Raw genomic sequence first — 144,179 nt, 5'->3', positions numbered from 1 at the left:
TGATCAGCCCCATACAGATTTAACCAGAGAGATACAGTAAAAGCACTGATCTATAATCAAAACGTGATTACAAGCCATGCAGGGTGATTACAACTCACAACACACAATTAAACACATATTTTTGCAAACTACACAAAACGAGGCAACAATTTTAATAATACTTATATGTTATGATCCGGAGGAAAAAGAAACTGGTCTATTTGAAGTAAAAGTTACTGACAAAGTCCCCCATTTTCTACTGCTCCTTTAATAGCAACGGCTGGCGAATCCCGCATTGCAGCGTAGGTTATTGTATCAATCATCAGAAAAACAACAGGAACAAACACAGCGCTAGGTTGGCTATACTGTGGTGTTGTGAAAATGAACTTTAACCCCCTTTTTCCCCTCAGCTGAATCTACATCTGTCATTGATTGTCATCTTCATGATCAGTCCTGTGATCCCCCGCGCCTCCGCTAGTGTGTGAAGGGAAAGCGCGTTCACATATTACCGGAACTGGAACTACATATTTGGTCATGTACCATGTCAACATCGATGCGATTAAGCAAAAGATCCGAACCGAATTCGATTCGTTTATTAGACTCTGAGTCAACTATTGAGTCGCTAAAGAATCAATAGTTTTAAACACAGTGCACTTTCAGATTTAATCCTCAGCTGGATTTTTTTTTTCACTTAGTGTTGTGTAACACACTGCATAGAAGCTCATTTTCAAAAACCCCTAACAGGGGCTCTTTAATACAGCTCAAATCAAGGGGCGGAGCAGTGATGTGTATGCAGGAGGCGGGGTTTACCCAATCTATGATGTAATAAAGTGGCACATTCCACAACTTGTAATTTTGGCTTCAACATAAGCCATTTTTTGACTAATGATGCCGTTTTAAATGATGAAACTTTTGTTTTATAGTATAATGATCATTTATAGTTTGCTTTCTCTGCTTGTGATCGCTTTTATAGAATTAAAACGTTTGATGGACATAAAAAATTCTTCATGGAATCGTCAGTCTCGACAAGGAACCTTTATTTTTCTGAAAAAGAAACAGCAAAGCACTGGTTTCTAATTGCAAATGAAAGCACCTCTCTCTCACTCTGAGTGTGTGTGTGTGTGTCACTATCCTGCTTGATCTCTTATCTGAACACCTCTTAACTCGAACAAGAGTTGCAGTGTGTGACCAAGCATAAAGACTTGCCCTTTCTGTCCATATTAAATGGCAACATGCTCTTTTGCCACTATCACTGGGTTCCTCATTCAGTCTTTCTGAACTCACTGTAGTTTTATTGTCTGTCTTGTAGGTTGAAACACACGGCACGCGTCTCCGAGGTGAAGACCTGGGTGAAGTGGACACTTCAAGGAGCTTATCCTGTAAGTAACACTGCAATTTCAGAGCGAAGTTCAAATGTGCTTGATGTCACGTAACTCACACTCAATTATTATTATTCATTTTCGGACAATCTTATCATATTGTCACTATTTATCTCTTTTAGATGTTCAGTGTTTGCTATAGTTGTGTCTGTGCACTGTAATATCAAGGATAAGCCTGTTTTGACAATTGGAAAGCTGCATTGGTATCACTTGCTTGCATTCTGTTTTCTGCACAAAGAGCATTTCTAGTTGAGCACGTAGAGGATCAAAGAAGATCAAAGGATTGTTTACTTTGTGTTACAGTCGTGCCGTGGGTAAACACATTCTGATGATATCTGGAATTTATAAAATGGCTTTTGGTCAAGGATCTGGTTTTATCAACAGAAGACCTATAGATACATACTAAATAATTGACTGATCTTTTTAAAACTAAAAGCAACGACTGTTTGTCTAACTTGTTGTATAAAACTGTTGTGTAACAGTTTTGTCGACAGATAAAACAGTTGACAATCAAGGCTGAATATAATCCCGTAAATCAAAAGAGACCAGGAATATGCATTAAATCTGTGTGAATATACAGAAAATGTATTTTGTTTGGAATTATTTTGAACTGAGTGACTCATGTACAAGTAGAAACAAGTAAAAGACTGCAGTTTAAGCTCTAGACTGCTAATGTAAAAACTTTTGATGCAGAGATGCTTGTTTATGGGCATTTTATAATTCTTTTGTCAGTGTTAATGATTTTAGTTGCTATTCACAACTTCTTTTAAAATTGTGTACTTATTTGAATAGAAGGCTTAAAAGACATAATTAGTATAAGCGGCTATCACTGAATAATCAGCTACTGCTATTGGCTGAGATTAGTATTAGTGAGTTAGTATACAGTAGTGTGAAATAACAAATTACAAATACTCAAATGACTGTAATTAAATAGTTTTTCTCAGGAATTGTACTTTACAAAGTAGTTTTAAAAATGTTTACTTTTACTTTCCCTTAAGAACATTTTTAGTGCTGTTTCGGTACTTTTCCTCCATTACTTTCCTTCTACTTGCAGTCACTATTTTTTCCTTGTCTAAAGGAATGGCTGAAGTAGAACGTCCTGTGATTCCTGTCCAATCAAATCGCACATAGAAACTAAATCGCATCATACTGAACTTTCTTAAAGCATGGCCGTTATATAAATGCAGCAAATCATTTGGATGCTTAAAAAGTGTCCAAGAAGACGACCAAAATCATAACACGCATTAACCCAGAGAATGTTTAAACTGGATGACGGATGTATGATGTATACATACATAATAATAAATACAGTATACAATAATAAATACAGTATAATAATATTAATATATAATATAATACAAAAAATCTATCATATCTTGTATTATATAAATATAATATTATATAAAAAATCTATAATGTCATATAATAAAACAGTGTAATAATATAATATTTAATATATTTAATTAATTTATAATATAATATAATGTAAAATAATATAATATAATATATTATAATATAATAAAAGTACAACATAATAATACAGTGTAATAATTGATAATTTAATACAAAAATCAATATAATATAAACAGTATAATAATATAATATATAATATATTGAATTAATATAATATAATATAATATATTATGTTATAAACAGTATAAAATATAATATTTAATATATTTAATTAGTTTATTCATTTATTAATATTATTTATTAAATATTTAATTAATAACATTTTTCTTGAATATGCATTTCAAAATCGTTGCAGAATAGCACCATACTTTTTATTTTCATTTTTAAATTCCATTTGTATACACCAGGATAGGAATCACCTAACTAAAGGCATTCGCAATGGACGTTGGCCCACTGAAACACTTTGAGAAAACCATTTTCTTTTGTGTTAAATAAAAACCGCATCCACCCAAAGCTTGTGTTAAGAAGACGCCTCACTGTAGTCGCATACATTGTTGTACCAGGATGTAAAAGTGATATCGCAGTCTCTGATCACTACAACAATCACCTGATGACTGCAACACAAAACATATTCTTCACATAAGCAAGTGTAATCTTGCGTCTACACACAATACAGGATTGCACATCTTATTGTCTTGTACAATACACAAACCTATCACCTATCTGTACGCTAATAATGAATCGTCAGGAGACAGGGGTGGCACAAGGGTCAGGACGGCAAATAAATAGTTAATAACATCCCTCACAGTTTAGACGTAAAGAATATTAAGGCCTGCTATAATGCGTCTGTCAACTTCTGAGCAGTTTTAGGAAGAAGTAAGATGAGGCAACAAGTCTAAACAGCAAAACAGGGTGAGATCCAGATTAAACGTCTACACCAGGGATCACCAAACTTGTTCCTGGAGGTCCGGTGTCCTGCAGATTTTAGCTCCAACCCTCCAACCCCACTTGAACAAGCTAATCAAGGTCTTAGGTATACTTGAAAGACCTAGGCAGGTGTGTTGAGGCAAGTTGGAGCTAAACCCTGCAGGGCACCGGACCTCAAGGAACGAGATTGATGACCCCTGGTCTACACCATAGGTCTCAAACTCAATACCTGCAGGGCCACTGCTCTGCACAGTTATGTTCCAGCCCTAATCGGACATATCTGATCCACCTAATCAAGATGTTCAAGACTGATTGGAGCAAAACTGTGCAGAGCTGCGGCCCTCCAGGAATTGAGTTTGAGATCCATGGACATCACTGAAAAAAAAACTGGGTTCCATGCGATTTGCGTTGGAACAACATGAAGGAATTAGGTTAACTTATTCGTTTTTACAAATTTAAGTGAATTTACATTAAAAAAATTACTTTTTCCAAAAAAAGGGTCATGAATTGTGTTGTTTCAACTAATTTTAAATAAGTAGTATGAACACCAAAAGTCATTTTTTGAGTGCACACTGTGAAGAATGCAGGGTTCCACACAATTCATTCATGTTGTCCCAACACAAATTGTTTAGTTACATTATTCGTTTTTACAAAATTAAGTAGTTTAAACATGAAACAATTAGTTATTCCCAAAAAACTCAAGAATTATGTTAATTTAGCTCATAAAAATTGATTTGAACAAGTAGCAAAAATATTTGGAGTGTTTTTGAGTGAAGCTAAAATTAGTCTTAATTCAACCGGTTTGTCAGTCTCACTCAAGTTTCCAACTCTGAGACACTTTAGAGCAGATTAAAACAGCTATAACTGTAGCACTAGCATCGAGTTATTCAGTTCAGTACAAAGTCAGTGTTTTAACCACTGCATGCACTGAAAAAAAAGGATTCAATAGATTTACTACATTTTCTTATGGTAAGTTGTTGCAAACAATTTATATGGGCTGAATTAAAAAAAAAAAAAAATTAGGTTAAATATTACTAAATTGAATATGTTTGTTAAATTCAGCCCACATAAATTGTTTGCAACCACTTACCTTAAAAAAAATAGTGGTCCCACTTTATATTAAGTGGCCTTAACTAATATGTACTTACACAGGATTTAATAGTTTGTTACAATGTACTTATTGTGTAAATACATGTATTTATTGTGTACTTATGCTTGATTAAATACCTGTATGTAATTACATCTGTAATTAACTTCTGTAATTACATTTTAAATATACTGTTGACCATCCCTTACACCTTAACCCACCCTTAAACCTACCCATACCACCAAACCTATTCATAACCCAAACCCTATCCCAACTCAAGAGCACCACAAGTGTTCTCAAATACATTAGGAACACAGTAAGTACATTGTATTTATTTTTTGATGCAAGTACATAGTAGTTAAGGACACTTAATATAAAGTGGGACCAAAATAGTAAATCCAATTAATCATTTTTCAGGGTTTGCAGAACGTGAAAAGTGATTTCTTTAGACACTATTGACCTTATTCTGCAATGCAGAAGTGTGCTTATTCTTCCGATTCAGTTGCCTATGGGAGAAATTACTAGAAATAATAAATGGTCAAACTACTCGCTCTACAAACAAGTGTGTTCATGACTGTACATAAGAAGTAGATTAATATAATAGAAAATATCAACATCAAGCAGCATAACAAGCTGTTTTTAACATCCAAAAAAATCAATGGAAGGCATTTAGACCAGAAGACTCGAGCCAAAAAGATTAGAAGAATAAGGTCAACATAGCACACCTACCATCAAATTCTGTCATAATTTGTGTTTCAGTTGCAGATAGATGTCAATAAAACAGATAATGTCACATGGCACTGCACAGTATTTACATCAGGCAAGTCATTCAGTGTCCACTGCTCATATAGTTCACTAGAGAAATGACATCTATAGAAGATCATTTCTGTAAATGTTTGCAGTATTTTAGCCAGTATATGTATTATATTTTGCTTAACCTGTTGATTGTTAAATTTACATATTCGAATAAATTAGTAAAATTTATGAAATCCACTGTTAATTGATTACACTTACAATTGGAACATATTTAATAATCCGCCTAAGATGCACGATTAAACTGATTTCAGATTGAACATCAATTATTTAATCTGTGTTGTTACACTCTCAAAACTGCTGTGTAATTGTAGCCTAACATTGGGTAAAATATTGACAACACCCAAACATTGGGTTCATTTTAATTGGGTAAATTTAAATGACATTTATATTCCAATAGTTGGGTTAGTCCAATTTGAGTTGGGCTAGTCCAAATTGAACAACATTGGCTAGATTGAACATTAATTGTTTAATCTGTGTTACACTTTCAAAAATACTGTTGTTGTAACCTAACATTGGATAAATTAACACCCAACACTAGGTTCATTTTAATTGGCTAAATTTAACTGACACTTAAAACCCCAATGGCTGGGTTAGTCCATTTTTGACACATCGTTGAGTCTAATTGAACAAGATTGAGTAGATTGAATATGAATTGTTTAATCTGTGTTGTCACACTCTCAAAAAATACTGTTGTTGTTGTTGTAACCTAACATTGAACAAAATATTGACAACACCCAACATGGAGTTCATTTAAATTGGGTAAATTGATTGTCACTTTATATCCCAACGATTGGGTTAGTCCATTTTAACTCATCATTGGGTCAAATAAAAAATGTTGTAACCTAAAATTGGGGAAAATATTGACAACATCCAACATTGGGTTCATTTTAATTGCGTAAATTTGACACTTTATATATCCCAATAGTTGTGTTGGACAATTTTGACCCATCGTTGGGCTACACCAACTTGTTTTAGTGTGTAAATAGAATTAAAATGTATTATGGCTCCTAGTATAATTTAAAGCATTAGCTGAGATACGTTTTTATCGTTTTAATAAAATTGTATTGACTGCATTTACAAACAGAGCTGTAATTTGTTATTAAGATATATGAAAAAGGGGTAAAGCTATTTTATTTGCAGAAAACCATTATTTTTGTAAACAATTACACCCCAAATAACCATATATCTACCATATGATCAACTGTTTGACTTTCCTACTCCATAGAAACCATAAAGAAAAATACTGTACATGCAAGTCAATGGCGTCCAGTGTTGTTGCACAACCATATGTCCTGGGAGGCATCTTATTCCAAGTTTCAAAAGAGAAAGATTAGACAAACAGCACTGAAACAACATGAGAGTGAGTGACTGACCGAATTGTACGTTTTGGGCAAACTATATGATGATTTATTTATTTTTTATGCATTTCAAACTTCTGATGGGACTTTCTTCCGCCGACTCATCCCGTCGCACTTTCAAAGAAACCCCGACCATTCCACACACCAACAGAAGAGCAGCCCAGAGTAATTACTGGGCCCCATATTTTGATGAATGGAGCAATTATGGCCAGCTAACAGCCCTGTGGGTTTTGTATGGGATCGAAGCACCCCACCCCTCTGCCCAGCTTCCCCGGAGCATCATTAACACCCCTACAAGTCCTATAAAGACTCCGAGGGGCCTTTTTTTAATCTTAGGTTCATTCAAAAGGTCTATTTATAGCATCAAGGCATTATGCACATTTATGTAAGCAAACAAGCACAAACGACAGTGCCGCCAAACGTTTGCTGGCACCTTCGTGCACTCAATGATGATAGCTGCAATTAACGAGCTTCCATTAAGCCTGTGTGGGACTGTTGGTGGTCAATCTGTGTATAAGAATCAGACATGACTGCCAATCCACATCATGGCCAGTGCTGGTCTAAACATAGGTCAGCCTTGTTATCTTTAGAAACACTGCTATATTGTTTTTGTGGGGGGGGGGACTGCCCTCATGCCATGAGATTGGGCCGCTTCAACCATCCGCTTCCGTACCCCATTCAGACAAAATGTTTTTTTCCTCTCTTTTTTTACAGCAGTGTCATGCTGATTTGTGGATCAGTGACATTGTTATAAATAAGTCATGAGGAACCAATTAAAAATGGAATGCACTTGTGGATCTTCCCATCCCAGACTTGAACCGACTGGGATGTAGAGTTTGTTAGGGGTGGCTCCAAAAGTGTATTCAATAAAAAAAAAGACCATTGTTTGGGCCATTTTTGTTTTTTAATCGTAAAAAAAACTGATCATTAGACTGATGGCACCATGCTAAATGCATATCATCCGGTCAGCAGATGCATATTTTTAGAGTCAGAGAGCTCAGCATTAGCGTTAATATGACCTGTATGACATTTCGAATGAATGATACTTAATGGAAAAAAAACATCACGTGAATGTTAACGCTACAGTTCACCCAAATCTAAAACTCTGTTCTCGTGTAGCTCCAAATCTGAAACACAAAGGGAGCTGTGGATCGCATTTCAGGTCCAAACAAAATCAAAACCAGTTGATTTTATTCATATTATCTTCTCATTCATCATGAGAGTGAGAAAATAAGGTAAACCATTTCTTTAAATGGATCATTTACCCCCCAACAATCGAATTCACAGACAATTTACTCATCAAAGTGGTTGTAAATGATTCTTTTTTTTTTACTGCTGAACAAAAACTAAGATCATTTGAACAATGTTGGAAACTATCTTTTATAGCAGTTTAAAAAAATGGCAGTTAATGGCTTTATGATTCCAACATTCTTCAGGATAACTTCTTTTGTGTTTAACAGACAAAAATCGCTGAGTAAATGATGACAGGTTTTACATTACTGGATAAACCTTTCCTTTAAGTAGATTTTGAAGTGAATATTTAACGTATGTCGGATGCTTATCGTGATAAAGTGTCTGTATTGATACTGAATCGCTGTCTCTACAGTTTCCCGTAGCTTGCCAGGATTAAAGATGTTTGAGTGGCTGTATTCAATAGCTGTTAATAGGGGCATCATTTCCTCATTTCATATCAGTAGCGCGGCGCCGAGAGCCTCCTGCTGCAGCGCGCAGTCAGAGTGTTAATACTCCACAGCTGCAGCGCATGTGTTCCCCTTAAGATGACTCTCCCTCCCTCCCTCAGACCTCCGCTAACACCTACCTGAGTGCTTTTTAAAAGCACTCCTTCCAAACAGTAGTCTGAGTGGAGCCATCTGAGGTGACATCCACTGTACATCATATACTGTATACTGTTGCTGTACGCAGCTTTAAAATGCAAACCCACAAATATCAAGCCTATAGGGCTAATTTTATTACTATTCGATCTAATAATAACTAGAAAAAGGTATCGTTCACACACAAAATAAATTACAATTCTGTCATCATTTACTCATCATCCGTTTCTTACAAACCTGTTTGAGTTTTTTCTATTAAACACAAAAAGAGATATTCTGAAGAATGTTGGAACCCTGCAGACATTGACTTCCATTGTTTGCTCCCCCCTACTTATTCTTCAGAATATTTTTTTTTAATTCAACAGATTAAAGAAACTGGAGATTTAAAAAAGATTTTAAAAAAAAAATTGATGCTGAGTTAATGGTGAGTAAATGTTAATTTTTAAATTAAAACTACTTGCTTATCCTCCAACCTATGGATTGTAACTGTATAATTACATTAAATAATAATTAAATAACTTTTCATTGTTTGTCTGTTTGCTCATAGTACATTTTTTATTTTGATCTAGATAATCTAAAACATTTAGGTATGGATGTGACTGTGACGAAATTATCATTAACCAAGATCATTGTTGGTTCATTATGAGACCGAAGCGATGTTCACAGTTTGTTACTAATAAATTTATGAAAAAATTATGATTATATACCTTTTAGTAATTCTATACATTCTACTTGTAACAAATGTATAAATACACTCTGTAATAGTGCATCCAAGCTTTAAAAGCAGTGCTTCATCAGCACACTTCAGCATTACTCCAGCGTCTCGCTCAACAGGTGAGCGTTCGTCACTTGGCACCACAAACAGCCTATTAATGTCAACACATTTCCTCATAAAAGTGCCACTAAAGATTGCCTCACCTGACTCCGCGAAGGTGATGATCTCGAAGGGCTGCTCTTCAGGCTGCTCTCTGTGCTCCCCTAGCCCCCCTCCGTCTTCCTCCATCTCCACTGTGCCGTCCTCGCCCACCCGTCCCACGTGCAGCTTGCGGATGGCGTTGAGCAGGGCGGCGCGGGGCACCGGGTGCGTGACGTTGGGCCGGGTGTTCAGATGCAGCATGTTGAGGATGTGCTGCTTGACCGCCTCCACCATGTCACTCTGCTCCTCAGAGTCCTTGGGCCTCTGGGCAAGAGCGCAGGACGGGCAGGGGGTCACGGGATCATCGGGCCGTCCCGCACCTGGAGAGCCACTATCAGATGGAGTAGGCGAGCAGCCCCCTGACAAACAGCCGGAGAGCAGCAGCAGCACCCCTGTCACGAGCGTGAGCGAGGACATCCTGAGTGACGGCAGACTCACACCTCAGTCCTGTTCTGCTCCTCTGCCAAGATCACAGTCGGCGCACTGGCTTGTTTGTCAGATCGATACGGAAAAAGCGGGAGCCAGTCCAAAATAATCCTTATCTGAACGGAGCGTTCATGGTGCTAAAAGTTGAAGGAAGCGCAGCTGGTCCTCTCTCTCCTCCTGCAGGTCGATGAGCTCCGGGTCGCGTCCGTGCAGCAGAGCTGTGGAGAAACCTGACGGTGCACGGCTGCCCGTGCCGGAGTTGAATGGTTGAGTGTAAAGTGGGCAGGGTTAGACAGTTCTCTGACTCTTTCTTTAGCACTCTCTCCCTCTCTGGCTTCTCACTGTTTGTCCCCTCTCTCTTTCTCTCTCTGTAATTATACCTTCCTCCTCTTCATCCCTCCCTCTCACTTTATTACAATCTTTCTCACTACTGACTCACTGACTTTTTCATCTCTCCCTCCCTCCCTCTCGCTCGCTCTCTCTTCAGTGACTCCTCCAGTAACGTGTACCATTTTTTTTTTCCTCCGGAGAATCTAAGTTGCTCTTACGCACCCTCTCTCTCTCTCTCTCCTTTTTTTCCACCGATCATTCATCTCTCCAGCCATCAATCCTTCGGCACCTGTTGTGCAGGCTGGAGAACCGTGTGGTGGAATAATCTCCTGGGGAGGAAAAAGTCGAGGGGTCAACGTGATTATCATGGCTATCTGTGTGCATAACACACATGTAAACACACTCATTCATGCTCGGTTAGGCGTGCACACAGCAGACGGATGCACTTTTATAAAGGAGAAGGAGAAGAGAGTGAAGTGAGGGGCTTCCTCCAGTTTAAATGAGCATTAAAAAGCATCAACTGCTATATTTCATAATCAATCATTCATTCATTCAGGACAGGCATTTCTAAGAGAGATTCGTCGATTTAAAATACACATTTTTAAAAACAGTATATTATTTATGCTGAAATAAAAGCTATATCTAGCTTTTCACATCATAGTGATGCATGGCAGTGACTTCACTTGACTCCCTCTTGTGGTTATAATGCGCACATTCCCCAACATTTCCAATGAGTTCAGAACGATTATCTCACAAGTTTAAAATCTGGACAGAACACTTCAAGTAAATAAAAGCCCCGTAGGTGATGCAGCTAAACACAGGAATGTTCCCGAGTGCAGAACAGACATACCTCAGCGCTCCTCCAGATGTTTGTGCAGTTCAGACCATGCACCTCCAGAGACCAACGTGGGCTGATATTCGGCCACGACGCGTGTATGTCAGACAGATGCATGCTGGTCCATACATGCTGGAGCGCATCTCACCTTTCATTCCTTGGCTCCTGGGAACATGGAATACTCACAGAGTCACTCTAGCCTTCCTGAACTCTGTCCTTCCTGAACTCCAGCTTTAGAATCTTTCATCATGCCTGTACGTAACAATTTAAGAATTTAAGGCTATAATGGTTATATATAAATGCTTTTTAACTACATACATTTTAAATATGCAAAAGTGTGAGGTCTGTAAAAGTTCTATACTGTTTTAAAAAAGCCAAACCTGCATTTATTTGATCAAAACGCATACAAACTGTAAAGTTGTGTAATATAACAATTGAAAACAAACTGTTTTAAATTATGATTTATTCCCCTGATGGGAAATCTTAATATTAAGCAGGTATTTCTTCAATCTTCAGTGTCATATGATCCTTCAGAAATCATTCTAACCTTTTAATTTCCACTCTAAGAAAAACACATTTTTGACTCTTTTCTTTGGTTGAAAGAGCAAAGAACATCACTTTTAACCTATTATGAACAAATGGTCAACCAATGTGGTTTCAATGCTAGGTAAAGAGCTAATATGCAGATTTGGAGCTCAAGAAATACTCCAATGATATTTAGCTGCACCATGTTGGTGTTTCGTAATATAATTTTTTTATTAGGTGGGTCGTTAACCCAATGCTCAACCCCCAGCATAGAGGACCAGGACATAAATAAATACACTACGGGCAATTTAGCTTACCCAATTCACCTATAGCGCATGTCTTCAGACTTGTGGGGAAAACTGGAGCACCCGGAGAAAACCCACGCCAACACGGGGAGAACATTTAAACTTTACACAGAATGCGTGGTCCAGCCAGGGATTGAACCAGCGACGTTCTTGCTGTGAGGAGACAGCGCTATTTTTATGGGATCATGATACTTTTTTCTGAATTTTATGGATGAACAGAATATGTTGAATGAATACTTACTACATTAAATAGTAATTATTATGAATTTCCTTACTGTCACATTTGGTCAAAAAAGTTTTGATGTTTAAAATAAGATGTACATGTCATGACTAATCCTCTCAAGATGTTGTCTTATTTTTAAAAGGATATTGTGGACAAATATTTATTTTTGAATTCATCATAAAATGACTCAATCAAATGATGATTAACAGCTTAAAGTGACAGTTCTCCCAAAAATTAAATAAATATAAATATAAAAGTCATCATTGACTCACCTTCATGTAGTTCCTGCATGACTGAATGACATTTTGTTTTCTGTGGAACATAAAAAAGACATTTTGACTTTTGTGTTAATACAATTATAATGTAATAGTTCATCCAAAACTGAAAAAAAAAAACTGCAGTTTTTTTTTTACTTACCTTTTAGGATGCAGTTGAACAGTGCTTCTCAATCATGTTCCTGGAGGTCCACCAACACTACATGCTTTGGATGCCTCTTTTGACTGTCACACTTATTACAGGTCTTTCAGTCGGTGCTAATGAGCTGATTATCTGAATCAGGAGTGTTTGAATAAGGAGACAGTAGATGCGTCCCAAATTGCATACTTATGTACTATTCTACGCCATTTTATAGTATAAATAGTGTAAGTAGTGGGTTCTTAAAGTGCACTTTAGATACTGGGATGATGCACTTATTCAGCCGTTAAAAATAAAAGTGAAATGTTGGACACTTCACGCACTCTACGGCCACTGCTTTGCTCAAGTAGTGGAAGGGGCGGAGCTATCGGGCGCACATGTTAGATAACTATATTTATTTTGGATTGTGAAATCAAAACTCCCGATGGTGAATGCGGTTATACTCATGGCAGGTACGATTAGGTAGTTTGGTCATTTATTTCACTAATATGGCAACCATCAAACGTCATCTGGGAAATGGTTTGAATGTTCCAAAAAAACATTAGTGTTCCATTTGGGGCTACAATACATACATATACAATGCTGTTAAGTGTGTAAGTGCATAGAGTATAGTGTGCCATTTGGGACGCAGATATGGAAAATGTGCAGAGCTGGTTGTCCTCCAGGAACGTGGTTGAGAAACACTGCAGCTGAACCTGAACAAATACTATTGAAACCATGGTGATTCATATAATATATGCCAGCCGGTGTTTGGAAAGAAAAAATAATAATAAATATGCCTGTGACATTTTAACAATACTTTCTTCTGAAACCACATGATTAGGCTAGAAACCAAACATTATTTAATAGTGAAGTCAGTAAATATTATGGCAAATATGGAAGTCATTTTTTAAAGTTCATTCTGCTTTAAATAACTGAATCACCTGCATGTTTTTACACCATATAACTATATTATGTTATTAAAGCACATACTCATAAAAAAGTCTGAAAGACTGTTATAAAGTCAATAAACTACAAGCTTGGTTTATACATAGACTATTAGAAACCATACAAATATTAATTAATCAATTCATCCCCTTGAATCAAGTGCTTCATTCATATCAGTTCTACAGTCTGAGTCCTTTAATCTCTGTTGGATTAACTGTAGCGATGATCGAGGCAAAAATAGGAATCATAGAATAACATATGCCAGTGTATTGGTTTATTTAGAGCAGTGTTTCTCAACCACGTTCCTAAAGGACCACCAGCTCTGCACAATTTCTACGTCTTCTTAACCAAACACACCTGATTCAGATCATCCACTCATTAGCAGAGAGCGAAAGACCTGTACTGAGTATGACAGCCAAAGGAGAAATCCAAAACATGCAGTGTTGGTGGTCCTACAGGAACGTGGTTGAGAAACACTGCTTTAGAGACTAGTCATTGTAAGTTGAAGATCTGTGTTGGTTCATCGGTTCATTCAATTATGTGAACTTGTTCATCCAAAAATGAAAAGGCTTAAAATCCTGATTAGTTTGAACAAACGTTACTCCTAATTATTGAAGTTATGGATTAGAGCTAATGATATTGTTCATAAGGTTGAGTTTCTTGCATAAACCTTCATTCCCCTTCATAAGACCTAAATGTATCGTCTAGAGCCAAGGTAAACAGTTTGGTTTGGCCTGCATGTATAATATTTTGACCAACTCACTCTCAAAGTGGCAGTAGCCATTGACTTGCATTTCATTAATTACCAAGTACCATGTTTTTTGTTTTGTTTTTTGAGAGAGAGAGAGAGAGAGAGAGAGAGAGAGAGAGGCACACAATTGTGAGACCTATCCCTTTGGCTGAGTTCTTTGTATTTACTGGTGACAATATCTTTATAATTAAACAGATTTGCTTCTAGAATCAAATGTAAAAGCATAAAAAACTCACAAAGTTTCTTGCTGATGTGCTCGTGGGCTCACCATACGGGCAATCCTGCATCCTCCCACTGGCATCGCTGCATTTATTCCTGGACTTGTTATCACTTAGAAAAGAACACAACACTCCAGTAGATGATTCTCAACTCTTAAAAATGCGTATTCTTAGCATTGCCACATGTTCGCCTGGGCAGCATGTGTAAGCCTGTGTGGTGAGTTTGCTATTTCTGAAAGGTGCCCATAAGGTGGTGTCATCACACATCCTACTGCCTGCCTCTCTCTATAGATGACACACAGAGGGACTCTGGGAATGAGTAAGACAGGCTTCATCATCTGCGCATTCTCACGTGTTTTCAATTCCTGACGAAGAGAAAACCTATTTTACAAATGCACATCTCATTTTTTCAATAACTTTAAACAGAGTAAGTGTTGTGGTTAGTGCATTACAGGTAGCTTAAGTTACATACTCGGATTACTTTATTCAAGTAACTAAGAAAAGTAATGAATTGCTTTTTCATTTCTAAGACCAATTCTCAGTTCCTTTGTTTTGCCATTTATTGACTGTTAGATATACTGACAGTCAGAATTGATATTGAAATCTCTATTGAAATAGAACGTTCAGATGTGTTATGCATGTTGTGTAAATGCAATACCCACTGTAGAGTTCTAGCTTAAAAGGTCACAAAACACCAAAACTCATTTTTTGAGCTGTTGACATTCATATCTGTGTTCCACACTGCTATAAACACTATTAGGACACATATATTTCACAAAAAAAGTGAAAATTGGTTGTTTTTGCGTCATTTCCAGCAAATTCGTTCTTCCGGTTTGAAACTAACTTTTAAAGCTACTTCAAATTAAATCCCTGCGTGTATTCCAGTGTGGAGAGTGGCTTTCTGTACCGATGAGTACATTGTGACGTCTCTTAGTGTACTGCATTAATTCATGAGAAAGACTTTGTTCAAACTAATCAGCGCGCTCTATTGTGAATTACACGCAACTTCATTATTGTGCATGATAGCTTCGAAGACTGTTTTAACCTGTTTGACTGTTGTTCAGACGGCAGAGAGATGCCACGTTGTGTTGCCAAAAGAAGTGGAAGAACAAATATTGTTTGGAGACATGGGTCGTCAGTGTTGCTTTTATAAATGTGCTGCAACGAAGGTTTTGTTTTCCTTTCTCCGCTATGAGAGCGCAGCAGGACTCACATGTGGATTACAGTGCATGCGACAGAAATACGTTCGTAAGGAACATTTTTACTTGAGGGATTTTCGCATCTGGAAATGGTGAAATTCCGATTTGCTGCTCGTCTCCTTTTAAAAAAGACACAGCTCCAGTTGGTGTTGATTGTCCTGTCTCTACAGATTTGGTAAGCGATCAGTGGTCTTTGTTTGTTTATTCAGTGGCAAAGTTAGTTTGTATCATCAGCAGTACTCTTTCAGTGCTTAAAGACATACCTTAGTCAAAACTATTTTGTTACTAAAACTTAAGTTTCCAGTACGTTAATATTATTACAATATTATGGACTGAAAAATGCACTGTAAATGCAGCTCTCTGAGTGTAAACCTGTAAACACCGCAATCAAACTATTACCATCATGCAGGATTTTCGCCGCATTTTGTGACAGGATAGTCTATACACGCACGGCTTTCTGACGCTACCTACCGAGTGCATCTAAGTTACAGAGAAATGCGAAGGTTTTTTTCCCCCATTCGCCATGCAGTATCAAACATTCCAATAAAACTACACTCTTCCAGCAGTTGCTCGAATACAATATCTCGTTTGTCACGGGGGGCTTGCATGAAACGTTTCTGAATGAAAGTGCCAAACAGTTAAAGTCCACAAATTAATAATTTGGCAAATAATTTGATTACTGATGTCCATGTAAATGCAGTCACTGTCTTTCTCCCCTGCGTCTGTGTTTGTTTTGACTCAGCGCGTGCCCAAACGGAAACTCCCAATTTTTGATGCAAAACCTTCCCCCTTTCCCTCCTCTTACACTCCCACCTAAACAGAGCTGGACACGCCCACTTTCCTGACTTTTTCCAAACTAGAGGTGTGAAAATACCCTGCTGAAACAAGGGGATTTCGTAGCCCTTTAAATGTGAAGATTACTTAACTAACTTGCATAAAAACAGGTTTTCAGCCCCACACAAGAATCCTTTTCACATCCTGAAGCAGGTTGTTTAAATAGCAAATGCATTTGAGGCTATTTGTGGCAAATGGGCATGCTGGTTTAAAAAGGAGGTATACTATTTTACGGTCACTGAAAAAGGGTGCGAAATTGGCCAGGTTTAACTTGGTCAATGGCGCAGTCTATTTCAGTATATTTCAGCAATGTGTAAAGATATATTCTGGTTATTTGAAGGTCCAATAAAGTTAAAATAAAGTTTTTTAGGTGTAACAGTATTATTTGTTTTTAAGATATCAATAAGCTAGTGTGCCCCCAAATAGTGACAAAGTTTGACTGATATATAAACATGTAAAGCTTGTAGTTTGTCACTTCCACCTAAATGGACCAATGGTTTTACTCACGTCACCTCATAGTAGTTTCTCATCACATCATAACCAATTAAGTGCACTCTAGTACTGGACATGCCCCGCCCCCTTAAAGACACTTCTTATTTGCTTTTCACTTGATGCACTTGAGCTCAACCTCTCTCACTGGTAAAGCTATGATAAAACAAAACACTACTGGCTGTTTTTTTTTTTTTTTAAAGGGGATGAGCTATTCAATTTCCCAACCTCTTAACGTCTTTTGAGATTGCATCAAGCATCAACAAAAAAAATATGCATATTTTAAAGCACTTCACGGGACCTTCGAAGAGTGCATTAGTGATCCAAAACCTGTGAACACATTGTTTTACACACACAGGGATGCACAGCAACATGCAGATTCAAACTGAAAAGGTTATTATTGTCTATATAAATATAAAAACTGCTACCTCCTCCAATGCCCTCTTCACCTTAGGAGGCTTTGGAGGAATTAGTCTTTTTCTGAAGATCTCTAGAAGTCTGCTCTCATGCTGTAACTTCACACACAATCAGATGATTTATCCTGCTAGTAAAGAATAAAATTTTCCAACTTACATAGTATGCAATGTAAATAACAAATTTGCCATGCCGCAACCACAACTTGCTCTTAAAGGGAATGGGAGATGAGAGTGGTTGGTTTAATGCATGGTATGCCCTAAACACATTAAAAGAATAAGAACTATTTTAGACCATGCACCGGGTTCGCTGATCATTTACCTCATCCTTAAAATAGCTAAAGTGGATTCAAACACACCTGAAGTGCATCTGTGCCATGCAGACCATCACACCATGTGCTCAGATCTTTAAAATATAGCCAAGAATTTTCATTACAGAAAACAATCTTTCCACGCATCATATTTTTCATCTAATGCAGACAGGCAGGTTTGTTTGAGCTGCACCTCAACTGTACAGACAGAACATTACATTTTTTTTTTCATCCTGAGGTTTATTCACTTAACTTGTTGCTTTTGTTGTGAAAAGGCTTTTCATTTGATCAAAATATACTGTATACACTCACCAGCCACTTTATTAGGTACACCTGTCCAACTGCCTGTTAACGCAAATTTCTAATCAGCCAATCACATGGCAGCAACTGAATGCATTTAGGCATGTAAATATGGTCAAGACAAACTGCTGCAGTTCAAACCGAGCATCAGAATCGGGAAAAAGGGTGATTTAAGTGACTTTGAATGTGGCATGGTTGTTGGTGCCAGACAGGCTGGTCTGAGTATTTCAGAAACTGCTGATCTACTGGGATTTTCACACACAGCCATCTCTAGGGTTTACAGGCAATGGTCTGAAAAAGAGAAAATATCCAGTGAGCGGCAGTTCTGTGGGTGCAAATGCCTTGTTGATGCCAGAGGTCCATTCATTACAACCAAAGTATGCAGAGGAGCATCTCTGAGTGCACAACACATCCAACCATGAGGCAGATGGACTACAGCAGCAGAAGACCACACTGGATGCCACTCCTGACAGCTAAGAACAGGGAATTGAAGCTATAATTTGCACAGGCTCACCAAAATTGGACAATAGAAGATTAAAAAAACATAGCCTGGTCTGATGAGTCTCGATTTCTGCCATGACATTCAGATGGTAGGGTCAGAATTTGGCATCGACATGAAAGCATGGATCCTTCCTGCTTTGTATCAACGATTCAGGCTGGTAGTGGTGGTGTAATGTTGTGGGGGATATTTTCTTGGCACACTTTGGGTCCATTACTACCAATTGAGCATCATGTCAATGCCACAGCCTACCTGAGTATTGTTGCTGAACATGTCCATCCTTTCATGGCCACAGTGTACCAATCTTCTGATGGCTACTTTCAGCAGGATAATGTAATAAAGTGTGAATCATCTCAGACTGGTTTCTTGAACATGACAATGAGTTCACTGTACTCAAATGACCTCCGCAGTCATCATATCTCAATCCAATAGAGCACCTTTGTGATGTAGTGGAACGGGCGATTGACATCATGGATGTGCAGCCATCAAATCTGCAGCAACTGCTTCATGCTATCATGTAAATATGGACCAAAATCACTGAGAAATATTTCCAGTACCTTGTTGAATCTATGCCATAAAGGATTAAAGCAGTTCTGACAGCAAAGGGGGGTCAAACCCGGGACTAGTAAGGTGTACCTAATAAAGTGGCCGGTGAGTGTATATTATATATATTTTTATTGTAAACATACAATCACAGCCCAGATGAAAATTAATCCAAAAGAAATGTAATTTACTTAAAAAGATAAGTTAGTTACTTTAAGTCATTCATTACTTTTAAAAGTAACGTTCTTAAAAATAACTGCAGTTTTCCTTCTCAGCAGTAAAGAAAAACAGATCTGTAATGAAGAATAAAAATCTCAAAAGTTGATTTAAAAAGCCTCGCTCCTGTAGTATTTAGTGCTGGTGTTGTCTATGGTGTCATAACTGCGAGTCTGATGATGCAAGAGGCTGTAAGGAGTTAGTGCGTGCATGCGTGTGAGAGAGTGAGTTTTGGCAGGAGAGTCCTCACTCTACTACGCTTGTGTGTATGAGTCAGGCAGGCCGCAGTGAGTGACGCTGTACTCCTGATGGTAGGCGGGATCCCTTGCTCTTTCTCCAAATTGCTCTACCTGCTCCACCAGACACTGATCATCGCCAGTGAATCACCTGAAGTTATGCTTGCTGCTCTCATAGCCAACTGCCTCTGCAGCTCCTCGAGCATCACGTTTTGTCATGATATTCTCTGTCAAAATGAGTAACAGTTAGTTTCCTTCAAACTTTGGAAGTGCTTGTAAACTTATGATTTTCACACCTTTAGCTCTTCTATAAATGATACCAGGTTGTTGCATCTACATAACAAATGTTCATGTAAAGATTTTTAATTTAGTGAGGATGCATCAAACTGATAAAATATGAAATATTTTATAAATATTAAATAATTCTCTTTATTATGAGACATGCTGTTCTTCTGAACTGTAATCAATGGATATTGTAACAATGATTACCACAAAGATTTTAAGCATAACCGCAAATTTACAGTAAAATTGATAATTATAAAAAAATATCAAGCAAATCAGACTGATTTCTGAAGAGACAATGAAGAAGTGGCTGCTAAAAAAATTTGTTGTGCCATTACATGAATAAAACACATAACAATGTATTTAAATGGAAGTGTTTTTTTTTTTTATTCAAAAACATAAAATTAGCTTTAAAAAAACATATTTCGGTGGTGTTACTTTAGATACCTGGGATTATAATAATATGACAAAATTTGCCACGCTTATGTATTGTAGAACACATTTTGATTAATTAAAAACAACCTTTTTAATCTCAAGCAATATTGGACCCCACTGACTGTTCTTCTATGGATGAAAAAAAACATTTTTCAAAATGTCTTATTTTACTTCTAACAGAGAAGAGAGTTCTAGAGGCTTGTTTCCACCATGGAATTAAAAATAAGAAGTCATTTATATATATACAAACTACTGGTCAAAAGTTTGCAGTTAGTTTCTTTTTTTTTTTTTATTCATGTTTTTTTTTTTAAAGAGTATGATTATGTTCGTTAAAGAAGCATTTAACAAATGTATTGGTAAATATTTATAAAAACGTTAAATAACTGCTTTCTTATTGTATGTGAATTCAAATGAAATTATTACTCCAATTATTATTGCTTTTATTACTATTACATTAATATTACCAATAGTAATAGTTATAATTATTATTATTATTAATATTACATTGATTTCTGAAGGATCATGTGACTCTAAAGACTGGAGTAATGAAGCTGAAAATTCATCATTAAATTCACTGGAATAAATTATTTAATTAAAAAATAATTCATTAATTTTACATATTGTACAGCATTTTTGATTAAATAAATGCAGCCTCGGTGAGCAGGAGACGCATATTTTAAAACATTTAAAAATCCTACTTACCCCAAACTTTTGAAATACATACATATATATATATATATATATATATATATATATATATATATATATATATATATATATATATATATATATATATATATATATATATATATATATTTATACATATATATATATATATATATATATATATATATATATATATATATATATATATATATTTATATATATATATATATATATATATATATATATATATATATATATATATATTTATACATATATATATATATATATATATATATATATATATATATATATATATTTATATTTATATATATATATATATATATATTTATATATATATATATATATATATTTATATTTATATATATATATATATTTATATTTATATATATATATATATATATATATATATATATATTTATATTTATATATATATATATATATATATATATATATATATATATATATATATATATTTATATTTATATATATATATATATATATATATATATATATATATATATTTATATATATATATATATATTTATATATATATATATATATATATATATATATATATATATATATATATATATATATATATATGCACAAAACTGTGGAAAGGAAAGAAAAAATCTTTGCACTGCTGTTCCCAGTGAAGCAATAGTCAGTCAATCACTTGAAACAAACACACAGACACAGGAAGAAAAGGAGACAAACACGTTATGGCCAAAGAGAGATCTCACTCTTATGAATTGAAAAACCCAAACGAAAACTTTAAGGGAACCAGTGGCGAATTAGTCTTCTGGGTTTTAACATACTGGTGCATGCACTCTACAAAAAAACAGGCATACAAGAAAGTAAAGAGAAACAATGCAGATTCTACACAATGAGTAAACATACACTCACCGAAAAAAGTCTTGTTGCCTATCCAAGTTTTAGAAACAGCAAATAATAACTTGACTTCTAGTTGATCAATTGGTATCATAAGTGGCTTATATAAAAGGCAAAGGCCTCTAGATTGTGTTTTTTTTACCAAAATAAAATGTGATCATGCCTTGATTTTTAATTATTTAATTAGGACAGTAGGCTCTGACCACAAAAATAATGTACAGTATAATATAAAGTCACAGGTCAACTTCCTGTCCAGGTCGGACCTGTTCAAAGAGTGTGGCACTGTCCAGCTCACATACAGACACAAAAAAGTGACTCAAAATCTCCTCTGACATGTTCAAGCACTTTCAGCATGACTTTGAGTCCAGCAGGACCCACTTTCCCGAGGCGAGCTGCTAATGTATGCAGGTGATGTCACGGTGTGGGGAAGACTTTCATTTAGTGCTGAATCAGAGACGGCGGCGAGCGAGGGAAGCCTCTTCATGTTTGCTGGTCTAAATGTGGACATCCTCCCCGGCAGCACAGCGGCTGATTCATACTGCTGTTTGAAAATGTTACGCCACTGAAAGTGGGCTGTGGTGTATTTTTGAACACTCATCACGAACACTCATCACGAATGCTCGCGTGAACACGTATCTGAAGTCCATGTTTCTTTTTTTTTTTTCTTTTGAGCATGTCACCAGATTCCCATGGGCAAAATAATATGATCCATATTTGCTTCCAGCAACACTTCACAACAAAGAGTGGAATGTCTCCTCGTTAAAATCTCTGGGCTTCAGACAAACAAAATCACAACAGTGCACATGGCCAGGTTTTTTGTTGACGAATTACAAACGTGCTCGATTCAATTTTGAGTAAATATGAACAAACTACCGATGCTAAAGTGCTTGTTTAATGTTTTTGTTTTTACTCAGTCACTTTCTTATGGCTTTTCTCTGCTTTATCAGGGGTCACCACAGCAGAATGAATCGCCAATTACTCTGGCAATGTTTTTTTTTTTTTTTACATAGCAGATACTCTTTCTATTGCAACCCAGTACGGAGTACAACACTGAAAAACACCCACACACTCCCCCATTCATACACTATGGCCAATTAGTTGATCAAATACTAATGTGTGACTGTGTATGTAAATGTGTATGTTTTTTGTATTATGCATTTAACATTTAGCTGCAGATTTTGCCTTTTTTAAGTTACATTTTTTACTGAAATGCACTAGGTTTTATAGCCCTTATCTGATCAAAGTCATCTGCCGATATAGAGTTTGCAATTTAAAAAGAGAAAATTATTAACTTATATTTAACTGATTATGAATACATATATTTAATAAAGTATATGTTCTCTTTTTGTACTACTCCTAAAAAAAAGACATTTGCTGTTTGTTCAAACTACCTAATTGAAATGAGCTGAAACAACAATTCTTAAGGGTTTTTTTGGTGGCAACTTTATTGTTTTATGTTTAATCCACTTAAATTTGTAAAATCTAAAAAGTGAACTTCATTTCTTAATTGATTGTGTGGAACCCAGCATTTTTTTACGGTGCAAAAGTTTAGAGTGCAGGATTATAGTACAAATAAACTAAACACGAACACAGCATCTCTGTCATGTTGCCATTTAGGGATTAAACTGTAACTCATAATTACAAAAAACAAACTTAAATGAAAATTGGTGGGGTATGGTGAATTTAACGCAATGGCAGGCATACAACCCCCTTAAAAGGACGGCTCACCCCAAAATAAAATTGATGCCACCGTTTTCTCACCCTGAAGTGGTTTGAAACTTTTATGAAATTATTTATTTTGCTGAACACAAAACAAGATTTTTTTGAAGAAAATCAGAAACCAGCAGCCTTTGACATAGCAGGAACAAAAATATGAAACTCAATGGCTGCCGTATCCAACACTCACTGTATATTCCCGTATGTTCAACAGAAAAAGAACAATGTAACTATAACAAATAATGTTCTAATTTTTGGGTGAGCTTTCCCTGTAATTAATAGCATCTGACTAAAGTGTGCACGATTTTCATATAGTAATAAAAAAAGCACTGTGTTCTGTTGAGTGTAGTTTTTAGGGGGGGTTTCCAACTGGTAGCATTGAATCAATCTTTGTTACATCCACTTTAAATGTTGTTGTTGGAGTGCTGTAGTATTTCAACACAGCAAACTGTTTATTTGAGCATTCCTGTCACAAACTATACTCTCTGCTCACAACACCTGTGTTAAGCAAGATTTTTCAAAAATGCAGTATAACTACAATGCAAATATCTGCAAAAATGAGCAAAAATTCATTCCATCTAATTACATGCTTAAGTAATCCATTCACACTGAACAAATGTTTTGTTACTAAATATCTAAAAATTCATAAATCAAGGAGCATTTTCTAGACAGACAAAAAAGTTTTCAGAAAAACAAGTCAAAATTAAGTGAGATTCTCCTTTAAAACCAAACCTAAAAACAAGATTATTTTTGCTTACACCAGTGGCAGATTATTTGCCTTGTTTTAAGGAGAAACCCATTTAATTCTGAATTGTTTCATGTATTTATTTTATGTAAGATATTTGAACTAGAAACAAACCAAAAAACTCAGTTCAAGTGCAGGTTCGTTAGAGCTAAAGTTCATCTAAAAATGAAAATTGTCATCATTTACTCATCGTCCACTGCCAAAGCTGTTCGAGTTTCTTCTGCTGAACACAAAGGAAGATATACAGAAGAATGTTAAAAAAAACAGCAACTAACTATTTTATGTTCCTATAATGAATGCCAACGGCTGCATTTTTTCATAATTTTTCTGAATATCTTTTTTTGTATTCACCAGAAGAGAGGAATTCGGAAAAGTTTAAAACCACTTGAGGTATGGGTATTGTTAAGGTTTTAATAGTACTTTAATCAATGCCACTTATCAGTTCAGTACTTTAACGGTTCTCTTTTCAGTACTTTTTATAGTGTTTTTTTATGGGGAAAAAAACAAATTCAACAGAATTAACAACACTGTATTTTATTATTGCATTTTTTTATAATTGTAAAATAAATCAATAAAAAAATGATGCGTGCGCATGAACCAAGGTGTGATGGAGTAAAAGGAAAGAACAGAGGCTCTAAGGTAAAATCAGAAGCTCAAGACATAAACTTTAATAATCACATATTAAACATATTATTACTGTTGACAGGTTTGAATGTGATGTAATAATTACAGCGGAGCATTAATTACATGCATATTTTTAATGGAGCGATTGATTTGAGGTAGCCTGCTATTTTTATTTGACGGAAAAAAAACATGACTAAAAAAAACAACCTATTCTTATTCTATTCTAAACAGCCAGTCAAAAAGGATCAGCCATTGTTTTAGTTTTGTAATCTAAATTTTTAATTCGAGTGAAAATATCCAGGGCAGGCCTGTTTATTTTATTATTTTTATTTAGTTTATACTTCTATGCTGTTGTAAACACTGCAGGTGCGTGAAGATGTTCTGTTGTTTAAATGTATGCTGTTATTCGCATGATAAAATAAATCAGTATTTTAAAACGCAATATGGGATGTGTCAGACACAAAATAGACACGTCAGTACATTTTTTATTAAATCATTTATTATTAATCTGACCTGCTGATATTCGGTTAATGAGTGCCGGTTGGGAAAATTAACCGAAAGCATCCCTGCTAATGTTTATGATTTATCATTGACACATTCACATAAATGAGTTAATGGTGTTTGGGAGTTAACAGTGCTTTAAATACAGTTTTTGAGCATCTTGCAATGTCAAAACAAGCAGTTCTTTTAAAAAAAAAATGATTTCTTATTAAGCATAGTTTATTATTAGGCTATTCATTGTCTTTATTTGTAAATACAGTAAGTAAAAGCATTTTAATGTGTAAGATGTATTTAGGCTACTGCAGAAAAAAATACAGTTTGAATCTAACAGAATGCGTGTGTTTATTAAACTATTAATATTATAGTAATTTAGATAGACCTTATGTGATTGACTGCTAGCATAAGGATGTGGGTAATTTACCGTTAGCTAGGCAGTAGAAACTTTTCATTTGTCTGTCTGCAGTTAATGCACTTTTGAAAGATGCTTAGCCAGATTGCTTGCGTTCGCCTATACAAGAAAACAAGTTGTTGCATTTGTTGCAACGAGCATTGTGGATGTCTACTCGGGAAATACAACCTCTTGACCATCTCTCTCTGCCAATCTATTTATTTATTAAGTGCCATAGATATATAGTATACACTAGATATCACATAGGGACCCTGAGTATGCGTCAATAGCGCCACCATATTTGTACAGTACTCCCAGGAAAATTGTCATTCAACCACACTAGTCAAGACAGTGTTATTACGTGAAGATGCTGGACTTTAGCGCTGTCTACAGGTGTAGTAACTAGCATAGAAAGAAAACAAAGCACAAAGGCAGAACATTTCATAGGTAAGATTTCGTTTTTTATGTTTTTGTATGTTATGAACTTTTGCGCTAAACAGGTAACGTTATTGATGATAATACAGTCACTTACTGCATTCACCATAAGGCAAGGTAGCTCCAACTCGCACCAAACACTCAGCTTATGCTAGTTTTGTTGAATAAAGTCAGCAAAAATGCAAAAGAAATTTGTTGACAACAACATGCTGCTGTGCCAGAAACTTGTATTATTGTCGGCTAGTGAGGGAGTCATTCATAACGGAGATCCATTTACAAATGAATCGCTCACTCTGTTAGATTGAGAAGTGAAAGCAGGAGAGAGGTTGTGTTTCAGGACATGATTAGATCAATTTAACAGGGAGGGAGAATAGTACATTTCCATACACACAAACACAAGCTTTTTATCAGGAATGCCAGTGCGATCACTTATCCATCAATGTAGAAAAGTGATGTAAAATTATAAGTTTCGCAATTTAAAAAAATATGCATACTGACCTCCGGGAAAACTCCTGATCTTAGATATACGTGTAATTCTCTGGCTCTGGATGGCCACAGTCCTCCACTGCAGCTTGGTCCCACTTTCAATTTAAAGGAGCCCTACCCTGTACTAAAATGGCGGCTCGATTGGCGCATTCCTGGGTAGGCAACATTTTATGTATATATCTATGATTAAGTGCAAGCTCACGAGCTGTGTCTGCACGAGTCAGTGTGGAGCTATGTGTGTGCGCTAACGCGAGTCTCCTCCGAGTGCATGTGCACAGCCGAGAACTGTGAAGGCCTATGAACTTGAGCTCGCTGTTGTACTATTGGGCGGAAACACAAGCATTTCTTATGTGAGATTGCCAACTGTGCAGATAATTATTAAATATTGCATATTAAAAATAGATTGGTGAGTTAAATTATGCTAATGTAAGTAATGTTTATTCAGCAATACTTCTCTAGTAACGAAAGCAGAACCGTTAATGTCAGAGCTTATCGATACTTCGGTGTTTTATATTTTAGCACCGATAAAGTAGACAGTTTTGGTACCCATCCCTACACTTGAGTAAAGGTTGAGTAAATTTTTGTTTTGGGTGAACTGTCCCATTCAATTTTGGACTTTTTTTTTTTTAAGTAAAAAAACGCCTTGTTATAGTCTTTTTAAAAGCTTTTATAACTACATTTGAAATAAGATTTGATATTGTCCATGTTAAACAGAAACAAAACGGAGTTATCAAGAAGAACTAAAGAGAAATGACTTGAAGTTTATGTGGATTTATTCAGATTCTGGACATTTTTTTTCACAGAACAAAATACACATTTAGGTGTAGTATACCTGCTGATGTCTTGCTGAAAACTAAGATTATGTTGTTATCATCCTCAAAGCTTGGATTTGTACTGTTGAATAAATACAGAATATACTGTCAGAATCACACACCTTCATAAGCTCATCACCAACATAATGAACTGCGTCTACATCTTCTTTCACACAAATGCAGCCTGTGTAGAGTACAATTAATCCAATTTGAACAGTTGAATCGATCTGCACCACAGAGAGCAGCTGCCTTGCTTGTAAATCAACTAAACAAGCTTCAACGGAAAAAAAAGGCTTCAAAAAATGATGTTCAATTAAAGGACGTGTTCATAAACACATAAAGTAACATGGATAACCAAAGGCCGATGCCCATGCCAGTGCAAGAATCGGTGAGAGAAGAGTATGTCAGTCAACCCGAGTGAATGTGTGCACAGTTCATAACATTCATGATTGTAGATTTCAGTCTTTTAGCAAGCAGCACTGCAAACGGACCTGCATGTAAGGTCACAAAACGGCGGCAGTTTTGAACTGGAATCTACAGTAAATGTACAGAAATAGAGACAACATCGCTGTGCATATCAGAGGCAAAGCTCACAGATGATTTCTGTTGAATGTAGATAGATATTAGCACATCTTCTTGGTCATTGAATAACAAAATTGAAATGACTAGAGAGAATTTTCCAGTCAATCTACAGCGCTTTAGCCTTATTGTTACTTCTTTTTTTTTTTTTGGCAAAGCGCTGATGTGTCAAATAAAACACTCCACATCTTCAAAAGAAGATGCTTTCTGATGATTTTGCTGAACTTCAGCCCAAGTTTATATTTCACAAACACCCTACTGTACACAACGCAAGTCCAACCCTCACTACAGAGTAAACCCGGCTCCCTTCAGGAACAGTTTACTTGCCTCAGTGTCTGTCAGATTAGCGCTTCTCGTCTGATAAATAAGTGCTCTGACCGTCAGTGGTCCGGGTGGATGGGTGTGCTCAGAAGGGCATCCCGCCAGTGATCTGCCGGGCCACCTGCTCTTCAGTGCTCTCCTCCTTCTCACTGCCGCGCTCCTTATTCCAGTCCTTCAGGCCCTCCGGCAGCGATGTGTCCTCATCCACACTACCCGTTCCCTCCACAAACTCCTCATAAGTTGACTTCTCAGCAAACGGCCTTTTGCCCAGCAGCTCAACCATGTCGTTTTTGTCCAGAACCTCCTTCTCTAGAAGACGCAGTGCCACCTGGTGGTAAACAAAGAGAATTACTGAAAGCACAAAATTGACTGTACACAAATGTACACCCCAGGTCACAAGTTTGGGACCAGTAGGACTTTTAAAATGTTTTAAAATAGGGATAGAATACTTTTACATATAATTAAATCATATAGTGACATGTTATTTCAATTTAAAAGAACTGCTTTATATTCTTATTCTTCTTATTATTTTAACTTTATTTTAATTTTTATATTGATTCATTCATTCGTTTTTTTTTTCAGCTTAGTCCCTTTATTAATCAGGAGTCACCACAGCGGAATGAACCACTAACTTATCCAGCATATGTTTTATGCAGCGAATGCCTTTCCAGCTGCATCCCATCACTGGGAAACATCCACACACACTCAATTCACACACAAACACTACAGCCAATTTAGCCAACCCAATTAATCTATAGCGCAAGTGTTTTGACCTGTGGGGGAAACCAGAGCACTGAAGGAAACCCACGCGAACACGGGGAGAAAATACAAACTCTGCACAGAAACACCAAGTGATCTGGCCGGTTCTCGAACCAGCGACTTTCCACTGCACCACCATGACACCACTATTATATTGATGTATTTTATAATGTCATTTATTCCTGGTATTCAAAGATGAATTTTCAGCATCATTTCACCAGTCTTTAGTGTCACATGATCCATGTACATTTCTGATTATCATTGATGCTGAAAACAGTTGTGGTGTTTAGTATTTTTGGGATATATGCAGAGTTCAGATGCAAAAACCTTTAAATCCATCAGACCTCTTTTTTCTTGCAAATGTGCATTTTCTATCTGGCTCCTCTGATAAGGTTCAGAAGTTTCATTTTATAAGTAATGAAAAGGTTATTAAATGGTTAATAAAATATATTTTTTTCAAAAATGTCACTTTAGACAATTCTTCGTTTTTTAACAAGGTAAATTTTCTTTTGCGTTAAAACCAGCTAAATCCACGTCTGCTTTTTATGCAAAACCCTCTAAATCCACCAATTGGAACCAGACAGTGTAATTAGTTGAAAATGAAGATGTCATTGGAAATTATTTTACCAAACATAAAACACATTACACAAACCACCTGAAATTTAAAATATATCTGTGAAGTAAGTGGTGGTTCATTCTGCTGTGATAAACCAGGGAGGAGAAGGAAAATGAATGAATGAAATCTGTAAAGTAAGAGCATTAATCAATAACATTAAAACTGACATTAATTTAATCTTAACTATCTGTTGACATTACTGATATTTGGGATTTAGATTTTTTGTAAGTAGAACTATGTAAACATTGTAAACTAAGCTTGGTAGATTCAAATAATGTAGTGTAAGAACATTGTGAAACATTAATATCAAAATATTGTCCATTGATATAAAAAGCTTATCAGATCTACAAGTATTTTGAAGTAATATATATATATATATATATATATATATATATATATATATATATATATATATATATATATATTTATATATATATATATATATATATATATATATATATATATATATATATTTATATATTTATATATTTATATATTTATCTTAAAAAAAGCAACAAAATTAGCAAATAAAACACAAGGTAGACCTACTGGGCAAAAAGGGGATGCCTCTCAGACACTTTTAGAAGCTGTCATCACTTTTCACAAAAAATAGATTCTCAAAACTGATATTAAGGACGTCAATCATAAACGAATGAGCACCAATTGTGAGTAGCTAATCAGTATGTTAGAATTATTTTTGAATTTCAAAGACTTGAGTATTGATGCTTCAAAAATTTACTTAATATTTTAAAACAGAAAACAGCTATTATTATATAATATTACTGTATTTATTTGATGTTTGATTAAATAAATGTAGCCTTGGTGAGTAGAAGAGACTTCTTTCAAAACGTTGTAAAGTGACTGGAGTGTATGTGCCATTCTGATGTAATCTGGCAAAAGTTTGCTGTACCTTCTCCACCTCAGGCTTCTTGTCAGAGAGCAGTTGTTGCGTTCGCTCGTATGCTGTGCTGATGAGATTTCTGACCTCAGTGTCAATAAGACGTGCCGTGGCCTCACTGTAGGGTTTCTCTAGAACAAGCTCTCCTTGCCGAGGCAGGTCAAACGACACCTGTCCCACCTTCTCATTCATGCCAAACTGCACAATCTGTAGAGGGAAAAACAACATTTTCATTAAATACATTAAACAGTTCCTTTCATTTCATTGATTTATATCCTCACACACATTTACACACATAATTCCTGAGAGGACAAATGTGATTATTTAGCCTCATTATTACACAATCTAAAATACGGATTTGGTGTCAAGAAACATTTTGTACTATTACTTATTATTAATGATGTTGAAAGCAGCCATTCTGCCAAATATTTTGAAGTAAACTTTTTTTTCCAGGGATTCTGATCAACAGAAAGCTAAAGATCATTTCTAAAACAGAAATCTCTTGTAATATTTTCATTGTGAATGTCACCTGTGATTAAATTCATACATCCTTAAGAGACATATCTGACAGGCAGTTAATACACCATTTGTATTAAATGTGTTATCAGACAAAAAAAATTATCTGTACTAAATTACATTGTTCAATCATATAGAGCGTTTTCATAGAATCCAAAATTATTACCCATTATGCTTTGCGTGTATGTGTAAGGAGGATGCTTGGAACTTCTGGTGGCAGCTTTATGCATATAAAAGATTCACATTTGGACAGCTTTGAAACGATACTTTTAATGTGTATAACCTGTATTTAAAGTCTTTGAACTAATACTTATGTTGATCAGCGCCACCTCCTGGACTGAGTATTTAAAAATGTGATCTTATGGGAATGAAATGCACCCGCTGAGAGACATTTTACCCTTGTCATCAGACAGCATATCATGTGTCATTTAAATGGAGCATCATCACTGAAGTGAACTTTTTCTCTTTTTTTCAAATATATAATCTATAGAGTCAATCTAGAGCCATACATACTTGCAAAATAAGTTTTGCAAACAAAAAATTAAGTATTTAGAAAAAAAAATAATAAATGCAAATGTCTAAAAATCTAAAAAAAAATTTATTTGAGAAATAAAATATTCATTTGCTAACAAAAATAAACTGCAAGGGGTAAATTAAGTTTTAAGAAAAAATACATTTGCAAAAAAAAAAAAAACTGCAAATAAAAATTAAGCAGTGCAAAAAAAAAAAATATTTGTAATAAAAAAAATATATATTTATTTGCAAAACAATTTTTATAGCATTGCCTTTACAAAACCCGTCCAGTCAATTGCAATGCTCACTTTGATTTGATTTTTAGTCAACCAAGAGTTTGCGATGCGGTTCTTACTTTGCACTTGTGGCCAAGATTTGACAAGGGGGCTACTAACAACTAACTATCAATTAGACAAAACTGAACTTCTCTCGTGTGCCTCTGCTCAGCCATGCTTCTGCTTCTTCTTTCAAAGTTTTATGGTGGTTGGCAAGCAAATGATGATGTGGCTTAAATAGAGGCAGTCCTGGCCTGTCATAAATACCCAAGTTCCGCCCCCTTGTCAAATCAGGGCCACAAAGTGAAACGCACAGAAATGTGAAGTGCAAAGTGAAAACAGCATCGCACACTCACAGTTGACTAATAAACAAATGAGCAATGCAATTGTTTTGTGAAGGCAATGCTATAAAAATGTTTTGCAAATATATATATTCTTTTTATTGAAAATATATATTGTTTTTTGGGGTTCTTTTTTTGTTTGCAAATGTTACTTTTATTTCTCAAAGCTTAATTTTCTCTTTGCAGTTCTTTATTTTTGTTAGCAAAAATAAATTTTATTTCTCAAAAATACATTTTTGCTTTTTTTTAAAAATATATTTGGACTTATTTATTTATTTTTCACTCTACTTTATTGTTTGTTTGCAAAACATTCTTTTTTTTTATTTTGCTAGTATATGTGGCCATAGATTGACTCCATAATAACCAACCCAAACAAATATTCCCCATAATGTTTGATACACATACATGAAACTTAAACTGCTCCCCGTTAGAATCAACATGCAAATCAGCCAGAATAGAATATCAGTAACATACTTTTATTTGTATATTAGGTCATTTTTGGAAAGTGCATACCTGTTAAGTTATGGTTTGCTCTATACAACGCAGTGATGTATTGCATGTGATGTGTGTGCGCTGCACACTCGAAGAGCCCGTAGCTGAGCACAGTAAAAGAGCTGACAGGTTGGGAACACACATGCTTTATTTCAACAACTTATCTGATGGCAGACACTAAATTAGGAGAACGTTTTTCTTTCACGCTTGAACCGCATCTGACCGAAGCATAACAGTTTTAACACAGATCTTTCAAAATCAAAGTTGTGCGATGTGCATCACAAAAACACTCGAAAAGTATTTTCCAGTTGAGAAACGCTGCTCTCACTAATGACAATTCTAAATGAAAATTCTAAGCATCTGACAGGAAGGTGCTGGCCGCTATGGTGCAACAAAGAAAAAGGTCTATAAACCTGGGCCACTAAAATAGCACAGATGCCAATCAAAGTGTCAAATCCTCCATTTATTTAAACCACCGATGATACTTTCTAACAGGCCATGATGAAAACATGTGTGACGTACCTGTGCATAGGCACTCTGTGTCACCTTCTTCAGGTCATCCTGCGCCCCTGTGGTAATTCGGCCGAAAAAGATCTCCTCAGACACACGTCCTCCCAGAGTCATGCACATCCTGTCCAGCAGCTGCTCCTTGGTGTACAGATACTGCTCTTTGGGCAAATACTGGGCGTAGCCTAAACCCTTTCCACGTGGGATAATGGACACCTGAAATGATTGATCATATGACTGAGTACATTTAAAACAGCACCAGAGTATTAAAATGCAGGTCATTCAGGGTGAGGTTTACTTTAAGCAAGGGGTCAGCGTGCTCAAGAAACCAGCCGGCTACAGCATGACCAGCCTCATGATAGGCTACTGTCTTCTTCTCCTCTGGCTGGAGGACCTGAGTCTTCTTTTCAAGACCTAAACATGCAGAGCTCATCATTAATGCTGGTATGAAAAAAAAAATGTACTTTTAACAGAGGGGCGAAAAATCCTGACTTCAATTGCAGGTATACTTTTGTTTTGTAAATACTTGACCCAGTTTGCAGAAATAGAGCTAATTTTACCCCACTTTTTTGGTTAATGCAAACAGAAATGAGAAATAACATCTATCTAGCAACGTAATATCTTGCTGAGTATTTATGTAAACAATCAATCATGTCTCCATGTATAAAATCTAAAAGCAACAGCAGCTTGATAGTTCACTGTGTATGCAGTTTTATTAAAGAAGAAACAGCAAAAAAAAAAACAATGCTCCTGGCGAAATTTGTTTGGTTGCTTATTATATTAATCAATGTTTGTAGAATTTATTTGAAATATTGATAAGCAATGTTTATTATCTATACATGAGTTCGTTTGTCTAAATATTTGTACATATATACAGTGCATTTATCTATGTAAATACCATGGACAAGTTCTTTATTTATTTATTTTTGCGATTTTAAAGGTACAGTTCACCTAAAAATTTTAATTCTGTCATCATTTACTCAACCTTTCTCAACTCAAACTCACAAACCTGTCTGAGTATCTTTTTTTTCTGTTGAACACAAAAGAGGATATTTTGGAAAATGTTGGTAATGTGTACCCATTATATAGCTTCCATGGTATTTATTTTGCCTAGTATGAAAGTCAATTGTTACAGATTTAGAAAGTTTTTTAGAGATATTCCTCAGTGTTCAACAGGAGAAAAAAACCCTTTAAGGGTGAGTAAAGGTTTCTTTTTTGACAGAACTATCACTTTAATTTAAAAAAAATCTTATGTTCTTGTCTAATGCACTCAAAGGGAATTATTTCATCGATAGTTTTGTTTTAATTCTGATGGTTACGACCTTTAGCTTTGGAAAATTAAAAATTTCAAAACATTTTAAATTTTTTTTTTTTCAAAGACTAATTAAAAATATGCTCTCAAAACTGAAAAATGTTTAAGATTTCCAAAGCATGTTCAGTTATGCTATAATACTTAGTTGAGCTTGTGAATTGGAATAGCAGCAGGGCATCTGAATTGACACCCAATCTTACTTCCCATCCAAACTATGCAATTAATATCATTTTGCTATGAATGCACTCTAATGTGAGTGAAATTGTAAAATATCCCATTTGTCTCTTACCCCCAATTACTCTTTCAATGGCTTGCTCGAAATGTTTTTGGTTGATGGCATCAGAAAGGTGGCGAGCTGCAATTAGTGCAGCCTCATTGCACACATTAGCGATGTCCGCACCTGTCAGAAGAAGAAAAACAAATCCGTTAAACCGTTAAGCTCAATATACACCTCAAAAAGTAACCCAAATGTACAGTATAAAGCCTTTACATGCCTGAAAAACCAGGTGTTAGAGCAGCCATTTTTCGTGCTAGAGCTTCCTTGTCCAGCTCTGCTTCCAGCTTTAATGGTCTCAGGTGGACTTTGAATATGGAAGCTCTACCTTTGATATCCGGTGGTCCTGCAAGCATTTGCATAGAATTGTTTTAGTGTGCTGTAATTACAGCATTGGTGAGCATTTTCAAAACCCTTCACAAAACAACTATGAAATCTACTTCTTTAAAATAAAAAGCGACAAACTCCGTACCGATATATATCTGTCTATCGAAGCGTCCAGGCCTCATTAGAGCTGGATCTAGAATATCTGGTCTGTTTGTGCCAGCCAGCACTACAACATTAGTAGCAGTGTTAAAACCTACAAAGGAAAGAAAGAGATGGACATTATCATTAATAGTTACATCAGATCATTCATTGATTCATTTTCCTTCAGCTTAGTTCCTTATTTATCAGAGGTCGCCAGAGAGAACCGCCAACTATTCAGGCATATGGTTTATGCAGCAGATGCCCTTCCAGCCGCAACCCAGTTCTAGGAAACACCCATACAATCTCACATTCGCACACACACTCATACATTACAGTCAATTTAGTTCATGCAATTCACCTATAGCGCATGTCTTTGGACTGTGGGGGAAACTGGACCATCTAGAGGAAAGCTCCGAAAATATGTCTATGATCTTACACAAAGTATTTAGAGTTTATGACCAGTAAATGTTTTTATATTAATTTACTACTTTATGAAGAAATTAAAGTGTTGTTTAGGGTTTTTCACGCCCTAGCATGATTTTCTTGGCCCAGACAAAAAAAAAATGCCACCAACTGCTATTTTTGGTTAATTTGAATGCCTTTGGTTTCTGACTGTCGTGTAAACATTTCAGTTAAACCATTCCAGAGTTCATTGGAAAAAAGCAGACAGACCTATCTTTTTCAGATTTTCCTAGTTTGTTTGCAAACCAAGGTTCAGATGGCAGTGTTCACACTTAAAAAAATACTAATAAAACAAGCACAATCGTTTTTCTAATCCCTTCACATTGATATTTGAAATAATCTAGCTGACTCCCCAGCCCACCTCACCCCCATCATCATGTATCACATGACACCACAGCCACAATGATTTATATAATTATATACATTTTTTTTATATTTTCCCCTTTTTGTAAAAATCCTATTTATATGGTCAAATATTTGATATCCCAATGCTCAAATATGTGTCAAAACGTTCATTTTGTTGTTTAAAGAACAGCTTAATAATGATCATGTATTTGATTTATGATGCAGATGGGCACCACCATGTTAGTCTATGCTTCAGTGGAGACACCTAAAATAAGCATTATTTGTTTAAAAGCAATAATAAATTGTGATTTATGACAATCACAGCACATGTCTTTCCTCTGGCTCAGTGCCAGTCATCGAAGAAAAGCAGATTTGACTATAGCAGCTGATGATGTGATGCAATGTTCTAATCACACTAGTGTGATCGTATGCTCCAGTGACCAGCCTAGACTGATCACACCACTGCGATGGTATGTGCCAAGGGATTAACCGAATCAAAGCTAAAAAAGTGTGAATACTTAGTCCACGTGAACCAGAAGTAGCAGAGACTTTAATTGCAGAATGCTTATGTACCTCCAAATGGAATATGGAAAAACTGTATCTGATTGGGCAGTTAAAAGATTTCATTTGGGCCATCACCATACTGGTAGATCTGTCTCTGTGGGATAGCAGCGTAATTACAATAAGTGAGATCCGAGACGTGACTTGCCACAGATAATCTATTGCGGGGGTAAAGTCCCTGGCATCTGGCTGAGATTAATACCTTTTATTAAGTTTGGCTAGCTCAAGTGATCTACTCACAGGAGGGGGTAGAAATCAGGGGCCGTGCGATTTTCTTCCAGAAGGAAGTTGAAATTTGGGAAATTAGAGCTGTAAAGCTTCGCTTTTCGATTTTTAGGTGAAAAAATCTAATCTGTTGGAGACGTCCAATAGAATGGGAAAGTCCCAGAGTAAAATGAGAAACTATGATACACTGGTGTTTTGGAATATGGAAAAACTGTATTTATGCTGTTTTCATCTTTTTATATATTATTTGTTTTTGTTTTTTTATACTAGTCTCTTTTATTCCTGTTTGTGTAAAGCACTTTGAATTGCAACTGTGTATGAAATGTGCTAAATAAATAAACTTGTCTTGCAAATGATAGTAAGTGCGAGGCTTTTTGTTTGCACATTAAAAGCAAACTTAGCAAACAAACGGCGTGGTTAAGAATATTGGGGTTGAAGCCCCAAAACTGACGTCAACAGAGATGGATCGCTATTCCCATCACAGAAGTAAATGGTCAGGCTTTGATTAAAGATCCCTAAAACAAACTTTTTTCAGTTGATTAACAATTAAGCACAGATCGACTATTCACCTAATGGACAATAAATGTAATAATTACTGTTATCAAGATACAAACCATCCATCTCCACTAGTAACTGGTTGAGTGTGTTCTCTTGTTCACTCTGTCCACCGAAGTTCCCTCGGCCTCTCTTTCTTCCCACAGCATCAATCTCATCTATGAAGAGAATACATGGGGCATTCTTCCGTGCTAATACAAAAAGATCCCGTACCTAGCCAAAAACAGAGTGTTTAGTCACAACAACAACAAAGCGGATGAAAAACAATAACAAGAAACAGAAATGTCTTTACCCTGGCCGGTCCAACTCCTACAAACATCTCCAAGAACTCTGACCCATTCACAGTGATGAAGGGGACATTGGCCTCTCCTGCAGTGGCCTTGGCTAGTAAAGTCTTTCCTGTGCCTGGGGGTCCAGTCAAAATGGCCCCCTAAACAATAGGATTAAACACTGTTGAAATCTCACCCAATCTCTTTGGCAGCTTCACAATGTTATTTAAAGGTCTTGTGCTACCTTTGGAATTTTGGCACCCAAATCCTGGTACTGCTTTGGGTTCTTAAGGAAGTTGACAAACTCCATGATCTCCAGCTTGGCCTCCTCACAGCCGGCCACATCCTTGAACTTGACGTCGATCTCGTCTCGTAGTACTTTGGCAGTGGTTTCGCTGACACTGAAGAGTCCACCCATTCCCCTGCCAGGCCTCCCTGCCCCTGCTGGCCCTCTCCTCAACATGAACAGCAGGAACCCAATGATCAGGACGGTGGGCAACATGCTGAGGAGGAACGAACTGAAAAATAAAATCACACATCATTAAATTCTCCAATTTGAGAGAAGATGCTTAAATCTAAATGCAATTTTGAGGTCTCATTATAAATTGTAAGTTGCAAATATAAAAGACACTATCTCACCCATCACTTTCAGCAGAATAGACCACTGGCAGTCTGTTTTCTCCTTCAATGCCCAGCTCCAGCTGAGCCGTCTCCAAGTTCCGCTCAAATGTGTCCACACTGCCGATGTTGAACCATACATATTGCTGTTTGAAGAAATGACCACAGTATTTGTTTGTCATTACAATGTTACAGGGATGAGAAAAATGTCCCCTAGTTATGTAAATGTTTAAAAGTATAAGGTTATTCAAAGAAAGTCTCTTATAGTCACCAAGGCTGAAATGATTTGATCAAAAATAAACACAAACAAACCAATATAATACAAAGTATGTTTTTTGTAAAGTGCCCCATTTAACTTCTCAAATATTACATTTCATCGTGTTCGATATAGAGAAACTGAGAGGTCTCCAAATATGTAGTCTTGCTCAAGTCTTGGAGGTTTTGATTGATCAACTTCTAATGTTTCATCACCGGTCTCAAGTTTAAATGGAAAAGATCAAATTGGCACCATCATTACTGTCCCATAATATCTACAATGTCTAAGGATTGTACCCATTTATGAAATGAGAAATGTTTCATTTGCAGAAAACCCACTTCACTTCATACAAACGTCTAAGCCAGTGGTAACCAAACTTGTTCCTGGAGGGCCGGTGCCCTGCAGATTTTAGCTCCAACCCTAATCAAACACACCTGAACAAGCTAATCAAGGTCTTACTAGGTATACTTGAAACATCCAAGCAGGTGTGTTGAGGCAAGATGGAGCTAAACCCTGCAGGGACACCGGCCCTCCAGGACCGGGATTGGTGACCCCTGGTCTAAGCATTTCAGGCTCAGAGTTAAACTCAGACTTGGCATTATAAGCAGTAAAACAATCATAACAGACTTGAGCCATCTGATCAATCAGACAATCTTAGTTTGGAAAGAATAAATCTCCAATTTAATCTGAGACTCTTTAAGAAATGTGAGCATTATTGACCCCAAAATTGTGAGCAGTAGTTTATGTTACCCTGTCAGTCTTTGTGGGCTACTAGGGTAATTTATTTGATTATATGCTAAATATTGTTGGTTTTGGCTGAAATAATAAACAACATGTATTCTAGGGCTGTTCGATTAATCGAAATAGAATCGCAATAGCGATTTGAAACGCTGCGAATATCTAATCGCAAGAGGATGCCAGTCTCCTAAAAGTTCCAGGAGTCTCCCGCTTATGCATAGAGACTCCCGGATGCCCGTAAACAAATGATAATCTCCTGAAAATCGTGCGTCTCCTCCCACTCGTTTTTATAATTATTATTATTTTGTTTGTATAATATGCTACACCATCTCCCTAATTTGAGTTCAACTTGTTGATAGAAAGGTGAAGTCCATTTATTTGTATTCACTGTTTGCTCTAGAAAAAAATGAGTGTTTAATTGCTGAATATTTTAAAAACTATCTGAATAAATGTTGGAGTAACTTAATATTTTTTCAGTTCCTTTTTTTAACTTCAGTAAGAAGTTACGATACAGAATATTGAGCTGAAGCTTGAATACAAAATGAAATCGTTAATCAAATCGAAAATGACAATATCTGTTGCAATTAGATATATTAGACGCAATTAGACATTTCCCCAAATCGCACAGCACTAATGTATGCAGTATTGAAAAAAGAACTGTATGCAATCCTCCTAAATAAACTCACCCCGTCAACTGGAGTTTTACCAGGAGTAAAGATGACTTTTACATATCGCTTGTTTACAACCTCCAACCTGTCAACCTAGAAAAGATTCAATACATAACCCCAAGGGTCAATGTTCATGCGTTCCTGGAAAGAAACAGCAAACGATATTGATTGATAAAAAAGATCTTGTAAGTAATCACATACCACTCCTTTTGCAAGATAACTATTGACAAAGTCTTTCCATGTGACCTCCCTTCCTCCATCTCGAATGAAGAAATAATAGCCCATAGCTAGCCAGAAGGCTGTTCCACCCAGGAAATACATACGAAACTCTTTATCATCCCAAGGAAATTCACCCTGAATGAGAGGGACAAAAAAAATAAGTTGATATTAAATGGAGAAAAATGTAAGAGATCAAATCATTTTCTTGACTATTTAACATACACCATATTGCCAAATTGTTATGAGACTTAAAACTTTAATTACACCCCAATCTTAATCTGCAAGATTTTTAGAAATTAATTTTAAATTAAAAATGTCATGACTTACTCTTACAATGAAACAACAGACTTTTCTGGTCACGTATGCTAAATTTGTACAATCATTACAGGTGCAGTAAGAGATTTGAGAAAAATGCTTACTTTAGCCAAAGACTGTAGAATACACAATACATGTCACTGGCAAAGTTTTGAATAGGCATGGGCTGTTATATGATTCTGGCGGTATGATAACCTTGGATAAAAATATCCAAATTTCACAGTATTGTGACTATTGCTCTAAAATATATTCTTTTCAAATGTCTGGGTAAAAACAACAACTTTTTTCCCACTTTTTTTCACAATATATATTTTATTTTGAGAAACATTTCTCAACATGTTTCTTAATTAGTTTCAAAAACTATTTCTTTACAAATCAAAACAGGATCTTTGGATATCTTTTCTGCTGGAGATACAGTTTCTGTGGATTTTGTGTAATTCAAACATTTAGAAGTGAAACTAAAGAGAGAGTTGTTTAATTTTACTGGTGATTCCTAATATGAAATTGAATCGTGACCTTGGCAAGCATCCATTCAATCAGAATGCATAGTGTCCGAGAGGCAGTTTTAAAGATGGCCAAAGAAGGAAATAACTTGGCTTAAAGTATTGAAAATGTGTGCCCCTCAGGTGGCTGTGCTGCACGTGGACACACAAATGATGTATCTATCTGTGTGAACAGGGTGCGCAGAAAAGGTCCTGTGAATTTAAAAGAAAGTTATTTGTTTTTTTTAAATAGAAGATATGAACATGCAAATCTTACAGTTTGTCATTCTGCCTAAAATGGTCAACGTTTTTTGACGTCACTTCATTCTTCAGTTTCTCATCTAACTTTCTGACCAATCAAATGCTCTCTAATATCTGACATGCTCCGCCCCCTTCAAGATGCTTTTCGTTTGCTTTTAATTTGATGTGCTTGAGCTCAACCACTCTCACTGCAGAGCGATGATAACAAAATGTTATTGGTTTTTTTTAAAGAGGAGGTGGTAACTCTACGTCTTATCCTGTCTTCATGTTCCACTTGAGATTACAACAAACATTGAATTAAAAAAAATAATCTTACAGCACAACTAATAATAACATGATGTTTAACCTTTTGAATACGGCTTTGCCAGGTGGATTCATCTTTCCGTCCCCCTCGTTTTCCTCCTCCACTACTTCCACCTCCACCTCCACCTGTGGTTTTCTGAGAATTGGTTGGTTTGGCCTCTGGTTTAAAATAGACAGACAAAACAAAAAAGATTATAAAGATCATAATCATATGAAAGCCATTACCTTGAACTTTAAGCTGGTCAGAAATATTACCCTTGACTTCAGCGTTGGATGGCGTGGGCTCACTGTTTTTTGGACCCCCATTTTTATTATTAGGGAAGTATTTTTCAAAACCTTCAATGCAAAAAGACAAAATGCCATTAACAAATAAGTTAAAACACAACTTAGCTTAGAATACTGCATTTCCAGTGACTTTCACACCTTTAGGAGGTTTGGAGCTTAATCTTCTATAAGTGCCCAAGACCTGAGAGAGCAAGGATCTTCTGTCTAGGACAATTTGTCCAACACCTTGGACCTTAAAATGCAAAAACATTGACATAATAAATATACAGACTCAACTTATCAAAATCAAATTTAAGATACCAAAAAATACTCATGGCACAATTTTGGTTCCCTTTGGAGAACATCTAAATTCCTCAAGACACCTCAGATATTATAAATATATCCTGGAGAACCTGAAGGAAGTTGTTACTGTAAGAACAACTGACAATCTAAAGCTTTTAAGCTCCTGGAAAAATACAGGTTCCCTTGCTTTTTGTAAGGGTATCTATGGATTTATTTAGGTCTAAAAAAGGTCTAAATGTACCTTTCCACAATTGAAGTCCCTTTTTGAGCATAAACTTCATATGGGATACAATTTTGCATGAGCTGCAACAGTGTCCGCAAGATCTTAAAAAGTCTTACATTTCAAAAACTAAATTTTAGGCCTTAAAAACTCTTAAATTCATGTAAATGTTTTGTTGTAGGTCTTAAATCCTGTTAAACAGGTCTTAATTTCCCTATGTCCAAGTAAAGTTACCCAATCACCAATAATCCATCTCTAAACTAGACATGTTTACAGCTAATTGCCCTGATTAAATCCCCCAAGCAGGGAAAGAAAACTAAAGCAACACATCCCTTTACATGATTTTCCATTAATACAAATTAAAAACTATTTACTGAAGTAACTGGACCATCAGAAAAAATCATTAGTGTTTAGCCCTGTATAAGTCTAAAATTTCATTCATAATGGTCATAAAAAAGTCTTTAAAATTCTTAAATTTGATCTAAAGAAACCTGCAGAAACCCTGTGCAAAAAAGTGCCTTCCAAGTAGGGCTGCACAATATATCAGCATTGATATCTCAATATGCACATCCAAAATAGTCACATTGTATGATCTGCAATGTTGAGCATTCAGGCACACAAAATGATAATGTTTGCAACTTTAAGAAACTGTAAATGTATATAAATAAATATAAGGAAGATTATACTGTGTCATTTAACGTTTTGCACTGTATACTGCTAGACTTCCATAAATTCATAAAATACTGTTTATTTAGTTTATGTCTTTGTTGTACTGCATTTATCAGCACTCGTGACTGGTTTAGTAAATTTAATGCAAATGCACTTCTCTACAAAATCATCCCAATCTATCTAAAATGATCAATTCTTACCATATTGAGCCATTTATTTAATCTGGTAAAATTATACTCAATATCGCAGTATATTGCAATGTCATTTTTTTCCAATATTGTGCAGCCCTACTTCCAAGTATAATAACGTACTAATACAAATATTTATACATCCATAAAACAAGATATACAATGACAAAATCAATAAATGAAGTCTTCTTTAATAGAAATCAAACTAAGTTGATTCTGTTTAAAACAAGAACAAACAATTGTTAGCGGGGTATGAAAATTGCTTTTCCATTTGAATTAATAAGATTTCTTTTCAAAACATTATGGCAGATTTTTTTTTTTAATCATAAACATGCAAAATTTTCATACATATTTGTAATTTTTCTTCCCGGTTGATTGTGTTAAATTCGTAGAAATCTAGACATCAGTGGAAAAAAGTCCCCATATTTTGAGAAATAGAATCAGAGTTATCAGAAGTTTGAATAAGCACTGTTTCTATATTTTCATGTTTGGGGTGAGTTGTTCAATCCTTAACATGTCTTTTAAAAAGTAATGGTACAAATCGTATCTTCACATTTTGAAGTTATGAATAGAAAATATGGTCTACTCCCTATAAATGTTTATTTAAAGAAAACATTGACATTTCCTGTTCCTTTACATCATTTTCTTTTATTTGGTCTTTCTAAAAGTCCTTAAATTACTTATAATAATTTTACATAAACAGCAGAAACCCTGTTCACGTATCTTCTTACTATTTGACATTCACACTTTTAGCCCATCTCTAACTGATAACTTACTACAAAAACAGTATTTAAAATGAACGTAAGATTTCAAATGATTATATGAGAACATATAAGAATCAAAAGCTCAGACTGATGTTTTCATTTGGTGTTAAAGGTACAACAGATTTAACGTGAAGAGGCTGTGACATAATAAGAGCTCAACGTGTTACTCAACGCAATGTCAAACAGGCCGTCGCTTGTTTACTATCAATCTCCCCGGTCTGTAACAGTGCTGTCTGCAGCACACAATACAAAACCACCATACAGACGACAGAATGCGTGTTTGTGATCAAATCTCAGCTTATAATGTTTGGTTCATGCATGATGAAATATCCACACAAATACAGTCAAGCTCCACATTTACCGACTGAAAGCGGTTTGTTGATCTGACATTCGGCAGCAGAGTGTGAAGAAGGTTCCTGCAGCCTCTTGACAGATGCAGATATCGGTGTGCCATTATGGCACTGTGCGCTTGGGTCTCTTATCGATATTAAAAACAAGACATCGGACGAAAAGTTTTGACAACATGAACTTAAAACGTACTGCGTTCCGTTGCGGTATACTTCCGGTGCATGCTCGTGACGTATTCACTGTGAAGAGCTCAGGTTAACCCTCAGTGATCCGCAAGGAAAACACAAAATACATTAAATAAAATTGTGTGCTGGCAAAAATTAATCGCATGCAAAACAAAACCTAAAATTTGTTTTACCATAATGTATGTGTGTATATTTATGATGTAAATATAAATACATACATGCATATTTGAGGAAATATATGAAGAGTTTAGATGCAAAAACCTATAAAAGCCATCTGAAATTTCCATTGGAAATGAGCATTGTTATTTCATTTTGAAGTATGAACTTGAAATTACTGAACCTACACGCAGGTCTGATGAAAATGCAAATTTTTAAAGGAAATTTCAAATGGCTTGTAGAGGTTTTTGCATCTGAACTCTTCATATTTAGATATAAGATATATGTGTATATGATACAAATTTTATATACATTTAAGAATCTTTGTAACAAAATTGTTTGTATAGTTTTGTTTCTATGTATGTTTTTGTATATATATAATAAATATATAATACACACACATATATACTGCATATTATATACAAAATATATAATAAATATTGTATTTGGACTTTTAACTTTTAATTTGGATGCAATGACGCACGATTAATCTTTGCCCAGCACTAATAAAAATTCATTTATTTATTGAATTTGTTGCCGGCTTAGTCGCTTTATTAATTAGGGGTCGCCACAGTGAAGTGAACCAACAACTTATCCAGCATATGTTTTTTACACAGCGGATACACTTCCAGCTGCAACCTATCACTGGGAAACATTCACACACACACTCATACACTACGGTCAATTTTTTAGTATACCCAATTCACTTATACCGCATGTTTTTGGGCTTCTGGGGGAAACCGGAGCACCCGGAGGAAACCCACACGAACACGGGGAGAACATGCAAACTCCACACAGAAATGCCAACTGACCCAGCCGAGGCTCGAACCAGTGACCATCTTGCTGTGAGGCGGACATGCTACCCTCTACACCACCACGTCGCCTCAAATAAAAATGATAGAATTATTAAAACTTTGTTTTAGCATTACATCAAGACTTTTTGGGGAAAGATTTGAAGCATGTTAAAAACTTTATTATGTTACTAAAGAACTATAAAATGCTATTGAAAATTGTAGCCTATATTTGTCGAGCATTTTTTGTTTTTGGAGTGATATTATAAAAACTTAAAAACAACAAAAATTCTGTGAATATATTTTATTCAATATAAAATAATAAAAGAATATCATAAGCAGGCCGATAAAGAAAAGTGGGCTCTTTGCAAATCTAACATAATCATTTTCCAAATGAGTATGAATTGAATCTGAACCTTCTAGAATAACCCAACAGGATCTGGATGCAGCCTTTATGATGCAAGCTGAGATTTCATCACGCAGTGATGCAATGTCAGACACAATGCACTCAAATGGAGAAAGTGGTTAGGGGTGGGCTTAGGTGAGCCCATTAAAAAGCATTGGATGCAGCTCAGATTGCAGTGCAGCAGGTCTGCATCCAGACCCCTCTCCAATAACCAGAAATAAAGCACTGAAAACTAAAGCCTTAAAACAACTGAAAATATATATAGTTAAAAAAATAACTGTAAATTGAAAATGTTCTGTATTTTGTGATTCATGTTTTTTTGTTTTGTTTTTTTGTCATTTACATATGCTTATATTTACATATACATTTACATAACCTATACGGGACCTAGATCTTTTCTTCGATAACTTTTGATGTTAAAAAAATTATAAAGTGACTTTTATTGAAATTAATAAAACCAAAATAAACGGTAGAGATTTATAATTTAAGTGGTAATGGACAAATGGTATTTTATTTTATTATTTTATTATCCAAAAGAACCTGACAGGCATAATAAGAAAAATAATAATTTAATGACATATTAAAAGACTATATCTAATCATCATTTTAAAACATTATGCATTACCACTATACTTTAAACCACTACTATTTTGTCAGCAAGACATTTTTAAACATTTCAAATGTAATAAAGTCTTGATCACTTATTATTTAATGCAGTGGTTCTCAAACTGTGGTACGTGTACCACTAGTAATACTCGGGCTTTCTTCTAGTGGTACGTGGAGGAATCCAATTTCAATGTCAAACATGCAACATATATTTCAAAATTTATCAAAAAATGGTTCATATATGATGACATATAGCCTATATTTATGAGGTCCAAGCAACATTTCTAGGTTTTAATAAATAGGTTAATATAGGTTAACACTTTACATTTAAATACAGGAGTTTTTTTTTTACTTTTTAAGAACAGTAGCCTACCATTTTTAAAGAACTTTTAAATGCAAGTTTTAATTTGAACGTTGACATTTTCTTTTGTTTGTTTTTTAGGTTTTTTTATAAGCACAGTACAGTGTTAATGTTCAACCTTATAATGTTTAAAGTGCCAGATAATAATAATAATAATAATAATAATAATAATAATATATATATATATATATATATATATATATATATATATATATATATATATATATATATATATATATATATATATATATTCTTAATAGTTAATCTGTCATGATTTTAAACTGCAGCATTGTAGCTGCTTTAGGGCTACCACACTACTGTATTTCATGTATTGTTCACAATTTTTTTTCTGAGGTGGTACTTGGTGAAAAATGTTTGAGAACCACTGATTTAATGTATTTTAATAAGTACACACCACTCTAAAAAACGTTGGGTTATTTATTTAACCCAATGGTTGAGTTAAAAAAATATTTGGTGCTTTGTTGGGTTATTTTAAACCTTTATTGTGTTATTTATTTAATAACTCAACCAGTTGGGTTACAATTTTTGAATTTCAAAACTGATTTCACTGACACAGAACCATTGTATTAATTTGCATACGTAATGTTGCTCTTGCGTTATTAAGTTTATGTAAGCTCTAATGCAGTAATGTTGTTATTTTTTTAATCAAATTGCCTCTCCCTATCGTGTTTTTTTATATCCGTTTCACCTGGACCCTTGATTATTGATGATACAAGCGTTCATGCTCCATAGCCGATCTATATGCCGATAAAAACGCTTTCTCTACCTCCTTGTTCATCTCTACAGTTGTTTTGAAGGAAATGATACACGTATTTGATTCAACCGTCATTCTTGCCTTTAGGACCCGGCAGAGACATCAAACCGAGTCTGTACACTACACTTTCTGTATAAAAATGAGATTGGCTGATCAGATATTTGCATGAATGAGCATTTGAACAAGTGTAAAAAGTGTTCTGTTTGTGTACTTTTTATAGCTAAAGAAATGCACGTTTACTCTGTCACTGATACTGATAGAGGAGGGGATTGTTTGCAGCATACTTTTATTTAGGACAATTACACAAATACTTATTTGTTTCTTTAAGAGAATAACTTGTTTTTTTCTCTGCAATCTATTTATGATCAGCCTGTTTGTAAAAAAGTCTAAACATGGTGTCAGTGTTTTTCCAGCTGGGTCAGAACAGGGTCACAGTAAAGGACAGAGCAAAAACACTGTCTGTAAAGTGCATCGCAGCATGAAGCAACATGTTTTCTGAAGTCTTTGCCTTGGCACTGCCTCTTGCCCAACTGGAATGATCACATTCTTCTTGCAAAGTTAGGTTGCCCCTTTTAAGGGGCCAAATCCTTTAGATAAGTTATGACTATTAAAAACATGCTTTCATAACTTTCTTATATGTTGTATGAAAATAGCTGTCAGTGTGCAGAAGACTACAAAAATCTCTTCCATAAACAACAGTCCGTTGCATTGTCTGAATGCAGCACACCACTTAAGTTAGAATGTGAACATTAACATTAATAGTAAACAGAGTAATATTGGTAATACAGTAGAAGGTTTGCAGGTGGTTAATGACGTGAAAGCGCCTGTGCAGAATGATTATATTTTCAGCATTCCTCGCATGCCCACATCCCACAAGCCCTTATATGTCTGTCTGCTGCAGAGTCAGGAACACGCATTTAGAGTTTCAGTTCACTGCAAATTCACTTATAGATGCTGGAGTGAAAGATAAACCACACTCAACAATCAGCCTTGCACAAACATTTGAGTTACTCAAGTGCTTATGTGTTTATTTATTTTAATTTTATAATGCAATGACTTACTTAAATATAGAGAATACAAAATAGAATATTTAGAATAGAATACACTGTACAAACATCTGTTAAGCAACATTTGCAGATTGTGATTCACAGCAGTTTATTTATCTCATTGATCTCTGCTCTGACTGATTTTGTTGTTGGAAGGAGTAACAGAGTGACTTGATTGATATTTTAAGGAAGCTGAAACAAAATCTGGTCGATTCTATGTTGTTAAAAGCGATTAGTTGAGTTTAGTTTAAAAAGTGAGCTAAACCCATTGACCAAATTTACTAAGTAAATAAACTGTGTGCATAATTATTAAAATGAAGGTCACTTTAAGTAAATTAATTGCTTTAAAGAGTGTATACAGTTGAAGTCAGAATTATTAGCCCTTCTTTGAATTTGTTTTTATTTTTTAAATATTTCCCAAATGATGTTTAACAGAGCAAGGAAATTTTCACAGTATATCTGATAATATGTTTTTCTTCTGGAGAAAGTTTTATTTGTTTTATTTCAGCTTGAATAAAAGCAGTTTTAATTTTTTAAAAGAGATTTTAGGGTCAAAATTATTAGCTCCTTTAAGCTATATTTGTTTTCTATAGTCAACAGAACAAACCATCTTCATACAATATCTTGCGTAATTACCTTAACCTGCCTAGTACCTATTTAAGCCTTTAAATGTAACTTTAGGCGAAGCAGTGGCGCAGTAGGTAGTGCTGTCGCCTCACAGCAAGAAGGTCGCTGGTTCGGGCCTCGGATCAGTTGACGTTTCTGTGTGGAGTTTGCATGTTCTCCCTGCGTTCACGTGGGTTTCCACCGGGTGCTCTAGTTTCCCCCACAGTCCAAAGACATGATAGATAAAAAGATAAAATAATTCAGTTACTAGAAATGAGTTATTAAAACTATTATGTTTATAAATGTGCTGAAATAATCTTCTCTCCGTTAAACCGAAATTGGGAAAAAAAATTAACTATATAAATAATTCAGGGGGCTAATAATTCTGACTTCACCTGTACATTATTTCTCATACAATATATCATTTCAAACTATAATGACAAAAGGTCCAGATAACAAATATGTTTATGTTGCTTTAACTTGTTTAAGTTAATCTGGTTTCAACTCACATTTTTTGTTAAACAATATTTAACTTAATATTATTAGTCAGTTCAATTGCATGTTGAAATGACTAGAAAAGTTAATTTGATTAAACAAAGTTAAATGTTACAATGTCAAAAATAGTTACTGTTGTAACAAAAAAATAAAATAGTTGCTGTCTTAAAGAATTAAATAAAATTACCCTTACAAGTCATTTTAGCTTGTACATTACAATAAATTTAGTTGAATCTCGTATAACTTAAAAAATATTTATTATATAATATAATATAATATTATACATTTTTTACATTATTTCTGAGAAAAGAAAGCATCACTACAATTTCAGAAATTCGATTCAATAATTGCTTTGTATTGCAAATACAAATGTATTGCCAAAGCATTTATAAAGTTTACATAAAAAAACATACATATGTAATATAAAAAGCATAGTAAACATAGTAAATAATAGTATATATATATATATATATATATATATATATATATATATATATATATATATATATATATAYACACAYATATATATATATATATATATATATATATATATATATATATATATATATATACACACATATATATATATATATATATATATATATATATATATATATATATATATATATATATATATATATATATATATATATATATATATATATATATATATATATATATATATAAACATTTTAGGATAACCAGTAATAATAACAATAATAATCAGTATATTTACAATGATTCATTTATAATCAACTAGATTGGTCTGCTCTCTCTTTTTGTGATAGGCATTAATGTATTGTGCCGCTAGAAGGAAACAGTCAGTTTTTTTCCCCTAGTAAATACTGCAGTTGTGTTGCATTGTCTTACTCAGTAAATTGAGGGTAAATGCTCTTTTATCGGATGTACTGATTGTTTGTGCAGCGGGTGAGGAAGTGTACCTCCGTCTAAACTTCTGCCTGGGCACAGTGTGGGCAGTTGCGGCTTTCTCTGGGTTGCCAGTTCTGTCTGTATCGGACCGTCTCTACAATCAGTAGAGACAGTCAGTCACTCAGTCTGTATCGTAAAACAAATCATTTTAATTGACAAACGAAAATCTAAATAAATCCCCACCAGTTTGCTCTACTACTGTCTTTTTGTAGTGCGAAATGCACTTTTTGCGATTCATCTTTAATTACGTTTTATTTCAAACAAGTTTTGGGTCAAACTATTCAGATTAGTATAACCATCACAAAGCTTCTGTCTGCATGCTCATGGTGGGCCCCTTCAACACAGAGCAGGATTTGAGGAATATAGTCTCTTCCTGAGGCGGCAGATCGGGCTAATGTTAAAATGAGCTGACGCTGCTGTGACAGTAAGCCAGCCATGAATGGGACTGCTGATTAGCACAACAGTTACACACACTTCTCCATGACTATTGTTGTCTCAGCTGATCAAATCATACACAGAAAGTGAAAAATGACAAGACGCTCATAGTCACCTCCTAAAATGACTGAAGAGTTACACATGAATTAAAGGGACAGGTCACCCAAAAGATACAACTTTACTCACGATTGACCCACCCACAAGCTTTTCCAGAACTTTGTGAGTTTTTTTTTAATCTGCTGAACACAAAAGCAGATAGTTTGACTAATGTTGTAATCTTGTAGCCATTGCTTTCTGTAGTAGTGAACACAAATACTATGAAAGTCAATGGTTTCAGGTTTTCAGCATTCTTCAAAATATCTTCTTTTGTGTTTAACAGAAGAAAGAAACTCAAATATGATTTGAGCAAGTAAAGCGTGAGTAAATGATGACATCATTTTCATTTCTGTGAACTCTGATACTTCTTATCACATTCTTGAGAATATTTGTCCGGAAAGGTATTTTATATTTGATATCTTAGCTCAGCAGGAAAGCATTTACTCTATGTGGCATGTTTTCTATATTTTCTTACACTTGTCTCTTTTATTCCTGTTTATGTAAAGCACTTTGAATTGCCACTGTGCATGAAATGTGCTATATAAATAAACTTGCCTTCCCTTGCCTTGCCTATGTGGCATGTCCTCCATTTTAACAAGAAGTCAGGCTACTTTTGATTAGCTGCGTAATTTAAAGAAACACTTTTTTTGAAAATATGCTCATTTTGCTACCATAACATGGCTGCAGCAGATGCAATGAAATTTTTCAGAACCTGAAAATAGAAAATGCTAGGGATTATTTTCTAGGGCTGCAAAATAACATTGTATTTGCTGCAGCCATGGTATGGCAGCAAAAGGCCTTGATTATTACACCAGAACGAGAGTAGTTGCTAGCCCATATTGATATAGAACAAAGATGCCCAAATTAGGTCCACAGGCCAAAGTTGGCCCGTTGTAACCTTTGATTTGGCCCACCATCTCATCTGAGAGCAGAGTGAGACTGATGGAGAGGGTTTGGTTTTTAACACAGAGATCATCATTTCCAGTTTGAAGTAAACTTTTTTGTGTTTTATTGCTGAGCTAAAAAAACAAACAAACAAAAAAAAAATGAAATGAAATGTTTCAATTAAATGTTGTAAATAAATCAGATTTTTAAAAATCTAAATAATGTCACTCGAGCACATGCAGAGGACATCAGCGAGCAAATCAAGACAACAACTAGTGTAATTCTGTTATAAATTAGATTTTGTTTTTTACTGTAATAACTTTATTATAAAATTTGAAAAACGTGCTGTATTAGTAAATATAGTGCAATGTTTTCTAGTCATTTTTAAACATTATGAAATAATTTAGGAAATTACCTATGGCAAATATATTTACCTTCTGCCTACTAGCCTCAATCAAGTTTGGTTTTTAGCCCTTCATAAGAAAAAGTTTGGGCACCCCTGATCTAGAAAGTAACAACTTTTCAATTTCTGTCTGTCTTATTGCAACATATAACTAAGAAGAACTCAATCTTTAAATAGTAAAATTATCAAAACTTATCTTTAGTCATTTTTGGGGGAGATGCTAATGATCTAATCTGATTAAATGATCTATGCTAAGCTATAAGTGCTCCTGTTGCACCAGTCCTGAAAATCAGCTGAATGGATTCATACTTTCCTTTCTATTTCAGGGGTTGCCACAGCAGAATGAACTGCCAACTGTTCAAGCACATGTTTTACACAGTGGAAGCCCTTCCAGCTGCAACCCAGTACTGGGAAACACACATATACTCTCATTTACTCACTACGGCCAATTTAGTTTATTCAGTTTACCTGTACCGCATGTCTTTGGACTGTGGGGAAAACTGGAGAACCCGGAGGAAACCCAAACAAACACGGGGAGAACATGTAAACTCCACACAGAAATGCCAACTGGACCAGCCGGGACGCAACCCAGTGACCTTGCTATGGGGCGACAGTGCTAACCACTGAGCCATTGTGCCACCTTAATAGATTTAAAGATGGTAAAACTCAACTGTTTAACGCTACGGGAGTTATAAAATGACCCTATTTTCAAATAAAACTGGAGTGTTCCTTTAAAAATAAGCTGGAAGAACAAAACGTAATGTATTCTCAGAGATCAAACCGGTGCCTGCAACTGTCACTGTGAATTGTGTTTCTGATTTTCAAGACAATACATTTACTTTAATAAACCACAAATACTGTTGTAAGTTTTATGATTGTCGTACTTTCTCCAAAGTCAATTCCATCTACATAACGGGTGTAAAACTCAATTCCTGGAGGCCTGCTGCTCTGCACAGTTTAGTTCCAACCCTGTTTCAGCACACTCACCTGTAGATTTCAAACAAACCTGAAGGACTCATTTAGTTTGATCAGGTGTGTTTAATTAGAGTTGAAGCTAAACTATGCAGAGCTGTGGCCCTCCAGGAACTGGATTTGACACCTGTGGTCTACATAGTCAAATTAAGATTATAAAGAAGCAGCTAAAGATTTTGTCAACACTTAATATCCGCTCTATTCTATTCTATTCTATTCTATTCTATTCTATTCTATTCTATTCTATTCTATTCTATTCTATTCTATTCTATTCTATACTTGTTTGTTCTTCTTTGTTTAAAAAAAACTTGATATGTACAAAATGTTATTGTAAAGTCTATTGTGTTTTTGTTTTGTTTTTTTGTTAATTTGATTGCACGTTGCTTTGAGTAAAAGCATCTGTTAAATGTTCATATTTATTATATTTGCTAAGCTAAAGCATCGCCAATGGTTTGGTCTTCAAAATCAGAGTTGCTGAAACAATGGTACAGTAACAATAACATTATTTATTATTATTATTATTATTATTATTATTAAACATTATAATAACAAACACACCTAATCTAATTAATTAGGACCTGAACACCACGTGATAATTACAGGCAGGTGTGTTGGGTGTCAGGTGATATGGGTTGCAACTGAAATCTGCAGTAAGGTGGCTCTCCAGGAACAGGGTTGGCCACCCCTGCACTAATCTAATTTATATGTAAAATATAGCATTGTGAAGCTATAATAATCTAGAAAATATTAATCTAAATGAAATATGTATAAGGGGTATACTCATATATGCTGAGCACTCTGTTGGGTAATTGTCATATCTGGTGGCACTTATATGGTTTCTAAAAATATTGACCAAAATCAATAATTTAAATCTAAAAGAGGGTTTATGTTTATTAATGTTTGTTATTTTTTGTTGGGCCAAACACCTATGACTCAAAATAATTGACTTTACCTCTTATCACATGATACTCAGTTACACAAACAAAGCATTTCATCTTGTCAAGTGTTAAATTTGTATTTAAATGATTAATTTTGATTTATATTGCTGCGATTAAATTAATAATTTTGTCAACTCATTAAGTCTCCGTATGAGAAAACTGTAATGGGAGGTTTATCAAAACCTCTCACAATGGGAGGTTTAGCCACAGAAATGTGGGTGTCGCGAGTCACTGGCATTGTTATTTTAATGGTCAAGAGCTGAATAGTTTAGGAACTCCTGGTTCAAAACAAAGAATTGAAGATTTCAATTTCGATTTCATCAGAGAAGTTTAATACTTATGTTTTATAAACTGAAGTTGTTAGAAAGAAAGAAAGAAAGAAAGAAAGAAAGAAAGAAAGAAAGAAAGAAAGAAAGAAAGAAAGAAAGAAAGAAGCACAAAATAATCAATAAATCAAAATGCTTGATATGTAAAATGCATAAAGGGCTTTTTACACCAAGAATAACAATAGATTTTCCTACTTTAAAACAACAATTATTGATTACTGGGATGAAACTAGTCAATGTGACTTGTCCTGGAGCCCCTTGTTAAAGTCAACAACACTAAACAATTTCCTACTTTTTCATTAAGGTGAGAATTGTTTGCTCATATTCCATATCACTTTCATTTTTACAAACGGAAAAAGCTTCCACCTCTCATTTTATTTTCTTGAACCTGAAAGGTCTCAAAAACAATTTAGATATTTATTTTATTTTTTTAATTAGTCGACGGTCCTTTCATAATCTCAGGACTAGACATACCTGTTACTTAGGAATGACTTTACTTGACATAGGAATCAAACGACATTCTTAATCTGAGGAAACAGTACAACTTACTAAGGTTTAAAGTGAGTTGATTTTACTCTCAAAATATTAAGTATGAAGAAAGAGTGGCAACTTCCACGTGAGCATGTCACCATAATCATAGTACAGAGTAGGTTTGATTATTTGTTTCTTTGAAAAGCACAGAAAAGTGCATGGTTAATTGGTTAATATATTATCAATCCTTTTTGTCTTTTTTTTCTGTGGGGACGGTTTTCCCCAGTCCAGCCTGGTTTATCCGGGAGCCTAAGTTATAATTTTTTGCATTGTCAATTGTGGTCAAAATCAAAACGTTGAATTGGCGGCTTGTTCTGAAAGTATTTCACATATCTTACACAACAAAACTTGACCTGGAATGTTCTCTACACATTGCGAGCATTTCATTTAACCAGAAAAATGTATTCCTTGATCGCTATCAGCTTGCAACAAAGGCAATATTTAAACCTCTCCAGCCACATAGAAACACCTCAAACCACATGATAGGATTGGCAACAAAACTGTGACATAAATTATTCCCACATTTTCCTTTGGCTTAGCCTTTTTATTTATCAGGTGTCACCACAGCAGAATAAACTTATCCAGCATATGTTTTACTCAACGGATGCCCTTCCAGCTGCAAGCCAGTAAAGGGAAACACCCATACACTCTTGTATTCACACACGCGCTCATACACAACGGCTCTTGTGAATGTGTGCCCCCTATACTGACCTGACACTAAGTAGAAGAAACAGTTAAATAAAGTATTTTTTTCTGTGCACACAAATGTATTATGGCAGCTTAATAATTCTTCAAAGTAACCACTTGCATGTTTTTTGAGGATGCTTTTGGTACATGTCTGGAATTTGAATGAGTAGGGAGCCTTTCAGCCCAGCCCAGCCCGCGAGATGATTCTGTAAAGTATAAAAATGCAATTTTTCAAAAAAAGAAGCTGCAGTTCCAATTGTGTACATTGGATGGCGCAATTGCAAATGGTTAATTTCATCCGATCGCGAGGCTGAGTCAGCGTCAGTTTAACAAAACCACATCTATGCCCTGCCATACCACATTGAAGTGTTCTCACAAGGAAACGTTACTATTTCACGTTTTGTCAGTTTAGTGCCTAATTCGTTTAGTCATACGTAGGGCCAGACGGAATCTGCGGATGTTTTTTGCTATTTCTGCTGAGAATTTTGGTAAAAATCTGCGGATTTCTGCAGAATTATTTTGGGAGTATACAGGGGAGTATCAAAACTAAAACCTTAATATATGAAATAAAAAGTAATAAATTACTGAATAAAAACTGAATAAATTTAGATTTACACATTTACTCAAGTAAATAAACAGAATTAATAATGGGCTAAAAATCTGCAGAAATCTGCAGAAATCTGCGAAATTCTGCGGAAAATCAGCGAAAAATCTGCGGAATTCTGCGTGCGCAGATTCCGTTTGGCCCTAGTCATACGAGTTTAGTCATACGAAAATGTACGATATAAAAAGAAGGCGTGGCACAAACCACACTCCTAAACCCAACCATCATTGATGACTGAGCAATAAAATACACAAATGAGATTGCATGAAATCATATGAATTAGCCACTAAATCAAAATAGTTGAGACTGTGTTGCCCTCACGCTCCAGCTTTATGCTTTATGTTGATTGAATTAAAACAAAGAAAACAATCTGAAATTACTTTATATATATATATATATATATATATATATATATATATATATATATATATATATATATATATATATATATATATATATATATATATATATATATATATAGCCTACCATGATTTTACTGGTCCGGTGAGATATATCCAGCTGCAGAACCGCAGAACCACACATGTTTCAGGCACACACAATCTAGCACACACGATTTTGGCAGACCATATATGGTAACTAACTAACTCCTTAGGAGCATTATTGCCACCTATTAAATTTCACAGATATGGTTTCCCATTTCAGTCATTATTATTATTATATCGTAACAATCATTTTAACATCTCTGCAGTTTCTGAACTCAAATTATGTAAATAAAAATAATTGGTGAAAGACACTTATGACTTTATTAACGTGTCCACATACACAAAGAAAACATTATAGACCGTCTAATTGTAGGATTAAGTGTAATTAACTAATTCAGGATCTTAATATTATCATACTTGGTTAAAATCACTTTATTGCCAAATATAAAAAGCAAACAATTATGTGTCACATTAAAAGGAATTACTATAATTAATCATTTAAACAATATATAATATAGTTTTAAGTTGATGACCTTAACTGATTATCTGATTATAAATTACTATCTTTTACCAAACTGTCACAGCTGTTATATATATAATAAGTATTATTATTTCTTTTTAATTAATTGTTAATAGTTCATTTGTTTCTATTGCTAAATTTTGGTTTAAAAACAATATATTGCTTATTAAATTACTACAGCATTAAATGTGGGAAATCATTAACTAAAAAGTTATTAGAAAATAAAGCAAATACACACTATTTAATCGCTTGAGTAAAATATTGATATAGTGTTGTGCATTTATAACATGTAAAAAGATTTTTATTACAAATAAAATGAATTATTGCCTATAATAACTTGCTATTATTTCCTTCATTATAAATGAATCCATTATATAAATTAAACCTGTCCAATATAGATCGTTCAGCAAGGCCAGCAAACGAGTACCAGCTAAAATGACTCTGTCAGATGACTGATCATCTATGAAAACTGTTTAGTCTAGTAGTACATGGAAATCAGAAACAACGCTCCCCATTCACACGTCTCGATCACAATATTTGTCAAAATAAAGTAAAGTGAACACTATTGTTTATTGTGTACAATGTTTATTAACCATATTTATCAAAATATATCGATGACAATGTCCAAGAAGATATTAATAACATTAACATCCGTCGTAACCATATATGGTTTGTCTAGATTGTGTGTGCCAGATTGTGTGTGCCTAAAACATGTGTGGTTCTGCGGGCCTGCAGCTGGATATTATTGGGGTCCGGCCCACTTGGGAATAGATTTTCCTCTATGTGGCCCCTGAGCTAAAATGAGTTTGACACCCATACAATGGAGGAGAGGTGAACTGGATTTTACCTAAAAGAGCTTAAATTTGTGTTCTGAAGATAAACGAAGGTCTCTGGTTTGTAAGTAATTATTGACAGGATTTATTTCTTTTGGGTGAACTAACCCTTTAAGTATTTAATACATAACTGACCATTGTTAAAATTCTTAAAGCAAAGATTATGACAACTTTTTTTGTAATTTGCAAAAATAAAAATCTGAAATAAAGTATTCATTTCAATGTTATTGGTTAATAATATTGGTTCTCTTTGATTGTCAACCTTTAAAGACTTGCACATACAGATATCACATATTAACTGCAGGTTAGGTTAACTGGTTAGGTTAACTATGTTTATATATAATGACTGTTAAAAGCTATTAGCTACTAGTTAATTAGTTAAAGTAACCATATGCACACACATTTTAGTTAGCCGATATTAGGAGAAAAAAAGTCATACAAATGTTATATATACCTGTTGCAACACGTAGACCGGTTCTCCAGAAAAAAGCAACTGTAAATAGACAATCTCAGTCTGGATTTGTTTAACTGTATTATGCCATGACCTATAAAGGCCGCAGGAGGCACCGCAAGCAGGTATAAGATGCTGAAGTGATCAGTGGGAGTGGCTCATCATGGGACACCGAAACCCCACAGGCAGGTAAATCTGTACCTGCGCCGAGAAAGCTTGCGGAACAGCTCAGCTCAGCTCAGCTCTCGGTCTCCTCTGTTGATTTTCGCCAGTCAGACTTTCCGAAAGTTTTATGCCATTGCTTTTTGAGCGTGAACTGCTGGAGTCAAAAACGCTGGATATAATTGAGCACGAGGAGGACGCAACAGTCTGCAGAATTGACGAGACATGGACTCCAACGGCGTTACTGATAAAAAAGGTAAGAGCTAAATGAAAGCTGAAAGGGATTTGTCATGCAGCCGGATTGAAATGATTGAGGAATGCCTGTGTGCATCAGGAAAATCAGCTGAGAAGCATCTGGAAGTTCAGTTTGCGAGCGGTGAATGTTCAGACCTGTTCACTAAACCTGCACGCGCTCTTGAGTTTCAGCCACGCGCAACTGAATGTTAACCATTGCTAAAAACGAACCCTCATTTTATTTTATTTAACGGGTGAAATTTGAGAAGGACACAAACTGAAAATGCAGTTTATTTTGTATTTGGGCACTTTGAATTTATTTCAAACTGCGTATTGTTTTGTTTTCAGCTGACGTTAACGGTTTCGGACGGTGTGAGGGTGGTGTAACGTTAGTGTAAATTGAGTTCGAGGACATAATATGGCAGCCACACCCTTGGCAACTTTGTATTGTCATTTGTTGGATGCATTTGGCCGACAGTTGCTCCAATTTTGCGGCAATATAATATGCTGCTGGAGTTTGTATTGAGGACAGGGCGCTGGAGAGGTGTCGGTGTATAGCCTCGAGCAACATTCCGGCGACTGTCTCGCATAACATCCCTTTCATTACTGCAGTTCCTCTGCCTGAAACTGTCTGTCAAATTATGGGGTTAAGCGCGCCTTCAACCCAACTCGACTCGTGATGTTTATCAGCAGAAAGAATTTGATGAATATGTTCAGAAAAGTGAGAGAAACCGTTTGTCCAAAAAAAAAACAAAAAAAAAACACATTTCGTCCAAGGTGAAGGTGTTAAAGTAATTGTGACCATTGTTTGTGATGTTTGAAATGACTTGATGTGTACACACCCCCTGAATCTCCAGTATCTCCGTCATACAGACGAATATGAAGAGTAGCCTACAGTGTCCCGTCTGCATATCTCACTTAAATAGGAAGCAGCCTGGGGGATTTTCGAGGGCAGATAGTCTACTATTGCTATATAAAGCATTTAAGATACTGACTGTAAATAAAATGCTGTCAACAACCACAATTACTGCAGAAATATGTGTAAATGTACGTGCATGACTGCTTGTTCTTTAATAGAACATATTTAATATCATAATAAACAATTAATTATAAATTAATATATTAAATTCGTTTTAGTTTTAATAATTGTATAAACTTTTTTATTTGTTTTAAACTCTTATCTTTTATTTTTCTGTTTTAGTCATTTTAGTATTTTTCACCAAGTTTTATTTCCTACACTGTAAAACCCAACAGTCAAATTTATTAAACGAAATGAGTGTAACCTAGTTAACACAATTTATTGTAAGTTAATTTTACTTATTTAAAAAGTTTTGAACTCCTTGTTAAAGTTAATGAGTAAAAGAAGTGATTACGTGTTGATTGAGCATTAATAAGGTGCACCTGCTACTAACTAATTAACTCATTATTTTAGCTTAAATGGAGTAAGTTCGCAGTACTCGTAAAGATTAGTTTTTAACTCAAAAGGTTTGTAGCAATCGGTTTCCTCCAACAGTTTGAGTTGTCTTAACTTATTGGGTTTTACAGTACTCCGTTGGTTTGAGTTCTCTTCATTTATTGGGTTTTACTTTGCTCAAATTGCTCTGTTTACTCATATAGATTAAGTTCACAGTACTCATTACACTCTAAAAACTGCTGGGTTGAAAACAACCCAATTTGGGTTGTTTTGGTAACCCAGCGCTGGGTAAAAAAGGGACAAACCCAACGCTGGGTTACTTTAACCCAGCAAGTTGGGTTACAAGTTTAACCCAGCATGCTGGGTTGTGATTTTAACCCAACTATTAGTTAAAAATTACTACACTGCTGGGTTGAATGTAACCCAAAATGGGTCAGAAATTTAATCTAGAAACTGATGATTAAAATCACTAAAATAAAAACAATTCTACAGCAATACATAGTTGTTCAGTAATGGAATTTTATTTATGACAAAAGATAAAATGTGTCCAAATGAATTTGAGATTTTTCCCATCTGCACCTCAGCATTAACCCTTTGACTGCATGCTCTACCAAATGGTTGACCTCGTTTTTACTGTTTTAAATAATGACTGTTAAAGTCATAAGAAAAAAGATGATTTAGTGTTCAAAATATTTCTTTTAAATATATATATATATATATATATATATATATATATATATATATATATATATATATATATATATATATATATATTATTTTTTTTTTTTTTTTTTTTTTTTTTTTAAATTGGTCTTACACATTTCAGATTTTTCATAATTCTGGTACTTTTACCATAAACATACATATCAATCATTTGGTAGAGGTTGATATTTTAGAAATTATAACATGTGTTAAAATGTACTGATTGTGTTCAATAGCGACATTAGCAGTTGAGAAATGCAATCCAATTTTTTTTCTTGAAAGGGTTGTTAAAGGGTTAAGACGATTTCTGTGAAAATTTATCAAACTGTATCACAGAAACACTGACTAAAGTTCAGTAACAATGCATCAGACTGAAATCAGACAAATTACTTTAAGAAAATGCATATTTGAAATACATTCAAAAACATTTGCATCATTTATAAATCAGGAATCATCAGTAAGGCAATTGCAATGTTATTGCAGAGTAGAGAAAAACAATAGTATAAGGAAGTAATAATAAAAATGCATCTAAATGACTGAAGTCAGAAAGTAATTTGAGCACAAACATCAACATATTCTCATATAAATCATCAACTGCAATGCAGAAAAAATATGTGAAAGTAATAATGAAAAGGCATCAAACAGCTTGAAAAAACAAAACAAACAATAAAAACTAAGAAAATACAAATTTTATATTAAGAAAAAATAAGAAAACATTTTATAACTTTCCCTTTAACAATTATGTGCAAACATCAATATATGAGCTATAAAGCAATCATCAGTAAGGATGATCAAGTTCAATGTAAATGCAGTTTTGAAGAAAAAACAGATATAAAAGTTAAAATTAAACCTGAGGATGGAAGCATTTTAAAACAAATTTGAAATAGGAAAACTTTTTTTAACTTTTACTCGAACAATCATGTGCAAACTTCAATCCTGAGATATAAAAGAGTCTGTAAGAAACATTAGTTGCAATGTAACTGCAGTGTAGAGTGTCTTAAAAAATATCTAGTCCATTATTATGTGCCGTCATCATAGCAAAGAGAAAAGAAATCAGTTATTAGAAATGAGTTATTAAAACTATTCTTTAGAAATGGGTGTCATGGTGGCACAGTGGGTAGTACGATTGCCTCACAGCAACAAGGTCGGTGGTTTAAGCCTCAGCTGGGTCAGTTGGTGTTTCTGTGTGGAGTTTGCATGTTTTCCCCGTGTTCGTGTGGGTTTTCTCTGGGTGCTCCTTTTCCCCCACAATCCAAAGTACAAGTTAAAGAACACAGAATCCAAGGAAGCAGTGAGGTCACAGTATTAATGATTACTGTTTGTCAGCAAAAATTAATGCTAGCAGAACCCTTACTGCTAGTGTCTCCTCCCCAGGATGTCCATAAACCACAGTCTGCCACACCAGGGAACACTGCTTGGGGTAGTTCACACCAAAGATGTAGAATGCTTTATAGCAAACGTCCACTTTGGCAAGTAATGTACTTTGCAATAATAAATAGCACAGCACGTGAGCAAAGGCTTGAAAGAAGTGGCGGTCTCCAAGGATGAGAACATGAGGAAACTCAATAGATTCTTGAATTCAATGGATGAAGATACTCAGCAATATTGGTCCCAATCTGAAAAAATAAATAGAAGTAAGATTTATTAAAAACTCAAAAGTGTAAAAGTTAAATATCTTTAGAGTTAACTTTAGAACACCTAAAATACCTTTAGAAGCAATTAAGGCCATAACACACCAAGCTATCAGCCAGTGTTGGCATTAGTTAACCACTGACCATGGCACCATGCTGCAATTTTTTGGCCCGAGTGAAGATGACAATGCAACAACAGGTTTGCCTAAGGAACTTTTTTTAATAAGTAATAGTAAGGCAAGATGAGCATTTGAAATTATTAAGTATTTAATTGTGTTTTCTTAATGAGAATAGATAAGACCCTTCTTCCTGAGCTGGGACTGTTTGCAACCGGATTTGTATAATTTGAAGCCGCATTTAAATTTTCTTTAAAAACTTAAAAAATGAGGCACAATCTCAGTTCAAGATGGATAAAATTGCTGAAATATTTTCCTAAAAAAAAAATCTTTCTGACTGAAGAAAGAATGACATGAACATCTTGGGTGACATCTTTTTATGTTTTACGCAGCAGATGCCCTTTCAACTGCAACCCATCACACTCTCATTTAGACACACACTATGGACAATTCAGCTTACCCAATTCAGCTACACCGCATGTCATTGGACTGTGGAGGGGAAACCCATCCAAGGCTCAAACCAGCGACCATCTTGCTGTGAGGCGACAGCACTACCCACTGCGCCCCCATGCCACCCTAATAACAAACATAAAAATAACATTTTCATTGTTAATAAAATAACTAAGACAATCATTATGCATTAAATGCATCATTATGCATCGAGAAACCTTTAATTGAATCCTTACCCTCTGAATTGTATTCAAATTGACCTAAAAACGAGGAAAAGTTCGCTCCTGTGCTAAAAATAAAACAAGAGAATGTCACTGGTTGCATGAACAGCAGATTTTAAAAAATAACCAGACAAAAACAAATTGGCATTAGAGTTCAATCTCTCAGTTTAAAGTGTTGAAGTGGCTAATGATTACTAGGGCTGCCCCCTAATAATTGAATAACCATTAGTCAACTAAAAATGTATTATTCATTCATTCATTTTCTTTTTAGCTGTCGCTTTATTAATCTGGGGTAACCACAATGGAATGAACCACCAACATATCCAGCATAAGTTTTATGCAGCGAATGCCCTTTCAGCTGCAACCCATCACTGGGAAACGAATACTCATTCACACACATACATCATTGACAATTTAGTCTACTTAATTCACCTTTACCACGTCTTTGGAAACCGGGGCACCTGGAGGAAACCCACGCGAACACGGGGAGAACATGCAAACTCCACACAGAAAGGCCTATTGACCCAGCCAAGGATCGATCAAGTGACCTTGTTGCTATGAGGCGAATGTGCTACCCACTAGTTGCAGAAAAAAAGTCCACACTGGCAAAGTCAATGTATGCTGCATGAATCCGCTGTGTAAAAAATATGCTGGATAAGTTGGCGGTTCATTCCGCTGTGGCGACCCCAGATTAATAAAGGGACTGAGTCAAAAAGAAAATGAATTAATGAATAAATGGTTTATTAATAAATCTGTAATTATTCAACTAATGCTTCAAATGAACATCACAAGTCAACCAGACAAATGTTTAGACAAGGGCAGCCCTAATGATTACAATGAACCAAGTAAAATATTATTACATACCTTCAAATGTGGGGATTAACTCCTCAAGATTGCATTCTTTTAGTTTGATTTTCACGCAATTATCCATCTGAAAAAGAATAACAGATAAAAGCGTTTAAGCAAAATTAAGTAAAAAAAGATCATGTTAGCCAAAAGTCACTATATCACAAAAATACTCCTAAATGATAATAATTATCCAGGGTGTCACATAAAACGGTGGTCAAACTTTTTCTTTTTGCAGTCGAAGATGATTAGGTTGGAATTAGCCTTAGCTCAGACATTTCCGTTAGCATGAAACGACCCTTACATACAGGATTAATTAAAGATAGCTCAAATCACGTCTAGAATGTAAAATGCTCATAGTAAATTAATAACATTTGCTATTCAATGTACAGCTAAACAAAATGTACATGCAGAGCAGGACAATTATTGTATATATTTTGATAAAAAAAAAACATTGTTAGAAGCTGAATTCAACACTTATGCATCAAAGTATTGTCACAAAAATCCATGAACAAACTTAAGAAATACAAGAGTAAAAATACTACTTACTGCTTTACAGTTAACACCCCAGAAAGATCACAAATCACAGTAACGTTACTTACTGTCATCACCTAGCCAACATAAAAATCTGTGTCATTCAAAAGGCATTTTATTACAATAAAAAGCTCCTAAATTATCCTAGGTGTTGTGTTTATAAAGTGGTCATCAAACATGCTTCACGTTAGTTTCATTAGTTACCTTATACTTTTCGAGCTCCTTCCGATGCCATGCGCGCTTAACCGTCCACCGATCAACAGGCTGGGCGTGAGGCGAGCACAGGTCAGGTGTTAGGCGGAGCAACAGCTCGGGCGTTAGGCGGAGAAACAGGTCCGGAGAAACAGGTCCGGAGAAACAGGTCCGGAGAAACAGGTCCGGAGAAACAGGTCGCCGTTAGGCGGAGAAACAGATCCGGAGAAACAGGTGGCTCGTCAGGCGGACTCGGAGCAACAGTTCAGCCATAAGGCGAGCACAGGTCAGCGTGAGGCGGAGCAACAAGTCGGCCATCAGGCGGAGAAACAGAAAAAAAAGCGCGTGTATATTATACTAAGTAAACTAAGTGTGTTATTTCTTATGAAAATTGTTAAATACACACTAAATAACTTACGTCTCACACAGAATTTCACTCGCTTCCCCTCAAAGACAGCGCAAAGAAAATGGCGGTTTCTCACGTTGATGTCCCTGCATGTTGACGTGACGTGCGTGCTCTCTTTCACGTCCGCGTTCCCAACCCAGCACTGCTGGGTTATAGATAAAGATCGATTTTCAACCCAAATTGGGTTGAATCAACCCAATTTTGTTACCCAGCAGTCTCAACCCAGCATTTGGGTTAAAAAACCAACCCAGCGTTTTTTAGAGTGTAAGATCAGTTTTTGAACTTAAATGGTTTGTTTCAATCGGTTTCCTCAAATGGTTTGAGTTACCTTAACTTACTGGGTTTTACAGTGTAGTTGCCAAGAGTTTAAGTCGTTCTCCTTTTATAAGTTAATATTGATCTTTAATCTAATTTATTTGCTTTTCTGACATATCAGAGGCCTAGCCCAGTGATTAAAATGATATTATCAATATTTATTTTAACAGAAGCACCACTGAATATTCCGGTCTTAATTAGAATTAATGCAGAAATGCAGTTTTAGTTTTAATACACCAAATAACATGAGCAATGTTTTATTTATTTATTTATTTATTTTTGCAATTAAGAACTCTATTCTGAGACTATTATTGCTCCCATTCTAAGTCTTTCTAATTTAATTGTTAACCTTTATTTGTAATGTTTGTATTGATTACGGTTCATTCTGCTGTGGTAGCAACATAATTGAGTTACTAATTTTCTGAACAATAATATCACTGGGCTAGACCGCTAGAAATTTAAATAACACATTTACACATATGTAAACAATAATAATATTAACAGAAGCACCACTGAATACTCTGCTCTTCACATAGGTCTACCGTTAATTCAAATATATGTAATGTGAGACCCTGGACCATCAGTCATAAGTGTCATTTTATACTCTTTGAGTATCTGGAGTCTGAGAGTTAAAAAAAAATCTAAATATTAAGAAAAATTATATATAAAATCTAAAGTGCTTAGCAATGCATATAACTAATAAAAATTGTTTTTATATGTTTACAGTTGTATATTTACATTTACATTGTCATTTAGCAGATGCTTTTATCCAAAGCGACTTACAAATGAGGACAAGGAAGCAATTTACACAACTATAAGAGCGACAGTGAATAAGTTCTATAGGCAAGTTTCAGTTCTGTAAAGTCTAAGAAGGAATGTATTAGTAAATTTTTATTTTTTATTTATTTATTTTTCTGAGTACAGTTAGTGGTATATCCAGAGAGGCAATTGCAGATTAAGAAGTGAAGTGGAGACTAAATAGTTTTTAGTCGTTTCTTGAAAACCGCGACTGACTCTGCCGTTCTGATGCAGTTAGGGAGTTCATTCCACCAACTGGGCAGATTGAACGTGAGCGTTCGGGAAAGTGATTTCTTCCCTCTTTGGGATGGAACCATGAGGTGACGTTCATTCACAGAACGCAAGTTTCTGGAGGGCACATAGATCTGCAGAAGTAAGAGCAGATAAGAAGGAGCAAAGCCAGAAGTCGCTTTGTAGGCAAACATCAGAGCTTTGAATTTGATTTATTTACAAAATAAGTCTCGGAAACTTAAACTTATTTAATTTGTTAAAGTTAGTAACTAATAAAATTATGGTAACTAATAACCTTAACTTTTCTGACTTAATTGTGATGCAATAGCGTGCACCTTTTGTCTTTTAAACAATAATTATTGTGAAAAGTGCTATACAAATAAACTTAAATTGAAGTATTTGATTAGCGCTCTCTTTTTTTGTGTGTCCTTCAATAATCTTGTTTATTCATCTTCACAAATGACATTTTATGTCTAAAGCATCTAAGTGCTTAGCAATGCATTGCATACTATTAATAAAAGAAAGTTTGCAGTTGGATATTTACAAAATATCAGAATGAAACATCATGTTTATTTATTGTTTTAAGGATTTTTGGCATGAAATAAAAATCTATAATTTTTGACCCATGTCAATATACCCATGCAAGTTGCACAATAACACTTGTTTTGTGGTCTTTGGTCACCATGACATCTTATTGCAAGTTTTGTTATGGTTTATTTTACTAAATGACATGAGTAACTTTTCTCTAAAAATTCAAAGACTGTTAGTACTACTCCCATCTTAACCCTTTAACTGTCTGCTCTACCAAATGGTTGACCATATTTTGACTGTTTTAAATAATGACTGTTAATGTCCAACTATTGTTGGTTTACAAAAAAAATCAGTCAGATCCTTGTTGCGCTTCGACACTTGTTTTCTTCTTATTAATATTATTATTTATTTAAAATAAAACCAAAATCATGTTAAATGAGAATCTGATATATTTGATGGCATACTTCAAAAAATAATTTTAGTAGTTTATTATTTACCATTCAAAAATGTTTTATTTAGATTTGTTTTAAATAAATTGGTCCTCATATTTTTCATTTTCATAGTACATGTATTCATTGCAGTACTTTTACCATACACCAAAATCTCAACCATTTGGTAGAGGTTGATATTTTCGCAATTATGGGATGTGTTGAAAAAAGGCATTGAGTGTGTTAACTAGCAATATTAAGAGTCCAATCAATTTTTTTTTTGTTAGTGAGACAGTTAAAGGGTTAATAAAAGAATAATGAAGAACTTGGGGAGAGATATTTTTTTGGACATGTCTGTATTTATTTAATTGCATTTACTCTTCCAGCATGTCTAGGGTAACATACACCCACCTGTGTTTATTGGATTAGGTTTTAGTGTGGCAGTGCAAACGTTAATTTGCCTGTGGGTTGACATTCAGCCACTAGATAGCGCGATTGCCTCTGTTTAGGAAAAAAAACTACGGGGAAAACTCGCAAAAGCCCAACAGGTATTTCAGCAGCAGCTGTTGGTGTATTCGCGCTTTTCATTGTTGTCTCACGGATAATGAGTAAACCTTTTAATGACAGCGTCCTTTGAATACATAACCCCAAAGTGTTGAATAAATAAATTCGCCAAGCAAATACAATCTACTGACTGGCATTAGACGGAAGGTCACTAGTACACCGTCTTATTATTCTAGGGATGAACTTTGTGTTAGAACACGCCCCAAACACAGTCCTCTGAGAGAAAAAGTGAACCAGCAACACAACACGCACAGTCGTCAGGATATGTTTGTGGCTCTTTTTACCTAAAAGAAGTTTAGTTTTTTATTTGTAAATTTGACAACATGCAGTGTATACGAAGACAACCGACGCGGACCAAGTCTCAGGAGTCCTTATACCGAGCGCACATCAAAACAATAGCGCGCGACAACATGAAACTACTAGGTAGGACGATGGACGTAACAATAAGGTGTAATATGAAACCTTCAACTTTCGTTCTTGTTTTTACAGAGATATTTTGTTGGTCATTTTGGGATAGGAGCAGTTCATTAATGTATAGGGAAACTATTGCATAATGATATGCCTTCCTAGAATGTAGTGAACGTAGTAGCTATCAGATGTGATAAATAGAGCAGGAGCACGTCACGCCTACACAAATGCACACTACACCTTTATCCATGGGGATGCATTGGCTTTTGGCTTTATCTGGTCCAGGTTGCTGATGATTTTTATGTGTTTATTTTATTAATAATTTAACTTGAAATTATATATTGTCAGTTTTCCTTTTAGTAAGTTTATTACTAACTTCTCTCTGTTTGAAAAAAATAGAAAAAAAATAGTTTTTATTGTTTTATTACCTATTTTATTAAATCTTTTTTCTCTAATTTTTTATTGTGTGTGTGTGTGTGTGTGTGTGTGTGTGTGTGTGTGTGTGTGTATCGGTAAAGCTATATTTTTTTCTACTATATATATATATATATATATATATATATATATATATATATATATATATATATATATATATATATATATATGAGCAATATCACACGAGTAGCAGTGCGATATGGCTGTATATCGGCACTGGTGTGAGGCGTGCGTTGGCACAAGGCAGCAGGCCTATGCTTTATATATTTATATATTTACCGATTAGCTTTAAATTGATACTAGCATTTCATGTATACAAAAAACTCTTATTTACCTTAATTTTGTTTGGTTTTTAAAAACACCTTTGAAGGTACAACATGATTAGAAATAATGTAGTATATTTTCTTATCAAGCAATATTTACCTTGATTTTTTTTCTTCATGTGCTGTTAATAAAAATCTAAATTTCCTCCATCTTGAACATGTGCTCTGTTACTATCTATTTTTATAGAAACCACATAAACAATCTTTCACACAAACTTTTTAAAGCAACATTACAGTGTTGTGGTGGAAATTACACTTATACTGTGCGACAGCTATGATTTGTATAAAAATTTATATTGATAATAGTCTCACATTAATAATAAAACGTTTAACCTATTTCACTAGTGCTTAATTAAGATACATTAATAGTTACCAGATAAATAATATTTTAAAATGTTAATTTCATTGTTCAAGTTTAAAACTCTGGGTGTGCGACAAGGCAAAAACAGTGATTTTGACACCTAAAAAGGAGGTTGAATGAGATTTAAAAAATATAATAGAAAGGTAGTACATTTTTAAAGTAAGTTTTATTATTAGTTTAACAAAGAAAGAGGAATTTGAACAAAATTATAAAAATATTGGATGTATGATTAAAGGACCTAAAGGTGCTCATAGTTGAATAATTGCCTATATATATATATATATATATATATATATATATATATATATATATATATATATATATATATATATATATATATAAGTTTGGGTTCAGTACCCCATGATTTAAAATAAGCTTGTTATCCTGTTCACCAAGGCTGCATTTATTTAATCAAAAATACAGTAGAAATTGTAAAATTGTGAAATATTTTATTTGCACTATAAAATAACTGTTCAAAAGTAGTTTATAATTTAATTTTAATGTAACTTTTCCAGTGATTTTAATTATGAATTTTTAGCTTTATTACTGCAGTCTTTAGAGTCACATGATCCTTCAGAAATCTTTAATTCCAGTTATTAACACTATTATTATTAATGGTAATCGTATTATCAATTATTACTTATTACTTATTAATATTACTTAAGTAAATCAATAATGACTTGAGTAATAATTTCATTTGAATCTACATACAATAAGAAAACAGTTTTTTAACATTTTTATTAATTATCATTTATTAAAAATAATTTAGCATTTAATAAATGTTGATGAACAGAATAATTTTCCTAAAAAAAGTGCGTGTGTGTGTGTGTGTGTGTATGTATGTATGTGTGTATATATATATATATATATATATATATATATATATATATATATATATGTGTCGCAGATATGATCATAAACAGTGCAAGAGCACATCTCACCTATTGATTCATGGCTGTGTTAATCACTCACAAATGCACATTACACCATTATAAATGAATAATGAACTTCCTTTGGTGTTAGACTTAATAACTAGTTTTGGTTGATGCTTTTTTTTTATATTGTTATTACTATTATTATCTAAAAAATTTTTTCAACATTCATTTATATTTTCAGGTTTCATTTTAGTTTATTTGAGTTCATTTGTTATTGCGTCGTCTCTTTTGTTTAAAAATACAAGTTAAAAAACATGCGTTTTTACCTTTTAATTAATTTTAGTCATTTTATTACTTAATTTTATTTCACACAGTTTGTGAGGTCTTATGAAAGCCTTTCTTCTTCAATGTTTAACATAATATCTGTTTTATTTTAAGTCATTTTAATAATAAAAAAAGATCAAATAAAAAAAGATAATATCACTGACCAAAAGCACAACTTTTCTGAAGAATTCAACTTAAATTTGGATGGATAATATGTATATTTGGTTGTCAATGAAAGTATGTCCCAGATTCACATTTGAGTGTAATTACTCTCAAACAGACACCACACCTTTTATAAACGCTGCATTTGTGCTTTAGCAGATTGACCTAATATCTGGTCTTTGTTGGTGTCAAGTGTCGGCAGTGTGCGTTCCAGTCTTTTGTGTCTTACATAAAAGTTTAAGCCACGTTTTCTTCCTCCGCAGCTGGACCCACGAGAGGGTGGGTTCCTTCTTCAATTGGACCACATACAATCCTTTTGTTTATTCTGCCTTTATGCAAAAATAAAGGATGTTGTGATGTGGGAAATGACCCACAAAATCTCAGTGAAGGAAATGATTGAATACTCATAATCAGTTACATATCTTTATCCTCCCTGCAGTTTTGGAGGGCGACCGTGACCTGCAGTTCCTGATGAACGGCGGAGACCTTCTGAAAGTGCGTTCTGAGTCGTGGAAAAAGACGCGCTACTTCAAGCTGCAGGAGGACTGCAAGACCATGTGGCACGAATCCAAAAAGACACTAAAGACCAAACAGACATGTAAGTCCCAAAAAAGGATGTGTTCAGGGGTGTGTCAGAGCCAACCCCTTTTTTGCATGTGCTCTTGTCCTGCGCTGACCTACATTGTAGTTGGTTTGTTTGTCAGGATGACTGTTGATGTTCCTCGCAGAAGTTATGCTAGCACTTCCCTACTCAAATCCACTGTTTTAGATGACAAAGAATATTTCGTGTAAACATTATGAGGGAAATGTGTTGGTGCAATTATTTTGTATTGTTTAGTTTTAAAGTTTGTTTGACCAAAATGAAAGCTGGTTGATTTTGTAGTAATCAAATAGATTGAGGCCAGTGTTATTGGGTGTGGTTGAATCAACAGTTTTGACGTATTTGCAGTAGTTTAGATTGCCAGTGATTTGTTGAACAACTAGTTGTGAAGCTTTCAGGGGGGGGGGGGGGATTGTTCCTTATATTAATTGCATTTTGTTCCGATTTACATTATCGTTGATAGTTGAAGTCAGAAATATTAAACCCACTGACTTATTAGCCCCCTTATTTATTTTTTCCCTCAATTTCTGTTTGACAGATTTTTTTCAACACATTTCTCAACACGATATTATTATTATTAACTAATTTCTTAAAACTGATTTATTTTATCTTTGCCATAACAGCACATAATATTTGACTAGATATTTTTCAAGACACTTCTATACAGCTTAAAGTGGCATTTAAAGGCTTAATTAGGTTAACTAGGCAGGTTAGGGTAATTAGGCAAGTTGTTGTATAATGATGGTTTATGTAGACTGTCGAAAAAATGTATAGCTTAAGAGGCTAATAATATTGACCTTAATGTTTTTTTTTATTTTTATTTTTTAAACTGCTTTTATTCTAGCCAAAATAAAACAAATAAGACTTTCTCCAGAAGAAAAAAATATTATCAGACATATTGTGAAAAATCCTTGCTCTGTTAAACAACATTTAGGAAATATTAAAAAAAGAAAAAAAAATCAACGGGGGTTTAATAATTCTAATTTCAACTGTATATGATTTCAATATGTATATCGGGACCTGACAAAGACCATGGAGGTTGAAACCCTGTAATAATTAATCAGTTTTTGAGCACTAAAGTGGCAGTGTGCTGACTTTCTTACTTTTTCCATTGTGTCTGGCTTGATCAAGCACCTGGCTTTAAAAATCTTTTGGATGTGTATAACACTATTATTAATCTTTAGGGACTTCCCAAACAATGCTTAACTTATATTTTTCTATTTTTTCCTGCTGTCCATTTACATTTTTACAACTTTACATTTTAATCAGAGTTAGTTTTTACTTTTGTTTAATAATTGAAATCTCTGTTTGAAAGTACTGAAATCTTAAATTGATTTATTTTTATTAAATAATTGTTTAGGTTGAACATGGAAAAAAAGAAGCCAATTACAAAGAGCAATCACGAAAAACATATTCCTTAAATTTAAATTCATTATTTAATTTTCATACTTGCCAACACTCCTGTATTTCACACTCATACCCCCCACAGAAGAACAAAATAAACCAAAAATGAAAGTACATACAATAATGTTATTACATACAACAAAAAGAACTCATTCATTTTCTTTTCGGCTTAGTCCCGTTATTAATCTGGGGTCGCCACAGCGGAATAAATAAAATTTTAAATTTAAATAAAAATAAAAAATAAAAATAAATTTTTCTTACTGCAATGCTTCATTTTTGCTTGATGCAAGCCATAAAAATATTTTTTTTTATAAAGTAACAGACCTTTCATAGCAGATAACTCGCATTCAAGCACATTCAAGGCAGCATGATAATGAGAAATGTAATTCATCGTTACTATTATTGTCATTTTCATCATCATTAATATACTATGATTATTAGACATTCATTTTGGAATTATTGCACACAAATATCAAAGTCAGCTCAGCATTAGTTAGATACTTGTTTCTGCTTGTTGTTAGTCCTAATTGATGATGTCGTTCTCAAATACAATAAATCCCTTAAAATACAATTTGCAGTGGTGCTCATTCATTTTTGGTGGGTGCTCCTAATTTTTTTCTGGTGCCCCTAAATTCTTTTTGGTACTCTTAAATATTTGAAGTTGGGAGCACTGGTGCTAGCAAGTAAAAAAGTTAATTTCCCTGTTCCCTGTTACTATGTATCTTGTTGTAAATAAAAAAGTAAAACATATTCGTACCAGCTTTGCTGATGGTAGGTAAAAGGGGATCTGCTTTTAAACGACTAGTGAAACATCATGGAGAAATGTCGGGCCTGTAGCCTACTATCTGAAAAGAGATGAGTGGAGTGTCAGAACCAGATGGAGAGACCGAGGCTGCTGTAGAGGAAACTGCAGCAGGGCATTGACATGGAGCTAGATGGCTACCTGCTGATGGTAACGGCTGACAGGGACTCTGATCCACTGGAGTGGTGGCCTCTCCAATGTTATCACTTCCCGCGCATTAGCCGTCTGGCAAAAAAATACCTATGCATCCAAGCCACAAGCTTAATCTCCGAGCGAGCATTCAGCACAGGGGGCAATATTGTAACAAGTTCCAGGGCATCACTGAAGCCAGAAAATGTTGACAGGCTGGTGTTCCTGGCCAATAACTTGAATGTCTAGTTTCATCAGAGTTCAGATGAAGAGAGAGTTTTTGTGAAAAGTACACATTATTACAGTGTTATCGTGTTATTACACTGCTAATTTTTGTTTTGTTGTACACTGTTAAGTAAGATCTTTAGGTTTTTTTTGCTAAATAAATATGTTCAGAATGCATAATACCCTCCCATGTCTCTTTTTGATAAGGATACCTAAACCATTTACTTATTTAAAAAATATTAACTTTATTCGCATAATAAAGGGACAGGACAGGCCACCTCTTCCCAAAATGTACCAAAAAAAAAAAGCTTATTATACCGTCACCATTCAAAAGATGAAAAATACAGTGATATTAATTTTAGGTCATATCGCCTACCCCTACTGTATGGGTGTTTCCCAGTCCTGGGTTGCAGCTGGAAGGGCATCCGCTGTGTAAAACGCATACTGGAAGTTTATTCTGCTGTGGCAACCTCTGAAATAGAGACTAAGCTGAAAAAAATAAATGATCAAATGAAATGTGTATTTTATTACAGCACTTCATAGTTATATAGTCACATTGTGACCAGCGCTGTAAAGCATTAACCTGAGGCTGTTTAAACATTTGTGCTTTTGCTCAAATTATGCAAAAATACAAAATTGAGCTTACAACGCTTTTTCATCATGCATAATTGGCGCTCATCCACATGATGATTTTTTATCTAACATCAGGCTCTTTTGCAAATGTGCACTGTAAGTGTTTTTTTTTTTAGTTTTTTTTTTTTTTTTTTGCAGAAAATTAAGCATTTGGATATATTCTTCATTGGGTCCATTTGATGAGTTTATCAGTATGTACTGTAAGAATTTGGAGTTGTTTCTTTAAACTAGGAAATTAAAACAAGAAAACACTAGCATATTTAAAAATATTATCTAGGAAATACAGATCAAAATAAATCAAATATGTCAAAATATATTTTTAAATATTTGATCCAGAACTGCATTATGACAACCCAGCAATTTTCAACATTACATACTCAATTTTTAATTTCCAGTCTGAACACTGCTGAGCTATATTTGATCATTGGCATAGATGATCAGACTCCAATGTTGTTGCATAATTACTTCATATGACCCTGGACTACAAAAATAGTCATAAGGTTTATATTTTGTAATAATAATTTTAAATACATAGTCTGGAAGCTGAATAAATGCGCTCCATTGATGTATGGTTTCGAGTGATAGGATAACATTTAGCTGAAATACAACGATCTAAAAATCTGGGGTCTGAGGCTTTGAAACAAATCTAAATATTGAAAATAACTGACTTTTAAATATGATCAAATTAGGTTCTTAGCAATAAACATATAATAATATAAGTTTTGATTTATTTATGGAAGGAAACTTCCAAGATGCCGTCATGGAAGATGATCTTTCATAATATTCTAATCATTTTTAACATAAAATAAAAAGGATCATTTTGACCCAAACTGTGTATTTTAGGCTTTTCCCACAAATATACCACTGCAACACAAGACATTTTTCAGGTCTCATTTCATGTGGTATGCTAATGCATCTCTTTCTCCCTCAGTCTCTATTGAGGACATTGAGGAAGTCCGAACAGGTCGACAAACAGACAGTCTGAGGAAATACACAGAGGAGACATTGGAGGGTCGAGCGTTCTCCATCTTGTTTAAGGGTCGTCAGAAAAGCCTGGACCTAATCGCCAGCACTGAGGAAGAAGCCAAGAAATGGGTCAGCGGTTTGGAGAAAGTCATCTCAAGCTTGAACAACCTCAGTTCACAGAAGAAGACGGAGCAGTATCCTTTTCATTAAGTGAAATTCTAGCATTGTTCCTCAAGTGTCTCTGTTAGTTGTTCTTACATCAGGGTTTTAGCTGGATCTACAGCTCCTTGCGGAAAGCAGACAAAAACCTGGACAACAAGATGAGTCTGAAAGAGGTCAAGAGCTTTCTGAAAGACATCAACGTTGAAGTGCACGAAGACTACGCTGAAATGCTCTTTAAGGTGATATGGGAATTTGATCATCTGTAATGTTTTCACACCGTGTCCTAACTAAATAAGTTTTTTTCCTAACCATCTACAACAGCAATGTGCAGATTTTCTATTTTAGAAAGAGTTTCTATTAATGCAACGTCATGACAAAACAACACCATAAACATCTATGATAATTTTCTCCTCAGGTACCGATTATGTGCTTTTTTATGTGAATTGCTGATATTTGTGAGTTTGAACATCGTTTACCTGGCATGTATTGCCATTCTAATGAAAGTAACAGCAAATAGTTCACCTCAGATCTTGAAAATTAAATAACTAGCAAGCGGTTAAAAAATGAAAATCAACTGTCACTGAGCCTATTAGGGCTGCAACTAACGATTATTTTAATAATCGATTAATTTGTCGATTATTTTTCTGATTAATCTGATTGAAAACAAACAAGAAAAGCATTCATCTCCAACTGTAAGATTTGAGATACCTAAGATACTTTGATGTCTTTGACAATACAAGCATGGGTTGGCTCCACACCCCACCAGTTGGGAATGCGGGAAAGTTCACTCTACTCCTTTGCTTCATTTACATAAAGCATCTCCTGCACTCCCTTGGGTTCACTCACCCTCCTCTTCATCCAACTCACACAGATTGATCTTCTCAAAATATGAATGTTCTATATCAATCCAAGTGACTTTAAATATCTTGTTTCATATCATTTGAAATGTCTCAGTGCGACTTGTACAATGGTCTCATTTCCTCACAAATAGACATAATCAAAACAATAGATATATGATTTCAGGTGTGTTTTGAACCACTGCCTTTACCAAGGGGGCTTCTATTCAAATTACAATTTGTTCCCTATAGTCAGTAACTCTTCAGATCTTGCATGCCACTAAATGCAAATGCTTTTTGTTGTTCCACACATACCCGTCTTTGAAGGAGATTCTTGGTTTGACTATTTAAGGGAAAGTGTCAAGAGGTCCGGGGTGATTCTGTAACCAGATCATCCCGTAGTGTGGAGCTCTCATGCTCTATACAATGTATATTTTGAAGTCAGGTATGCATCTTTTGATCTTAGATTTATCTATGAGAATTTGATATCTTGTGTTGATTGTTTATGAATCACTGAATAATTGGCATAATACACATTTACATGACTATTAAATTACGTTTGAACTCAGTACTCAGTAATTATGCATTTTAGTAGATTAGACTGTATCCTTGTTTCTGCATGTCATGCGTCAGGTCAGTAGACAGACTAAAGTCCAGTTGAGATAAAACATCGGGCACACTATCTGTATTTTAGAGATCTGACTGACTCTTGATATTGATTCAGGTGTACTTGGGTGGAAAAGGAGTTATTTCTGTCTATTGCAACAAGGTGTTTTATGACTAACCTATATAGGGTGCCTGACCCTTGTTTGAAAGTATTGTTCTAAATTAAATGTACATGGGGAAACCGTGAGCTTGACTAAACCAAAATTATCATAGAGAACAGTAGTCGGTTATATTTATAATAAAGGCTGTGCCCTCTTATTAGAAATAAGATTACCTTTAACACAAGGGTGTACGTCTAAGGGGGAGACTACTCAAAATACTTTAGACAGGGTTCTTACGGGTGCTGGAAATCCTGGAAAATGCTTGATTTTTAATATAGTGTTTTCAAGGTTAGAAAAGTGCTTGGATTTTGGACAAAGTGCTTGAACCTGCTTGAATTTGAATTTGCTGGGCTCGAAATTGACTGTTTTGGTTGCATATGCGCACAATTTCATCTGTGACCTCTAAATGTGTTTGGTAGCATATGTGCGAGGGCTTAAATTGTTGTTGTGCGACCAGTTTTCATTGCTAAATGTTCACCGCATGCATGTATTTATGGAGCTAATAATATGCCAAAACAATTTGAATTTAAATTGTGTTAAATTTAATTACTAATAATTGTAAGCTAATAAAACTGATCATATGCTATTAAAAATGTTAAACCGAATTTGAATTTCTTAACTCGATTATTGAACGTCTAAAATTTAAGACAATTAAGTCAGATTTTTATAGACATTTTCAAACTTTAGATTTTTTGGTTCTGAATTCAAAGACTGCAGATTTTGGGTATGTAAAATAATACAGTTATGTTTTTTTTAAGAATTCAAACTATTCAAATTCAGATTGTTTTGGCATTATTAGCTTCATACTTATTTAGGAAACATTCACCCAGAAAGTAACTTTGCATCTGAAACGCCAATTCAATGACTGTAAAAAAAAAAAAAAAAAAAAAAAAAAAAGCAATGCACTTGAAATATCATGAATGATTGGTCATGAAAGTTTGGTTCTACACCCAAACATAATCTGACTGTGAGCTCATTTCTTGAGATATCAACTTTAGGTAGAAAGAGACCAAACTTAAAAACATACTTCATCCAATAACTGAACTTTTTAAATTTATTTTTCATTATTTTTGGGTGAAGTGTCCCAATAAATCTAAGCTCCAAAATATTCAACAATTTAAGTGTAAATGTCATATTGTGTTTTTTTTTAAATAGCACAATGGATTTAAATGTGAATAAGTACATACAACATATATAAACATGATTAACCGTGGTAGTTAGGTGCTGGAAAAGCATACAAATGCACCTTGAAAGTGCTGGAACACTGCAAAAAATGCTTTTCTTACTTAGATTTTTTGTCTTGTTTCTAGTACAAATATCTAAAAATCCTAAATCAAGAAGAATTTTCTAAACAAGCAAAACATATTGCCTTGTTTTGAGAAATATTATGCCAATATTAAGTCAGTTTTTCCTTAAAACAAGCAAAATAATCTGCCAATGGGGTAAGCAAAATAATCTTACGTCAAAAGAAAAAACAAGATTATTTGCTTACCCCATTGGCAGGTTATTTTGCTTGTTTTAAGGAAAAACTGACTTTATACTGGCATATTATTTCTCAAAACAAGGCAATATGTTTTGCTTGTCTAAAAAATGCTTCTTGATATAAGAAATTTTAGATATTTAGACTAGAAACAAGACAAAATCTGAGCAAGAAAAGCTTTTTTTGCAATGAATTTGAAGTTGGAAAAAGTGTAAGAACCCTGTTTAGAATGAATAGCATTCATAGCAGCAGCCATCTAAAAGTATTAGTCAATTACCTGTTTAATAATCAAGACTGATGAGAGTGTGACCGTGAGGGACGTCACTGGCCGAGGCAATTCCTCTGAGCATCTGAACAAATGTAATAGTTACGAGTAAAGACAAAATGTTCAAACATTTGGCTAAATTATATATTGATATAATCCTCTAAATGATTGGAGTCCGATAAAATGGAAGATAATATTTTGAACCACCTCATATGAAAATTGGAGTAAGATACGAGTTAAAGTTAAACTGAAACAACATTGTGTACTGGAAAGGCCGAACACGCAGTGAACCTTCATCCACCAGTGAACACCTTCACTGGACCAACTGGGTGGACCTTACACCAACACTTTATTCAAAAATAGAACTACAATCTTTAGAAAGTGCCCCTTGAACATCCCTGAGCTGTTATAATAATAATAATAATAATAAAATAAATAAACTAACTTGGTGATTTTGTCCTGTTTTCAATCCAAATATCTAAAAAAAAAATTAAATCAAGCTATATACAGGACACATGAAATAGGATAAGAAATTATGTCTCGTTTTTTTCGGAAAAAAACACCTCAAAATGAAATGATTGTTTGCTTAAATCAAGCAAAAATATTTGCCAATGGGGTAAGAAAAATAGTCTTAATGAATGAGATATAATCTCAAACAGAAGTTTTAGGCATCTCTTTATTTTCTCATTTCATTTTCTTGTCCAGTAATCTTGATTAAAATATTTTTTTGATATTTGTACTGGAAAGAAGACAAAATTACTAATTAAGAAAAGCTTTTTTGCAGTGTAGATACTGTATACTGTGTACTGTCATCAATACCGGATATTTCAATTCACAAAAACGTGTGAGTCTATTTTGTTGTTTAAAAGACGGTAAAAATGATCTTGATCGTGATCTATAACGTGAGATGGGTGTCGCCGTGTTTACTTGTGACAACGCGTATTCCTCATTCATAAAAGTGGAACGTGCAGGATTTAGCATGTAAATTCATCAGTTACTCCCAAAAAACATGCAAGTGTGTTCACTTCGCTTCATGCTCAGCTAAAGTTTTTTAATAATCAAACATCCCTACGTCGCACAACACAATCGATTATGAAATTCGTTGTCAACTCTTTAGTAATCAATTTTTATCAATTGAATCGATTTGTTGTGGCAGCCCTAGAGCCGATATACTTTTAATAATGTTATATAGACTAAATGTGTTATAATTAGATTATAAGACTTTTCGTCGGAGGTGCAGTGGCTGGTATTTAAATGTTTCTGTTGCATCATGTTTGGTGCAGACAGCCAATTTGCTTGTCACTGGACTCTTGTCATGTTGCTTGTAGTTAGGACACGAGGTTAGAGTACTTGCAAACTAACACTTTTAATAGAAATCACTTGACCAGATATGTCACTGTTTCTCTCTTTGTCAGGAATGCGACAAATCGAACGGTGGATTCCTGGAGGGAAACGAGATTGAGCATTTCTACAAAATCCTGACGAAAAGAGAGGAGATTGATGTCATTTATGGGGAGTATGCAAAGACAGATGGTCTCATGAGCGCAAATGACCTGCTGAACTTTCTGCTGACTGAGCAGAGAGAAGAGGTGTCCCAAAATGATGCCCTTCAACTCATTGAGAAATATGAACTCGATGAAAACGGTAATTTTTTAGTTCCCATGGGTCATGAAATTTCTGTAATACTATGGAATTTTAATAGGTTGATTCCAGAGTCAGGGAATTGTATATATTTTTGTCCTAGTATTGGCATATCAGGGATTTGAATTGTTTCACTTGTTTTGCCTATTATTATGGTTAGCCTATGTTTTCACTGCTGTTTTATTCCTTTCCCTTTTGTCACCTCAGGGTATCCACGTGGTCTTAAAGTCTTAAATTGTTTTAAATCTCAAAACTAAAATTTAGGCTTTGAAAAGTCTTAAATCTACAGAAATACTGTGTTGTAGGTCTTAAATTCTTTTTAACAGGTCTTGATTTTGCTTTGTTCATGTATAGCTACCCAATCTGGCCAACACCCATACAATCACCAACAATCCATCTCAGTACCACTTAAAAATTACATTTTTAACTTTGTTTACTGTAATGGTTTAACTATTTTCCTTACAGTAACATCTGTTAAAAAGTTCTCGCATTTACTGCTGAGGTAACTGACCTGGCCTATATTTATTATATTATTAAAATGTATTCAATTATAAAAAAGAATTGATAGGGCAAGTGAAAATCTTTTCCAACTGAAATATTTAAAAAATCCTGTACAAAAAAAATCCCTGTGCAAGTCTAACATTTCATTTATTTATTTATGGTCTTAAAAGTGTCCTAAGTCTTAAATTATTCTTTGTGAAACCCAAAGAAACCCTGTACCTGTCAAAATACATTTTGTGTGTGCTCAATGCTCAACATAACAGCTGCCTTGTTTATAATTCACCTTATTTTGCAATTAAATCAAATTTGCTATTTCTCCAATTAATTTGCTGTTATGTAAATTATAAGGAATAACACGTGTCCATTAACTACTCGTGCTTCAAACTAGCTTGATAATATATTGGAATTAAAATAGTATGATAAGAAAATACCAGCAGCATCAAGCAAAATAGCAATACTTTGTATAGATAAAAGTGAATAGAATTGAGTCGAATAGGAAGTTGCAACACTGTGGAAAAGGAACCCTGATTTTTATTTTAAAGTTGTTGTTTTTTTTTATTTTTATTTTTTTTTATCTCTGCTAAGTAGGATATTTTTTTTAAAAGCTTGGGTCACTAAGATTTTATTTATTTAAATTAATCAACAAGGTTGTAGTAAATCAAAAGTTATTGACTTGTTAAGCTTGACATCACATGAAGTGGCTTTCGGGTCCAAACGATATATCAAACTGTACGTGTAGACTCAACAAATACTAATAATAAATTTTTACAAAGTTTTACAAATACTTTTTAAAATCACGATCGTTATATATATAACCATGTCTAATATCAGATGGACAGCACATGGTTATTTTTTAATAAATTGTTAAAATATTGGTGTCTGTGATGCAGCAAGGCCAGAGATTTTCTTGTACATTATGATTTTATATAAAATTTACTTTAATGCGTGATAAGCTTGAACAGTATTCCATACGTTACGAATTAACAAGCGGATGTTTAAAAAATGTATGGTGTTGCAAATTTTTCTATTTGGATAAATTCTCTGTTGAACTTTCTATGAATAAAAGAACTCTGAAAATTAGTTGTGTTTTCCCCAATGATGGTTTGAGCATTGCTAATAATAACATGTTTGAGCAACAAACCCCAAAGTTAGACTTATTTCTAAAGTAGGGCTGAAAAATATATCGTTTAAAGATCAATATCGCAGTGTGTGTGTCTGCAATAGTCACATCACATGATTAGTTTGTTTATTAAAGATTAAAAGATAAAGATATTTTTAATCATTATGATGACCATGCTATTTTACGTTTGATATTGTATGTATGATATTCATATTGCAATGTATATTGCAGCAAAAGAAAATATCGCAATCCAATATTGTGCAGCCCTATTCTGAAGAATCATGTGAGACTGAAGACTGATTAAACTAATTATAAAATAATATTAAAATAATTGTATCCATGGTTAATATAGAGAATTCTTTTAGAATCTTACTAAATCTAACTTTTAAGTTAAGTAAATGTACTTGGTTTTAGTCAGTTGACTTGCAAGTCCAATGCATAATGGCTTATCTGTGTTTTCAATTCTTCTAGCCAAAGCCAAACAGCAAATGACCCAGGATGGCTTCCTGATGTACTTGCACCAGCCGGAGGGGCTGATCTTTAACCAGGCTCATAAAAGTGTTTACCATGACATGAACCAGCCTCTCAGCCATTACTTCATCTCCTCCTCTCACAACACATACCTGATGGAGGACCAGCTCAAAGGACCCAGCAGCACTGAGGCCTACATAAGGTAATCCTGTTGATCATTCTGTATTTGTTTACATTATGTAGTTTGAACATGAATTACAATTCCAGTCTCGCATCTAAATAAATACTTTCTGTAAGGTCTTGTGCAATGAGATATTTGTGCAAATCTGGTTTATTGGTTTTACATTAGATTAGGTAGTGAGCACCAAAGGCAAAACTGGAACTGCTTTAACAAAACAATTCATGAATATGGTGCTTAAATGAATACACCCAATGAATGTGCTGGGAGAATAATGAAGAGTTCAGATGCAAAAACCTCTAAGTGCCATCTGGAATTTTCTTCTACAGTGAGCATTTTCTTTAGCCTCTTAAGTTTATGTTCTGTTTTTTTCCTGTGAAAAAAAATCAATGGAAATAACCTATGCTTTGCCATAAAAGTGAAATTACTAAATCAAACTACAAATCACATAGGAACCTAAGAAAATGGTAACATTAGAAGAACATTTCCGATGGCACTTTTTGCATCTGAACTCTTCAAATATATAATAAAATAGTAGAAATATTGCAGCAGAGTTCCTGCAGGTTTCCTGATGTTATCAGAATTTGCTACTGATCACAGAGTCATGCGTCCCTGACAATATACACATGACAATCACAGCTTTTGCTAAATCAAGTGTATTGAATAAATCGCTAAATTTCTAGTTGGTGCAAGTGCATCCGTCACATAGTTGGTGTACCACAGCAAACTCACTATGAACCCAAATATGCTCACTCCTCTTTATCTTTCTCTCCTGCACACACAGACACACACACAGACACACAGACACACACTTGTGATCATGCTACGATTGACATCCTTTCCATTTAACTGGTCAATTAAAACTGCTTAAACAGTTTAATCAGAGTTTTTAGATTATTATTATTTTTTTAAGATGATAAACCAGGGTTCTAATGGTCCAAATGAGGTACTGATTTCCACAGGAGATGAACATTTCTCTGCTCTCCTTCAAGAGCTCTTATTGTAGGGTGTTGTAAAGTTTTTACAAGTCCCTTTTTAATTGAAGGGCCCTTCATGAAGAGATTTAGATGTTTGGAATTTTTCTGCAAATGATGTCCTCCAAAGTTACAACAGCTGTTTTGTGCACTTGTAATTCAGGCCACAAATGTAAAACACTTACAATTTCACAGAAGCATAGCAGACTACTTTTAAAATATAAATTTTTTTATTCTAAATCTATGAATAATCTGTCTTTAGTCAGGTATTTAAGTGTGTTGATCTATGATTAAAGTCTGGAATGCTAATTATGCTGGGCAAATGATTTTGCTAATGTGAAAGAGATTTATTGTGATCATTTCAAGTCATTATTTATCAACGATCATGTAGCATGCTGGTGGCACAGTGGCTCAGTGGTTAGCACTGTTGCTTCACAGCTGGAAGGTCACTGGTTGAGTCCCAACTGGCCCAGTTGGCATTTCTGTGTGGAGTTTGGATGTTCGAACCCGTTTCCTACAATAAACCAATATTGATATTAATATATTGCTATAAATAAACTAATAAAATAATAAACCATTAGTTATGACTTTTACCTTAATAAACTCCTAATTTGCTGCTTGTTAATAATGTCAAGTTAGATTCAGAAATTTAGGATGTAGGAAAAGAACATGCAAAATTTGTACTTTTAAAAGTACTAATAATAAGCCAATATCTTAGTAATATGCAGGTAATAAAAGTCACTACTTAATAGTGAGAATTGTTACTTAAACTGAAGTGTTGCCTCAATTTTTACAAGAATGTTTTCTGTGTATGTTTTCACAGTAAAACTCAGTTCATTCAACTCAAATCACTCGCTTCTCAGCATTTTACAGTTTCTTCAGGTGTACCCCAGGGCTCAGTCCTGGGGCCCCTTCTTTTAATCATCTATCTCCTTCCTTTTGGTAATATTCTCTGTAAATATAACATACAGTTCCACTGTTTCGTGGATGACAATCTCTCTCTGGCAAACCCTCTCCACCTTCATTCCTTACAGTCTGCTTAACAGAACAAATCTTGGTTCTCTCTTAACTTTCTCAAAAATGAATAGTGCAAAAACTGATGTTGATACCAAATCAACACTCTCCAAAACTGACAGCTTTTCTCTTTCTATTGATGACCGTTCCATTTATCCCTTTAAACAGGTCAAGAGTCTGGGTGTCATCCTTGATGGCACCCTATCTTTTGACTCTTCACATTAATAACATCACCCGGTCTGCTTACTTCCACCTGCGTAACATTAACCAACTCGGCCCTTCTCTTACCCCCAGGCCACTGCAGTTCTTGTTCATAGTCTGCACATCTCTTATAGATTACTGCAACTCCCTTCTCTTTGGCCTCACTCATAAATCCCTCCGTAGGCTTCAGTTGGTCTAAAACTCAGCTGCCTGTATCATCACCAGAACCCCTTCTTCTCATCACATCACCCCTGTCCTGCAGCAGCTTCACTGGTTACCAGTCCCCTTCCACATTGATTTTAAAATTTTGCTGTTAACAATCAAAACCATCCACAATCTCCCCCCTCCATTCATATTGCTGCTCCCTGAGATCTTCTTCTTCCCTCCACTTGTCTGTTCCCTCTGCTCGTCTGTCGTCTATGGACAGCAGAGCATTCAGCATCTTTGCTACCCAGCTTTGGAACTCACTTCCACTTGCCATCAGAAACATTGACGCTTACATTATCCAAAACAAGACTCAAAACTCACTTAAGGTGGCTTTTAATATTTAATTGTATTTGAACTATTGGTGTGTATACTTGTATATTATTCCTCTTGTTTTGTTGCTCTTGTTTAATTGTCCAGTGTCCTTGAGTTGCCAGAAAGGCGCCTTTTTAAATGAAATGTATTATTATAAAACAACGTAGCTACAAATATGGCTTATGTGAAGTCATTTAAAGTGTAAAAAGCACAACATGACACTTTATGTATGCATGTAGTAATGTATAAGTTGTGTTTCGTATCTTAGAGCTCTTCTGAAGGGCTGCCGCTGCGTGGAGCTGGACTGCTGGGATGGATCAGACGGAGAGCCGGTCATTTACCATGGATATACTCTCACTTCAAAAATCCTCTTCAAAGATGTGATTAAAGCCATTAAAGAATATGCCTTCAAGGTAAAAAGCTTAATAGCAAAATGGATGCAATAGCATATCATTTCACTGAGATAATAGAGTGATGTCTACTGTTTGTTTTAGGACCTGTAGAGCTTGTCCTTCTAGTATGCGCTCCACGTGTACCATGTCAACGATACAATGCACGCTGTTTAATTCAGTCTGAATGAAAGCATTGAGATTGATTGTTCTGAACACAGGGTTTACATGAACTCTGAATGAAGTAATTGGGTTGATGTGTGCTTTAGCCACAAGCTTTGTGCACACTGCATAAATATAGAGTTTGAGTTTCAGGATATCCTCTGAAATTATAATTCTTTTTCAAATATATTCCAAGTAGGCATGCAACGATTATAGATTTTTGGTTGTATGATTATAGTTTGAGGAATAATCACAGTTATCACGATTATTGTGCATTTATTAATTTCAAATCACTACTAGGTTTTTAAAATATAAAAAGTTATCATGTGATTTTCAAGTGTTATTTATTGATGCTCAGTAACCAAATACAGCGCAAAATGATAATAAAAATCAAACAATAGTCCATTTCTCTTTGGATTTGTGCATCATCAACAAATTGTGAAAAAAAAAAAAAAAATTTTTTTTGACTATTTGAAAAGTTTTGACCATTAAAACATAAGTAATAATTTTACACTGAAAATCAATGAGAGAACAATGAATAAAAAAATAAATAAAAATAAGAATAAATTAAAATAAATATTTCTCGGATATAAATCTAAGCTACAAATTAACTTATAAGTATTTCCCTTTTAAAGAAAACAAATGTAGTCAAAGGCTGCTTAACGTCTGTCTAAAAGGCACTTTGGACCGACTAGATTACAATATTGTTTGGTATTTTTCATTTTGTATTTTTTTTCTCTTTGAAGTTATAAATGTTTATATTCTATAACAAGTATGAAGCTAATCGGTCAGTTCTTGTCATGTGACTTACAGTATGCTTGTGCCATTTTTTTAGCTAGGTGCACTTGGAAAGTATGGCTGCGTCCGAAACCTCCTACTACTCAGTCGGTACTGCATTTGAATTTAAACGTACTACTCGGCCGTTAGAAAAGTACGTTCTATACAGTATGAATTTGAAAAGTATGAATGGAATTCGGACGTACTACATCCTCCATTTTGTCATGGTCACGTGACCTACCTGCGTCCGCTGCGTTGTCTCACTTCCATTCATGAGTTCTCTCACGGGGCATTATGGGATAGCGCAGCGTGCATGGGATGCGCACTTCAGAATCTCGCCGGAAGTAGTAAGTCATCCGGGTACTTCTCGCCTACTGATTTTCGAATTCTATGAATTCGGACATACTACTCGGCTCGCATACTGATTTTAGCGTACTATATAGTATGGAAGAATGCGGTTTCGGACGCAGCCTATGACTCGCGCCAAAGTCCCTTTAAGACAAGTCATTTCACTCGATGGCCATCTTATCTTATACACGTCTCGGGCAGTATGCTCGGGCATTCTGTTTGAATGGGAAAATATCAAATTCTCCAAAACTGCTTGCCAAGCTTACGATTGAATTTCATATTAGGAATCACCAATAAAATTAAATAACAACTGTCTATTTAGTTTCATTTCTAAATGTCAAAATCTGCAGAAACTCACGTCTGGTCCGATCATCTCCCCCAGAGTATTGTCAGTGTATAGCGATCAATAATTGGCTGCTGTACTAGAAGCATACCTGTCAACATTGGCATGTGAAAATAAGGCGTATGCCCACCATAATAAAGGATTCCCCCGACCCCCTGTTGGGGCTTTTTCATTGTAAATAAACTGTTAAATGGTCAGTAATATGTTTTATTATTGACAAAAGAGAAAATAAATAGTATACATTAGCAGCAAATAAATTAACAAACAGTTCAGCTTATTAAAATTAATAGCTATTATAATGTAATAGAATCAAGTTATCAAATCGCATTAGCTGTTCTGTCACTGCATGACTTACACATTCTGATTAAAGATCAACAAATGATTTGTTATAATGAAAGCATTTAATTACTTTTCTAACTTTTTATGTTCATTTAGGACGAAATTAGTTGTGTTTGGGGAAAAAAAAAACACCAAGATCGACATATTTAGATATTATTATTATTATTATTATTAGTTATGTATAAATCTGTTTAAACACACACCCAAAACCCAAACTTTTGCTCCTCTTCAAATCAGGTGTACAGAATCAGTTTAGTTATGAAGCACGTCAGCTGACAGCCATGCACCGTTATATGAAGTGATATGTTTTGAGGATTTGAGGTTTTGAGGATTGCATATGCAGGGGAGACGGTACTTGTACTGAAAAGGAAAGGAATCCCGACATTTTTTTTTTTTGCCTAAAAGTGTTTTTATGCCTAAAAATGAAAGCACAGAACAGACTCCCATTTAAGAGCAAGGGGCGGCCCCTGGTGGTTCGGCGGTATGGGTTGAGTATAGTGAGGCTCGGCTCTTTAATGTTTATTTGTCACCCTTCAGAGAAAGACTAAAAATACGTGAGAAATACAGGAAAAAAGCTTCACAGAATGATAGCAGGATACAACTGTAAAATACGAGAGAATCCCGGGAAAAATGGGAGGGTTAACAGGTATACCATATTGATCGTTATACTTTTTCCTCATTCAAAAAGATATGAGTGACATGTCTTGTGTATTCTATATTCTTTGCTTGAGTTCTACGTGTATGTCGATCCCAATATAGAAATAGCGAACTTGCGCATACAAAAGACCTAATATGTGATCGCCCCTTAGTTAATAGCCTCAGCCATAGTTAATCCAGTGTGCATGGGTATTAGCCTTGGCATACAAGCTCGTAACTTTAAACTAGCACACAGTTGCCATAACTTTGTTTAGTTGCAGCAATTTTGTTCCATGCAGAAACGCGGTGTTGAGAAGACTTTACAATTAATTAACTGTGACGAATTGAAGCACGGTTAATAGTAAAGTTGGTTAATTGTTGCATCCCTACTTTAAAGTGCAGTTTAAGGGAGAAATGTTTTTTTTTTTCTTCAACACATTTTAAACATTGTTTTAATAACTGTTACTTAATATTTTACTGGTTATTTTGCAAGAAACTTGGTTAACTAGGTAAGTTGGTTTAATTAGGAAAGCCATTGGACAACAGTAGTTTGTTCTGTAGCTAATGAAAATAATTTCTTAACCTTAAAATATTTGTTTTATTTATTTTTACATGTTAAAACTGCTTTTATTCCAATCAAACGAAAGTTAAAAATAAATTAGACTTTCTCTAAAAGACATAACACAATTGGAAATGCTGTGAAAATGTTCTTAGTCTGTTAAAAATCACTAATTAATTTTTTAAAAGATACCAATTTTTCAGGAAGGCTAATTATATTGCCTTTAACTGTGTGTATATATACTAGCCTCCTGCTTAAAAAAAACTAGTATTTTTTAAAAAAAAATATTTAACAGACTTAATAATTAGCCTTTTGTGCAGCTGCTTTGATAATTTATCAAACTGTAAAAATGATGTCATTCCAACAAAAATAAATCTGTAAATGAATGTCTGAGGTGACATTTTGAAACAACATAAGGCTGCTTGTCCTCTAAAGCACATTAACACAGCTGAAACTGCCAGTGCTCTTCATGTGGTGTGGTGTTTTATGCGAGACCTTGGGAATCTCAACTATGAGACCAAATATCTGCAGTCATGTCAACTGATTTCTTTGAATTTTTGTCTCTACTGTATAAATAAAATGTTGCTACAATGTAGAAAAATATTAAATTATTCTCGCCAATATTTTCCTTTTTTCTGTTCCAGTAGGTCTGTGTGATATAGACCATTTTGAGGGATGTAAACAAAAGAATGGTCACAAGTTTTTTTTCCTGTTTTACATTTTAAATTTCTATAGCTTCCAAGAATCCCAAAAGAGCCACATATTGATAAATATTGCTATGATAGCTGATATAACATTAAGTTATGATTGAATTGCCTCTTGTTACAGTTATGAAATAGTTTGATAGCAAGCAGGAAATGTTCATGGGCCAATGACATGACCACATTGAAATGGTCTATAAGTCATTACTAGGCATGCACTAAAGTTCCCAGTTGCAGTTTTCAATCTGATTGAGTGTTTACATGTCCTCAAGATTGTATAGGAAAAGGTTTAAAAGGTTTAACCTCCCCCTTATAATATGAATAATATTAATCAGATTTGACCAATTAATTCAGATTGACGTGATATTTTAACTTTAAAAAAAAAAAAAAATTGTATAGACACTTTTTTTTGTGCTGCCACTCCACTTAAATGCATTGTTTGAGTGTCTGTAAGTGCAGCTAGTGTGCTTGTGTCCTCCTCCAGACGTCCGAGTACCCGGTGATTCTGTCTCTGGAGAACCACTGCGGTGTGGAGCAGCAGAAGATCATGGCTCAGCATCTGACCTCCATTCTGGGCAGCGCACTGGTCACCAAACCCCTTGGAGATCAGATGCCCACATGCCTGCCTGCACCAGAGGTCAGTGGCTGCAGTAATCTACTAATCCATGTTATACAGGCAGTTTCAGTTGCAACTTGCAAGACTATATTACAGACGATGTACATTAAGCTGGTCATAAAATACAAAGATCCCACATGAAATAAAGTGGCCTAAGTTACTGTGTACTTGCATTTAATTTGATACAATGCTTTTTTGTACATGGATGTTTTTTTATAGTGCTGTCAGAATTAGCATGTTAATAAATGCGATTAATTTGAAATATCGAATGCGTTAAAAAAATTAATGAAGTTGCAGTTTTTATTTCCTTTTGTGGCCGACGTGTATTCAACATGCAAAGAAATATGGATAAGACCAAGGAAGCACTTTTAGAAGGAAAATTTCAGTATAAAACAATTAACGTTGCATCACCAGGCTCTTGTTTTATTGGAATTTGATACCGCATGCCAAATGGAAAGAAAACTCTTCCGCATTTCGTGACTTGTGTGGTTAGGTATTGTAAATTCGCTGTTTACATGGTAGACTCTTAATCAGAGTATTATCTTAATCATATTAAAATCGGAGTATTGGTGTCCATGTAAACATACTCAGTGAAAATGCCAGATGATATCGCAAGCTGTCAGAGACATTGGATTCCTCTGCCTTTATGTTGATTCCATGAGCCCTCAAATGTTTTAAGCTTGATGCGTTTCCCCTCACACACACAACTTTTGTAAAGTGCTTCATGTTGATGTGTCAGAATCTTTGTGACATATTGTCATACTTTAGAACACTTAAGCAAATTTAATGAACGCAATCGTACAGTTTGTGTTGATGAATCTGAAGAGTCCTGGGTGCACTGTACTGGCAGCGTTGTGTGTGTGTGTGTGTGTGTGTGTGTGTGTGTGTGTGTGTGTGTGTGTGTGTGTGTGTGTGTGTGTGTGTGTGTGTGTGTGTGTGTGTGTGCGTGTGCGTGTGCGTGTGCGTGCGTGTGTGTGCGCGCGCGCGCATGCATTTCCTGGCAACAAGAACAAACACCAAACATCGCAGACAGTGTCCTTATCCCTCAAAATTGTTAAGAAATAATTGTTTAGAGATGGGGTGACCAAAATCCCTGTAAGAAGTCTATAGTCTTTGGTGTGACACAACTTGACTGCAGCTGCATAATGGGATGTTTCTTTACAAAACTGTAAAAGTGCGCTTTAGCATGTCAAAATGAAAGCAAACATTCAAAAGGGTTCAAAAGGGCGTTTTGTCCATTTTAATAATATTAATAATAATGAATATAATTATTAATTATTAATTAATTATTAATAATTAACACAATTAATTATTAAATTAATTATTAAATTGAAAGAATTAAAACAAATTTTTTCTGAATTTGTTCTTTCTGAAATTCCTTTATTTCTTTAATTTATTTATTTTTTGCAGTTTCACATATAATCCAACATGGAAATTAGTTATTGGCATGCATTGATTGTTTTGAAATTCAAATAACACTAACTCTGCCGTGTTTTTATTTCTGTAATAAACATGGCTTTCAAGCCAACAGTTTGAGGATCTTGATGGTTTATTGCAGGTATGTTGTTTACCTGACAAAATCGTTTACAAGTTGAACAAAAATTCTGATCATATTTTGAATTTAAATAGTTTCTTTGTTTTGAGTTTACATGAATTTTACATTTGAATAGCCAAAATTACAAGTTTCAGTCTTTTAATTGCGATTAATCACGATAATAGCAAAAAAGTGTGATTTAAATAGTTAATTTTTTATTAATCAATTGACAGCACTAGTTTTTTATTTTGTGCTTACTTTAAAAATGGTCTGTATGTACTTGCATATGTAGTTAATTATTGTTATTACATTTAATAATAACTGCATGTAAATGCATCTATAATTTCTTTAATTCTATTTATAATCACATTGTTGACTCATTCCTTAAACCTTAACCCACTCTTAAACTTACCCATAACACATACTGGTACAGTGTGCTTTGCTTGTTGGGTATTTAAACTGCAAAAATATCTGACCATAAAATGAATCGACCAATCAAAATTAAGTATTCTAGCTATCCTTTTGTTAAGTGGTGACGTGTTTGTGACGTATGTAATCCTGTTTCTGGGTCCAAGCCGCCATTCATTTGAGTGTAGAAATCATTCGTTTATGATCACGTTTTATTCCTATCACACATTAAAGTTAATTTTACATAAAGTCATAGTGTACACAACAATCTTTGGGCTTACTGCATAACAAATACCCAAAATTTTACAATTTATAAAAAAATAATAACTTTCTGGCCATCGGATATTAGGCATGGACATATATACTGCGATAGTGATTTTTGAAAGCATTAAATCACTTTGTAAACGTTTATTATTACCATTTCCTAAGTCGCCCCATTCAGTTGAATAGAGCGCTTGGACCTGGAAGCCGCTTCGCGTGACGTCACACTTAACAAGCGGATAGACATAAACTAAAATAAGTGGCATCGAAAACAACTAATTGTTTTGCTATTTTATTAAGTCATACAAATTGAATATTTAATTAGAATATTCGACAGAAAAAGATCAAACCATTCATTTTAATCCATTAGACGTGGATCTAGACACGAGAGCCAGTTTGAGTTTTCCAGCCTGTCTGAACAGGAGATGCTTTCAGGATGGAATTCAGTGTGGAATGTGTGGAATTCCTGCAGCTGCTTTAAATTCATCACAGCATCTCAAACTCTGTTTATCTGAGTTATTTACAAATGTCAGCCCCTCAGGAGCGCAGACACCTGCAGCACGTCACTTAAGCTCACACACAGCACGAATACAAAAATAAGAAAACAGAAAAAGCAGGATTTTGTGGTAACGTTGGTTTGGTGGTGAACTGCTTTTAAAGATGGCTTTTTGGATTGGATTGCTGTGGTGGCTGGTGCTTGTCCTTCAGGTAAATGACTGATTATCATAGCTTACATACCATTGTTTTCAATGACCTCCAGTCAAGGTGTGGCTCATCCAGGTCACTGTCACAGGCAACAATAGAAGTACTGCTGTTCACTTGGGTATCATTTACTGCAAATGTAAAAAAAATAAAATAAAATACAGAGACTTGTTTAATAAATGCTAAAATCACATCATATGTTTTTTTTCTATATATAAATATTTAAAGTTTATATTTTTAGGGCTGTTGGGCATAAACAAATGATAAATTATTACAAGCATTTCAAGTTTTATGGTTATGAGTAGGGCCAGATGGAATCTGCAGGCGTTTTTTGCTATTTTTTGTTAAAAATCTGCTGATTTCTGGTTAATTATTTTGAGAGTATTATAACTAAAACCTTAATATGTGAAATAAAAATAATACCTTTTTATCTTTTATTTAATGTTTAAAATGCAAATCCAATTAGATCCACATTAATCCACAGTAAACAAAGCAAGTCTGTCATATAATTATTCTACTAAAAGACAGAAAATATTACTTTACAAACTGCATTGTACATAAATCAGATGAACATTTTTATATTAGGCAATATTATTACTGTAATTAATTTTAAAAAATGAATAAATATAGATTTACACACATTTACTCAAGCAAATAAACAGAATTAATGATGGGCTAAAAATCTGCAGAAATCTGTGCGTGCAGATTCCGTTTGGGCCTAGTTATGTGTAGGATTCAAGAGTAATTCATACAAAAATAAAAATTTTGTCATTTACTCATCCTCTGTGTTTCAAACCTTTGAGTTTCTTTCTTCTGCTGAACAGAAAAGAAGATATTTTTAAAAATGTTGGAAACCTGTATCTATTGACCTCCATGGTATTTATTTTTCCTACTATAGAAGTGAATGGTTAAAGGTTTCTAACATTTTTCAAAATACCTTCTTTTCTGGTCAACAGAAGAAAGAAACTCATAAAGGTTTGAAACACAGTAAATGTTTTTGGTTGAACTATCCCTTTAAAGTAGAAATTAATATTAATAAGTAAATGAGAATAAATGTAAACATGAACTAAAAGCAGAATCTGTAGTCTCTTTAATTGAGTTTTCAGTAAATAAAAGTTGTGGTCGTCTTTCCTATCCGAGGTATACCCGAGTAAAACAACTTCTCTAAACAAAACAAAATGTTTTTTGATCTGATTTGATTGAATCACTTATTGTGGTTTGATATTGGTGGATCTCATGTAAATCCCATCTTAGTCTAGTGAACGCATTATAAGAGATGTCATTGCAAAAAAGAGGGTGAGTTATATTGATATAAGTAAAAACAAGTACATGGATGCATTATTTGTGATGAACTGCAATTTTGATTTTTGAATTTTGAAAGTTTTGATTTTAAGTTGAATGTGTTGCATTTAGGAACTCAAAGGCCGGTTCATTGTCAAAGGGAAGAGACTAGACAAACTGGAAAACGCATTTTCTGATGAGTCCAAGATGGCAGATGAAGAAAGTGTGTCAGAGGAAGAAGACGATGAAGGTGACGAAGAAAACAACGAAAAGAAGTCTGGCGTAAGCGGATTTATCTGCTCCTTTTATTACACACACCTGAGCATGGACCGCAATCATTTCATCTTTAACAATAAATGTCATTCGTTACTTTTACTAAATTAATGATGTATCATTTTACATTTAAAACATAACTATAAAAACGTTATATTAATATTATTAAAATATATAGTAATAATATCATTAATTCAATTGTATATATTTTTGAAAAAAAATTTTATACACTAAATATGTAGTAAGTACATATATTTAAGTAGTAGTTAAATGAATAGGGCTGCACGGTGGCCCAGTGGGTAGCATATTCGCCTCACAGCAAGAAGGTCACTGGTTCGAGCCTCGGCTGGGTCAGTTGGCGTTTCTGTGTGGAGTTTGTATGTTCTCCCCATGTACACATGGGTTTCCTACGTTTTCCCCCAAGTCCAAAAACATTCCGTATAGGTGAATTGAGTAAGCTAAATTGTCTGTTTATACGTGTGCAGGGCCGGCGCGAGAGGGTAGAATAGAGAGGGTGGCATCCCTGACACTACCCTCACCTCTCGCGCCCTCAGTTATATCCGCGTCTAGGGCGGCGTCGGCAACACTACCCTCACCACCCGCACCCTTAGTTATATCCGCATCTAGGGCGGCAGAATAGGGTCGGCGCGTCCATAGAGGCGACCTAGACGGCTGCCTAGGGTGGCAGAATAGAGAGGGCGGCGTCCCCGACACTACCCTCACCTCTCGCGCCCTCGGTTATATCCGCGTCAAGGACGCCGTCCACGACACTACCCTCACCACCCACGCCCTTAGTTATATCCGCGTCTAGGGCGGCAGAATAGAGAGGGCGGTGTCCGCGACAGCTCCCTCGCACCCATCACCCCCCCCCCCCCCCCCTTTTTTTTTTTTTTTTTCACTTTAGGGTTGTGGGCAGCATTACCGTCCTTTGCCTAGAGCGGCAGTTCAGCTTGATCCGGCCCTGTACGTGTGTAAATGTGTGTAAATGTGTGTTTCCCAGTGATGGGTTGCAGCTGGAAGGGCATCCGCTGCATAATACATATGCTGGGTAAGTTGGCGGTTCATTCCGCTGTGCCGACCCCAGAATAATAAAAGCCGAAAAGAAAATGAATGAATGAATGTAACAAGGACACTGTAACACTTATTATTACAGTATTGAGTGCTAATTGTTTTACTAATATTGTTTATATTTTGTAATCTGTCTTTGTTTATATTTGTAATTACATATTCTCAAGTCGCTGAAGCTGGCGAAGGAGCTTTCTGACATTGTGATCTACTGCAAGAGTGTGCCCTTCCATGGGCTTGAGGATTCCCGGGAAAAGCATTCTTTTTATGAGATGGCCTCCTTCAAAGAGGGGAAAGCTTTGAAACTAGCGGAGGAGTCAGGTGTGATGCTAAACACAACACTAGCTGTAAATGTCATGAGGACTGTTCGTGCAGATTTATTAACAAAACACACATCCACATATGATGATGATGATATGCTCTACTTGAGGGAAACACCTTAGACCACTTTGAATATGTAAATAAGCTGGTGACTCACCATTTAAAGAGCCATTCAGGGGTTTTCTCATGTGAAATTGTGTGGCAGCTTAAAGAGAAACGCATCATTTATTAATCGAATAGTTTTTAATCAAAATGTTTTGTAAGACTTTATTTTGATGGTCCCTGTTGCACATTTTGAGTATTAGTAGATTGCTTGTATATCTGCTGATACTGCTCCTCCAACAGACATTTAACTGACTGTAAGAAACTTTGCAATTAGATGTCAACTTGCTATAACTATAACCCTAACCTATAATCTAATGAGAATTAGTTGGCATGTAGATGCAATGTAACTTTAATTAAGCAAAATGCCTTTAAGGGAACATCAAAATAAGTATTTCCAAATGTCTTTTTATTAGATTTTCTGAATGGAATTCATTTTATAATTATCCTTCATATTGTTGCCAAAGAGCTTAGAATGACCAAGAGGTGACACTCAATGTTCCATTGCAACAGCAGCGCCCAGCAACAGCCCCGGATTCCGCCATTTTGGAGTGAAAGCGATCAGCCGTCCATTGGATCTTAATGCTGTTGCGATGGCAAGCAGCTGCTTTGTTTTTTATTTATTTATTTAAAAAGTGTATTAAAGCTGAGATACAACCCGAAAGACGACAATACAACACTTCCTATCACAATCATCAGCACTTTTAATAGTTTATTTTAGAGACTTATAATATGCTGTTGTTCTATTGGAGTTTTAATTCCAAAATGGCCGCCGCCATCTAGTGGCTGTTTCCCATATTGCACTAGAGTGTCGTCTCTTGGTGATTCTATGCTCTTTGTTGTTGCTATCACTACCCCAAATAAACACTCGCCTCCCTCTACAGGTTGTAACTTCCCATTGAAAAACTAAATAAACATAATTAATAAGTAAAAAAAAAAAAAAAAAAAAAAATGTGTTCATATATTATTGCTCAGCTTAAAGGGCCATGAAACCCATCTCTTTCGGTTTAAGTTTACCTCAGAATTTTTCAAAAAATGCATTATGATGGGGGTGGAGCTCTGCGAGCAGTGGAAGGAGTGGGCGTGGCTAGCAGGAGAGAAGGAGGGGAGCGAACAACTGTTGTCAGTCGGCTCACAAAATGAGACACAAACCGTGAGGAGACGCATGATTTTATAGTTTACAAAGTAAAATGCAAAGAAATAAACAGTAATTTAATGCCCTGCTACATTTGTTATTCATAATACCATATACAGATAACCACAATTTATATCATTATAAAGATAATCGTGTTCATATAAACACTATAAATGAGGACTTCTCCCTCAATCCCCGGGTCTAAATGCAGACTCAGTGCAGCAGGTCTCTTGCCCTGCCTATTTCAACCATTAGCCCTGCTGGTAATCTAGAGGATTTAGGCAAACACAGCAGCACGGTGGTTGTGTCTTAATGTGAACGAACTCAACTGATAAGTTCGCCATTCTCATACTGCTCTCCTGACAAAAATGCTCCCTGCACACAAACAGCTTTGACAGGATCGCAGGAAAAAACATGCAACAAACCCAGTGAATCAGAGAAACCAGCACATACAAACCTTCATGAACAGCTAAATACCGTGTGCTGTATGCAGTCCGTGGACACGGTCTCAACTAGTCATCAATATAGATTCTTATTGCTTGGCAGGTCCGCCTTGCCTTCGGAAAGCACGCACAGTCATGAATAATTAAGAAGCTGGCTCTTTTCATAGGATAAGAAAACTCCACTATGAATAATAATGAGAAACCGATGTGTCATCACTCCACTTGCAGTTTTACGCTACGTTGCCGATTTTGATCCCGACCCAAAAATCATTTTAAACCCGGAAGCTGAAATTAGCTGACAAAAGCTCAAAATGATCCAGTTTTTTTCCACAATTAAAATTTCAGGTGCTCACATTGTCTTAACTGATGCCCAGCACACACAAATCTGGTAAAACCTCAAAAAAGTACTCAAGGACTTCTTGAACCTTTAAAAAAATCATAAGAGTTAAGCCTGATTTATACTTCTGTGTCAAGTGACCGGCGTAACCAACGGCGCAGGCAACGCGCGTGGCTGTGCATTTATACTTCTGCGCGCTGTCTCTGTCGGTCTGCATTAACACTTCCGAAACGCTAGTTGGCAGTGAGGTGTAAATGTTCCTCTGTGTCGAGTTTCTTCGCTGCAATTTTGCTTTTCCTGAACACTTCCGGGATGTACAAGTGGCTCAAACTCGCTCATTTTGAGGCAGGAACCGGCGGACGTGCAGCAACTTTAACTATGAGGTAAACACAAAACAAAACTTTCCATCCGGAGCTCCTTCACGGGACTCCACACTTGTAAACAATCGCTACATTGGGTTCACGCCATTCGCGCGGCTCTCGGTCCCGCCCCGACTCGTCAGCGCTACCAAGCCGACCAATCATAGAGCTTGCGCTACGCGTCGTTGCGACGTGTAGTTACATTTTTTGAGAGGTGCACGTCAGTGACGGCCACGGCGAAGGGCTATGCGTCAGCGCCGTAGCATACGCCGGTGTTTGACGCAGAAGTATAAATCAGCCTTTAGCCAGCAGTTAATCTAAAAAAGCGTGATGCACTAGGGCTGTACGATATTGGAAAATTACAAACATATATGGATTTTTTTTTTTGCAATTTTTATATATTGCAATAGGAATACAATTGTATCAGATGACCTAAGATCGATTGGGATGATTCTGCAGTGGGAGTGCATCTCCATAAAATCTAGTAAACAATCTATACATTTTTGGGGGCCCCTGAAACATTTTCATTGTGGTCTCAGCTATTTGCAGTGCATTTCTGTATTTGTGTGTGTTGTGAGTGGTTTCATGCATAACAATCTATAAATACAATCAAGAAAAAGACACCATTGAAATAAAGTGTTTTTTTGTTTCCAGAGTCTAACAGTATTCAAGTAGAATAACTGAATAATAAAAATCTAAATAATTCAATCAAATTAATCATAGTTTAGTTCACAATCGGTACAATTTCTTGTAGCTGAATGTTTTTAAAATCACTATACAGTCACAGGCATCAAAAACACATGCAAATGATGAACAATAATATAAACTGAACACTGTACATCCTACGATGTGACTATGATCACATTGCAATATTATCAAATATTAGTATTTGAGTTTAGGATTTACGTGGACAGGACCAGCTGATGAACCACCACCTTTATGTGTGGTTTGTCAAGATATTTTGGCTAATGACAGCATGAGACCCGCTAAACTTCGACTGTTTTGACTGGGATGGACAGTTCTTGGATCTGTTCTATTCATATTGAACCATCATCCTAGTTTTAAAAACGTTATATTAAAATACTTGTTATTACTCTGTAAATAATTGCACCTTCATGCAAATGATGATAAAAGTGAGTTAACAGTCTGACATCTGTCTGTGTCTTTATATATAATGTATGTATGTATATATATATATATATATATATATATATATATATATATATATATATATATATATATATATATATATATATATATATATGTATATATATATATATATATATGTGTATATATATATATATATATATATATATATATATATATATATATATATATATATATATGTATATATATAATGTGCGTGCGTGCGTGCGTGCGTGTTTGGAAGGAGGGGGGCGCCAATGGATAAGTTGTGTCAAAAGGGAGGCCCACTGTCTTAGACTTTGAAAAACCCTGATTTAGGGCATTCCCACTACATGTGGATGAGAAAAGTTATGTATACATTTTTAAATGATTGATTCAAGTAAAAGTTTGTAACTCGCATAGAAGGTAAATGTAGTTGAAAAACTGACGATTAAAGCAAGGACACGTTACACTGATCAACAGAACAAGTCGGTTCTTTTAAATTGTTTCTTCCTGTATCCTATAAACACCTACAGTAGTTAATGCACTGTAAATTAACAAGAACTAGCAATAAACCAGTGACTGTATTTTTATTAAATATTTAGAAAGATGAATAAATACAGTAATGTGTTGATTATTGTGTTAGTAAATACATTACTATTGCTGTTTGTAAAGTGTTTAATGGCATCAAACTGCATCATTTTGTTATGGACCCTTTCAAAAGACAGTTATGATGCTTTTAGTGGTCATTAGCATCCCAATTGCTTGAAATTTTGATGTATGTGCATATTTATAAAGCAGTATGTTGTAATATATCACCTTTGCATCAGCTTCCAAAAAATAAATAAAAATACAGAATTACGGCTTATTTATTTAGGGTGTTTGAAATGCTGTGTCTGTGTGAAACAGTAAATTTGACATTGTTTTCACTTCTGGCTGCCATGGACATTATTTTGAAATCCCTAAAAAACACTATTGTGGACTTTTTTTATTATCTGAGCAAACCAGAATACAATGAAAATGATTAGTGGTACTCTCCCTTTCACTGCTCTCTTAGGTTTAGTCTCTTGCTGAGATACCCAAAAAAGTAAAACAAATAAAAATAAATAAAAAAAAAAGGTTTATAATTTTGCAGAAAGCATCTCTATTGGTGAACAACACTGCTGTGGATGTAATGTCATCTACACAAATGTGTTCCACAGCTAGTTAAACCTCTAAGAAGTGTGTTCCCACTAAAATCATCTCTGTGTTTTTTATAGCAACTGAATATATCCGTCACAACACCGACAAGCTCAGTAGGATTTACCCAGGAGGAATGAGGACGGACTCCTCCAACTATAACCCTGTGCCCATGTGGAATGCAGGCTGTCAGATAGGTGAAGTAAACACGAATCTCTGATGCACTCCATACTTCACTGAGAAACAAGAACGCATGTAAGCAGATGATGCAGATATTTTATCAGTGCCCGATTGCAATGATGCTGTTTTTTTTTTCTCTCCAGTGGCTCTGAACTTCCAGACTCCGTGTTTAGAGATGGACCTGAACCAGGGGCTCTTTTATCAAAATGGACGAAGCGGTTACATCCTAAAACCTTCTTACCTGCGAGAGCGCGACACTGAGTTTGACCCCATCACCCTCACCAAGGGCCCGTGGCTGAAGAGAAAGACTCTTCATGTGATGGTAAAGTGCAAAAATCGCATTAAAAGATATAAAACTGATATGAACATGTAAAGCTTGTAGTTCGTCACTTCTGCCCGAACAGACCAAAGGTTTTGTTCCTGTCATCCTAGTTTCTCATCACATTATAACCAATCAAATGCGCTCTAGTATCTGACATGCCCCACCCCTTTTAAGACGCTTCTCATTTGATGCACTTGAGCTCAACCACTCTCATAGGCAAAGCAGTGATGAAACAAAACGCTATTGGCTGTTCTTTTAAAAAAGGGGAGGGGTTAATCTGTCCCACCCTCTCTTCGTGTTTCAGTTGAGATTACATCAAATATTTTTAAAAAAATGCTCATTTCAAAGCACTTTATTGGACGTTTAAGGCAGCGAGATTTTTTTTTAAGTATAATATGTTAAACATACCATTTGAGAACATATTTTAATCTGTTTCCTCCTTAAAGGGAGTTCGCCCAAAAATGAAAATGTACTCACCGTTCACTTGTTCCACACCAGTTTTAATGCCCCCTTTCAAGTAGAAGTAGAAGTAAAATGGTAGCCATTGACATTTATAGTGGAAATCAAAACACTACTGGTGTTCATTGCTACTGGTTTCCAACAGTTCTCTAAAGTTCTTCATTTTGCGTTTAACAGGAGAAAGAAACTCATACAGGTTTGAAACAAGTGGAGGATGAGTAAATGACAGTTTTTAAATTCATGAGCAGGGCTTGACATGAACTTTTTTTGATCAGCAGCCACTGTGGCTAGTAGATTTGCAACATTACTAGCCACTCGTCAATTTCACTAGCCACACTTTTGTTGTTAGGAAAATATATTTTATATGCATAAATTTGACTTTGACATGTTAAAATTACTTGATTTAGACCGTGTGTTATGTCCACATGCCTCCTCATTCATTTCACTTTTTGTGTGCGTCTTGTGTGTGAGCTTGCTCAGTATGCATGGACTAGTAGGTTGTCGCATTGCAATTAGTTCTTATTTCACATGACTTTTCAGAGCTCAAAATTAAGGATTTACTAAATATAGCTATCTCTGACCACACCAAAAATAAATAATTATTTAGCCACAAACTTTAAATGTGTCAAAACAAGCAAAATATAGCTGTATACATGCACTTTTTAATTCAACAAAACTTTTCTTGAAAAAAATCACTTAAAAAAGAATTATTGTGATGCATCTAAAATATGCATAATCTGTCCTGGCTTAAAGTCCCACATCACCAGTTAATTACACATAAACGGGGAGCTAATCTCATATTAAAGCAATGTTATTGTAAAAAAAAATGACCATTCACCATATTGACAAAAATAACTATGAGCATAAAGAAAGCAGGTAAAAAACATAGCGTGTGTGATAATAGCCCCTTTCACACAGTGATACCGGTAAATATCTGGTAAATATCTTTTCCGGAAAAGAGCATTCACACATCCATTCCAAAATACCGGTAAATTCTGACATAATTCACCAGAAATGAGCTTTAAACGGCTGCGCTTGTATTTGTAAACATTTGACTAAATTACAAACTCTGTGGATGATCAATATTGTGAACAACTTTCGCAGGATCACTTTCGCATGTCGAGATGTTCATAATATGTGCGTGTGCAGGCGCTCACAGGCTGTTTCACAGGCACACGCAAAGCTTGAAGGTAAACAAACAACAGCTTATCATAAGCATCTCATCGATGATTATTTACACAGTTGGCATTAAGAAGAACATATAAACGTGATCTGACTAACTTCTAGCAGCTAAATGTGTCTGTGAGAATAAAAGCCTTTGAATATTTTTCCAAACCGCGCGGACATAAATGCGTCTGACTGTTGTGATTGGCTAAAGCAGACGTCTCACGTCAGCACGTTCTAGACGTGCACGCGCTTATTACGGGAATCTTCCTTCTGCATTCACACAGCGCAGCATTCCGGCAAATTGCCGGTAATGTTACAACTTCTCTTTCCGGAAAATAGCCAGAACGAATTTACCGGTATTTTCAAAAAGGACCTGTTCACACATACAACAATTTTCCGGAAAGGTCTGTATGTGTGAAAGGGGCTAATGAAAGGATGATCACACGCACACAGTTGATGTTAGGCTGTTAATAATCTGTTCAAAGAATAATTAAAATGAAAGCATAGATGACTGCTGCTTACAAAAGGATATATACATGTATATATTTTTAAATCTTGACCTCTTAAAAGCAGCAGGACTGCGGCTGCACAATCATCGCTTTATGTCCAATCTACTTCAAAAGGAACCCATCGCACCAGTTGTGTTTTCTCTAGGCATGGTTGCTTCGCAAGTAAATAGGAGCGTGCACGCTTTTTCGTAGTCGTGCACATCACATCACATCACTCTGTACGTTAGTCTACTTTTATGTTAATTGAGTTGTGTTTTGTGTTAAGGTGATCTCAGCCCAGCAGTTGCCCAAAGTGGGTAAGAGAGAGTCCGCCATTGTGGACCCTATTGTGAAAGTGCAGGTGTACGGTGTGCCCGCTGACACAGCAGCTGTGGAAACATCCTACATTAAGAACAATGGTAAAATAAAGAAACACTGTAAACTCTGATTTTCAGAAGAGTCCTGAGTGAATGTTCATAATCGCTCGTCCTTACTGTGTAGGTTTTAACCCCATGTGGAATGAAAACTTCCAGTTGGAGGTGTGTGTGCCAGATCTGGCCTTGGTGCGTTTCTTGATTGAGGACTACGACTCCACATCAGACAACGAGTTTATCGGCCAGTACACACTGCCCTTCAACAGCTTGAGGAACGGTCAGTGCACTTCTGTACTGTACGAGAATTTCACACCCTCCACTTGCTCAAACTCGTTCCTGTTGAACACAATTGTGGATATTTTGAAGGATTCTGGAAACAGTAGCCTTTGACTTCCATTAGGGCTGGGTGATATATAAAATCACATTATCATGTTTCATATCATTCGGTATCCATAATTATGGAATATTTTTAACAATACATTTAGGAATATTGGGACTTTTTTAACCACTTCATTTTGATTTACCAACATTACTAAAGCAAATACATTTAATTATCAAAAACAAAAATATTTAAAGTTTCTGATCTTTTTTTAATAAAATAAACAGAAGTATTAAAGAGACTCTTAAACTTGATAAATAAACAAACAAAAAAAGCGTGTTCAATGGTAAAGGTAGATCAGCATCTGTAAGGTGTAAATAATAACAATGTAGTAAACCTCAAACTCTGTAAACATTTCAAGTAAAGGAACCAGCCATCATTATTCAAACACATACTGCATTTCAAGTTGTGAAGCTGAATGACTACATTACCCACTATGCTAAAAGTAATTTTCGATGGGGAGCTAGTGGCTGGGATGCACAAGAAAAGAAACCAAAAAGCCACTCTGGTGACATTCTTACATCCTTTTTTATTCACAATGTCCTCACTGCTGCTATATGGCACTCATTTTCACATGTGTTATTATTCTGACCTGAAGTGACATGCGCAAGCACGTGCTTTGCTTCACCATTTTCTGTGGCGTCACTCGTAACTAGCCGACTATCAACCGTTTTCTCAGAGAATGGCAAACTGACAAACCATTGCTGCAGCTCTGATACAAGTTTGTGGAGAGAAGTAAAAAGCACTGCAGTGTTTGGGTGTGCTGTCTCTTTGTCTCAGGTGATTAATCTCCCGTTATAACTGAAGTGAATAGTTTATTTATAAACTAATTTCGAGAGGAGCACGAGCTTATGATTGATAGCAGCTGATCCTTGTTAGCTAATGCACAATCCACCAATCAGATGATTCCTAAATCATTATAAATAACCAGAGTATCTTACCTTAGCCATCTTCGTCTCGAAGAATCCCCCCCTTCCATCCCTACTCCTCCCCTTTCCATATCAGGGCAGCACGGACCAATAAGATTAGACCAATAGGACCAATGATTAGCATCATTGCCTTACAGCAAGAACGTTACTGGCTCAGACTTTACCTGGCCAGGTCGGTGTTTCTGTGCGAAGTTTGCATGTTCTCCCTGTGTTTGGTGGGTTTTCCCCGGGCACTCCTGTTTCCTCCCACAAACCAAAACATGCAACATAAATAAATTGACAAATTAAATTGTCATTATAGGCTAGCAATAATTTTAGCAAAGCCAATTCATAATCAAGCAGGGGAGTTATCTGTATCTGAGAGGGAGCCCCAGGCTCGAGGATCTCATAAGCTCAGGGCTCTCTCCCAGGACAGCATCCCAAACAAACTTTATAATCAATCATCGGCAAGGGCGAACTCTTGAAATGTATTGAAAAACTGAAAGTGTAAGCTAATTGGCATTCTTTCCAAAGCGCGCACTCAGCAGCCACATTTTAATAAAACTATAGCACTTCATACCAAACTTCATACCAAACGTTTTTTTATCGTTATTGACTATGGTGTTCAGTCAATAAATACTGATATCAATTTTAGCCCTAACTTCCATTTTACTAAAAAAAAAAAAAAACTAAAGTGAACAGCTACTGGTTTGCAACATTTTTTCCAAATATCTTGTATGTTCAACAGAAGAAAATTAATGTGTTCCAAATGGGATTTATCACCCTACAAGGGGCACTTTAAAGTGAAAAAAATTATGGCTTCCATAATGAATTGTGGTTAACATATACAGATGAAGTCAGAATTATTAGAATAATTTATTTTTCCCAAATGATGTTTAACAGCAAGGAATTTTTTCGCAGTGTTTCCTATAATATTTATTCTTCAAGATGAAGTTTTATTTGGGCTAGAATAAAAGCAGGTTTTTTTTTTTTTTCAAAGAAAAAATGAGGAAGATGTAGAACAGGGATGTCCAGACTCTGTCCTGGAGGGCCGGTGTCCTACAAAGTTTAGTTCCAACCCCAATCAGACATAGTTGGCCTAGCTAATCAAGCTTTTACTAGGCAGTCTAGAAACATCCTTGCAGGTGTGTTGAAGCAAGTTGGAGCTAAAATCTGCAGGACACCGGCCCTCCAGGACCAAGTTTGAACACCCCTGATGTAGAAGATCTCAATGAAGATGTTTATCCAGCATAGCAGTCTAAAGTACAGGATGAACCCTGACCTTCTTAAAAGTATACCTTTTATACAGTTTTCGTTAACTGCATCTAAATGTTAACGAAGTTGTTACTTGGCTGTTGACACTGTTGTTCTCTCTGTCTCTCTTTATGTTAATGTAGTTTTAGCACCCCTTGTATGAGATGGTTCTCTGTGCCCCATCCCCTTTCTACAGTTGTTACCGTTTGCTCAAGATGTAGTCACCTCGAATAATGAGGAGAAGACAAAATGTTGACTTCTCTTTTCTATCAGAATTCAGTCCTTTTGAGAAATTAGCCATTTAGAGTGGAATTTGGCTCAAGGCAGACTATATTTCTTACACATCTTAAGGTTGAGTGCCTTGATGTCCCACCAGTGCCGATATACAGCCATATCGCACTGCTATAAGTGTGATATTGCATTTATGCAACATTTTAATGACATAATTGTGTATATAAAAAATCAAACATGGAGAGTTTCAAAATCCTTTTGTAAGAGAAACTACTTTCCTCCGCCATTAATCACATCTGAAGCTGACGACAGAACAGCAGAAACCGTTGCTCACTCACAAACGTCACTTTAGAGCTAGTATTTGACTGATTCTCTAGCGGAAAACGGGTGATTTTGCTGACATTTTAAGATCATAGTGCTGAACAGCATGAAATGCCATCAGTCTACAAAGATTTCCCAGTATTTCTCTGTTGCAATCGGGAGATCACAATAATTAACTCATGTAAAAGCCAAAGCAAAGCAAACACTGCCAGATATGCAATAAGGAAAAACACTAAACACATGCAGGCATTTCTTCTTTCTTTCTGTTTACGGAATTGATCTGCAATAACGAAAACAGGAGACTCTTTAGAAACAAACAGATGACCAACCAAAAAGTAACTCAGGGTTATACAAAGAGTGGCCAACACAAAATACACACATTCCTGATATGCGAGTCCCATCTCACACTTAATACATTACAATTACTATGGTATAAATACAGCACTGCAACATAATAAAGGGAGAGATTGACTCAAAATGTCACGTACCAGTTTAATAATGATTTGATCAGCTGTGCTTAGAAATTACACTGGTTTTCTCCTCTAAGGGCTTATTTTGCGCTCTGCCACCATCTTGTGGATGGCGCTGTAACTCCGAAATTATAAATATTTAAAATAGGCACTATCCTAATAAATAAACTGCATAGTTACAATAAAAACAACTACATTTCTGCCTTAAAAGTGCATTATGTTGTCCAATAGCTGCAATATTTGTCAAGCTGTAAAGAGTTTATTGATCTGCTGTCACTCTGTGTGGGAGGAGTAATACACAAGAGTGAAAAGGCTGTACGAGTGCCGTTATTGCAGAATATCACACATCAGCCGATTATATTCGAGAACCAGACAGAACTGTTGTATAAACACATATACACACGTCTGTGTTAATAATAGACTTTTTTTTAACTCAAACTTTAAATTGTAAAATCAGAAAAAAAATGTGTCAAGCCGTCTCGCTTAAACTACAGAGGACTTTTTTTACAAATTAAAACAAAAAAAAACTTTTAGGAATAAAATAATTTATTATTATAATTTTTTATATTCATGTTTAAATGACACAATTCCAATATTTGAACTTCTGTTTTGTCTGTTAAAAAAGCCCAAACAAAGATATTTAAACATGAACGCTTGTAATGACCGATTTACAGTAGGAGTTGTTTTGATTACAGTGAGTGACATGTAAAGAGTGTGTTTGTTCTCCGCAGGATATCATCACGTGCCTCTGCTCACTCAGGACGGAAACCTGCTTTCCTCGGCCGGGCTGTTCGTTCACATCATGGTTGTGGATACAGAATAACACACACACACACACACACACACACACACACACACACACACACACACACACACACACACACACACACACAGCTTCTCTACTGTATCTGAGATAATCACTGTATTCAACAGTGTGAAAAACATCTGCTATGAAAAAAACCTGTGAGGCAGCTTGAGGGATTTTAATAGGCTAACGTAAAGTTCAACTATTTTGAAATTGTTAAATGATGGTCTCGCATTTAATATTCACTTTTTTAATATTTGTAAAATATGATACATTTTAGTATGCGCATATACATATTAAATACATTTAGTATTCCTTAGTGGCAAATATGCATTGAGGGCAATAATTGTCAGCGTGTTCACTTTTAACCTTAGTCAAACAGCAGTAGGTGTTGTTGTTTTTTTAATAGCAGTTTTAGCAGAGGAACAATTGTATAGAATAGACTACCAAATACACAGGGGCACTTGTTTAGTTTTGAAAGCTGCATTAGTTTTTATCTTTGTCTTTTATGTAGTTGCTTACTATACTTTGTTGTATTAAATGTGGTACTCAATACTGTCCCATACCGTCAGCCATTCTGATGAACGCATTGCCAACTGTATACATTTCTATAAAACAGAAATAAAGGATAAATTATTCAAAATGTGTTTTCAGCTTCATCCAGAGAAAATGAGTGGGAAATGTTCATTTTTCCCCAAAGTCTCCACTCCACTTCTTTTTTTCTTTAATCATTCTTAAAGGGATAGTTTTAACCAAAATATGTAAATGTCCTCTCTAATGGTACTAAATGCTAATGACCATCTATAATCTGTTGAACACAAAGGAATATATACTGAAGAATACTGGAACAAAACGCCACCATTGATATTCATAACAGGAACAGAAATATTATGGAAGTTAATCGCTGTTTTTTCCTCCACATTCTTCACAACATCTTTGTGTTCAACAGAACAAAGAAGGTTTGGAACAAGTAGAGGATGAATAAATCATGACAGAGTTTTCTTTTTTCGTGAGTCCATGGCTACTTCAAGTCTCTGGTGCAAATCTGATGGTGAATGAAGGTATCCATTAGAGACATCTGAAAGGGGGAAAGTATGTATGCAAGCTGGTCTAGTGTAGATATTAAGCGTTCAAAACTGAGGAACCACATTATGAAGATCACAGACTTTAAGAATAGAAGATGCTGACCATTTATTTAAAGAGAATCACTTCTGAAAAAGAAAAAGTTTGGCTGTCACTAGATTTAGTAGATCATGGAACTTAAAGTCCTGGTTAAACAGCATTTTATATTGTGACCAGTGTTGGCTAAGTTACTTTAAAAAAAGTAATACATTACAAATGACTGATTACTACTGGAATATTGTAATCTGATTACATTACTGAATACTTAATGTAAAAAGTAATTCGATTACAAATTACTTTAAAGTTACTTTTAAAACAAAATATACCTATAAAATACAACATAAACTGCAGCTCTTTCAGTAATTTAATATTAACTCAAAACATCACAATGGGTTGATCACAGCAGCCCAGAACTTAAATTTCTCTCATCATTCGTTCCAAACCCGTTTTTTTTTTTTTTTTTTGAACATGACAAAAGGACATAAAGAAAACTGGATACCTGTAACCACAGACATCCATAGTATAACAAGGCACTGCAGTGATTATTGTTCTGTGTTTGTCTGAAGTGTATATTCCAAAGCATGAAGCTGATCGGTCAGTTCTTGACACGTGACACGCGGTATTCGCGCGCCTGGGAAATGCGATCGCGTGCAATATGTGATGTGTATGGACCGTATGGACGATATGTGAACAGCTTGAGCAGCTACGCTTCTTTCCACATTCAGAAGATATCTTCACTCTCAATCCTGCACAAAAATCCAATTTAGCCTGTTTAGCCGCTGTGATTTTGAGCGCCAGTGGTGACGTGTATTGAATGCTTTCTGTTCAAATGCTTGAACAAGTTGCTGGTCGAGTGAAAGCAGTCGAAAGTTGTTTAGAGACTGGACATAGACTGACTTTCACAACAATATTTTTGTTTTTACGCTGGGTCAAAGTAATGTCTGTATTTCCATTTGAAGAAGCCGCTCTCGACAGCAACCATTTCAGCTTGCATTCTCCGGCAATATAAAAGCGAATGCTCATTAACTGACGTTGCAGCGGAAAACGTGATTTAAAAGCATTTTTCTTCAGCTAAATATTCTATTTGTAACGTAAGTACTAAGGCAATAACAATGACTTTATGCATGTAATTTGATTAGTTACTAATGTAATTCGTTACATTACTGCGTTCCTCAAAAATGTATCTAGATTAGCCTGCAGTCGTGTTACTGTGAAACGCGTTACACCCAACTCTGGTGGTGACATTTTTGAAGTACTTCTACATGAAATATTGAAGGCTACACACTGTTTACAGCAGTGTTTCCCAACAGTACACATTTTTAACCTCTTCTAACCTAATAAAACACGCCTGAATCAACTCATCAGAACATAATGAGACTCCAAAACCTGAAGCTAATGGCTCAGATAAGGAAGACGTCCAAAATATGTTGGTGTTCCTCCAGGAACAGGGTTGGTTTAGAGCGTATTAAACGCTCAGTATGTCATTTGACACTAGAGGGTGTGTATTCACAATAAACAAACGTGTAGTTGAATATGCAGGAGTCAGGACACTGGCCCTTCAGGATTGAGTTGGGGCTCTAACTTAAGTGTTCGGACCTTATCATGGTAGTATGAAACAGTCCACTGTCAAAGCAAAACAAGAGCGCTGACAGCTGAGCTTTTACTGTGCTAAAGTCCACTACTAGTCATGATCATGAGGAAACAGCAGCTGTTTTAGCACACTTAATACACTTGAATGTTCTATTACTGTGCAGGATCATCAGGATCAAGCAGATTTGGTGTTTCCCTGTTTTCTGTAAAACTAAACCAAAATAAAGGTCGTATGGCAGCATCAGCTTGGCCACACAGGAGGATTTTCTGTGTATTTAAAAGTTCCTCTAAAAACTTCTGATAAAATATGCAAGTAAGTCAGCTAAATATTTAACCGTTATATTGGTTTTGGGGTATTTTAATGAAAAGATCATCTTACATTGTGCCTTTAGTGATGGTATCTTCATCACTCGCAATGTTCTTTGGATTATTATAAACTTTTTCACACACACAAAATATTTTATTGAGCCAAGCACAAATCTATTGGATATAGGGCGATATGGCCATAAAAGAAAAAAAATATATATATAAAGTTTGACCGATTCACAATTATTATTATTTTTGTGTGTGTGTATGTGACTAGTCAACTTTACAACAACATGACTGAAGTAACATTCTCTTAATAAATAACTTGAAAAAACATCTGGTTTAGGAACATGTAAAACTAATTCACGAGTTAAATATCGTTGCAGAAGATTTGAATAAAATACCAAAGTAAATATTGTGCAATTTCAATTAAACAATAAATACCTGTACATCAGGAGACATCAAATAGGCTGTCAGCTCGGCTTTGACTTAAGTCGTCTTCTGATTGAATGACAAGTTATAAAGCTGCTGCCTTTTTTAAAAAAGATACAGTGGAAGTAAAGGACTGAACACAGAAACTGTAAAGCCTAATGTAACCCAATGCATGAAGTTGTAAACATATAGCAAGAGCAAATACAAGCACCAGGTGTGTGTCTAAAAAAAAAATTATATATTTATTCTATTTACCACCCTTTTAAATACAGATCATTTGATGCGCTTTGCAGCACTCTCTGTATTACGCTGCCTGCGCTTTCAACTAGGTCTGTTAATGACGTAATGGGGGCAGGTTCTTTCACTTTTCTCTCTACTACAGCTGCTCTCCTCGGCTCGTATTCAAACCAAACTTGAAATCGAACCTGTTTTTTTTTTTTTACATGTCAGGTTTTTACATCTTTCATACATGTTGAGAGATTGAGTTTATTGACTTGATAAGGAGATATGTCCTACATAATCCACACAGATGTGACAAAGTAGTCATGTCACAGATGTTTTCACACTGCATGACTAACTTATCTGGGCTAGCGTTTTGTCGCAAATTTGTTTACACTGCAAGATGGATTGGTGACATGGATTTTCACACTGCATGACTTTACAATAGGAAGAATCGCCGACGACTTTGTCCAAACTACGTCTCACAGCCAAAAACACGTAACGTTAGTATATCTTTTGTTATTAGGCTAGCGACATAACGAGAAAGAAATCTTTAATGGGGTAGAAAATATACATATTTGCTCACCTGGGTTTGAAGGGAGTCTCAAATTCCTTTTTTAACTTTCTGTATGAAACGTCAAACCTCCACTAGTTTTTCCCCCATTTCTGGGATCCAAATAAACCGAGAATGAGCACTTTTAACTTCTTCCTCAGTCTTCCGCTGGCCTGCAGGTACACACACAAGCAAGTGAATGCTGCTCTCTCATTGGCCGTAGGCTATCGCTGATGTTATTTTCAGTCAAAACTCATTTCACACGACATGATTTGAATCGCCGACAGCTCCAGAAATTTAGCACGCCAAATATCTCACAAGCATTGGCGACTGATCAGCGATTTTCACAGATTGCATCTTTGATAGTTCATACGGTGTGCCTGAATCTCCTCATCAGGCAGTGGTGGAGTAGCATGAGAGAGAGTGCACCGAAGCACGTCAAACAAAAGGTATTAACAGTCTGTGTTTAGTCTGTTAATACCGTGATTGAAACCCAGTCAGGCAGTGTAATACAGAGAGTGGCTCAAAGCACATTGATGCAATTATAATGCATCTAATATTTTTACAAAAAAATTCAATCGTCTTAAAACGTAAATTCTAATTAATCGAAAGGATCGCCCAGCCCTACTTAAATATTAGGAATTAGTTCATTTTTAAACCCATTGTTTCCACAGACTATTTGTAATGAACATTAATAAATTTGAATCATCTTTCCTTGCAAATGTAGAATTTCACATTTTTATACACCTTCCTAACAATGATTTATTTGGCCCTTTTATTCTGAATTGGTAATTTCTGTTGGTTTGAGACACGTTTTCTACAAACCCCCATTCAATTCCGACCCTAATCAATCCATTTAGGGTTACTTTATAAATATGAATAGACATATACAAAACAAGTAACAAAAAAGAAAATGTCACTGTGCTGTTTTTTAAAAAGGTGCTTTAATAGAACATGTCAGAGTCCGGAAGAAAACTTGCGACATCCATGAATCAATTCATCTTGAAATCTAGTCCAAACATAAGCACTGTACAGCCTCTCCAAACTGATCCAAACCCAGAGTAACTCGTGTCTGTATGGCTTCATGAACAAAAACAAAACAAGGCATCAATTAACTGGACGTGCCGTCTTAAAACACTGACGTGAATTCACCAAAACCAATGTGTATTAAAAACAGCACCTGACACTTGTTAGAAGTGAAGAAAAAAATTGAGAACAAATTTAACAAGATGAACAGTGAGCAGAAAAAAAAACAATAGTGTGGAGTTGATTGTGTTCTTAAAAGCAAAAGCTCAGCCAAAACCGAACATGTTCTCTCCTTCCACTCGCAACAACTAGTAATAAACCATTAGAGATTCTTTTCTTCAGTTGAACACAAATGAAGATATTTTGAAGAATGTTGACCAAGTGACTTTAATAGTGAAACAAATTACATACAATGATAGTCAAAGGAAACATTCTTCAAAATATCTTCTTTTGTGTTTAACAGAAATAAGCAGAGGGTGAGAAAAAGTTCAGGTGAACTCTTCCTTTAATAAAAAAACGATTGTGTTTATTAAAAATAAATGCTTAAAAATCAAAACATGATCAACTTGACAATAAGAGAAGGCTGTACAGCACGTCAACACACACACACACACACAAATAAAACAGCAGGTGTGGGGAAAAAACACAAGCATACACTTTGAATACTGACAGAAGACCACAGGCGTGAGAACGAACGGCTCTCCGTCGCCTGCCGCACAACAGCATGAAGAGAAATGGACAGAGGTAGACGACGAAAAAGACGGAGGAGACAAATAAAGTAGTGACCGAACTGACGTGGCGGACTCTGGGTAGAGGAGAAGAGGGTTATTGCCTGTTTGCCAGCGGATCCACCTCCGCCGCTCCTCTCGGTTTATTAGGCACTGCGGTGATGGAGAGCCTGCGCAGCCTGAGCCCAACGCTTTCAAAACGGCAACACTTCAGGAGGGCCTTGTAAGGCTCAGTCGGGGCTTGGGCACAGGCTGCCCAGCGCTCGTCCCTGGGCTGGTACTGGTTGTACCTACAGGGAGGTTTCTGTAGTGTAGTTTACAGTGGTAGCAGCAGCAGGGTATGGTTTATGAACGATTTTAAAATATGGACCAAATCTCAACGACTCAAACAAAAGAATTAAAAACAAAAAGGGATACATTTGCAATTGCGCATCTGCAAAGTACACTTCCCCTTAAAATACAACAGCTGCAGTGTCTACACTACTTATCCAAGGCATTCGGATCAAGAAAAACTAGTTTTTGGGCTCAATTTTCAGGTTTGTTTGAAATGTCCAATTTGTCTCAAGCACCAGAATTAGCGTCGGCCCTGTTTGCTGAAACGGTTTATATTTGCGATTGGCACATATCATTTTGGGTTTAAGATCGGTTAGTTGGCAAAAAGAGGCCAAGGTTTGTGAGACGAGCAACCTAACAAGTGCAAATGCATTCCTTTGCTCTTAAAAAAAAACAACAAACTAAAACATATACAAGTCTAGATAATAATATCAGTCTATATAATGGCACAAGCTAAAGCAAACTTGAAAAATAAAAGGAGCACAAGAAGAAGAAGAAAGATGGAGACGTGTATCCAGCTTTACATAAAAATCTCTGGCCTCTTTATAACAGTGCTTTTCGAAAAAGAGACCGACCTGCCTCCGTTTTTAAAGCATATATTTCTTGTAAAGATTAGGTTTCTCTGGAAATATGTCGTGTACAAAATGTTAATTTCCCCCATAAAAATGACATTCAAAAAAGGCACTTTGTTGGGTCGGAGAGGAAACCCCACAGTCCTTTAACTCTACAGATTTCTACCTGCATAGCAACACCTCAGAGAATGGTTATGACTTGAATATTGTCAAAAAAGGGAAAGAAAAAGTTGATTTGTTGTTGTTGTTTTTTGGTTTATCATAAGCACTTTTCAAAAGAGCAGTATTTTGAGTGTCTGTTATGTCAAGAGTCCTGGTGTGCGTGTCCTGCTGCAGGCCGTTTGGTCTGCTACCTGCCCCTCAGGTTCTGCAGCACCCCGTACACGTCCTCCTCTTTGCTCAGTCCCTCAAAGAAAGGCAGCAGGTCCAGCAGCTCCGTGTCAGTCATGTCGTCAAACCACGACTGCACTGGAACCTTCACGACACAGACACACACAGTTATTATCTGACACTGAGTGTGTTAACATTGACATCAGCAATTTAATTATTATTTACCTTACTCTGATAAATAAGACTATATTGTGACGTGTACAATCACACTGGTGTGATCAAAACATTCAGTGCATCACATGATCAGCTGCTAAATTCAAATCTGCTTTCCAGTGGTTGCTCATGCCGTCATAAATGACACTTTTAAGAGTACACATTTAGTTACTGCTTGATACTAGTTGCAGGTCTGGCATGCTGTCCTAGGAGAGAAACCTGAACTCGGAGGTACCTAAGCCCTGGGGCGGGGACTAGAAGGATGGGGGGATTCTTCCAAAATGAAGATAAGGAGGTGATACGGTCCATGGGAGTTTTTTCTCCCTCTTTCTCCCTCTCTGTCGCTCTATCTCCCTCTCATGTTTTTTGTCATTCGCTCTTGCTCTCACCATAGCATCTTTTTTTCCACTTTTTTTTTCCTTCTCAGGTTTTGCTGATTGAATCCCAAGCCTGTCACTCCTCATTAAGGCGTTTCCTCAAGGATCAATCAGGCTTTGTTCCACAGATTTTAAATTTGACCGGCATGCCTTGTTGTTCAGTGCTGTGTGGGTTTGTGTTGTGTACGCTTGCTTCTGTTATTTTGTGTATTATGATTTGATCCTTTTTGTCTCTGAACTAATTCAAAAATCTGTAAATCCAATATGGTTTAAAAGTTGATCATTCCTTTTTGAGGAAAATGGAATAGCTTAACAGGTCGCGCAACATACATTTTGCCTGTAGTTATTTAAAGTGTTCATAAACGTTAGGTAAGTAAGATTTCCGTTTCTTTTTCACATTTTATTTTCTTTAGTACGTTTAGAGGGGATCTTGTGTTCTAGTTTATGTGGCTGTTGGTTGTGTTTAATTCTTTGCTTTAGCGCCACTCTAGTTATACTTCTTTATACTTCATGTATTTTGGGAGATGTTGATCAACATTGCACCCATCACCCATAATAGATCAAATAATATGATCATAATTAGGTTGTTTGGGACTTGGTATATCTGATATTCCTGCAACCTGACATTTTAAAAAATTCTCTCGCACATAAACAGGGCTAATAAAACATATGAGTATTGATAACAATCATTTTTAAAACTGAACTATCTGCTTGCAGTAACATGAAATAATATTCCAGTGCCATAATGAAACACCGAACTCTTATTTGCAATTTGTTTCAATCAATCATATTCAACACCAGAAGGCGACATTGCACAGAATGACCACCAATGAGGCCCATAAGACTAATAAAACTGTTGACTTTCCAGGACAGCCCTTATCTGGCTGTCAAGTACGCTCGTAATGCTGTAGCCATCATGCTATGTGCCATTTTCACTTTAAAGGTGACAATCGCTGTGAGACAATAATTGTTGTCAGAATCTTGTTGCACCGGTTTAGACCACAGTGTTAATTGCTGCTAAAATTGCCAAATGAAGAAAATGAAAAACAAAAAAATTGGAATGGGACTTAATAACACTAATTTAATTATTAAGGTTCAATAACGATTATTTTGGTGTTTTTGAGAAAGAAATATTGGAGTAAAGGAAATACATAATATCTGAGAGCCTTCTGTCCTTCTACAGAATTAGAAAGTTTACGCACAAGAAACTGAACTCTGGTTTAGTTTTAACAGCAAATCAAAACTTACAGCATTTTCAGGATGAAAAATGTAGGAAGCGGGGGAGTTGTCCACAATGATGACGTTCCTGAGCTCTCTCCCAAGCCGACTCAGGTCTTTGACATAGTTCCCTCTGTGGAAAACGCAGGACTCCCGGAAGAGTCGCGCCCGAAACACACCCCACTGGTCCAGCAGGTCAGCCACTGGGTCGGCATACTGAGACACACACAGAACAGACACATTCAGACTCAGAGACAAGTCAAAGAAGAACTTTCAGTCTGCTCATGCATCGATTAAACAGTAGAATCATCCAGCTGTTCCCTGCAACAATTACAGATATAAAACAGAGAAAAAGCAAGCTGCTAGGCCAACGTAACACTATTTCCATCTCTATGCAAAAGAAACATCTACAAAGAGGACTTCAAGGAAACCTACAAAACCATATTCAAATACGTGCCTCTCAATAAAGGCCCCAATATACTCATAGCAAAAAAGTGTTTTGTTTTTAGTGTACTGTATATGATTTGAGGCAGCGTTTTATGTTAATAGGTGAGTGAGAAAACACCAATTAAGAAAGCATCTGATAATTAATGAGTTGGATAACACACAGCCACTTAATGTGTACTTAAAGTTTGAGTTAAATCAAACATTACAGTGTTTATTACACTTGAGCACTGTCATTCTTTAGGTGAACAATTAATAAATTTTTTGGGGTTGGTAATCTAGTCTGACCATTTGCTTCTGCATTGGGAGTGGTAATCTTTCTCTAATGATGCCACAGTTTGGCTGCTTCACCCACAATATTCTTAATTACACTTTTCTTCCCAATCGTTTGCTTCAAGGGAATGACACGCAAAAAATATTCCATTTCAGAACAACAGCATACTGAAATATAAAATGGAATTTACTGAGATTTTTGTGATAACCATATGAAATCAGCGCTGTGGCAAGTAGATGACTGGAAACCTGCTTACGTATGTTAAGAAATCAATAGGTTACACTTTAAATCAGTACCTCATAAGTGATTTAAGTATAATTTAAGAAGCTGTTGTTAAACTTGTTTACTGTATGAACACAGTTCAGTATTTGTAACTGATGTATGAACAGTTTGCCCCCTTGATTTGAATAAATTTTGGACTATTTAGTTTGTTTTTTAGATGACAGTACCAAAACAAGCTGTTATTTGTTTTATGCTTGGAAAAGAAACAGAGATGTGATGAGCTGACAAATGCATGTGTGAAGATAATAACACATGCAAGCGTTCATTTTTAAATATCTGTTGTTGTTTTTATTAAAATTAAATCTTTAAATGTCATCAACCATTTAAATTTGCTCTACAAAATGACTGTCCGTTCAAATCCCATTTATTTACATAGCATTTATAAAGTAAACTGCCAATAGTCGGGTTTTCATTCTAACATCAAGCAAATTTTTTTTGAAAGTTCTCAAAAAAAATAAATAAATAAAAATTCCAACTGTGAATTAGACGTTTCCACCAAGTTGTTAGAGTGGCTGACTGTAGTATTGGTAACCTAGTAACAAACAGTAATCAAGAAAGGCTGCATCAGCAAAAACAGCTGATCATGTGTGTACTGTTAAGCCTGGTTTATACTTCTGCGTCGAGCAATCACTGTGACCCAAGGTGCATGCCTTGCACATAGCCATGCATTTATTCTTCTGCGTGCTGTTTGTCCTGCTCTGCAATAAGACTTCCGCTAGCTGGCAGTAGGTTATGTTCCTCTGTATCGAGTTTCTTTGCTGGTGTTTTCTTTTTTCTGAACGATACCTTAATGTACAAGAAGCTAAAACTTGCTCATTCAGAGGCGGGAACCGGCGGACATGAAACAAATTTAGTTGGGTAATTATAAGGTAAACACAAAACAAATGTTTCCATGTGGAGCTGCTTCACAAGACTCGACATTTGTAAATACTCGCTCCATCAGGCTCGCAGCTCTCAGCACCACCCACACTCGCAACACAACTACCAAGCTGACCAATCACAGAGCTTGTGCTATGCGTCGTTGTGACGTATAGTTAAATTTTTTTAAGAGGTGCACGTTAGTGTCAGCTACGGCGAGTGCTATGCGACCGCACGAAGGCTGTGCGGGACCATACGCATGGACAGAAGTTTATATCAGCCTTTAGTTATATCCAGTTTTACTCAAATGCACATGCGTTTCCAGGTCGCAGCATTCACAATTACTATTTTTCATCTAAAACTACCTAAAGTGAGCACATAATGCATTCTGTAAATCAGTCATTTTTTAATTTGTGGTTCTATCACTCATTTTTCCTCTGTAACACATCTGACCTTAAAGACTAAACAGAGAAAATTAACTATAGAAAATGTCCAAGTCAAAGTGTGCACAGCATCAGAGATGCCTCCATTTATGAACGACCAATGGTGTTTACCTGCCAAAGTAAATCAACTTCATTTGAGCACGGTTTTGTTCATTACAGCACTTCGTTTTTCATTTTCGCTTAAAGTATATGAGGGCCTTAAGAAAGCTTGCTGTTGACGTGAATGAGTCTTTATGTCCTCTACATCACAGACATTGAAGCAACCAAGACAAGTGTTCTAAACTACAGTGGGCCGCATACATTCTCAACAGCTAATGTGTCACTAACAGCTATGAGAAGAGCAAAACACATCTCAAACATCAGCTAGAGCGACAAATGAAACTTCACTGCGTATCATAAAAAAAAAAAAAAGCGGCCAAACTCAAACAATGTGAGCTGTCAAAGGTGAAGGCAGCAGCGTCTGCAACTACTGCTACATGACGGCACGCATTCAGGAAGAGTCACAGTTGGCATAGAGACACTTACCCATGCATTAGCGGCTAAAACAAACGCAGGCCACACAGAGACAGAGAGGGGGGTCAGATATTAGCAGAGCAGGTATGAATCAATACCCACCCAACTGCCCTGGCAGGTACATCACTGTATTGTCTATCTTAAATTACACTTAGATCCTTTCAGCCAGTGAGGTTTTGTGCTGAGTTGCGAGACACTGACCGGTAATGGGTCAGTGTTGTGGTGAAGTGAACAAACCTTGGCTAGACTGGCTGTGAAAAGCACACATTCAAACAGCTCGCCCATTTTCTGCAGGAACTCGTCCACATGAGGTCTTTTCAGCACATAAACCTGCCAGAGGGAGATATGGTGATACACAGAGCCATTGAAGTCCATTTATGATAGAACATAGTACCACTAACAAATGCTAAATGGAATAAAGAATATAAAAACAAAATATTTGATACACATTAACTCAAGGAATGAAAGAAATGTTCATAACATAAACGATTATAAATGCTAAATTCTTTATAAACATATAATATTGAAATAAAGCCCATTTAGGTCAATAATGACACAAAAAAATATAAATCAATATAAAATTGAAATATTAAATTATTAGATGTTGTAATACTAAAATAATTATGAAATACCTAAAATCACATCAAATAGAGATTAAAAGACCTATTTAAATGACATTTTTTTAATATTAATAGTGATGATGATGATGATGATGATGATGATGATAATCATCATCAATAGCACAATAAAAAAGCACAATAATGTCAAAATAATGTAATATAAAATAATAATATTTAACAAAGATATAATAAAAATATTTTAAACAATAAAAAGATAAAAACATTGTTGTAAAATTTTATTTTATATATATATATATATTTTTTTTCATTTAATAAAACAAAACATTCATTTAACAGAATGTATACATGTAAAATATATTTTAAATCCTATAAAACAAAACAGTATCTTCCTATAAAATATCTAAAATAACACTAAAAAACTTTCATAATAACAGAACACAATATAAACAGTACTATATAACAGCAAAGCACATAGAATTGTCCTTGATGTTCAAAATGAATGAACACAGAAACAAATCAAGCTAGATGATTTGCATGAGTTCCATGAAGGGCAACGGCTGCCACCTAGTGCAAGTAATCATGAATAGGCCTCCAGGACAGACAGCCTATCCTGGATTACTTGAACAAGGGAACAACCACTTCCAGCACTCAAGTCCACACTGACATCAAACCCAGAAAATGCTTCAAATCTGCTGCTCGACACACTGGAGCATTGAGCCTGAGGTCTTCAGCAGTCTGATGTCAGTGTAATGTGAAACCTGCTTCCATCAGTACTGTACCTGATGCACTGTGCCGTCAATCTCCACTGGGACGATGAAATCAGCGTTGCTAATGGGCTGTAAGAGAGGAACAAACAACACACAGTTATGACCCAGAGTCAGATAGGAGATCAATGGAGTGCAAGTGACCCGAAGCAATCCCAATCTGAGCTTTAAATGCTTTCTGAACAACCTTCTAATAAAATGCATATGAAAATAAATATTCAAAATATTTTAAAATAAAGAAAGTAATAATCTGCTGGTAATGTTTCTTAACTTCACTTAATATCATCCCACATGTATATGTGCATTTTAAACGTGTACAGTGACAATCCGAAAAGAATTCATATCGCTTTTTTCACATTTCTTTATATCACAGCCTTATTTCAAAAAGGATTTTATTCATTTATTTCCTCAGAATTCTAAACACATTACTCCATAATGACAATGTGAAAATATTTTTTGAAATTGTTGTAAATGTATTAAAAATGAAAAACATTAAAAATTAATAAATAAATAAAAAAATAAAAAATAAAAAAATCGCATGTCAATAAGTATTCACAGCCTTTGCTGTGAAGCTCTAAATTGTGTCATGCAGGTACATTGTTTCCACTGGTCATTCTTGAGATGTTTCAGCAGCTGAATTTGAGTTTACCTGTGGTAAATTCATCTGATTGGACATGATTTCAAATGGTTTATTCTATATTCCTGTCTATACAAGGTTCCAGGGTTGAGAGTGCATGTCAAAGCACAAACCAAGCATGAACACAAAGGAATTGTCTGTAGACAGGATTGTCTTGGGGCACAAGACTGTGGAAGGTTACAGAAAAATGTCTGCTGTTCGGAAAGTTCCAATGAGCACAGTGGCCTCAGTCATCCGTAAGTGAAAGATGTTTGGAACCACCAGGACTCTTCCTAGAGATCAGGGGAGAAGGGCCTTAGTCAGGGAGGTGATCTAATAACCTGATGGTCACTTTGTCTAAGCTCCAGCATTCTTCTGTGGAGAGAGGAGAACCTTACAGAAGAACAACCATCTGTGCAGCAATCCACCAATCAGGCCTATATGGTAGAGTGGCTAGACAGAAGCGATTCCCCGCCTGAAATTTGCCAAAAGGCATCTGAAGGACTCCAAGACCATCAGAAACTAAATTATCTGGTCTGATGAGCCTAAAATTGAACTTTGTTGCGTTATGTTTGGACAAAACAAGGCACCGGCCATCACCAGGCTAACACCATCCCTACAGTGAAACATGGTGGTTGCAGCATCATGCTGTGGGGATGTTTTTCAGCAGCAGGAACTGGAAGACGAGTCAGGATAAAGGGAAAGATGAATGCAGCAATGTACAGAGACATCCTGAATGAAAACCTGCTTCAGAGTGCCCTTGATCTCAGACTGAGGCGACAGTTCATCTCCCAGCAGGAAAATGACCTAAAGCACACCGCCAAAATATCAATGGAGTGGCTTCACAACAACTCTGTGATCATCCTTGAGTCGCCCAGCCAGAACGCAGACCTAAATCCTATTGAACATCTCTGGAGAGATCTGAAAATGGCTGTACACCATTGCTTCCCATCCTCCCTAATAAGAGTTTGAAAGGTACTGCAAAGAGGAATGGCCAAAAATTCTCAAAAACAGGTGTGTCAAACTTGTGGCATCACATAAAAAAAATCTTGAGGCTATAATTGCTGCCAAAGGTGTATGAACAAGGTATTGAGCAAAGGCTGTGATTTTTCTTTAAGCTTTTTTAGCTTTTTTCTTTTAAATAAATTTGCAAGAATTAAAAACAAATCTTGGGGTATTGTGTGTAGAATTTTTAGTGTGAATATGTTCTAATAATAGTAATAATAATAATGATGATGACGACGATTATAAAGGGACTAAGCCGAAAAGAAAACAAATGAACAATAATAATAATAATAATTCAATGTATTTTATGTTTTATATTTCAGGCAAGACATTGTTATTCTTGTGTAAAATAACATTGTATAAAATAACATTTTATAAAATATATTTTTACATTACAAGAGTTTTGGTGAAATAAGCCTAATTTTCATTGAGAAAAAAAAATCTAAGCTTTTGTAATTCTGACTAATTCAATAAATAAATAAATAAATGCTCCAATAATATTTATATCTGAAATTTAAATAAAATGTTAATGACAAAAGTTCACCATGGTTTTTTTAATTGCTTTTATATTATCATTGTGAAATTACTAATAGCTTCCACTATCTCAAACAGCAATAAACTAGCAGCTGATAAAAACATGACCACAATCTGAGCTTACTGATGTGTGATAAGCTCCATTTGCTTATGATTTACATATAGACAAAGTAACTGCAGAAACTTCCAACAGCAGAGGGCATCCATGCTCTTCCAACGCAAGCCTTCCAACTCAAATATCACTCAGTGAGAGAGAGATTTGAGAGCTGACAGCTCAGATTCATGCTAGTTATCAACAAATGAAGTAATAGTAGGGGCTCATCTTGTGTGATACTGGTGGTATATAGAGTTTGTACAAAACTGTGAATTAAGTGTAACATGTTAAGAAAATGTCTTGTATATATATTTTGAAATTGAGAAAAAATGTTGGAAACTTCACAAAGTATAAAAAACTTATAACACAAGCAACTTGGTCCCCAAATGCTTAAATTTACTATGAAAGTTTTTTAGCAATACTAAGATTCACAAAAAAAAAAAAAAATGAAAATAAAAATAATTTGATTCTCATGTTATAACATGACTTGTATATAAAAAAAATTAATAAATAAATAAATAAAAATCTATAGTCAACATTTGAAGTTGATTAAAAAAAGTTTGTTAAAATGTCGTGTTCAATAGGTTTGGATCCATTTCAAATGTTGACTCTGATATGCTAATTTAGGTTAATAAGCAAACACCATATTAAAACGATACAAAAATAATCAATACAAAGATTAGTTCCAATAATTTTTATAGTACGTGTACTTCTACACTGTTTGAAGCATATATAAGGTAACTACATGGGTTATGGTCCTTAAGTTTATGTAATGACTAAGATAAGTACATTGCATGTACATGTGAAACAGGACTGCACTTCCAAAATAAATCTTAATGATTTGTTTAGAAAAATCCTTCAAGATTTCAGAACACACATACCACAAGCTGTAGGAAAATTAACTTGAAATGCAGATGACGTTTAGTTATTAGCCCTTCTATGACATTTTTTGTATTTTTCAACAGGATGTTTATAAAGCAAGGGAATTTTCCACAGTATTGTCTAATTTATTTATTTCTTAATTTAAGTTTCCTTTAGTTTGGCTGGAATTAAAGCAGATAAAAAAGGTCAATATAATCAGTCAACTTTTTTTAATCGACTGGTTACAAAACAAACCACTGTAGTTCAATGAGCTGCCTAATTAAACTAACTTGCCTTGTTAAGATTTACCTGTCCGTGGACTGCAGGTGGACAATAGCAAACATCTTTCCTTTTCAAGGTTAATGTAATTTTTTGCATGCCCCTGTTAAATAAATAAACTCAAATTTAATCTAAATTAACCTGGTTAAGCCTTTTAATTGCACTTTAAACTAAAAACTTCAACTTTGTGTTTTCTATAATGTGCAGCTTAGAATTTAGATGAAACTAATACAGCAGTATTAGCTAAGATTAGTAAGCTAATACTAATATGACAATTGCAATGTTACAGGATTTAGTGCAAATAATAAAAATGTACATACTCCCGCTTTTAATAATAATGAAAAATTTAAACAATAATACTAAAAGTCAAATTTTTTTTACTGTGATTTAACTTGAAATCTACCATGGCTTACCACAGTAATTGCGACATCAATAGTATGTAATGTATAAAACGGTTGATTCTCATTAAAAAAAAAAAAAAAAACATGCATGAAAAATGAAAATCATGAGTGCTACATTTCTATTTGACAAATGAGCCTCGACTGGGCCGTCATTACGCATCACAGGAAGCTCTGGCCACATTCATATACATCTCTGACGCAAATAGGTCAATGTGGGTCATAAGCACTGAGCAACACACACACACGCGCACACGCACACGTTTCTGTGACCTATTCCTGGATGTTTTTGCTTGGGAAATACTTAATGAGAATCGGCCCAGGAACTAATGAATGAATTACCTTAAACGAGCTGTGCACCAGCGTCTCATCCAAGTCTATTACCACACACTTCTTCCCATAGTCATTAATGTTAACCTCAGGGAGGAGGTACTTCTCTGGAGGCTGTGGAAACGCAAAACACACACAGTTAATGTTATGAACAGAGCAAGTGTAGAGGAGGTTAAAGCCCACAGTATACTTTGCTATTATGCGTAAAAGTTTGAGCGCACAGCTTTCTAAGTTCGCTCAATGTAAAAGTGTGCATGAACACTGGCACTCGACACATGCAAACTTAAAGGTTTCACACTCGTTGAATGTCTGTGCTTTTTCTTTCCTAAAGTAAAGCGTAAAAAAACTAAATAAAATATTTATACCGTCTTTACCTCTAATAAAGATTTCAGATGATTGTTTCTTAAAAAACGTATTGAAAAATCAAACCAAAAATGAACAGATTTTTAAAAAGCTTAAAACGCCACTGACCAATTTGTTGTGATGCTTAGTAAAAGTGTTGTTGTTTTAATTTCAATACTTATATAAATTACATTATTTTTGGTTTTCAGTCAAGTGCATCTTTTAATTCCCTTTACAATGGATACCAATTTTTCTTGACTTCTGGTGTGGTTTTATATGCATGTACATGTTTGTGAGGTTAAGAAGGGGGAAAAAAAAGAATAACAATTGCTCTCCATGTTAACAGTATGTGCATACTAAAAAGTGCATCTCTCCCAATGTACACATAAATGCAGAAGTATAATTTGGGCTTGAGCTGTGATGTGTTAGACCATTATCAAGCGAAATGTGCAGAAAAATTAGGGAAAGCAGCAAGATTCCCAAACATTTCCTCTGGAAATTGTAGAAGAAACTTTGGGGATTTTAGGAAGTGTGTTTCCTGAGGCGCACCAATGACGCTCATGCAGTAATATCCCAGCTTTTCCGAGCGGAAGTGGAAAGGATTACAGCCGTGCTCTGGGATTAAAAGGTTTTTCACACATTAATCAGAGATGCAGGATGGGTAAGGTTAGAGAGTGAGTTTGGCGCTGGCTGCCTGCTTGAAATCCCATCACTTTATTTATAAGCTGCGGGTGAATGGGTGCCTCTCTTGATCCAGATCTCTAATCCTCCCAGCAACGTCTCAATACGAGCACAGGCAATCTTGTTATGGAGGGAGGCAGTATGCTGTCGAGGCTATCTAATCTAAATCCCTGTCTGTTTAATGGGATGAATCAAGCTCAGGAGGAACCGCTGGAGTGCAGTCATGATCTCAGTCCCAACTGATGAATGAACAGGGAGAGACAACTGGGACACTTACAGTTCGGCTGGACATGAGCTCCTGTTCAGTACACAAACAATAGTACAGCACATTATGTTATAGAGACTTCACTAGGGCAAAACGTTGAATCACCATTGATAAAATCTGATGGCGAAATCTTTAAAGATTGATAATGAGATCAAACCCTTCCATAAGGGCACAAACAGTCGGCAAATGAGATTAACAACCTTCATCAATTACAAACTTCAGAACAAATAATTTTTATTTATTTTTGCCAACACCTTAACATCAGTGGCCATTGTTTTGCTATTTCTGCACAGAATTTTGTAAAAAATCTGCAGATTTATGTTGAATGATTTTGGTAGTATCATTACCAAAAAAATATATAAAATAAACATAATACCTTTTTAACTTTTATTTAATGATTACAATGCAAATCTAATTAGATCCACTTAATTGTTAAATAAAGCAAGTTTCTCATATAATATATCTGTCAAAAGACAGAAAATTACTTTACAAAGTGTATTGTGAATAAAACATATGAACATTTTCATATTTGTTATTAATATTACTGAAATAAATTAAAAAACTAAATAAATATAAATTTACACACATTTACACAAGTACTTATATAGACTCAACCATGGGCTAAAAATCTGTAGAAATCTGCGGATTTCTGCAGGCGCAGATTCTGTGCGGGCCTAGTCTAAAAAATGGGATCAATCAAACTTTTGTTTGTTTATAGAAATGTTTCATGTTCTACAAAGCTCCATTTATTACTAATTATTTAAAATATTATTGCAATCTTAAGATCTAGATTCTGTTTTAAATCTTTTTAAATTATCTTAAATTACAAATTAGCATTTTTAAATTCATTACTCCAGATTTCTGTAACTTCATATTTTAAATCATTCTATTAATATGATTTGGTACTAAATTCCTATTATTGTGAAAACTAACAACAATCGAGCTGCATTTTTTGTGGAAATCATATTTATTTTCAGGATTTAATAAATTTACTCTATGAAAAAAGTTCATAAGAATTGATTCAAAAATTTTAAACTTATGTCTTTATCAAATGCATCCATGCAGAATAAATGTTAATTTAAAAAGCTTGGCAAACCCAAACATTTGTTTTTCCACCACATATTCTGCTGATTCTCATGCTCAAAGTTCATTTTAAAATTTCTAACAACTATAAATCACAATGCTAAAACAGGCCAGAGTAAATACCAACAATTAAGGTAAAAAAAATGAAATAAGTGGCCTTACTGACCATTTGTTTTGACCCTTTAAACTCTGTGGTCTCAGGGCTAAAGGGATTGCTCTGCAACTTACAAAATTATAATTATACACATTTTTATAATGCATAAGCAGTCATAATCCTCACAGTTTACAAAGGCCAAAGGTAGACATAGCAAATTCATGTAGCTAAATGCCTTACCACAAAATTGTGTGGGAAAATGTTAGGTTTCTCAGTTGCAGTATAATATACAGAGCATGCATGCATGCATCCATCTGGCAAAGTGCATCACTGTCCACAGAGCTGGTTTGAGTGTAACGCTCCATGCGGCATGCAAGAGCACACAGATAGATAGACAGACAGACGGCAGTGGAGTGGAGTCATACATACACTGGGGACAGGGATGACCTCAACCTGGTCACACTGGGACATGAGAGATGAGACAAACAGCAAAAGAAATGAGGTGCTGAACCACAAGACAAATGGACAATAATTGAGACACAGACGTGATACAATCAGCACAGAGAGACAGTTGTGATGACTTCTATTAAAACAAACATGACAGTGAGACGGAGCAGCCTCAGATAGAGCCTGTGGATCAATACACATCTGATACGGTGGATCTCTTCTGGTGTAAAGGAGATGTGTGCGCTGTCTCACCTTTGGTGGACCTCCGTTCTCCTCCACAGGTGGAGGCAGGGGACTGCTGTTGTTGTTGGGGGTCGCAGGAGTGTCAGCATCGTAACTCCTCAGACAACAGAACAGCGAGCTGAAGATGCTACGAGTCCTTTTCTTCTTCAGACTGCTGTTAGACAGCGAAACTGACAACAAAAACAGACAGAGTTACAATTATTGTGGAAATAAAGCCAAAAGACGGTGCTAAAAACCTGATAATTGGTTCATATTCTTGTTTGCAGACACATTTTCACATTTCATGTTCTCTCAATTTTTTAGCTTTTAAAAAGTTGCTTGTGATAAACTTTGACACAAAATCCAGTGCCTTTCCATTCTGATATCTTGAAAAAATAATAAATAAATAAAAAGTTGGGCAGGTTACTTTTAAGATGTAATAGGATATATATCACTAGTTTCTGTGATTTTATTGTAATAAGTTATATTAGAATTTTAAAATGAAGCGTTACACTACTTTAGTATTATTAAGTTACTTTCACCAAAATATCCACAGTTCCAAACCTTCATTTTACCATTATTTGTATTATTCAGTGAGATTTTTGTTTGCACAAGGAGAATGACAACAGCCGGTGCTGCCTGCAGAGATCTGATTTATGACATCTTTTGTTTTAAATATTAAAATTATATAAAAAACACATTCTTCAAAATTATTATACTAAATGAAAACTTGTCAAAAAATACAGTTTTTCATGTTTTTATGACACCAGAGACACTGTGTAAAAGGGAGAAATGAAAATTTACAGATCTATTATCAAACACAGTTAGAAACCACTTTTATCTGATGAAAATATTCTGATGAAAGTCTTTTTACTCTGATAAAACAAAAGAATATATTTTGAAGAAAGTGAAACAGTGTAACCATTGACTTCCATTGTAGGAAAAACAAATACTTTAGAAGTCAATGAATAAAGTTTTTTAGCTTTCTTCAAAGTTTGTTAGCTTTGCTACAGGTTAAGGGTGAAAACATGACATTTTCTTGACAGATTTTCAGTTTTGAGTGAACAATACCTTTACAATGTCATGGCAAGCATAAACAATGCAGATTATGGGATGTGCACAAATAAATTAGTAGGAGTGTGTAAGCATAAGATAATTTCTGAGGAACATTATCAGACTTGAGCATATTTTCTCCATAATTTGTGCACATTTTTCAATAATTTCTTTCAGGACTGGATTCACTAAAATAGCAGACTTTTACTTAACATTCTAAATGATCCAAATGCTTTTTCCCTATTGGCATATTATGCCTTAATCTACAATACTACGAACCATATAGCGTTAGCTTACCTTGTTATTGCTCATTTGACAGTTTTGGCTGATATGCTTTTCTAAAATCTGGCAACACATCAAAGTCCAGCTACAATAAATAGACTATTTTACTAGACACACTTTAGTACTGGGTTACCCCCAATTCTGATTATAAAGGTAAGAAATTACTACTATTAGATACCGATTAGATAAAGTGTTCAGAGCACGATTTACATTTTGTGATATTACAGCCTTTTCCAAAATAATTGTACACCTACCTACCTACCTACCTATCTAACATTTTCAAATCATTTGTTAAGGGATTGAATCCATTACTTTCCTATGAATTTCCACAAACAATAAAAGGAACAATTCTGTAGCACCGAAAGCCAGGCAGACAAACTATATGATAATGAGGAGAAGGGCTTTAGTCAAGTAGGTAGCAAGCACCTACGTGCCACTTTGTAACAGCTCCAACATTTCTCTGTGGAGAGAATAGAACTGTCCAAAAGAGCAACCAGAAGACACTCCTAAGTAAAATGCATATGGCAGCTAGGGTTGTAACGGTATGAATTTTTCACGGTATGATAATCGTCTAAAACAATACCACGGTTTGACGGTTTCACGGTATACGGTATGTTACAAAATAATAGAACAGTGAAGCAAATTTGACTTTTTCCAAATAATATATTTTTAGTTACTATAAACAACACCACTTACAATGAACAAATAAAAATAAGAAAATAATAAATAATGTGTCAAAGTCCAAATAAAGTCCAAATAAACATGGTGCAAATCCTCAGTAAAAAAATAGATATAAATATTTACTATACTATAAATAGTTACATAACGAAACTAGATTCAATATGGAACATCCTTAGGTTTTATGTGCCAGCATGGATATGGTTGTCTATCGATATGGATTTGGATTTGGTTGTCTGCAATGCAGACAAACAGCTGCATCTTCATTTGCGTCTTTTGAAAACAGCAAGAGCAGCACTTCGTCTTTGCTGTGTCACTGTTTTGTCATGTTTCTGTGCTGCTGTGCATGCAAAAGTACTTAGTATGAGAATTATTTCATGCAAAACTTTTTTTTTTTGCGTTTTATTTAGCCGCGCATAAATGTATGCCTAATTGCCTATCTCTCATTCCGTGTTGTTCAAAAAGCTTGGTCCACAAACAAAAGCGAAACCTATGCTTATTGGTTGTGATATAGCGAGTTTAAACCAATCTGGGCATGGAGGAGGGACAATGCATCAATGTATCATGTCTGATTTGTCCGGAGACACAGTGACGAGCGTTTCTTTGTCAAATCAGCGTTGTCAAATGTTGATGACGTAACCGCACTGATTCCGGAGCCTCTGAAAGTCCGCGAATGTTATGTGATACAGCACTGGAAAGCTGAGATTCTCTTCTTTATGCCAATCTTTGAATTGTATGAATCGGATCAGCGGATCAAAAGTTATTAAACATTTAAGAGCAATACTTATTTTTAGCCGCGGGCGGCTGTCTCGGTCTTTAAGGGTTAAAACCGTTGATATGCAATTGTTCATGGTATGATAATCGTGCACGTTCAAATCGTGGTAGACCGTCATACCGGTATATTGTTACAACCCTAATGGCAGCCCACCTGGAGTTTCCCAAATGCACTTGAAGGACTTTCAGATGATGAGAAACAAAATTCTCTGGTCTGATGAAATAAAGATTGAGCTTTTTGTTAAGAGGAAAGCAGGCACCATTCATCATCTGGCCAATACTTCCCAGTGAATCATGGGGGTGCAGCATCATGCTGTATTGTTGTATCAGAGGAAGAAACTGAACATCCTTGATGAAATCCTGTTCTAGAGCACTCTGGACCAAAGACTAATGACCTACTCACACTATGCTATCCGAACCGTGCCCAGGCCCATTTCCCAGATCATTTGAGAAGTGTGAGTGCACTGAATCCGGCTCAGGCACGGTTCACTTGGCCGGCCCTGGCCCGATTGGAAGAGGTGTCCCAGAGCACAGTTCACTTGGGCTTTGGCGCGGTACGCTTGTAGTGTGAGTGCAAAGCTGGCCAGAGCCTAAAAACGAGATGTGACTTTAAGGGACTGTTTCATATGGATTTATAAATCATTCTTTCTGTTCAATGAACACAATTTGTTGTAGATTATTAAAGACGCAAACCCCTTACTGCGTGACAGCTGCACCTTCAGCAAACCTCCAAATTCCTGCAGCACGAGGACTTTATGATTGTTTATGAGCCTCAAAAGTGGCTGATCTGTTTGGCGAAATATCTGACTGCGGGTCACTATATCTTAAACCACTAAAACAATATAGCTAAAGAAATCTCCACTGTGCTGAGCAGGAGCGCTTACTGAACAGCGAATCATCGATGACGCAAGCGTGCCCAGGCCCGAATGTAATGTGAGTGCGGGCCGTCAGGGAAGACGGGAGGGGCGACAAGCGTGCTTTGGCCTGGTTCAAGGCAACTGTACAAATTGTGAGTACGTCGTAAATGTAAAGGTTCATCTTTCAACACAAAATGGAGCTTAACTACACCTGCAGATACAGAAGTGGCTACAGGACACCACTGTGAATGTACTTGAGTGGCCCAGTCCAGACCTGAATCTGATTGAACATCTCTGGGGAGATCTGTAAATGGCTGTGCATCAAAGCTCCTCATCTGATGGAGCTTGAGATATACTGTAAAAAAGTATATGAGAAACTATCCAAAAATAAGTGTAGCATCATACTAAAGTTTCAAGATTGTAATTGATAGTTTTCAAGTGACATAACACAATTAGGGGAACGCCCCCTGAATGCCCCCTACCAGGTCATGGGCTGAGTGATTTTTCGTTTTTTATCTAAAATTGTTGTGCAATAAGACACAATATTACCAACCGACGAGGAGACAGGGCTGTTTTGTGCTTCTACAGAATTACTTCATGGAAAGAACAGCCAGAACAGAAAAAAGTTTATGGATCTGTGCCAGATGGCAGCATCATTGAACCTTAACATTCTATGGTAATTATAACTCGCAGTACAATTGTATGCTTTTAAAACATTTTCTATTGTAAATTACAGGTTAGGTGCAATTAAAGTAAAAATTTAAATGCAACGAAGTATAGAATAGATTTTCCCTAACAGCAATTACTAAATCTCCGCTGACGAAACAAACACCAAATACAAAAGCAGACACTTACATGCTATAGCATAGTATCACCAATAACTAATTCGCTGATGAATATTTAAAAGATAGATGTAAAAGTTGCCAACTTGGAGCTCTGACAGGGACAGGAGTGTTTTAAATGACTAAAAAATGTGTGTTGGTGCAGAATAAGTGCTAGGGTTGGGCGATGTCGACTAATTTGGCGTCGTACGATGTCTAATGTGAAACATCGCGATGGACGATGGCATCGTCGTCATAGGCAGAGGTGAATTCATTATTTATGAATAATTAATTAATTCATAAATTAATTATTTGTAGCCTACCGTTTCAACTACCTGACCTGCATGGTCTTTGTTTTACCAATAAACAAATCATAAATAAATAAAGAGAAGTTGCTCACAAATTTCCACCTGTCAATCACTCTTTCCATGGGAGGTTGGTCGGTAAAAAAGGTGCACAACCAACAGTATCTGAGGTTTTCATTAAAATTTCTAAGAACAAGTGTGAAAGTGAAAGACTGAAGCAGTTTACTGACGCTGTGACACGTTACCTGATAGAATCAAAAGACCGAAGAGTCGTTAGATAGAGACAAGATTAATTAAATATCACGTTTAACAACTATAGAGAGAGGCCATCCAGTGGTACATCCTTGATAAACTGTCCGAAGTGCACTGCTCACTGGAGCTCAGACGAGCTCATGACAATGTGTGTGGCTGTGTGTGTGTGTGTGTGTGTGTGTGTGTGTGTGTGTGTGTGTGTGTGTGTGTGTGTGTGTAGTCACAAAATGTGCAGTTTTAATAGACAGAGGGCTGTTCAGAAATGCTAGGTAAAACACGCTGTGGATGTGGATCATTTTCGTTTTAAATGCCATTTTAACACTAAGACGTATTGGTGTAAACGGGGCCTGAGTGTGTATTTTTTGCGAGCGGGTTTGCAACAGGGGCGGGCGGGCAGTGCCGGGCTCAGCATCGTGTTGTCTATTGGCCATCAGAGATGGACGATGGCATCGTCTATCAGCCCAACCCTAATAAGTGCCCACAATTTATAATTTGTTCATATCTCCGTTTTGTTTTACTTATATGTTATTTAATTATTTCAATAATTCATTTTCATTTCGGCTTAGTCCCTTAATTAATCTGGGGTCGCCACAGCAAAATGAACTGCAAACTTATCAAGGACATGTTTTACTCAGCGATGCCCGAACCAGCGACCTTCTTGCTGTGAGGCCACTGCGTCGCCCCATTTACATATTTGTAGCTTGAAAACGTGGAAAATGACAGGATTGTGCTGTAATTCTATGGACATCACAATGTAGTTGCTATTACAACTCGTTGTTTTGCCCAACAGGTCTCCTCACAGGTCACGTGACTGAAAACCATCAATTTGTGCCAAATATGCTTTAATAAAGTATTGAGAAAACACTGAAATCTTAAGAACATGCGATTTAAAAAAAAATTGCAAAAATTTCAAACACAGTTTTACCTTGTCATAATGGGCTATTGTTTTTAAAAATAGAGGAATATTATCAATTTAATCCATTACAGAATAAAGCTGTAAGCATAAAAAATGTGGAAGTGATTTGTAAAATAACACCGGTAATTAATTAATATACATTTTCACACATTCTTTTCAAATATTTTGTGTTGGTAAGATTGTAATTAAAAAACAAAAAGGTTTTGCCTTAAAATCTCCATATTTAATTAAAAATACATTAAAGCAGCAACACTGTAAATATTTACAATTACTTTTTTAATGTATTAATTTAAAAATAAAAAAATATTAATTTTTATGATGTCAAGGTTGCATTTTTCAGTAGAGGTGTGAACCTACACAAGTCTCACGGTTTGGTTACGATTATCATGCCATCGATTCGGTTCAATTCGATAACCCGGTGCACTGCACTTTTCATACATAATTAGATTTTTTTCTTCACAACACACTTTTTTTTTTGTTAAAAGCTATAAATATATTAATATTCATATATTGTTTGTAATACAATTTTGTCCTTTAATACAAGCAGTAGGATATATGAACTGTACCTTTAAATTGACCTGCTCAAAAAAAACTCTTTTATTGAATTAATCAAACAAACCACAAAAGACAACATGAGCATTTATAGCAAATAACTAATGTTAATATTATCCTGCTGGCTTTTTGACCGCTGTCAAGCGAGTTCTTACACCCATGATTGGTCATTGTCTTCACCCGCTCAACAAAGATCTATTAATGAACCGATATCTGCATCAAGGTGCACTGAAGAAATTAATTTTAACACCCCTATTTTTCAGTATCACATGATCATCTTGAAAATGCCTATAGACTAAAAACACACATGCTAACTTTTTTAAAAATCGCATTTATGTAGCTTTCATGAAGACAGTAATAATTTTAATTTTCAAAACTTTAAATGTTAGCACTTTCAGAGTAAACAGTGAAGCTAAAACTTTTCTGTTTTTTATGACATCTTTTTTATGTCGTAAAAAAGTACTGTGTAAACGCCCCTGAATTCATATGTTTGAAATGGCTTGTGTTCACCCTGAAGCTAATATCAGGAGTCTAACAGTCACTGGGACATTAGCACACCCATCAGGGAAATAGCTTTCTCCCAGCGCAGGACGTCACAAGGCATCTGTAATTAAATGTCCAAACTATTACAAACCTACAGGCTTTACACTAATACACTGCACATAATAAGAGAACATCAAAGCCCCTCACAGTCGCTGCCTCCTCATTCACACACACACAAACTAATAATAATCTGCCTTCATTCCAGCGCCACAGCGGAGTCTCCAAATACTAGCACTGAGGTCAACAGCACGTAAAGACCCTTTAAAAATAGTGACAAGCAGAAAAAAATAAATGAAACTAAACCCCAGTAGCTCACAAACCCCACCCCGTCTCCTTTAGGCTCCTAAACCTTCGTCCCTGCACTCATTGGCTGCCGACTCCAGCACCATTTTAAGGGACAGAGGCTATTTTCCCTCATTCCTGGAGCTTCAGTGTCGACTTCAGAAGCACAGGCGAGAGGGGAAATATTTGAGGGAGAGGGAAAAAGAGGGGAGGGGCAGCAGTAGAGGAGGTGGGGCTAAGAAAACAAACATCCTATGGGAGCAGAGAGTTCCTCTCCCGCCCCTTGAGCCATCTCAGTGTTTCGCCTCAAAACATAAGGAACTATGCAATCATTTTACACCCACATTTAGGAGTGCATCACAACTCTGGACAGATTTTTCCATAATTTACAGCATTATCACGGAGCTTTAAAAGGACTTTCAATAGCTTTATTAGATAATGCAGCTTCTAATTAAACATTACCATGTGTTATTTTGTGGTAAAAGGAACAGCACGTTAATTTTTCATAAGTGGGAGGACAGCAGCAGAAATATTGTAGGAGTTGACATCAAAAAGCATCTTCAGCAGCTTAGTGTGTGAATATCAATAACACATTTTGTATTCAAGCAATCAAAGTTTCACTTAAATGCTCAAATAAAGTACACAATATATAGTCCACAAAAGCACCCACATTAGTTTTATATAAACCGTGTCCATATGAACTTCAAAAACAGACCATGAATAAAACGCAGTGAAGCACAGAAAGTTTTACATAATTGTGGACTGACTGCTAAAAAAGATTCCTGTCAGGCAAAGGGCCAGATACATTGATCACTGCGGCGAACTATCAGATGCCATCAGAGCTGAAGGCATGAGAAGACGCTGCTGCCTTTAAAAAGCCCTATAATTACCACTGCCTTTAATTACTTTTGGCTTAATATTAATCTACATGCTGGAAAGCCTCATTAATGGCTTTTTTTGAAGAAAGAGAACCCCTGTCTGGATGAAATCAAGGCAGCATGTGTGAGTCACAAAGGCATTTAAAGTGTTGCCTAATAGGCCATTGAGAGCGCACGGACCATTTTAGATAGTTCAACTTTATTCTGTGCTGTTTTGAGAGGGCAGCTGTTGGAGAGCTTCTCCTCTCAGCCACACTGAGGTCAAAGGTAAAGCCCTGGAAGTGCTCCATCCAAATGCTTGCTGTCACCGAGCTGGACAACCTCAGATGAGCCAAAAGAAATGTTGTTAAACTGCGCATCTCTGCAGCAGGGACTTATGAATCTATTTAACTTTTAGTTTCAAGTAATGTGTATAAATTTAAGATTTTTTTTTTTACATTTTTCATTCACTGGTCAATTTTAGGAATTTTGTATACTTTTTGTGGGGCCAGTGGAAAGGAAACAACCACAATATGTTTTCATAAATACATTTAGCCTATTATATAATAGTATATTAATTTCATTAAAAGCCGCTTCCTAAAATATATTTTTGGTATTACACCAAGCAAGAAACTGATTCAGTTGCACTTACATTAAATAGTTACGCAAAACCTCTCATTTCTTCCCCATTAAAAATTTCTATTTAAGGAAGTTGTTTTACACAGGGCTTTATTTACATAGGCCTTCTTGATTTTTCTGTTTTTATTAATTTCTTTTTTTTCTGATTCTTTAGAGCAGAGCTGCCTAAACTAGGACTCGCAGACCAAGGTTGGTCCATGGTAACCTTTGATTTCATCCACCATCCCATCTGAGAAGAAGGCAGAATAATGGGGATGGTTTGTGTAATGTTTAGATATTTTTTCAAATTTAATGTAACCTTTTATTTGTTTATTCTATAGTTAATCTACAAACACAGCTAACTGAAAGTAAATGTACTGTACTTAGTATAAAATGTAAAGCAGAATCTGCCTTTGCCTTGATTGGCTCACCAAAGTCTATGCATTGTCCTCTATCCGTCGGGTGACACTATGTACATTTTAAACTAAAGTACAGCATATGAAAATAGTATTCAGCATTGAACTTCACAGTGTTATAAATGTGATTATGTTTTTAACCCAATTAAAAAGCTATACTTTATTAGCTAATAGGTGATGTTTTCTATTTATTTTTAAGTATTATAAAATAAGTTAGGAAATTACCCAAGGCAATTTTAATGTAAAATAGTTTGGTTTTTTTATCTTCGGCCCACAGCTCTCGATATTTGGTTTTTAAGCCCTTCAAACAAAAAAGTTTGGGCACCCCTGCTTAAAGCATTCTTTCATTTACAAAGTGATTAAAAGAGAAATAAAAAATATTGTTTATATAAAAAAATAGTAACTATTACATAACCAACATACCCTAATATCTCCAAAAAAAACTAAATAGTTCTGTACTCTTTATTTAAATTTCAGATTTATGTTCTGAATATGTATGCAAATTAAATAAAACCATCAATCATTTGCATACTACACTATATTATGACGTTTGGACATTTCTGACCTTTTTTTTACATTAAAATGATAGGAAACTTGGTATAGATAAACACATAAAATGCTACCTAAGGTTAACTTTGCAGAAAAAAATGCTGTGTTGTTTGGAAATTAAATAAGAAAATGCAATGCAAACAATAACGCACTGTAAGCTTACTTTTGTGACAATAACCTCAACCTTGGATTTTCAAAGTCAAACATGTTTTGGATTATACACTGCTCAGCATATACAAGTACACCCAAATTTATATTTTATAGAAAAATGTTGAATACAAATTTTAAAAAAAGGGAAAGAGTTTTAGTTGAAATTTCAAATAGCTTTTTCAATATTTAGCTTGAATTTACTTGTATTATCTTTCATTTTTTTATGTGTTTGGTGACTAAAATATTATATATTTTTAAAATGAGGTGTACTCATATGCTGAGCACTGTGTATATATATATATATATATATATATATATATATATATATAAACAAACACACACAAATAAGATGTTTTTCTAAATAAAGGTTTGATAACTTCTGATTTCATTTTAAATAAAACATTTTTAAGAGAGTTGGAAATTGTTTTAAAAACTTGGTCAAAGCACGTCACAAATTGATTTTAACTATCGTATAGTCATTAGCAGTGTAAATACATCTAAGCACAGTTAAATAGAAAGAGTCGCTGAACTTACACAGTACTTTCATCTAGCTGAAATAAAGTGAACACCACCAGAAGGGTTAATCATGTGATTTCCGCAAACTTGCAATACAAAACAATTAATCAAATAGCTAGGTGTTGTTTTCTATAAATTAGAATGTGCATCAGTTAATCTATGATAACTTTTCGAATAAAACATGTAGGGTATATGAAAAACGTGTATAAACCGTTAATTTTACTTCTGATAACTCAATTCACTTTGCTGTTAAGTTTGAGTTAAATGTTCTGCACCTACATAACATGCCCACTTTCAGTACTCCAGCTGCTGTGCTGACTTGACTGAAAGAGAAACAAATCAAAGTCCAGCGCTTCTCAAAAACGCTCTAAATAAAACATGTGCCCTCTAAAGCACTCGACTTATGCAATTCTGCCTAAGCACTTGTGCCTCGTGACAGAAAGAAACATGTTTATGTTGGTCTTCATCCACATCAGGGGCGAGCAGCGCTGACAGAGCCCAAACTTTCGCTCTCCAGCAGTTTACATTGCGCCTTTACCGCGACTCTGTTACATAAACACACACTCGCCGACTGTCTTGCCTCAACAGCAACACGCTGTCATATAAAAGCCTATTAAAAGTTAGCAGAGAAACGCCTAATCCTGCTATTTTTAAGAGTGCGCAGAGTGATAAAATGCCTGAAATGTTTGTTGTCCGCGGACGCAGACTCGCAGCCCGCTCGTTTAAAATGGTGGTAAAGCTAACAAAACGCGCTACGTCGAACAACTTCAACACACCAAAAAAACAACTCTCACCTTTCTCAGCATTTGTCGAGAGTATCTCCTCCTCCTTAGGGTTCGTAACCTGCGTTATTATGGACGTGTTGTCCATGGAAACGAGATGTTAGCTCCTTTTTCCAGCGAGTTCTGGCCGCGTCCGTGTTCCGCTCGTGCTAACAGCTAGTCGAGTTAATGGCAGATCTCCAGACTGCTGTCGCTCAGGTTAGCGTGGGCGAACGGACTGCAGCCGACCACTAATCTTTGCGTTTTGTTGCATTAAAATAAGCGTCGCGGACACACATTTGATCAATCAGCCTGTACGGACGACGCGCATAACAAAATAAATCAATTGCGCCAGCGCCGAATGGCTAACAAGTAGTTGGAGGCTGCTTTGCTAATATAGCGTTAGCGAGCTGACCATGAAAGCTCCAAATGTGGGCTGAATAAATGACCCGCGCGTCGTCTGAACGCTAGCGTTTAAACTCCCGGAGCGGTAACGTAAACGGAGAAGGGCGGCATCTGCACGCTCAAGCGATCGTCGGAAACTGCCTCTTCATGTTTTCCCGTGTTTTCTGATTTCTGCTTCCAATATGGAGATGGCGACTGTTTGATATTCACGAGATAGAGCTGAGGAACAGCAGGAGGAGGTATTTTCTGGGAACCCCCTCCCTCGTATTAAAAATAAAAGCACGGCCGGGGCGCTCGCGCAGCCCGTCCAATGACAGACCGAGTCCGCTCAAAGTTGACCGATTTCTTCATCACTGCTCCAGGCGCTCGACTATGCGATATTTAAACACAACCCCAGATAGAATAATAATAATTATGATGATGATAATATTAAAAACAATAATGTTATTTTGATTTTTAAATTCTGCGTAGCGATTATAAGAACAGAACAGTTAGACCAAGAAATAAGTAGATCTCAATATTATTATTTTTATTTCAGTATAATATGTATTCAGTAACTTCAATATGTGATAAGCAGTTATAATCTGAATTGTAAATTTCTTAAATGTAATATAGATATATAAATAGGAATAGATTGATATCACATTGGAAAAGCATATATAGGCTTATACACTCATACACACTCAGACTATTTTTCATGTGCGTGTATTGATTATGAAGTGATAAACAGCCAGTATTTGTGCATTAGAGATTTTTAAGGGCTTTCCCTGTTCCCTTAAGTTGCATCGCATGGCTCCATCTGCTGTTCATAGTTGCACCTTTGTAAAACGTCACTAACGTTACATTACAGGGTTTTGTTTTTACGACAGTCGTTTTGGTGCAATTTTAGCAACGTTCAGTTGTATTTAAAGTAAATGTAATAATATTACTTATCGTGTAAGCGTCAAAGAGAGAGAGACTAAATCAACATCTCCAGTTTTCAAATAATTACAACCAATATTAAATATCTAATACAGGAAAAATGAAGGCATATCCTGGTAAAGTACTCCAGTTTGATATAAACAATAGCAAAATATGCTATTCATGAACATAGAGTCAGCCAGTGAACAAAAATTTGTCCAAAACGTCGAACTGATCTGAATGAATGTACTGTTGTGTATTTTTCATTTATTTGTATTATAAATGTTAGGCTACCTTATTTTGTACTCTTTCATTATTTTTTTAATAATCATGTTAGTCGTTTTCTAATTTATGTATTTATGAAATTTTTGATTGTTTTAAAATGTTTGTATACATATTAAATCACCACTGTACTATTTTATTCATTGTTTATGTAATCAGCAATGTTCAGTCAATACTTGACAAGTCACGCCAATAAAGCTCATTTGAACTGAACTGAGATGAACTGTATTAGAGATATACACAGAGAGAGGAGGTACAAAAATACATGGAATATGGAACAATCAATAATGTCTTTTCAGACTGATCAGAAGTGCAAATGAAGGAATATTCTATAACGGGAACATTTTAAAATACAGCATCGTGCATTACATTATATGCCCACATGGAATTTGCGTGCGCAGAAAACCATAGATTTTTAACCAGTCATTGAGTCCATTTATTGTGTAAATGTTTGTACAATTATGTTTATTTAGTTTTAATTAATTTCAGAAATATTATTGACTGATCTGAAAATGTTCATATGATTTATTTACAATAGTTTGTAAATTTATATTCTCTATTCTATTATATGAGACTTGCTTTATTTACCAAATAAGTGGATCTAATTGGATTTGCTTTGTGCACATTAAATACAAGTTAAAAAGGTATTATTTTTATGTCCTATATTAAGTTTTTAGTTACGATACTCCCAAAATCATTTTGCATAAATTTGCAGATTATTATCAAAATTCTGCACAGAAATAGCAAAAAATGTCTGCAGATTCTGTCTATGGCCCTACCTATGGGACTTTTATAAAAGACTTACCATGATATAGTCTGGAAAATAAAGGTCTTTTGGGTAGCTAATTTTTTATTCATTGTTTTTAAAGAAATATTCGTAAAGCTCTTTGGTGAGCTAATGGTTCTTCTGCAGCCTTCTTATGTAAACCCACTAGAACTTTATTTTCCAAGTCTTGAAACTCCTGAAAAGATGAAAATATACTGTAAGAAAATGTACTGATATAGATGTAAATCCTAGAGGGGTGAGAAGGGACAGGACCCTTATACTGTAAAAACAAATCCTGGTCGCTTTAATTATTTAAGCTGAATCAAATCAACCATGTGAGTTCATTGAACTTATAGTATGTTAAACTTAAAACAGCTTGCATAACATAAAATTAAGTTAGAACATGATTGACTTAGTTTAATTAGTTACAATGAACAAAAGACATGTGCTTTCAAGTTGACCAATTGATCATATATTTTTTTACAAATATATCTAAGGGTTGTGTTGCTTCCAATCTCAGCATGATAACCTTTGATAAAAATATTGCAGTTTCATTGCAATTACTACGCTAAAATATATTCTTCTTAAATGTATGGGCAAAAAAAAAACAAGAAATGTTTTTCCCTTTGAATACATTATATTTTTATTTTAGGAAACATTTAAAATATTTTATAACAGCAAACACTGTTTCATTCATTTTCTTTTCAGCTTAGTCCCTTTATTAATCTGGGGTCGCCACAGCGGAATGAACCGCTAACTTATCCAGCACATGTTTTACACAGCAGATGCCCTTCCAGCTGCAACCCCTCACTGGGAAACATC

General features: G+C 35.3%; 4 protein-coding genes, 3 long non-coding RNA genes and 1 other non-coding gene across 18 annotated transcripts in view; 2 read left to right on the top strand and 6 right to left on the bottom strand.

Moving 5' to 3' along the window:
* inhbab (inhibin subunit beta Ab) overlaps positions 1–10,492 on the bottom strand; it is a 17,220-nt gene extending 6,728 nt beyond the window's left edge. The window contains 1 exon segment of the mRNA NM_001018156.1: positions 9,710–10,492. Coding sequence (NP_001018166.1) covers positions 9,710–10,124 — 415 coding nt within the window. The 5' untranslated portion in view covers positions 10,125–10,492.
* Positions 10,493–10,655: 163 nt separating this feature from the next.
* On the bottom strand, positions 10,656–18,260 carry LOC141378049 (uncharacterized). The gene is made up of 4 exons (XR_012391489.1): positions 14,680–18,260; positions 12,624–12,663; positions 11,314–11,463; positions 10,656–10,792 (listed from the first exon to the last, which is right to left on the bottom strand). It is a non-coding gene; the product is annotated as an uncharacterized lncRNA (long non-coding RNA).
* A 9,386-nt stretch (positions 18,261–27,646) lies between these two features.
* afg3l2 (AFG3-like AAA ATPase 2) lies at positions 27,647–44,727 on the bottom strand. Its single transcript, NM_001111197.1, has 17 exons — positions 44,621–44,727; positions 42,275–42,368; positions 42,107–42,187; positions 41,895–42,010; positions 40,473–40,625; positions 40,290–40,364; positions 38,631–38,755; positions 38,236–38,509; positions 38,015–38,152; positions 37,782–37,935; positions 35,579–35,686; positions 35,327–35,452; positions 35,122–35,232; positions 33,819–33,934; positions 33,536–33,736; positions 30,889–31,083; positions 27,647–28,931 (listed from the first exon to the last, which is right to left on the bottom strand). The coding sequence occupies exons 1-17, from the start codon at positions 44,711–44,713 to the stop codon at positions 28,689–28,691; spliced, it is 2,403 nt and encodes an 800-aa protein (NP_001104667.1). The 5' UTR covers positions 44,714–44,727; the 3' UTR covers positions 27,647–28,688.
* On the top strand, positions 34,449–35,235 carry LOC141378048 (uncharacterized). The gene is made up of 2 exons (XR_012391488.1): positions 34,449–34,592; positions 34,656–35,235. It is a non-coding gene; the product is annotated as an uncharacterized lncRNA (long non-coding RNA).
* A 14,579-nt stretch (positions 44,728–59,306) lies between the features above and the next one.
* On the top strand, positions 59,307–110,036 carry plcd1b (phospholipase C, delta 1b). Of its 2 annotated transcripts, none has more exon segments than NM_200068.1 (15): positions 59,307–59,506; positions 72,191–72,349; positions 76,477–76,705; positions 76,783–76,912; positions 81,437–81,665; positions 83,755–83,956; positions 86,909–87,053; positions 91,379–91,531; positions 95,829–95,978; positions 97,205–97,355; positions 102,116–102,232; positions 102,359–102,537; positions 104,938–105,070; positions 105,153–105,302; positions 109,320–110,036. In NM_200068.1, coding segments are annotated over 15 exon segments (2,250 nt in total). In that variant the 5' UTR covers positions 59,307–59,475; the 3' UTR covers positions 109,412–110,036.
* LOC110438771 (uncharacterized) lies at positions 61,978–75,433 on the bottom strand. Of its 7 annotated transcripts, XR_012391482.1 has the most exons (8): positions 75,289–75,391; positions 65,603–66,138; positions 65,414–65,475; positions 64,883–64,949; positions 64,034–64,086; positions 63,808–63,923; positions 63,308–63,436; positions 61,978–63,216 (listed from the first exon to the last, which is right to left on the bottom strand). It is a non-coding gene; the product is annotated as an uncharacterized lncRNA (long non-coding RNA). The 7 variants fall into 7 exon arrangements; XR_012391471.1 differs by lacking the exon at positions 63,308–63,436 and having other exon boundaries at positions 75,289–75,433; XR_012391470.1 differs by lacking the exon at positions 63,308–63,436 and having other exon boundaries at positions 65,603–66,141; positions 75,289–75,371.
* A 4,504-nt stretch (positions 110,037–114,540) lies between the features above and the next one.
* Positions 114,541–141,610, bottom strand: ctdsplb (CTD (carboxy-terminal domain, RNA polymerase II, polypeptide A) small phosphatase-like b). 4 transcript variants are annotated; one of them, XR_012389400.1, is made up of 9 exons: positions 141,038–141,610; positions 129,853–130,013; positions 129,583–129,615; positions 126,701–126,802; positions 122,587–122,643; positions 121,464–121,556; positions 121,239–121,252; positions 118,443–118,628; positions 114,541–116,749 (listed from the first exon to the last, which is right to left on the bottom strand). XR_012389400.1 is itself a non-coding variant. In XM_005163361.6 (8 exons), exons 1-8 carry the CDS (start codon positions 141,111–141,113, stop codon positions 116,624–116,626), a joined length of 834 nt encoding a protein of 277 aa, XP_005163418.1. In that variant the 5' UTR covers positions 141,114–141,610; the 3' UTR covers positions 114,541–116,623.
* mir26a-2 (microRNA 26a-2) lies at positions 122,340–122,467 on the bottom strand. Its single transcript, NR_039139.1, has one exon. It is a non-coding gene; the product is annotated as a microRNA 26a-2 (primary transcript).
* Positions 141,611–144,179: the final 2,569 nt, after the last annotated feature.

This window comes from Danio rerio, chromosome 2, assembly GCF_049306965.1.
Source record: "Danio rerio strain Tuebingen ecotype United States chromosome 2, GRCz12tu, whole genome shotgun sequence".
NCBI lineage: Eukaryota > Metazoa > Chordata > Actinopteri > Cypriniformes > Danionidae > Danio > Danio rerio.
The sequence above is the reverse complement of the archived record's forward strand: the minus strand, read 5'-3'. Positions and strand labels throughout refer to the sequence as shown.

Coding starts and splice junctions, on each gene's coding strand:
- afg3l2 (NM_001111197.1), bottom strand. CDS start 44,713: ATGGCACACCGATATCTGCATCTGTCAAGAGGCTGCAGGAACCTTCTT. Junction 31,084..33,535: donor CACAGAGTGCCTATGCACAG/GTACGTCACACA, acceptor TTCCCTCTACAG/ATTGTGCAGTTTGGCATGAA. Junction 28,932..30,888: donor AGAAGCCTGAGGTGGAGAAG/GTACAGCAAACT, acceptor GTTTACCACCAG/GTGGCACTGCGTCTTCTAGA.
- plcd1b (XM_005163356.6), top strand. CDS start 69,187: ATGCAGTGTATACGAAGACAACCGACGCGGACCAAGTCTCAGGAGTCC. Junction 87,054..91,378: donor TTAAAGAATATGCCTTCAAG/GTAAAAAGCTTA, acceptor GTCCTCCTCCAG/ACGTCCGAGTACCCGGTGAT. Junction 102,233..102,358: donor GAATGCAGGCTGTCAGATAG/GTGAAGTAAACA, acceptor TTTTCTCTCCAG/TGGCTCTGAACTTCCAGACT.
- ctdsplb (XM_005163361.6), bottom strand. CDS start 141,113: ATGGACAACACGTCCATAATAACGCAGGTTACGAACCCTAAGGAGGAG. Junction 129,616..129,852: donor AGAACGGAGGTCCACCAAAG/GTGAGACAGCGC, acceptor CTCATGTCCCAG/TGTGACCAGGTTGAGGTCAT. Junction 118,629..121,463: donor TCACAGCCAGTCTAGCCAAG/GTTTGTTCACTT, acceptor TGTGTGTCTCAG/TATGCCGACCCAGTGGCTGA.